The following is a 144,179-nucleotide window of genomic DNA, read 5'->3' as shown; positions in this document are numbered from 1 at the left end:
GGTATCTGATCACAGTCCTTCACACTTTGACTCAGGTGGTCCCAACGGCACACATAAAAGCTTTCAGAATAAAAGATGAAAATATTTTAACAGAGTCATGTTTACAATCTCTGACACTGTTCATGTGGAGCGATTATTAATAATTACTCACACATATTGTCATTCAGCACCATCTCTCTCTCTACACATCCATTTAGTCTGACATTATTATTATTACTGGATCTAAATCATATATAATTGCAACTTGTAACACAAAGCAAACACAACAATGATGAAGTGAAGCAACCTTACAAAGGCGACACTACAGATTACAGTCATTTGGGGTTTTACAATAATCCTCTCTTACTGTACCTGTCCTGCTAACATCTGCTCCTGAACAGGCTCCTTAGGACTTGATTAGAAAAACAGACTCACTCTTGTGAACAGAGAGAGAAGACACTTTGGCAAGCAGTTCCTCTTTATGGACGTAATTGGCAATAAGCCATCAATTAGAGCAAGACATATATCCTGCAGCCTCTGGGCAAGTAGAGGAGGAGCAATGAGGCAGCATTGGAGACAAAGACAGTCTGGTGCAGATGGAAGCCAACAAAACAGTGATGTCTTATTAAACCTGGAAAGAAGATGTCTCCGATTTCTCAGGTTTAGTGGAAATAATAACATATCATGTTTCTTTTATAGGACATGTTTATCTTTTAATTATGAACACTCTACTAACCCAACAAGAACATTTTGCTATAAGAAATGTTTAATGTTCTAACAGAACGTGACGCCACACATTCAAATTTCTAATATCTATCCTGTCACATCTGATATCTGTTTGAGTTGCTGTTAATTTTTTTCTAATATAAAAACTCTTCCTTGGAGCGTAATGTGCTAAACGAATACATTTAAATTTGCTTTGCTTTGCAAATCTAATCTCAACTATATTATTTATTGCCTTCTGTGTGTACTGGATCCCTCCCTGATAAATTCCTCTAAGCAGTATGCACATTCAATGAGAAGTTCATACATCACTGGCTGACCCGGGCCAGCCCACATGTGTGTCAATAAATCTCTCCTTGTGGTCACACACTGCCTGTAGTTGAATTGAGTGGAATAATTTTGCACTTGAGGAAGCAACTGGCTTCTGTTGTCAGGGTTTTCATGGCCCAGCAAGCGTTCATTGCCTTGATTGATATTTTAAAAATATGGGATCAAGCTAACAGGGCAAATCGTGAACCTGTCCCTTGTAGGTTTTACTCACATGGCAGAAAAATAATCCTGCCCTCAAGGTGTTTGTATGTTTAATATCCTCCTATTCTACTATTCTAGTATTGGGATTCTTCAGTAGCAGTGTTGGTTATAAGGACATCTGCTACTGAAGGTTTCTAATGTAAGCTACAGTAGTTTTCTTTTTCCTATAGTGTGTGGATATTTAATTAATATTAGTGAAGAGCCCTCAGTACTACATTTCTTGTAGTATAGTAGTAGAATATAGCAGAGTGTCAAAACCAGGATTACTCTGAAGGATGCACACTTTTCTTTCTGTGCAAATATTCTGGCTCTGCTTGAATCATCAGTGTATTGAGCTGTTAGGGAAGCCCTGTTTTTTATTTTCTGTTGTTCTCCTATTGATGCTCAGTGTTCGTACCTGATCACCACCAAGTTCTCATCAGTTTCTGTGACACAGCAAATGATCTCACACCTGGTCATATGATATCCTGGGTTCTCATAAGTATTTTAAATAATCCTCCCAAAGCTGCAGTATTTGTTTAGCTGTACCTGGTTCCAAGTGCTTTCCTACTGGTAGAAAGCAAAGTGAGGCAGCAACTGTTGTGCACAGAGTAAATGGAAAGAGATTGTTACACAGTATGAGCAAGCCAATAATGGCATCATTATCCTCCACAAATATAGAAAACATCATTTGAGCTCAGGTTTCTTTGAATTATTTCCAAAGAGCTTTGAGGCCCGAGACGTCACCTCCCCACCACCGTCAGCCCACACCCCGGTACCACCCTGCTATCAAGTTTGCAGAAATGCATGCAGTCACTTTGAAATTCACACAGACTGCACCGTGTGCTGCACAAACAAACACACATTGTTGTTTCACAGGTTCTCGTTTCACAGTAATCTGGTGCTTGAGGTAAAAAAGCTTCACAGGTTGTGTGTGTGTGTGTGTGTGTGTCATGTGTTTGCATGTAAGACTGACTCTCGGGCCAACACGCTTCAAACTAAATCTAATTGCATGTGTTGTCAAAAGTTGCCAAGTGGCTGTGAGCAAATGTCACTGAGGTCACTCAAAATACAAGAATGCCACAGCTTAGAGTCGAGCGAGTGGAAACGTATCTGCCAAAAAGACAATAAACGAAATGAAATACCAAGGCATTCATAAAATATGAGCCATAATCAATTAGCCACTCTTGGGTCTACATCATTTGGAAACACTGTGGATCCCAGTGCAGAAACACTCAGCAGACTGGCTGATCTAATGCACAAACCACCTCCAACAGCTCTTTTCACATGACAATTATTAGCATGAAACCTCTTCCAGCTAAAGGAGCAGAGCTGCTTCCCAGAGTCAGGATAGCTCACCTGGTCCTGGTGACCAGTCCTGTACCCATGGAGCTGAATTGTATTTTGAACACATAAGATTAGTAAGATGGGTTGAGTGGTCAGGGCACAGAGGTCTGTTGAGCTGCCAATCAGCCAAAGACTAGGGCTTTGTAAGGCTGCAAAACCTCCCCTACAGTTGATAGCAGACAGTATTTGCTGGTATAGGTAACGTAAGCTGAGATATGTTTGCATCAGCTGTAATAAATTTTAAGTTAGAACCACAAGCACTCATAATAACATGAGTCTACCATGTAGACACCAATGTTGTTGTTTTATCAGGAGTCGGTGGAGAGTGACAGGATTTACCTGACTCTCTGACAGTCATGTGAATGTGTTGACACTTATGTCACTGTTCTCACAGACAGACTTGCTGCTGAACAAACAGCTCGTGGCAACAGCTGAGTTTCACAGGAATATATGTTTGCTCGTCAAATATACAAAGAACATCTTTAGGTTAGTTTATGTCTTGTGACAGTTGTGATTTACAGCCATTAAAAGCAGAAAGTTATATGTTTAATAGTGTTTTCCAGCATCAAGAGGAAACGAAGACGTGCTGTCTTCGTTTATGAATCATCAACATTATACATAAGAGCTTTAACAGGTTTGTAGCTTTCCTGGGAGTTACACATAAAAGACACATAAAAGTATTTGTGAATATGTTGCAGCTTCGTGATAAGAAAGAAGTCTAATATAACGTCCATAGGAATGATAGCAGGCAGCTGTTCTGTCTGGCCAGATGCCAGAAAGCACAAGGGTTTTACAGAAACTGGATCTGCAGTGAAATGACTAAATAAAGCATTTGTGGAATTAATTGTATCGGCAGAACTTCAGAGGCGAGTTGTGGAGAATTTGTCTTAAATCCATTTTGTGGAGTTTTATCCAGCAGAAACACAGCAACAGAAAGTTAATGAACAAAAGTGATACTTTTGAAAAACAAACTTAAATGTTGTAACTTTTTCCTCATTGTACATTAGTAAAAATCGCTGCTGTTATTAACACATATGTAAAACATTGTACACATAACTAAAATATCAAAATACATCAATTTAGCACCAGTGCCAACCATTGTCTGTGAAGTGCAGCATGAAGTCTGTTGCTGGCCTGTAACTGTATCCACTGGTGTTTGAAGAGTTAGTTTTCTGGCAAAATAAAGTAAATAAAGTATTAAAATTTTGATTAGTGCAGCTTTAAGACTGAGGTGGTCCAACAAGGACCAGAGCACAGCCAAACCCAACCCAAATAGACCAGAATAAAATCAGACCTGATGACAAGTGCACTTGACCTGAGTGGACCCGAACGGAGAGTGACCACAAACACCAGCTGCACTGATACATTATCAATTAATTAACAAGCAGCCAGAATGGAAAAGCGTAATTATAACCTAATAATGGAACCACACCATGTTTAAATCCATTCGGGTGGTGGACAGACTACAGGAACACAGTATCTAGTATCCTAACTCTCTGTGACCTGAGTTATACATGAGTGAATTATTAACAAGAAACAATTAAGAATTAAAAATCTAATGTTTCTGGAAAAGTTGTGATCACTGCTGCTGAAAACACAACATTTTCTAATGTTATTGGTGCAGAAACATGTTACATAAGAGCAAGTCACATAAAGATTTCAGTCCAGCTTTTTCTTTCCTCAGGTATCAGGCAGGCCTGCATACCTCTTGCTTTGTCTTGGTCCCACTCTGTCCACAGCTCCACACCCCTCCGCTAAGCCCTTGCATAAGAACTCTGGCTGCGTTCCAACTCCACTCCCTTACATCTGTGTGATTCATGACTGAGACCTCCTTGATCCCTATCGCAAATGGTCCCTTATCAGTCAAGAACCCCCTCTTGAGAAATCCATCCCTTTTTTTCATACACAGCACACTCATAAAGGAATTCCAATAAGACGGCGTAAATCAACACTAACACGTCCCTGTTCTCAAGGCTCCAACAGAATCAACATGAGCCTGGCAATGGTCCTGAAAGCAGGACCGTGTCGTGAAGCGGCACTTGTAACAGGAGTTATTTGATTTGGCTGGCTGAGCACAACCGGTATGGTTATGTTCAACATTCTTTAGCAAATGGGCCATGTTACAGCTATTCTGCACTCGGGGGGATTAGGAGGGAGCGGATCAAAAAATGGCAACAGCCTTATTCTGCTGCATCAACCTGTGTGTTGACCTGTGCAAAAATATAGTACAGTTCAGAATGAGATGTGTCGCCGGGGGGAGTTTAATATACAAGCACAGTTTTATTTGTTGTACATGGTATATTTTGTTTAGTGAAGTTGGTCCTTAAGCTTTGAGTTTTATACATCAGGAGCAGACGAAGGTGAAAACAGATAAAACACACCAGGTGTGACAGCTGAGTGCTCAGCTAGATCACGTACACCACATTATGTCAAGGCCTATGCACCATGAACTCTGTTGTTTTTGGACCAACTTTACATGCTCCATGTTGGATTGACTTCTTTCCTTATTTTACCCACAGTTTTTTTGTTCTTGCTCTTGAGCGTAGCAACAAATCTCCTGTTGCTCCACCTGTTCCTGAAGAAACATAAGAAAAAAATGAGCTTTGACGGAGATAAAGAGATTTTTTTTTTATGATAATAATGTTTAATACACAACTGCAAGACTTCCATGTCTCAACTTACAATTTAATTTGTCTAATGAACACTGAGTAAAACAAGTAAACTCAAGACTATGTTTGTGAAGCTCCGTTAGTCCATTATATGGACATATTACACTGTACATGCTATGTACACATTTATCCAAATTATAGTCTGGCACATTTTGCATCTTTTAAACTCTGTGATCTTCACTGGACCTTAAAAAGCTATGTGTAGTCAGATAATGTTTGTCTGCCAAGCATGTCATTGTAATGACTCTCCAATAAGTCAGAGAGCTTTAAGAAATGAAGTCATGATGAACAAGTTGCATTAATGAACCAGAAATAGTTTTAAAGAAAGATTTAACTTAGTCTGAATGAAAACCCCCATCAAGGTGTAAGCATCTGCAGTTTTTCATCCAATAAAAGTTTATTGCATCACACATCTCTAATTGGTAAAGCATCACATTGAGAGAACTATCTAACCACTGAAGGCACACATAGTTGGTTCAGTGGAAAACCTGCCGCCTCCAGTACCTTGGTGAGTTTCTGCACAACCATCACTCCAACTTATTTCTTGCTATTGCATGTCTGCCAACAGCAATCTGACTGGTGTCACTTTCAGACATCATCTATTACAGCTGCAGCACTTTGGAAGCATGAGACAGATTCCCTGTATTACGCTCTGACTGCTCAAATGCAAGTGTGGGCGGCTGGCCAGCAATCGCTCAATTGAAAGTAAAGGTTTGTGAAACACACCCGTGATTTTCTCACATGTAGTTTCCCCACAACTACCATTCATCATTTAGACGAATCTTTGGACGCTCGATTGTGCAGCGGTAAAGCAGACAGGAGTCAGAATATGAGGCTGTTACACTACTGACCACCACTCTCAGACACACTTAGTTCACATAATAGCAGTGTTTGAAGAACTCAGTGTGTTGGCAGCGTGGACTGTGCCCAGTAGTGACAGTGGATGACGTTGGATTTAATGGACAAGCGTGCTGATTGAAATGTTTGCACAGTCCTAAATGTTAATTTAAAGAAAAGCTGTTTGTGCTGAAGCAATCAATACATTTTCTTTGGCACAAAAATACTTAATAAAGAGTTTGAAAAACTTGATGCTGACTTGCCTCTCCCCAGAACCCATGACTTTTTTTTTCCCCTCAGCGTTTGTAAGAGCTGCATGAGAATATGATGTAATATCATCCAAATGAAAGGAGTAAAGAGATATAAGAGCACCATGGTGCCAGAAAGGTTTGTAGTCTCATCAATAAAAATCTAAGTTCTACACAGTTGAACCAAACTTAACATTTCTATATACAGTACTCTACATTTCTTTATTGTTTTGCTCCCCTGTGTTTATGTGTCTCCTATAGTTGATGTGATTCCTTCAAACCAGCGCTTATAAAGCAACGCTGACACCGTTTGTCTTGGACTCAGGGAATTGCTCCATAAAACATCAAAATCAAATCTGTTGCATATGAACACAAATTAGCAGCACATGTGAAGACACTAACATGAGATAGAATAAGTAAAGAAATGAATCTCAAAATGCCAACGTCACCTCTTAAACTGAGAAACACCAAAGGCGTGTCGGTCGGGTTTTTACCTTTTGGATTCACATGCATAAAATGCTCCACAGGAAACACCAAAAATAATACAAAATACAGAAGCACATCAATTAAAAGCAACTCAAACAAATCTAGTTTCCTGTATTACTATGCTTATACTCATAGAAACCAGGGTTACCATATATAATTAATGTATTGGAGACTTTTTTAAGACACTTTCACTGTGAGACAGATAAAAACGAAACAATGCATTAACAATATTGTTTTGCTTCACTTCTGACTTTTCATCTCACGCTTCCAATGTGTGAGTAAACATGCACCACGACATACGTGAAGCGCAGACACAAAGGCGCAAGATCCTACATGACACTCGCGCTGCGCTTCGGGTGTAAACACGGCATTAGAGCTCCAGGGTCACATTCCAAAGCACACACATCTTATAAACACACCTCTCTTAACATGCTTGTAAAGAGCTTCGACAGAACTTATAATCAAGTGTTTTATCTATTTGGAAAAACTTTAATAAATCAATGAAAAGATCTCGACCCTTTTTTTGCAGCATTATATTAGATGTCTTCCATTTCATATTACTTTACCTTGTTTTTACCATTTAAATGCACTTTTTATATTGGTTCATTGCTTTATTTCCTTTAAACATCCCAGATGGAGCCTTTAATATCTTCAGTATAAAGTTGCTTGGTTTGCAACTGTACACCGCAACACAAGAGCTTTAAAAGGAAAGTTTGTCATGAGCGGTCAAGGATTAGATATTGCTTTTTTACTGGCCTGTTAATACTTCCAGAGGTTACACTAGTACATAGTCAGCCTTGAAATAAAGACACAGAGAGATTGAGTTTTGTTTCATTGCAGATTAAAAGTCCTTTCATATCACAGCCACCTAGACTCCTAATTTTACCACAAATCTGTAGTATTCAGTGACTGACAGTGAGGAGATGTGGCTCTCAGCTCAATCACTGTATTCAAAAGTCAAAAGTCCTGGAAAACTTTTATCAAGAAGCATTCAAGTATTCACATACTTTAAACAGCACTCATGTATGTTTGAGGTAACACAGGGTTTTAAACTTCTCTCTTAGGATTCAAGGACCATGAAATTCACTTGGCACATTAATCATCACATATCTTTTCATTTAACAGAAGCTTCATTCAGACCTTTATAACAGGGAGCATCTGCCCTGCTCAAGTGTCCTTGAACACAACACCGAAACTTGAACAATTGGAACAAATGCCCCAAATTCTCCCTCAGGTATCAAAGGACCATTACAAAGAAATGAAAAACACTAGAGACTAGAGACGAGATGAGGAACATTTCCAAACCTGTGACAACAAACCGTATGGGGAAGTTTGATGTGACATTTGTTTAACTCATATGTATCATAGATCTGTGACACCTAACAGCGAAGGCTCTTAAATCCTCTGTGGAGTTGATCTTTTGAAAAGTAAAGCAGGGAAACTGTATCATAAAAACTCCCTTTCTTCTTTCCCTGATTACAGAAATACACAGAAAAGCTCTCATTTTGTCAACTTCTGTGAAGAAGCAAGTGATTCAGCTCATTAGTTCCAACACAAGTGCCACTAATTAGAAATATAATTCACACTTTTTGATTACTAGTTTTGTTTTTGTTGGAGAATGTTTCTAAAATAGGAAAATCCTTCTGTATCTTGAAGTTAGTACAAAACTGTTTAGTTTATCATTTTGATAATAAACTAAGACTTTGTAATAATACAGTTTTACACTACTGTGTGTATGCGTTTGAGATAATGAATGGTAAAACTAAGGAGAGTGAAAATGAAGTGTTGTGGAAAACCAAAGATGCAAAGAATTCAAAGAATAATTTAATGACTTTCAGTCAGTCAACTACAGTATATGCACAATAACTACTTTTCTATTAACTGATGAAACCATAAAGTGTTGTTGACCACATCTAGCCGTTCTCTCAGTAACGGTTGTTGTGTCTTTGTAGATGTGAAATAATGACTTGAACATATAGGAAAGATGGCACACTTTCAGAGAGTCCTTGAAGGTATTCACAGTGTTACACTCAGTTGTACACATAAGTGATGAAAGTGGCCGTGTGAAGAACAAAAAAAGATGAGAGAATTTCAAAGGCTGCCTTTCTGTCTCTCCTCCTCACTATTATTTCCCAAAGTGGCCATGATTGTTGGATTGTCTTTCTCCTAAAGTTACAAAAATAGATAGGAACCACCTTGACTGAGACCCACTTTCCATTAGAAGAGGGTTCTCAGACACTGTTAGACAGCCTAACAGGCAATTCTTCTAATCAGACTGAGTTGTTACGTTCTACACGCAGCTATTCAAGCTTTAATACATATATATGTGTGTGTGGCATTATCTTAGTGTTAAAGAAGCTGAACATGACTTACTCTTACATTTGCTGCTCTCTATCAAAGCACTGCTGCTCTCTATCCCCCTTAACCACTGGCGACCAACATCCAAATATTGCACGAAGGCCCTGAGATGGAAAACCTGCCTTTAAGCGACTTGTGAGAGGGGTCGCACTTGGTTCGAGTGAATTTCCTCCTGGGTGCTTTGGATGTTGCAGTTTGATTGATAGCATTTTTCAACTCAGTGAGGACCAGAAAATTGCATCACAAATTGAGCAAATGGAGTTGTCGCAACGACGGGTGTCTTATCTGTGCCTCCAGTGTGTCGTCTTTTGTGTGCGCATGTAGGGGGGGTGGGGATTGCAAGTGCACATTGCCACTTCAATGTACATGCTTGTCAGAGTATGTGCTGGTGTGTGCACGCTTGACTTATGTGCATAGACGTATACATCAGTGTGTGTTTGCATATACATGAGCATGCATGCGCATTTGTGTGAGTGGGCGCAGGACTCGATCTGCCTGATTGTATGTTCTATATAATGTTTGATGTGTGTTGGAAGGGGGGGTTGTGGTGGAAATGGGTCATGCCTAATCAAGGGAGAAGACATCTCTATCAATCTCTGCTCTCGACAGATGATAACCTAAATGATGATTTCGCCTGACGTCTTCTCATTCATTCCTAATGCTGTTTGCTCGCTGACTGAAGTGGGGGAGCGTGGATTTGATCTGGAGATAAATCACACAGCAGATACAGTTGATGTTACTTTGTTTTCTCCTGGGTAAAGATCCCGCGTGCACCATAGACTCAGCTAAAGGCATTTTAAATTTGCATTTCAGGCATTTAGCCAATGGTCTCTTCCAGTGCGCGAATGTTCTGTTCAAATTTCTATAAATTAGCAAAGATTAGAAGGAGCAAACTGTGAGGTGAAAGGGTCAGAGCCACAGCACACAGATAGCAGAGCGAACCGATGATTAGAGAATAATCAGGTGTGATAGAAAGGTTCTAGATAAGGAAATCAGGCACAATAATCATGACCATAATTATACTGAGGTTTTCAACAAGTAAGTAGCAAAATTAGGCAAAAGAGAAGAAGCAGAGAGAAGGTGATGATGAGGAAATCGAGTCTCAGATCTGCTCTCTCTGTTACTGTAGATCGTATCAGTGTAAACAGTGCATTGTGTGGTTTTATTTACCTATTTATTAACTATTTTATTAAAATCAGCTCATGTGGTAGAGTTACTTTAGTCCATAGTGACTTAAAAAGGCTTTGTCCTTTGTTGATAAAGTGAATTGAAATTCTGTGTGGAGCATCAAGTTGTCTGTCTGAACAAGTCTGCGTTTCTATTGGTTGTTTTCCACCTGTTCGTTGTTAAAGGGAGATGCTAACCACGATGCTAAACTTAACTTGGAATGAGCTTGTTAGAACTAAACGAGTAAAATGTTGTGTTCATCACACCAGGACGACCTTTGACTTTTGTGGGAGAGCAAACGTCCTTCTCTAATGGTCCCGTGTGGTTTGTTGCTACATACCTGAGGTTTTCTTCATCACTCATCAGTCATCATCCACTGATTGCTCAAAGAGTGTGTGAGTGTGTGACTACTAAGCACTGACTGTAAAGTCTTTATCTAAAGGACACGTACACAAACCGCCCTGCTCACGAGTTATTACTCAGGTCTGCACCATTTTGCTAAATTTAAAGGACCGTTCTTCATCTTTAATGCCGAGTGTGTGTGTGTGTGTGTGTGTGTCGTTTTTCATTAAACCCTTTTATGTATTTCACTGTATAACACACTGTATTTCCCAGGTGTGTTTCACTGCCGACCTCCAACATAAATCATTTTAATATTTGTCTGTTTCCTCTGTCCCAGTGGTCATCACTGTGAGTTTTCCACTTTAACAACTTTAAAACAAAATCGAACTCCGAGCTCTGAAATATGCATCAGTTTAGTCTGGGTTTCATTACCCAGTGAATACATGAATTTTCTTCTGTGCATTTACTAAGATCAGCTGGTAAAAGGCAGCACCGTAGGCTGCATTTTAAAATCCAGCAGTTTCACTGATTTTCCAAAAGTCAGCAAGATTTTTTTACTTTCCTTGTAGAATCTTATAAATTTATTGTTTAATATCTTTTAAATATTTTGCTTAATGTCACATTGACATGAGAACATACACTTCAAATGTGATTCAGTAATATTGATGCAGTGGACCGGTATAACTTTACATGATGTCATTTGATGTCTGAGTTGTACCAAATTAAGCATCATTGTGTGGCTTTTAAATCAAACCTCCCTTTGTGGGGTCATAATGTTTCGTCTTTTGTCACAGAGACCCAGCTGACTGTGTAAAACAGCACATACAGTACAGTAAGCAGAAAGTGAACATCCTATCAGAATGTCTTTAAACCTAATCTGTCAAGTGGACAGTACACGAGTACAGTACCAGTCCTGAACTGATCAGCATTCTCCTTCCTGTCCTGATTTTCCCGACTGTCTCAGCAAACCACTGCCAACTGTGTCAGAGACAACACACTGTATGTGGCTGCCCTATGCCACAAGTATGTGAGTATGGCATTGCTAGACCACCGTTACATTGGGTCTTGAACCCTCCCACCCCCCATCAACTCCCCAGGCGAGGCAGTGGCACTATTTTTGGCCCCTGGGCCCAATGCTTGACATACTAATTATATAACAGAGATGCAAGCTCGCTTTTTGCTGCTCCATTTCTTTTCTGTGCCATAGTTTAGTGTTACACTCGCTCGTTCTTCATCATGAACAGTCCTGCAGAGCTCCGTGTGGTGCCTAGTGGAGCTCTGCCATTTGCAGATTGGGTGCAGAGGATCGTGAGAGGTGAAGAGGAGAAATGCCTTCTCCACTCACTCTTATGGCCTGTTAGAAACTGGGTGGCACATTTTGCATCAGTACAGTCGCAGTGTGTGTGATACATACAGTATGATACATACTGTGGACACTCTCAAACACTACAGGCCACCAATCCACAAATATGCAAAGCTGGCAATATTATGCATTATCTTAAAAAATGTGTGCCTTTTATTTACCAGACAAACACATGAAATTGATGTATAGTAAAACCAAAGGGCTTTGGATAGTTTTCAGTAACAGCCACAATATGAAAATTACAAAATTGGCCTATTTTACTCTTAGAACACGATGAGAGATCTGGGAGCAAATTGCAGCACTCTTATCACAAGAGGTAAATGTATTTCTTTGGGAAGCAATGGGCTTCTGCATTTGTGCACAGTGTACAGCGTTCTCTGTTTCTACTGCACATGCATGTGCATTAATGTGTTTCACCAGAGTGAATCTACATCAGTGCTTTAATAAAACCAGTCAGATTTTCTCTGAATTATCTTGAAAATATTAATTTATTTATTTTTATTTGAGAGGCACTTTCCACACTACGGATCAGCTTTTGATGAACCTGATGTGCACTTGTTAGCATGAAATATGAAAAGACAATAAAAGAGAGAGTCCATTCAAATGGCAAAGAATGACAGGATGTCGGTGCTGATTCTGTATTTGACCTGACTTGAATCAGAGAACAGTAACTATTCAGCACATTAAGTCCAACCCTGCACTTTCAATTTGTTACAACCAGTGTTCACTTTGTTTTCTTTGTTATCTTGCATTCATAATATTCAGTGGATAGTGTTTCCCCTCACGTTAAAGAAGCAGCCCTTTGTGTCACTTATTGATTTGTGAACTGTTGTAGCTTCACAGATGAGGTTTGAACACAGCAACCACAAATGAGCAATGAAACAACTGCATGGAGACTTTTAACTGATGCAGTTCCAAAGGAAATCTGGAGCAGTTTGTTTGTGACGAGAACCAAAACAGCAGGTTTTTGCTAAATGGAGACTTGACTGCATGGTGATCTATAGTTTTTATTTATTATTTAAAGTGCATTTAGCAGAGTTGTGCTCGTTATATTGTCCAGATAATTACTCCGATTACGGGAAAAAGCCATTTGTGCAGTTGTTCTGTGCAGCAAATGAGCTATAGGTTTGAAAACGTCTTGTTTCAGTCCGTACCTGAGTGTGATTACTGCAAACGATATTTGATTCATTCGGGTTAAACAGGGTAGGTGTTGCAGGATGGGGCTACAGTACATATTTGTACATTTCTGCCTGACGGAGTGTATTTGGATGTTGTTTTGTTTTCCAGTCCGTGTTTACATTCATGCTTGTCAGTGTGCATTTGTGTGCGTGTGCTTGAGCTTTAGTGTGAATACGTGCGGCCAAACAAACGAGGCAACAGCTGACAGACAAAAAATGATCATTCAAACACTGAGTTGCAACATGAGACAATAAAAAGTCCGATTTTTTGTTGTGCTTCCTGTTGAGGAGTGTCCTCTCCGCTTCCTCTGTGTACTTTGTCGTTACCTGTGGGACTGCACTCAAGGATTTTGCAGTGTTTGTTGAGCACCCCCGACCTGTATCCCTCCTGCTTTCACATGGCAGAGCTACAAGGACAATGAATTCTGAACAGAAGCAAATTTGAAGCAGTAGTTCATAATGTATAAGCTCTGTTGGAATTATTCAGTGTGTGTGATTTGCCTGTTTGCTGCTGGGTCACTTGAAACTTTATGAAGTAAACAAATACACCCTCAGCTTTGTCCCACACACAAAATCACAATATTCAAACCTTGGACACCAATTTTACAACTGCATTTTATCAAGTTGGTGATTCAACATGATGCCTGTTTATGTTCCAGGTGAATATTTTGAAATGCTACAACACAACACATCTATCATGTAGTTCCACATCGACGCTGTAGCAGTAATACATGTTTTTAACCAGTGATTAAGTGTTTTACTGTGGGTTTTTATGTTAACGTGTAATAAATGAATGTAGGAGGGATGAAGGATGATGACAGATGATGATAGATGAAGCACAATGGTACCTGGAAACTGCACAGTTAAAGCATTTATCTTCATGTGATTTTTTTTAAGCTGTATTTCCTGTTCATGCTCCGTTTTACTGCTGACCCAGAAATCACGTCTATGACAAGACCACACACGAGCTGCTGATGCTGTTCAATACGCATGAAGAATGGTATCTATTCATAACTGAAAGAAGCAACGCTGAGGTGCACAGTCAAGGCTGAGGGAACCCCCCCCACCTCCCTTCACACACACGTTGGAACAGGCCAAAACAAAAGGTCGTAGTTGTAAACAGGCCGTGTGTGTGTGTGTGTGTGTGTGTGTGTGTGTGTGTGTGTGTGTGTGTGTGTCCTGAAACAAAAGCATGGTGGAACGAGACCACAAATAGTCTTGTCTTCCTGAGTGAACCCACAACAGGAAAAATAATGAATTTATATAACACGTAGACAGCTTGACACAGTTTGTGTGCAAATAGCATCTGCAGGACGTCGACAATAGAGGAAAAGCTGGAAAAACTATTAATAGTCAAAGAAATCTGTTGCTTTAATAACCTGGTACATAACTAGTTTTATGTCTTTAGGTTTTGGTCATGATGTGTGATGCACGTGTCCAGGTCATGTTTGTATGATCAGTGTTGGTTCAACTGGCAAAGACATGATGTATGTGCTACAACAGCCATTCAGTAAGTTACTGTAACCTCTGGGATTCCAGTATCCGCAGGAATCTTCATTTTTATTTTTATATTTACTATTTAACAACATATCCCCTTTCATACGCTGCTGATATGTTGTCCAATAATAATAAAAAAAACTGCAGTGTAAAAATACCAGAAAAATGTCTCCGAGTCAGCGAATGGCTGCTGAGTTTTGCTCCACGTCCTGTAGATACAGTGGAAAGAAAAAGTCATGGGGCTGTTTGCAGTTTTTTTGTGGTTTTCTGTATAAACTGGTCATGAAATGTGATCTGAGCTTCACCAAAGTTAAAAATACCAACAGACACCATACTTGTAACTTAATAAAACACAAACACGCATTACACATACAGAGTGATGGAGGTAAAAATAAGTATAACTGTGTTTTAATAACGGGTTGAACCACGTTTGGCTGCAGTTACTTCAACCAGACTCTTTTTACATCTGTGGACTGAACCTGGACTGATGAGTCCATTTTCCACTTTGTCTCAGTCCATCTTAAACGAGCTCAGGATCTTTTTTAAATGTGTTTAGTTCATTTGAATTTGTGGGTGCAGCAACAAACCATGTTCACTGACACTGTTTTTTTGAGGTGTTGCTGAACCCATGCAGTGATCACCACTACATACAGTGAGACATTAGAGTCGTATCTGTTTGTATGTTGATGATGAAAATCCACACATTTGTTTCCTTTGAGATACAATTGTATGGTTTTACTCTTGATTTTGCCCATGCAGTCTTTTAGAGACTTGAACCTCGCCCCATCCTAACCCCAGCCTCTCTGGGATCCTCTTTTTATACTTGTTTGTCACAGGAAACCTCTGTCTGATCAGTGACGCTCTAAATATATCATCAATCAAACTGCATCATATCCATCACGTCAGGCATGACAACAGAAGCTGAACCCAATGTGATTTATTATTTTAATAACAGGTCAATATTTCTGCAGTGTCCACTCGACCCGTGTCCAGTACTAATTGACTCAAGGGGCCCTTAAATTAAAGGTGCCTTATTCTCCTGGACGCCTAAACAGTCTGGATGAGATAAATCAAGCACCACTCTGTGTTGTAAAGAGCTCCTACCTCCTTCTATTGGACTCTATCTCCCAGTTTGTCCATCCTCATCTTCCTTTGCTGCCTCCACTCTGTCACTGTCTACCTATTCTGTGGATGCCCACTATCGCCGTCTGTATTTCTCTTTCATCCCAGTCCTTTTTTATTTATCTCATCCTCACAGTCGGTGTCCATTCATCCTGATTCACTGCTTCAGTGCAACGTAAAAGAACGACAGCAACATTAAAAAAATAATAATAATAATAAAAAAATATCAAGACAGTGTGAAAACAACTGGCATCAAGCTGCCTCTCCAGATGATATCAGCTTTTATCTGTGAAAGGAAGCATTAAAAATTCACTAACTCCTCTTTCCTTACTCCTCACTCCCTCCTCCCCGAAGCCTTTGAAATTTCTGTTTCTATTATAAGACTTTCATTTTCACAATGAGCAAGAGGTAATCACCTATCATATTTCCTGCTTGCATTCTTCACCCCCTGTGTATTTTAAGCTGCATTGCCTGCTGCTGTCTTCCTTTCTACTTTTCCATTACTTTGTTGACATGGCTGTTAAACTGAAACTGTCAAACCACTCTGGAAGATGTATAATTAAAAAAGAAACAAGCTACAGTATCGGGGAAAATTATTTTTAATAGACAATTAGTTATTTGTTCTAAACTTCAAAAACAAGCATCAACAGAAAAGCTTGTGCTGTCAAATTAGCTGCTGAACGTTCCCTTAAATGTACCTGCTGCTAAAATGCTGGTAAGAAAAATGCACTCGGAGGAACGTGTTGTTTGCATCAGACCTTTAGTTTTATTTAATGATTTTGACAAATGCACTGAAACGACGAGATAGCTGTGCTTCAGAAAACAACTATAAAGTTGTCATCGTTTCAAGGTGGTGCAGTGTTTTGGCAGAAGAAGAATGAAATTAATCCTTGGATTCCTTAAAAATTCCTTCAATGTACATGTAGATTGGCACGTGATGGGTGAATGCATGAACTGAGCTAAATGAAGGAATTAGGAACTTGTGAATTTTAGGAATACAACTACAAACATCACTGTCTCTGTGACGGAACAACTGCTGCTTGTCCTAATGTCCCCTAAGCTTTTGAAGGATGCTTCACGGATGAACTCACTGGCTCTTGGTTTGACAAGGAGCCTCTTTGAGCTGTTGCTGCCTGCCAGAAAAGAATAGCACACCGTGCAGTAGAAGATAAACTGGAGCCAATTATTATCTTTGTTTCTCCACCCCGGGGGAACGGGTGGTCTGGAGCATGAGTTAGATGGGCAAAGGGTGGATGTGGGTGTATGTGTTGGTTAAAGATGGGTGTTGATGGTGCACAGGGGAGCAAATCAGAAGCCCCTGGGAAAAAAAAAGAATCCGCCGTCTGGTTCTCCAGTCGCCATAAAAACATCATGAAATGAGGCCCTGTTTTTTCTATTTCCATGAGAGCTAGCTGACTATTAACCGCTAAGAAGCCAGTCCGCCGAGCGGAGCATTGCCATAGAAACCAGCAATAAAGAAGTCTGGGAGAACGGGTCCTCTGGGGGGTAGTGCAAGTGAGGTTGTGCTGAAGGTCATGTTTGCGCTGACCCCCACGGCCTTGTTACAATATATATGACCCATTTATGTCTCCATCCACTGTCGCCACTGACCTTGGTGTTTACGAGGCCAGTGCGGCAGAAAGGCCCGTCATACAACTCGTCTGATTCATGTGACACGTCGGCTAAACAACGGCTTGTTACCTCCAACACGCCCGGCTCGCTAGTTTGCAGCGGTGGTCATATATCTGCACGCTAAGATGTATTAGGTCTGAGCTCAAGGCATCATTCTGACAGGTAGATTTAGTTAGCCGTTAGGATCGATACAAGCTGCTGTACCGTCACACACAGTGCTTCATATACGTTGGTGACATTTCCGAAAATGACATTATAGATTCTGTTAAGCTCAAGCTCCATTATGTATGTTTCTTCATATTAAAAGGCAATGAAATTAATAGAAAATTCTATAAACCATAACTCACCTTTTATCTGTGACCATTTATTTTGACTCCCGCTGCCTCCTTCACCGGTATCACAAACATTTTGTCAACTGTTTCCTGTGACCTGCAGTGAGCTGGTTGTGCGTCAAGGAAGCAGGAGATGAAAGGCCAAGTGTTCAAAAACAGTAAACATCAGCGTTTGCCTTTTGTGACGGCAGATCGTCTGGGTTCAGCGTCTGCTTCCCCGACGCCTGTGGAGGCTCTACAGATGCCGGTTACCTCGGCCTCGGGCACGATGACAGCTCATCAAGATGACTGACAAGTGTGTAAAAGTGTGGGACTAACGATGGGCTCGTCATCTGAGGCTCAGACGTCGTTTGCGTAGTTTGAAGAGTTTTCATTCTGCTGTGCAAAAGTGACTTTGCTGCTTTTTTTTTTTTTTTGTCTTAATTAAAAGATTCTCAGGTTGTGTTCTGCAGCTACGATGAACCTTTGTACCTTTGAGATGTAGGCGTCAGTAGGCAAATATTCATTATTTCCCTCATTTGAAAATGCATCTCATGAAGCCTTTATTTGTTCTAGAAGACCAGAACGTCTCATGGTTCACAGTGACATGTCTGAAGAGTGGGGAGCAACGTTATCAGTGAAGTTCAAGCCAAAAATACCATCAGCTAATGTTTCTGGATAACTATCAGACATGCCCACAGCAATCGTGAAATGCTTGTTTTGAGATGTTTTGGTCTCATTAAACCTCTTTTTGGACTTGAAGATGCTTTTAGACTTCTTCTTTTGTGTGACTCTATCTTGTAGTTTACTGATGCCCTCGCTCGTGGTCAGACCATTGTTGATAAAGTCACTGTTGATCCAAACGAGACTTTCCTCTGAACATACAGAAGCGAACACAACCTTTTTATTTTTCATTACAGGCTTTGTCCCCATTTTGCTGTGATGCTCCTCCTCAGACAGCACATGTCAATCAAGCAGTGTGGGCGGCACTGTGATGTCAACAGCTTTGTCACATTAGATACAGTATAATTAGCATCAGCATCATCTGAGACAATGGTAGGACTTGTTTTTATTTTTACCTCTAAAGAAAATACGCAGATTTTTCTTAAATTACGAATCTTTCGCATCCAAACAGCGTCTGACGACCGTTCACCAAACAGCCTCTCGAACGCTGGCTGGTTTCTGAAACCCCGCCGCTGACTTTGTGCCACCAACAGCTGGTTTTAGTTGAACAGTCTGTTGCTAATAGCAACTGCTGCTGTCATAGCTTTAAAGCAGCTTCACCAGATCCATGACCAAACAAATATTGACAGTCTTTTATCTAGAGCCCTTCCTCATGTGCTCGTTGAGGATGAGGTTGACTGTTATTAGTTCATTTAGTTTTCCAGACAGATACTCATGATGCTGCTGTTATAACTGTTATATTATAGTATATTATCCTTTAAAGTTTACTCGTGTGGATGTTTGCAAGATAAATTAATGTTGTGTGTGGTGACTTGATGCGTTGTGTATTCCTGGCATGAAGGATAATGTAATGCAGGCAGTCTATACTTTGTGTTGCCATCACTATCATTACATGTGTTGTCTGTTGCTGTCCTGGTTTAGCAATGACAGCTTTACAGCTGCATAATGTGCATGTGTAACGAGGGCACAACAACTATGGTTTAGACCTGCATCAAAACATGGTGGTTAGGGTTCAGGACAGTGTGTGTCATGGTTAAAAGAAACTGGTGCAACACATTTGTGTGGTCTGTTGACATAAGAAGGGCAATTAAAATGAAGTGACCCATACAAAAGGCTTGGTTTTCAATTATCCTCCTGTGCCATCCTGCACAATAGAAAATGAAAGTGAATATATATGATGAGTGAAAAACAAACGCAGCTCACAGAACGTACAGAAGCAGCATTTTCCAGTGCTGCAAGTTCCATTTAGCACTCCTCATTTCTAGATGACAGCAGTTTGTGGATGTGTTTTTAAGTTCATACCAAGTATTTAAAGAACCTCATAAAACTGTTTTTAGGAGCAGAAAGATTCCCTGCAATATGAGTTGCTTGATATTGGAGGAATATTTCTGCCACTGATGTGGAAAGTGCAGTTTACTGTGCTCTGCTGGTGATAAAATTGGAGGGGGGGGCGAATGCAAAACAGTTTCTTGAACATTGCTGGAAACGTTGTCTTAACATTTTCTTGACAGGTTTTAGAAGCTCTCTCCTCAGTCGCCTGGCACTTGAATTCCCTCTCTTTCCATCTTCATGTGTCTCTTTCTTTGAACACACCCTCAGACACACAGATTAGAACTTTTCTCCACTGTTTTTCAATATATTTTTAAAATCATTGTTTGTTTTGTGTTTTATTTTTTGCTTTATATAGACACTGCACATTCTGCATGTTCTTAAAATACCGTTTCATCCTTTCATCCATTTCCACCATTCAACCAAACCCCCTTGAAAACAAACTAATATCAAAGATGCATCCTTGTACGATTGGTGATTGTTGACAAATGATTCAACACAATTAATCCCGTTTGTCCTCCTCCACACTTGACCCTTCAAGCATTTCTCAGCGTTCTCCTTGAGGTGGCAGCACAGCATGGGTCCCAGCTGTGTGGAAGCAAGCCTGAGTGCATCTCGCCGTTGTCATCACAACCTCAAAAGCCACAGGCGTTTCTGGGTGACGAGCATGAAGATATATGTTGCGGTTACAAAGAGAAAGAGCAATGCGGTGATTAAAAAGGAAGAAAAACACACACACACTCACATCCACACAAACAGACGGCACAGAAGATGAAAACGCTTCATTTGGAAATTCAAAAAGCAGCCGGGAGATGTCGGAGCCTGGGTGTCATTTTGTATGAATAATTCCTTTTATTTGATTATGCACTTTCAAAACTTGGCTCTTTTGATCAAAACAGTGGCAGGTCTGTTCACAGGTGCGGCTCCGTCCTTGTAGCACTGCATTTCATGGCATGCAGCATTCGAAGAGCTCCGTTCCAAAATGTTTTAAATTCTCTCTGCAGAAACACACAGAAAAGTTAGCGTTCAGTTTTGGTTTGTAAAAGCGGAAAAGTGCCAGGGTCACGTGCCTTTTATCAACAGTGCTGAGGCTTCAGTCGTAAAGTCTGAAAAGAAAACTTACTAAAAGATTGTTGGTTTAAATTTTGTCATTGCATGTCAGGGGAACAGCCAACGTCCTTGCAAACTGTCAACAACCCTTCTAACCCAAAGAACCATAGAGGTTCAGTGTTCCTAAACTAGATATCAGGATATATGTGAGCTTCTTTATTGTCGTTCTTTAGTTTCTGTGCAAGTGCTTCTCCTTTGAAAATAAAAAAAAACACAAAATGACATAAAATACCTCATTCCCTCATTTTCCTTTCTTACCTTTCAGCTTCTTCTCAGACCCGTCTGTGATTATTCCCTTTGTCTCTCAACTACTTTCTTGCTCAGTTGGTCATTTTTAGCAACGTCACCAATGTTTCTAGACTTGATGATAAAAGAATTCATACTGAATAAAACAGAAGTTGTATGAAAACCAGTTCTCTAATCCAGAGCTCTCAGCCGGTGTAGGTGCAGTATGCTTTATGTGGACTATCAGTGACCTTTCTCATTAATTTACCCAGCGACATCGCAGATCTGTTGCAGACATTGCTGACACCGACTTGACTGAGGTGTCCTTTAATACAGAACCTCGTTATTTCTTCATTTCATTTGTAAACTAAACAGAACTGAGGAGGAAATCTCATCGCTCTCAATAAATTAGTATTAATATCCTGAATCATATTAAAAAATGCACCAAGATCCAGATGCCTCTGTTTTTTATCCTATGATAAAGTAGTTTTTATTAATTAGTGAGCAACAGTTTCTAGTTGAGTGAATTCTGATAAGTTACCATTGTAAATCAATAAGCAGTAAGGCCACCGTGCTGTTCTGAGAGCTGACGGAAATCCCACTGGAGTCAGTGTCCTTCTCAACACAAAGCGAAGAAAGAAGATGAACAAGCTGCAATTATCAGATGATGAGCATGTTGATGATAAGCTACTTAGCAATCAGGGTCTCTTAATATGTATTTATTGGAGGCTAATAGGCTGTGGGCTCATGAATATGCAGCCATTAGTGGATAATTGGTAATTAATTAGCATTGCACGCTCATCCAATTAGAGAAATATGAGGCCATTAAGGAATAACCGATCGGTCGTTAGTGTCAAATATGCAAATAAATGTTTACTCGTTAGGAAGATCTAAATCCAAGGAAGTTTTGGGCTGATGTGGAGGGTTTTTGTTAGCCTTGGTTTGGCAGGCGGAATAAAAGATCGGATTGTTTTGGAGCCAAAACAAAACTGCTCTGATCCATTTTGGAGACATTTTTCTCAGTTAGTGATTCGAAGATCTGTTTTAATTTCATGCTAGTGCTTTTGTTTTGTGTCACAATTTTTAAAGCACAACTCTCTATCTGCTCTCACAGCCGGCTCTGCGGTGGGTTGCCGTGGAACGCGGTGCTGAACATTTAACAAAACCTGAATAGGGACGATTCCTTTATTCAGAGCGAGCTGAGACAAAAATACTACTGAGCGCTGGCTGCTGGAGGAGAGGCAGGAGACGCAGTGGGGGAAGAAAAGCAGAGTTCAGTTCAATGAAAATGTGACAAGAGCCGACAGACAGATACGTTTTTGTTTCAGTGAACTACTTCAATACAGTTTTTAGACTCTGCAGCTGCAAATGTACTGTATGCCGTGCAGTGTGCATTCAGGAAAATGAGAAAAAACCTTCCCCATACTCATAGTTAACGATTGTGATAATAAATACTACACAAAGAAATACAAGATCAGATCAGCACGATATAATAATAACGATATTAAACATTCATAGAAAGATACCAAACTCACACTTTATACTGAACTAGATAATCATTTAAATTTGCTGTAATCGGTGTTTTAATTTTACATCAGAAGAAAAATGACACAAATATATTTTCAAATTCAGACAAATGATTGTACTCAAAATAAATAAATCTTAGTTTCAGGTGATAATTGTAGCTGAGCGTTAAAGAAACTGATGCACATTCTTAATTTGCATGTAATCTTAATCGAACTTGACCAGAACCCACTCATGGTGGAAAATGTGTGTGTTTGTTTTTGCTGCGGTTTAGATTCGTACGTCCAGGCTGCGCTGCACAGACAGTAAAACGATTCAAACCGTGTTTATAGCTCAAGTTGAACCCCAACAAAGTTGCCTCCAGGTGAAGGTCAGTGAAATGATGTGAAATATAACAGCCAGTAAGAGGTTTGGTCTCAAGGTGAAGCTTCTCATACAGACCCTGTTTTATGACGGCAATTCCTGTTTGTAAGTTGAAAGACAAAAGGACAGAGACAGACTCACTTAAAGAAGAGTGTGTTTGTGTGTATGGCTATCACTGTGAGGACCAGTTTGACTTTTTAACCACTGGACTGAGGACATTTTAGCCAATCCTCACAACGTGAAGGCTGTTTAAAGTTTAGGGATAGACTTGGTTTTTGGTTAGGGTGAGGTACTGCATGTGATAAATTAAAAATGGAGTAGATTAGATTAGCGTGGCCTACACCACAGTAGGGGGCTCAATGAGTTTCCTCACACTGATTGTCATAAAGAAATGTGTGTGTTTGTGTGTGCGTGTGTGTAAGAGAGAGACGGGTGAAAGATGTTGACAGATGTTTTATTCACTTCTGAACCCGATTAATTAAAATCATAGTAGCACCAGACTGAGACAGAACATATACATTTTAACAGCTTTTATAACTAATGATGATGATTGGAAGAGAAAATGAGAATTTAATTTAATTTAATGACTTCAACTGTGCAGCTGATTAAAATCTGACTAAAATTAGTCACAAGTGACCCCGTGTGCAAACCACCGCTGCTGTCATTAAACAAATGTATAACGTTTAATGTGACTCAGGTACTGTAGATCTTCTAGTGGCTGTGCTGCTGGTAGGATATAAATACTGTGGTTATTTTATCAGTCTGAATAACACTGGTAGTTTTTTTCTAATTGAACTACACAGATGCTAAGATGGTAAATCCCAGTTAACAAGGTGGAGCTTTGTGCAATGTTCTGACACCCAACAACCCATACAGTCCTAAAGGAGGACAGTGTTGTTTTTTATTGATGTAAAGTTCAAATCTTTTACATTAAAGTATGTGCATAATATTTTCTTTTAATCACACTGAGAAAATGACTCAAACAATGGTGCAGTCTCTTGTATCTACACAGTCTCACATTAGATATTTTAACTAAGCAATCAGTCACTCCAATTAAAATCAAGAAAGGATATAAGACTTGATGTGATTCTTTAACTCGTTCACAAGAATCTATTCATGTAGATCTGCAGTGTGATCACAGGAACGAAGCTCAGGCTGACAGAGAATCAGCTGTGGATGTCTTAAAATCGTCACCGAGCTCTGATTAAAAGAGTCAGACTGATCATAATCATCTGCACTGAGCAAAACACAATCCACCGTCAGCCGCTGCAGCCTGTGCACACCAGCAGAGATTCAAACACTTCTCTAAAATAACCCCGGCGTTCCAATGTGACCTGAAACTAAAACTGATTTTCTTTCTTTTCCCTCTTGTTCTTTCCCACCTCCTCCCTCTTTTCAGTTTTTGGGTGTGGAGCGTAGAAGAATGAGGGGGAGGAATGAAGAGTGTTGTCCCACTGATGCAAATAAAAACTAAATAACTGTATTCTTTCATCAAAGCAATATGTAAATGACAGCACTCTCAGGATAGCGTGGAGTTCCTTGAGGACCTGCTACAGTAACACAGCTGAGTCTCTGAGGGTTTTCTGTTTATTTCTTCCTTTTTTTTCTACATCGAGGTTTGGCTGAGCCAAACAAAATGAACGTCCCATAATTCTGTCGTAGAGGAAAGCAGGAGAAGAAATTTATGCCCTTAATTAAGAAAGTTGCGTGGCCTTGGAGGGATGTTACTTCGCTTGCGCCACCCCAGGAGTTACCAAGTAGCAGGAGCTCTTTGTGTGTGTGTGAACGCATGCTGATGTATGTGCTGGTGTGGTTGAGCATATTCTATGCAATCATGGGTGTTTTTCTATGGAGAGGAAAATGGCAGATGGAGAAAGAAAAGTAAACTGCTTGGAAATGTTGCTTCTCAAGACCAGGTGAAGAGGAGAGAAGTAGAAAACGAGAAGTAGCTGAGAGGAAAAGTCGCACTGAGGATCACAACTTAATATGAAAGAGGCAAAATCAAAGCAGTTCATCGCCTGATTTTTATGGTACAGTCTGTTGTTATGAAGCAGAACAACCACCTTCCGTGTTATTGGCTGTTTGCTCGTTGATTGTGTCTGATTACTGATTACATTGATTGACAGAAGATGCATTATGGGAGATGGATACTGAACTCAAACATGGCGCTCACTCACTTGACTGAAACTTGATTACTTGGAGCAGAAGTTAGAGTTTTCTGGCTGTTGGGTTTGTTTCCACATTGTGCAGCTGACTGCACATGGGCGCTAGTGTTTTGGGCATCGTCTGTGAAAACTGGTTCAAACTCTGCAGAGTTCTTTAACTTCTGTAAAACTGAACTGTGTCACCACTGGAGCTGCAGCAACATTTGCAGACTTTGCCTTTTATCATTGACTCTATGTCATGTTTTTCTGTTTGGTGGTGTTTGTTTATTAATTTTGCTGTGTCTATATATTTGGCATCAGTAAACTGCTCTTGTAAATTTCTACATGTCAATAGAGGTGTTTGAACTGCGGTGACACGGACAGACAGAAACAGGAGGAGGGAAAGAGATCGTGAGGAAATGAATGTTGTAAATGAATTCGCTATTTTAGCTTTGGTGTTTGTTAATAAATTTAATCCTGTATAGTTAGATGTGTGTAACTTTCTTTAATATAAATAAAATTCTATGTTGCAAAGATGTGTTTGTTAATGTGTTTCCTACAGAAGTAAAGAAGAGAGACATGCAAAGAGTGACGCACAAAGTCAGAGACATGATGAGCTCATTCCTGATGAGATCATCGGTGAATATCCGTGGAGACTCCTGAGGGGAGATGGGGAAGGCAGTGACTTTAAGGAGGGGGATGCCCTCGGTTTTCTTTCGCTCTGCAGCTCAGCCCCCTCACAATGAGCTTTTGTGTTTGACTTTGATCTGGCTCTGTTGGCAACATCAGCAAGTCCAATGTCACTGGGAGCAGTGCAGCGTAAAGTAAAGAAGTAAAAGTGGTGCGTGTCTGCGTGTAGCGTAGTAACTGTAGTCCTGAGGGTTATCCATATTAAACAGAGCCAATGTACTAAATCATGAGCTCAACGTGTGGAGATGAAATCACAGGTTTGTGTCTCTGTCCACTCCATGGTTCAGTGTCCATTACAGAACCATGAAAGTTTCACTTTGAAGAAAGGAAAAGAAAACTCTGACCTCTCGAGACGGACAAATGAATCCTTTATTTAATCTTTCATTCCTCTTCTGTTTAACTAACCTTCCTCTGTCTCTACAGACATAAAAAAGCTGATTAAGAACAGATTTGAATTATCACTTGGCAGAAACTGACGACGAAGGGGAAAGGTCAAGTTTAAATGTTCGGCAGTGTCCAACATTTTAAGGTAAGTTTGTCTTGTGTTATTTTTGATAACTTGAGAAGGTCCGGTGCTCGTCCTCCACCTGCTGTCACCCTCACTTTCATTCACCTGTAGCAGCACAATGAATTCTCCCTTAGGTAACGTTAAGTACATTGTGCAGAAAGAATCAGAGACTTTTTGAACTGATATTGACTGAAAGGTGAAGAACATTGATTTCACTGTGTTATTACTTGTGCTTCTGCAGCAAGTAAAACACAACACAACCCTTCAACATGGCAGAATATCAATGGTTTGATGGTGAATTACTGGAGTTTCTATTGGCATGTCTGTCCTAACCCAGTAGTTATCGCGCGAGCACAGAGATTTCACAGGTCCGTGTATCAAATCAGTAAATTGTTTAATGGAGGAACGTGAGGAGAGACTTCAAATGATTGTTTTATCATCATCCCAGAATTGAATTGAATGAATGAAAGTGTGTGTGTGTGTGTGTGTGTGTGTGTGTGTGTGTGTGTGTGTGTGTGTGTGTGTGTGTGTGTGTGTGTGTGTGTGTGTGTGTGTGTGTTCTGTGTTGTTGATGAAGTGGAGGCGGGTGAACCCCTCAGACAGAAGGCTTGTTTCAGTGCAAAAAACCCATAATTGCAGTATTTTATTGATTCTGCACAGCCTAATGAGCTGTGATGAAACTAAGACTCCAAATTTATACAGACACAGCCGCCAAGAAATCCTGCTTCACAGAGATTGCTTGGCTAATGATTTTATTGCCTTTACACAACGCAGAGAGACTAAGACTCTTCACACAGTCGCTCTTGTTATGGAAGCAAAGTCCAGAAATACCCAGGAACAATCTCCTTTCTGTTTCAAGTGGTGGCGTTTAGACGATGAAGACAAGAACTGCAAAAAACAAAACACAGCAAATCTTGTTCTGTGCAGAATGGTGTGGAGGGAAAATCAAGGACGTTTCCAAAAAGTCTCCTTCACTCATTTGTGTGGTTGGATCTAGTTTAAGATGGCTCACACCAACACAAGAGATTCTTCAGAGATTCAGCCCTGAAGAAGAAGAAACTAGTGAAATATGAAAACCACCGTTCTTTCATTGTGTTGGAGTTAGATGTACTCGAATATGTGTGGAACAGTAATACAGTACAGTATTACAGTAAAACACTGAGAGCAGTTCTGATTTTATCTACATGCAATGTAAGTGTAGACTTTTAGTTTTATATAAAAAATATATATATGGTATTAATCATGTAGTAATTACAGCCATTCAGAGTAAAGTCTCTGCATTTACAGTAGTAGTAGTAGTAGTAGTAGTAGTAGTAGTAGTAGTACTTGGATGAAAACCTTTCACAGCCAATGCCTGAAGTCTGCAGTGCATGGTGTTGCAATTCCCCCCTCCGGCCAGCTGAGGCAGTGTCCCCGGAAGTCTCTGTGTTTTTGTTTTCCTGTTTCCTGTTTCCTGTATTTTTCACCCTCACTTCTGGGGGCGTGTCCCGGCTGGTTTGAGTGACATCAGGTGTGTGTTATTAGCAGGTGTTTTGTGTTAAATATTATGTGTCTTGTATTTAAGTCCATGTTTGTGTGTTTGTTGCTAGTGTGTCAACTGTCAACCTCGTTTGTTTCCTGCTTCCTCCATTCACCTTTTCCCCGACCTCTAGCTTTCATCACCACGGTTCGTTAGTCTTGTTAGTGGAGTCAGTCTGTTTGTTAGTAGTTTAGCTTTGTAGTTAGTTCCAGCTTCAGCTGCTGCATGTTTGTGGGTCTTTCCACCTTCAGCAACTGAGAAGCTGATCTACTGGGCTGAGATCAGGTGACTGACTTGGCCTTTGCCTTCAAAAAGTCTCGAGTTGCTTTTGCAGTATGTTTAGGGTCATTATCCACATGCACTGTGAAGTGGTGACCTCTTGAATGAAAATATCATGTCTAAACCAGCCCTTAGGTGTGTGATCGCCTTTGTTTACATGCAAACAAGAAACCAGGTTGCAGGGAGAGTTGGCAGATGTGAGATGATGATAACATGAAGTCTTACATACATTTTTACAGTAGCAGGTTACAAACAGGCACTGGTATGAGTCAATGTTGAATTGTTTTCTTTCTCTTTTAAAAAAACCTATAAAAGAAATCTAGTTACACAAGTGCACGGCCGTGAATTCATGTTTCTGTATCTGTTTCTTTTTTCAGTTATTAAACTTGTGAACCAGGTGACGATTGACTCAACTAATCCACTCTACATTTCACACTGTGAGTGTCTTACGAACGTCTTAAGGCCAAACAATACCAGCACATTAGAAAAGGCTCAAACAGTTGACATTAGCTTGAACAGATTTGACAGACTGTAAAAGAAGGTCGTGGCAAACCTAAACATGTCACCATGTTCACTTCTTGTTATTGAGTTCTGGTAAGAACTCAACAACAAGGAAGAAGAAAAACAGCCAGAAGACAAGGTCAAAGTGGGCCTCGTTTATTTGTACATTTATTTTATAGGCATGAAGACAACATGAAAAAGCATAAAGAAGTAAAATCAACAGTGTTATGTATAATCTATGTAAGTGTGTGTGTGTGTGTGTGTGTGCGTGTGTGTGTGTGTGTGTGTGTGTGTGTGTGTGTTACACCCCTCACAGGTGAGTCATGTCACGGTAACCTGTGCTGTAATGTTAACAGTCTTCGAGGGATGTGAAGCTCTGGTGTTTCTTTGTGGTTTGTGTTTGTTTTTCTGAAGGTCGCAGTGCATATTTTTTCTCCTTGTTGTATTTGAGTTTTGTGCTTTGGGTAATGACTGTGCAGTCGCCAGAAACGAGGCAATTTTATGGAAATGAAAATGTTGAGTTACATAAAACAAAGAATATATGCAGGAAAAAGCAAATACTCAGCAAAAAACATCAAACAGGATGTTTGCAGTGTGAACCAACAGCTATAGATAAATACTGTTTGTAGCTGGCTGGTGTGGCTCCATTGAAATAGCACAATATACTGTATGAAGAACTTCTGCTGAGTCTCCTTCAAAGAATAGTTGGGTTTCATACTTTAGGTCATTATTACTCATAAGACACCTTACTCTAAAAAGTGTGAGAGCTGAGATAGATCCTGAAACACGATGTGGTTAAAAACACGTCTGATGGGCTCAGATGGGTTTTATCGTTCATTCAGATGATCTCAACATATTTTAGATTCAAGTAAGAAGTGTCGTTTATAAACCGTTAATAACTGTGCTCAGTGATCAATGATGTTATTAAAAATGAAGGAGCTTCTTTTTGTTTTCAATATAGTCTGAGATTGTTCAGCTCTAAAAATTTACAAACCAGGCTCGTAAAACTCCCATTTATAAAGTTAAGAGCTCAGCAACCGTCTGCACAGAGGAATCTCTTTAGCAGCTGAGCTGACAGTGGAATTCCATATTCTTCGTCCCCCGTGAGACAGGACACGAAAAGCTACAGATTTGATCGTTCGCATTTAGGATTCCCCGTGCACACATCAGCTTAACGTGTCCCTACAGAACCCCACCGTGAAACATACCATCAACCGTCAGCACAAACAAAACCCTATGCTGTTCCTCTGGTGAACGTTCAGTATAGCAGCTGACTGAAGTGAATTTAAAATGATGACACAAGATCACATTACAGGAGATATCACATCCCCGTCATCCTGAACCCAGCACACAGGTGATTCCCTCCTGTTTCCACCAGTCCAATGTCAAATATTTGGACTAACAAAAAACCCTAATTTGAATCGTGAATTGTAGATGGACTTCAAGGCTGTCTTAGCTTGTTCGTTCACTCCTGCTGGCAGCTAACAGACTGGAGTAATTGGGACGTGGATGCGACAGTGATCAAACGAATCTTTCACACCTCCATCACCCTTAATGAAAGCTCAACAAGGATGCACAACTCCCAAGCCTTTGTAATTCCTTGTCAACATGAGTATATGTGTCTGCATTTGTCTGGATATGTACACGTCTTTGTACAGTATGTGCATCTCTGAGCGCGTGGATGTGTGGCTGCACATATCCGCTGTGGTTGTTTGTGTGTTTTTGAGGCAATTATTTTGGTTTTTGGCGGCGTCAGTCAATCCGGCATTATCCGGACTGACACGGAGCGCATTGAAATAAGTCGTCTAATGGCACAGATATAATAAGTCAACACTGAGACAAATTTTACACTGCCTGTGTGTGTGTGTGTGTGTGTGTGTGTGTGTTTGTTAGTTGGCTTAGTGTTTTTGAGGCAATAAAATACCTCTGGGGTATTGAATTCAATTATCTAAAAAATTATAGAGGAAAACAAAATTCACAATGTGTGGAATTCATGTAAAAGTAATTATTTTTGTCTCTTGAGAGTTCAGACAAAGAACAGATTCCTCTGTATCACATAACACTGTTACTGGTGATGTGAGTGTCAGGAGAGATTCGAAGTAGATGTAGAAAATAAGGTTGAAAACATTGTTGACAGTGGATTATCCCAGCCGCAGTGTATGCCTGTCATGGATTTTTTTTTATTTATTTATTTTTGGTTTGTACATTTGAGTTTATTATTGCATTAGAGTTTCTTACCTGCAGGGGTACAAGGCATAAGACGTCTGTGGTAAGTTACTATTTGAAAAGCATTGCAATAGTGCAGCTTGTTACTAACAATGAAGAATCACATCAGGCTCCACTGAATTGGTTTTAGAAAACATTTCCAGTTTTCTGAGCAGCAACAATGAGCTAAACAAGTAAGTGAAGCATCTAGCCGTGAACGAGCAGTATTACACCAAAGGTAGGCTTCGCCCTACTCAATTAAAAGCTAAGACGATGAAAGATCCAAGCCATCTACGTGTACTGTACGTCGTGTACGTGCTCAGCATCGTCTCGGCCTGTGCAGCTCTTCGTAGCACACTTGAGTGCGACCTAACAATGGATTCTGCTTTAAAAACTGCTTGCTGTTCAGGTTGGAAAGTCAGTGTGTTAAATTAAATAAATATAAAGACCACAGAGATGTGATTTTGTAATTTTATCTCAGGTGGCCTCCTGCCATCACCCTAATTCAACCAAAGCTAATTTTATCATCTTCATCACCACAAAATAGTTCCTTTAAGTGTTTAAGTGTTAAACAACCTGCTGAGTTTGTAGAAGTTTGACTTCGATTTAGTTTTGACTCACCGTAGCTTGTATCGGAGACTTGAGTGCATTCATCACTTCAGTAAGGCACGAAGGGGAAGCAGATTATCTCCTCTTAATGTGTTTTATACATTGTAGTGCTTGATTCATTTTACCTGTGTCTCTCGACAGCACAGCTCCATCAACTCTGCTCCAGAGGGAATAAAGATGGTAATAACCAGTGTGACATCGCAGCTGTTGTGCTTTACTTGTGTGTCTGTAGAAGTGTGTTCCTGCTTGATTGTGTGTTTTCTTTATGTTATAACCTGTTTGTCTCTGCATGCATGTTGTCCACACTTAGTTAACACAAACACACACACACACACACACACACAGTTCAGACATGAACTCTTTCTGATTCACTGCACAACCACCTGTTTTCCACCTTTTTCCCGGTGTCAACAAGTGTCACATACCGTCACTCCTGCAGTGACAATTTCTAGCAGCTCCTCAGTCTGTGGAGGAGGCAGTATGGAATTTAAGATAAGAAGCTCTGTGTGTGAATTGAATGAGACATCTGCAAATATGTGAAACCAGTGCAAATGAGATTCTCTGTGTAGCATTTTAAAACTTTATATCTCTGTCCATTCTTGTATTCAGGAATACTGGTGAGGCTGTAAACGGTTTAAAGATAAGATGAACAGTGATGTTGTGGTTGTAGTTACTCAGTGGTGACATGTTGGAGACATATAGACCAATAGTCTTAATGTTTCTCCACAGAAAGGTTCACATCAAGCTTCTCACTGTCGCCTCGCTCCTCTTGGAAAAGGACAAACTATGTTGGAAGTAACATTCTTATAAACCATTTAGTGGTTTTCCTATTGCGAGAGAAATATGTTTTATCAATATAATTTATACTTTGACAACACTTGAATTAGTTTTCTGAATAATTTAAACCAAAAATGTACACATAACCACACAGACCTCTTCTAATTCATTAGTAATTAATGAATTAGAATCTCTTATTCTAGGAAATCAGTTGTACACTCAGTCGCTAAATACATTGTTCAGTTTCAATTTGAAATGTAAGAGGTGTTGAAATTTATTATAAGGACATTAACAACTGCAACAGAGGCCCTTAGTGAACTCTGGACTAACACACGTGTTGCAGTTGTTTTGTACATGATCTGCACAACGGTCAACTGTTGGAGTCCAAACTGTCTAGAAATTTCTTTGCAACCCTTTCCATCATGGTGAGGATTACTGTTGCAACAACACGTCATCAGTTGGGTAAAACTAACCTGTCTCACGACGGTCTAAACCCAGCTCACGCTCCCTGTTAGTGGGTGAACAATCCAACACTCTGCTTCACAACATTCTTCCTCTAAGGTCTTAAGGAATCTCCTTTGTTCAAACTATGACACACAGATTTCTCATCTCTAAATAAGATGGAGACTTGCAGAACTTGTTAGAAATGTGTTGCAGGCTCTGCTACCTGTATGTTTTATTGGACACTTTAAATACTGTGTTGCATGTAGAGATATGTGCCAACACTTCAATAAAAGTGCAGTCTATATTACATTTATATTATTCATCTCTTTTGCTACACACACTTTTTTGGGGATAAAAAAGTGTATCTACGATGTTGCTGTTTCTCCCCCTGGTGTCCTGGAGCACTTTCAGTGTAGTAATTCTTGTTGTTTTTCCCCATTTGTTAGAGTTTGTATTCATATTTGTTGCATTTGTGGATTCAGAGCATGTTCCCTTTAATGTTTGTGCTGTCACTCTTGTATGTGCTTTGTCCTTAGGGGCTACCGAACATAAACTATTCATAAAGCGAATCAAAACATCACATTGTCACTGTTGTTTTATACTTAAGTACTGAGTGCGCACAGGACTGATGCAGGATAAACACTCGGAGGATACAGGAGTGGAAGCAGCCAGTTGCACTGGCTGACAGGCAGGAGATATCACGATGTAGGTGTGTGTATGTGTGTGTGTGTGTGTGTGTGTGTGTGTGTGTGTGCTGCCTTCTGGGAGTTTCCCTCCACACTCAGCAGTAATGAGCTGTGCAGGCAACATTTTGCTTATAGACCCATAAACAACGCACTTATTAAGATGGAAGTCGCCGCAGGCAGCTAAGGCTAATTCAAATGTGGGTGCTTTTCAGTGAGCATCTGTGTGTGTGTGTGTGTGTGTGTGTGTGTGTGTGTGTGTGTGTGTGTGTGTGTGTGTGTGTGTGTGTGTGTGTGTGTGTGTGTGTGTGTGTGTGTGTGTCGGTGGGGGTGGAGGGGAATCGGTTTGTACACAGAGGGAGAAGGATGATAGACAGTAAAGGCTGGAGAGGATTTGAGCCCATATTTGGCGCAACTACAGAATCCAGAGACAGAGAAAGAGCCAGGCCTATAATGAAAGGAGAAATATTTAGAGAGAGATGTACAGAGTGAGAGAGACAGAAGGAATACAGTGAGGTGGAGAAAGAGGGAGAAAAGTAAAACAGGGAATGAAGGGCTCGGTCTAACAGAAAAAGAAAGTGGGAAATAGGCAGAGATTAAAATAGAAAGTGAGTGAGTCAGGAATGGAAAGAAAGACAGAAGGAAAGACTGAGTCACAAAGATAAAGAGAGAAAGTGAAGCATATGGAGACAGAGAAAAAGGCACCGAGACAAGGACAGTTGGAGAGCAAGGAGAGTCTGAACACAGGAGAAGGAGAAACAAGTAATCAGACTGAAAATGAGAGACATGATATCAGGAGGCGAAGAAGTAAAAGAGGATAACGAGCAGAGAGGAAGGAAAGGAGCAGGTTGTAGAGAGAATGGAAATGACTATCATGGGACAAATGGTGAGAGCATTAAAAAAAAGGAAGACAAGGAGGTGTCACCTCTTTCTCTGTCTTTTCTTTTCTCTCAGTGAGTGCTCCTCAACACTGAATACTCTCAGTATTAAAATGAAAGAGAAGGAATAATAGAAGTGGGGAGGAAGACAAAGTGGAGGCAGGAAAAATAAAAGCAAGAGAGACGACACTAAGAGTTAGTGAATGTTGGAGTAACCCGATAGAAACCATGACACTGTGACGTGTGAACACATCATTCAGCTCTCTGATCACTGTCGGACATGTGTATATGCAACAGTAATGACAAACTGCATGCTGAAAGGAACGAGAGGCAAAAACGACAACATAGAGACAATGGAAATAGATTAAGAATGGGAATGAACTGTTTTATTCACTCAAATTGAATTTATAACACAATAAAGTGTGATATGAGTGAAGAGATGTGGAGACTTTGTGAAGCTTCTGTATGTCGAGTGGATGCTCATGAAAAAACCAGTGAGATCAAAGCTGCCACAAATGGACATGTATGTAAAAATCCTCTGACTCGCCTCCGGCCCCCATTAGCCTCCATATTTAGTTGTTTTTCTCTTTCGCCTCAAGGCAGCACTCGACTGGAGTTAATAGTGTTATTGTGGGTGCGTTTGGATGTGTCGGAGCAGTGTTAGAATGCCTGTCCAGCAGAGTCAAATTGGTCAAATGGAATTTCTCTTTGTAAGCACTGAAATGTCACAGGAGAGTAATTTGCGTCTGGTGGGTGAGATAGTGCAGGATGCTGCCACTGACTGCTGACTAGTGACGGACTCCATGCAACAAAAAAGGACAGGAATGTGGGTGCGTGTGCGTGTGAGGAGGTTGGTGATCACCAGCTTCTCAAAAGAGGTTCAAGGCGATATCTTCAAACTAATTGTTAACTCTTCTTGGCACGTTTACCCATCACTACAGACGTGTGTGAGGCAGGAGCACAAACACACACACACAGAAGTATATACATGCTTGAAAAGATCCACGCTAGCTCTTTGTCTGTGTCAAATGATTAGACACACGTGAAAATACAGCAAACACGCAATCAGTCACTGATAGAACCACATAAACACACACATGGACAAACACACATCAGCACATTTGCATACAGCCACACGTGTGGACAATTCAAGTCAAACACACTCAGGCAGTTCATACATTTGCTTTTGCTTAGTTGCAAAAATATATATTTAATAAGCGAAAAACTTGCATGAATGCAAAGCACAAGAAGTCCCCCCCACACATAACTCGCTCAAAGCTGCATTCAGCACACATGCATGCATGACAGCCTCGCTGTCTGCAGCCATGTACAGAAAGTCAACACACACACACACACACACACACAGATATATTTACTCAGTGACAGACATGCTGCTGCTGCCATATGCTATCTCTCTCTGTCACACTCACACACACTCTCTCACAGAGTAAGGAGACAGGTCTTCCTCTCTCTAACACATTTACATGTGTGGGGTTGCAAAGCTTGTTTCCATGGAAACCTGAGGGGCAAGGTGTTAATGAAAGACTGTGATTGTGTAACCATCAAGAAATGTTCACCTGTACCTGTGAATATGCACTTTTTCCACACTTTTTACTGTCTTGAAGCTGTTGGTGACCATACTCACACCGTCCATAGATAACAATCAGGAAGCCAGTGGTTTAGGAGGAGTTATTTTAAAACTGTCAACATGTAATCCACCATTATCATCACTAGGCAACAATGAAAAGCATGAATGGATGACTTCAGGTAGGTGAGAGCTCAGGCATTCATGAGGAAACATAACTGGAAGGTGAGTATATTCAAATAACTAACACTATGGTGAGTTTCTACGTCTTTCTGCATAATTTTGTGAACCCCTGAGCTAATGCAACACATCTTTTCCAACAGCGACCAGGAAATATGATAATGTCAGCATGCACATAGAGGTTGTGGAGTGTTGCATCAAGTGACAACAATCTCAGTCAATATACACCTGTGTTGTGTATCATCAACAAAGAACAGTAATGTTGGGGAATTCTGCAAAATCCCAGAGACTCAAAGATTTGTCTTTGTTTTTAATGTTTTTGTTTGTTTTAATTTTACATCTAATGCAAATAGTTTTACAATTCTACTTTCTACAATGTCTCCACTGTCACAAATTAAAGCTGGGCTCAGTCAGACACGACAAAGACAGATAGGATCAATAAAACAGTTTACCTTCATATGGCAGCAGTTAAACTAAACAAGAAAGAATTATCAAACTGTCCGTTCAACAAGAGACTTTGCCACAAGAATATGCAACAAACATGATTTGATAATGACGTTTTGGCACCAACTCAGACTCCAGTGATGGTTTGACTGAGGCTGAAGCAGATCCTGGCAGAGAATTCTGCACGAAGGCCTCAAGTGAGGAGTCTTGAGCCCTCTGGTGGTAGGTGGAGTTGGGTTGGCACTGGGTGACAGCAAGATGAGCAGAAAGGACAATGAAGAAATAATAGACGCAATGAAAGGTCTGCAGGTATGCATTGATTGGAAGAACTGGATGAAATGGGTGGAAGAGAATATGAGAGAGGCTGGAACAGAGAGATCAAAACCAAACACCAGCCACAGCGTGGATAAGATAAGGGAGGGCTGGTGGTCAAGATGCTAGATGAGACATGGTTATGGTAGTCCGTGGTACTTACATGGATGGATTTTGAAAAGAGGCAGAGCGTGCACACGCTCAGTGGCCCAATCAGTCGGGGGCCCCCTGGATCCAAGTAAGTCTTAGAGCTACAAATGCAACAGCTAGTGCTGCCATGAGACTCAAAACCTTCACATACTGTAGCACTCTGCTGTTCTACCTATCTTCTAGAGAGCAGAAGACAGACATGTTTTAAGCTACAGTAAAAACATAAAACAGTAGTGACTGAGCTAAACCAAAGTAATTAAAAGCTCCCTGTGAAGAACTGCATCTTATTCTGGTGGAGTTACTTCATATGGAAGCGGTAGGAGTCCCATTTTCCCATTATCTGCTTACTAGTCACCTTGCGACACACATTCTGCTTCTTACACACATTCATTCAGTACGTACAGATGTATCCAACAATTTATTGTTGGTTGAAATTTGTAATATCTGTATTAATCTTTATTAATTTGATGAATCTCTTATCTGCCTTCTCTCTTACTGAACATTGCTTGGTTTGCACACTTAACATGTTTTACAGTGCAGGATTCAGTTCTGCAGGATGGAGCTTGAAGCTGTGAACCCCTTCAGCCCCTCCTGTTTTTTTTTTTTTCCAGGTGAGTGAGCGCCAGGGGAGATAAGCCTGTCACAGTTTCCCTCCAGACAGAAGCTCAGGGAGCACATCTCAAACAGCAGGACGACTGGCCAGCAGCGATAGCCAGCCAACATCTCCATGAGACGGGTGAGACGAGGGAGGTGGGGGGAAGCAGGGAGAGACGCATCAAAAACCTGGCATACTTTCACAGGAACTGAGGCACTCGGCAGACCTATCTGTGACAGAGCCCGAGTAATTGTTTCGCCTCCAAACCAGATTCACTTTGTTGTCAGTGCAGGGAAAGGAATGATGATGGATGGAACTAAGTAGTGAGTGAAGGCGAGTTTGAGTGAGAGGTTTCAGCATAAAGTGAAGAATGGAGCTTAATATTAACGACGTGTAAGTTTGTTGTTTGAGCAAAGCATCATACACATCCTGAACGAACCCTGACTTCATACTGTAACACAACAAAGATGACAGTGAGGATAGTTTGATCTGTTGACAAGAAACCGACAAACTGTACAATGAACATTTATTACTTAAATGGATGCAGTGCATCAATATTTCACCCATATTTAAGTGCATTTTGTGTCACAGAGGCTCCGATCTTATCCAGTCCAAGTCTCTAGCATTCCTATAAAAAAAGGGACGGACGAAAATGTCAAACTAGCCTCAAAAGTGCCCCCCCAAAGATGTTTTGAGCATGTCCTCTTACAAAAGACATCCCACAAATGTCTCCAATTGAAAAATAACTTTTTAACATTTCCCCACTTGGAACGCAAAATGTTCCCCCTCTTTCAAAATGACCCATCATTTAGAAAACGGCCTTTCCCAATCTGATAATGTCGCCTCTTTCCATCTCTCAAATAGCTCCTTACCTAAATAGCAGCACCAGAGCACACACAGACCTCCTCCCCACACATGTATATACTTTAAATTCCTCCCTTCCTACGCATGCACACACATTTCTAGATGTTACACAGACATATATATTTCCCCACGCGCCCCCACACCGTGCATACTGGGCCATCGAGTCTAATAAATGTTCTTCGGGTTAATTATGCGTGCTGCCCGTTACGTGGCCATCCAGGTCAGAGCCGACATGTGTAATTTCCCCGACGATGTGAATGGAGGCCAACAACCCACCAGAGGCTCATAGGAAGCAGGTGGCTGCTGGACACCAGCTCTCCAACGGGTGACAGGGGGCTTGTTCAGACTGCAGCATTTTGACATGGTCAGGTGCCACAACCAGGAATTTCATCTCCACATGACACACCTGAACTCTGAAGAAGGCCCCTTGGGCACTTTCTCAAATTGTCGCTTTTCAGGGGAGGAAAAAAAGTGAGTGTTGAAGTGTTCCAGATTTTTAAGTTTTGTTAACCGTACTCTCTGACTTTAAGAGATGTGTTTCTTTATAATATTACAACCACAGCTGGTACATTCTACCCTCTTACTTCACCCTGACCTGCTGAATCTAAAAAGAAGGAAGCAAAGTTAAACATGTCAGATAAATGTAAATGTTAATTGGACAGGAAAACCTGATTAAACTGGCTGTCTGCATACAGCACTATGCAACCTGATTTTAAGCAGATGCACATGGTCATTTATTAATTGGTGATGAACAAACTCCATCTACATTTTGGTATATTTCATATTATGATTATAAACACATATTAAGAATAGTTATCTGTTTGAAGAACCAATTAGGATTTATACATGCAAAGATATGTGTCCTAAACAAACTGAGTCATCTGCAAAGTTTAACTTACTTACTTTTGTGGCTGTTACATTTTTAAATAGTACAATTACATTTACATTTAGTCATTTAGCAGGTGTTTTTTCCAAACACACTTACAACTGAGGAACAAGGCAACTGGATGACATCTAATGTGGGGATGTAGCTCAGTGGTAGAGCGCATGCTTTGCATGTATGAGTTCCTGGGTTCAATCCCCAGCATCTCCACTCCCAGTGGCACCAGGCTTAAGATGGGCTTTGAGTTATATTGTCTATGTGAAATAGTGAACACTAAATATTGTAGGTAGTTAACACCAGTACAGCTCAGCACACTGTGCTAAGTTTGAATCTTTCGGCTCCATTATTCTGATTATTATTGTTTTTCATACATTTGCATGTGAGAAAAAAGTCTTAGAAATGTTGTCAGGCAGTACATTTTTTAAAGTCCAGAACAAGTCATCCATTTTGGGATCCTACACATATCAAGCTCTGCGTAAACACCCAACCCACTTCGCTCCCAGCAGCTCAAATGAACCTTTTCACTGCATGTTATTGCATGAAGAGATATTATAACATGTATTTATACTTTTTAACTTGAAAATGGTAAAATCCTGTATGAGTGGAAGCCCAGAATAAAATATAAACTCTAAGTTAAGCATAATGTGGCCATATGATAGGATTTAAATTACAGTTATATATTTATCTTGAATAATATTTGCAGCTAAGTATAATTGCAGGAATGTCATCATCAACAACAACAACACAGAGACCCTGTATAATTAAAGTATAGAAAGAATAATTAAAGTCTAATTAAAATCTGTGTCCAGCTCTCTTCTGGTCAGTGTGTCAGATTATATCTGGCATGACTGATCAAGACATTTCTGGTTATTTATTATCGTGTCTAATGAGCTGTTTTCATGTGTTGTTTTGTGCACCTATGTGTAATTATAACATAATTGGACGATTCTCAAGGGGCATGCAGTGCATTTCCAGCGTTCGGTTCAGCAGCCTCTAGCTCATAAGCAGCTCCACAGTGTTTTGTTTTACACAAAATGACAAATTAATTATAAAACATTAACTGTAAGATTAGAGGTAGTGTTATCTTTAAAAGTCTCTCTTCTCATTATTGCATTTATGATGCAGAACTAAAATCGCTGTAATAACAATCGTGATTTGTCAGAAACAGGTAAACTGATCATTCTGAGCACATATTGATTGTTTGATTTGCAAAAGGCATGTGGGTGATTTAATAACGGCAGCTTCAAGGAGCTTCACGTCCTGTTTTATAGTCAGTGTGAGACAGAATGTGACAGCTGAGATGTTCCCAGACAAAAGATGACTAAACTGCTGGTACGGTGGTGGCTCCAAAATAGTCTTAATCAATCAATTAATCAGTTTTATTCTTGCAACCAGAGCCTGGGTTTAGGATGCAGGTCTCACAATGTGACCTCTACCCACTAACTGTCCACTAATTAAATGAAAAACTGCTGTAGCGTAGATAGACCCCACACGATGAAGACGTTTTCTTCCTGTATATTGATGTTTATTGATCGTACCCCACCTTTCACAGAGTGTTATCATCATACAGTCTATGGTCTTGTCTGTGTTTGACCAATGAAACCTCTGCTACCAATCAGTTAGCCTCATTTCAGGCTTGATAAATCACATTGTGTGTTTTCAATGTTTGCATTTACATTTACTCCTCCCTGTATTTTGGGCAAAAACGCCCATGTTTGCATATTGATTAAGGCAAAGATGCAAAATCCACAGGCAGTTTGTTAAAAGGATAAATTTTATACATTATAATTTAGGAAAACACTAATAATAATATAAATAAAATACAGTTATACTGTGTAATTTATAGTAACTTGATGTGAGCCGCAGCTGGATGCCATCACCTCCACACTCATCTTCATGCTTATGTACTTCACCAGCTCTCCTGGCACTTCCTCATTATTGAAGACTTTCTGTGACATATTTTCTGATCACTTCTACAATTTGCAGATGCTCGAGAGCATGCAATTAAAATCTTCCACTACTGGAAAGCTGGAAAAAAAAGATACCGAAGAGTTAGGAAAAAGTAGATCCTCATTTGTGCTTTGTTTGTCACCTCTCTGCGAAGTGCTGGGGTTGTCAAGAGGGTGGAGGGAGGGGTAAAAACACACTCTGCAGTGTATTTAGAGATGCTGCTGGATGGGATGCCTCACCCACGCTCACCCATTTACACCCATCAGAAAGCAGAGATGGCAACAGTGAGCAGTGGAGTGCTGTCGAGTACAAGGTGAGGCTGTAAAGAAATCCGAAATATCTGAGAAGAGGGTGTGTGTTTGGGTGTGTAAGTGGTTGAGAGAAGCTGAGTTTTGACTTTGGAAAACGTTTTTTTTGGTTGTTGAACACCAGCACCACACTGTTTGGTCTTCCAAAGATGTGCACAGCGGCAGAATTACTGCATATTGCCTATGACAGCGATAACGACTTGCCGCATATTGGGATTATACTGCTTTGTGAAGTCTTGGCACCCAGCCTATTAAATATGCATGAATGTTTGAAATGAATTTTGGAGGATTTCCCCCCCTCCTCTGCCCATTCCTCTTCATTGTCAAACTATATAATCATATTCCTGTCTATTAAAATTCGGATGAATAATTTAAATGTATGACAACAGCCAGGCTCAGAAAGAGAAGGTTTCTGTTCAGCAGCTGGTAGACAAGGTTGCTTTTGATGAGCGATGCATGCTAAATTGACATTGTTGTGGTGGGAAAAAAGGCAAAGCAAAAGAATAACAGACGAAACAATCCACCAAAAATTTGACTCCAGTGAAATTTGATGCCACAACTTCAGAAGTATGACACAAAAACATATTGGCAGATATGAAATATTCAGGGAGGTTGGGCGAGGCAGCAGCAGGTAGAAGCACACTGTTGTGTTGGCAAAGACCTCTCAATCTGTGGTTGTTTCACACAGTTTGAGTCGAATGACTTTATCGGCATGACAGTTGTTTAGAAAAAATTCTGCCAAGTGCTGAACGTAGGCAACATTTGAACAAACAGAAACCAAACCAAACATTCCTACTCGGGCTTTGTACGAGCAGAGTTTGACGCTGACGGCATCTTGGATGAAATCATCAAACATGAACTGCGAGTGTCCATGTGTTTATTCTCAGTGACTCACTGCAAATGTGGCTTTATCCCTGCAAATAAGTCGATTTGTCGATTCCAGCATTAGATCTTAAGTATTGATATTTCTGAACTCATTACTCCCAGGTGGTCTGGGAGCGTACAGGCTAAACTTTAGCACGTCAAAGGTTTGCAGAACTGAACAGCTTCAAACCCAGCAGCAAGAGAGACGTGGTCCCACTATTCAAGTGTGTGGGGGTACGTTGCTTTAATTGTTTTAATTTGGTAACTTAAAAGAAATGGGTGAGAGAGGCACAATGCATCCATTGGACAACTCGAGAGTGTGGGCATGTGGAAAAATATAATATATGTCAGAAATATAAAACAGAGAGCTAAAAGAGGCTAAAAAGCTGCACAGAGATGCTGAATGGGGAGAAATTAGCAGCATAAACACCAGTTTCCTCGTTCTGGACGTGAACATTCTTTATTTCTTTGACATATTGACATAAATAAAGTGGAATCTAGCTAAATTAACAAGATACAATAACATACCTGGAAATAAAGCAACATACAGATGGAGAGAGGACAAATATACATATTCCTGTGTGAGGACAGGCTGAATCTTATATACACAGATACTGAGAATGAGGGCGACTGAATGTGCGCATACACAGATGTAGAGATAGATGTGCGTGTGTGAGAGAGAGGTCTGAGGGACTAGGAGAGTGCAAGTTGAAAGCAAATGCAGAAATTGGAGATATAGCTGTGGGTGGAGGGCAAACTAACTTTGAACATTCATCGCAGCAAAGTTATTATCCATTCTCTCTCGAGGTCACAGTCAAGGCTGCTGGGAAGTCTCCTCAAACAGGAAAAAAAACTCCCACATATCGAACTCACAAAGCCCACGATATGAGCCTTTACTTATTCCAAAGCCCTGGAAGATAGATAGATAGATAGATAGATAGATAGATAGATAGATAGATAGATAGATAGATAGATAGATAGACAGATAGATAGATAGATAGATAGACAGATAGATAGATAGATAGATAGATAGATAGATAGATAGATAGATAGATAGATAGATAGATAGATAGATAGATAGATAGATAGACAGATAGATAGATAGATAGATAGATAGATAGATAGATAGATAGATAGATAGATAGACAGATAGACAGATAGATAGATAGATAGATAGATAGATAGATAGATAGATAGATAGACAGACAGACAGACAGACAGACAGACAGATAGATAGATAGATAGATAGATAGATAGATAGATAGACAGACAGACAGACAGACAGACAGACAGATAGATAGATAGATAGATAGATAGATAGATAGACAGACAGACAGACAGACAGACAGACAGACAGATAGATAGATAGATAGATAGATAGATAGATAGATAGATAGATAGAGATAGATAGATAGATAGATAGATAGATAGATAGATAGACAGATAGATAGATAGATAGATAGACAGACAGACAGATAGATAGATAGATAGATAGATAGATAGATAGATAGATAGATAGATAGATAGACAGATAGACAGATAGATAGATAGATAGATAGATAGATAGATAGATAGATAGACACACAACCACCACAAACAGTGGGACTAAGTTGAACCAGCTGCTAAAGCTGAAGTTGCACATTTCCAGATTTCAGTAATATAACTGATTATCACGCTGCCAATGGCCACATCTATCAAATTATCTCAAATTATTCGTTTTACTTTCCTTTAACTTGTCTTTGTTTAGTCAATGCCAACAAGAATGCACATTTCAGAGAGCTGGGAGACAGTTTGGGTTCATGTAACCAAGCAACTAAAGAAGATCACTAGATTTACTCAAACTTAAAATTAAAAAAATACAAAAACAGATGATGAAAGTTGGTCCACAGTCTTTCTGGTGACATGTAAGATGTCAGCTTTGTGCTAATTCATGTTATGCTGTATATTTACTGTATTAAATAAATGTAATTATTATGTATGTACTATTGTAACTGACACTCCTGCACTACATTGTAGACAGAGTGTAGTCTAACGGGATTTAATTGTTGTTTGAATGCAAGAGGATGGGAATCAATCCCGTACAAAACCAGCACAGCGGTGGCACACTCGCACACTGAGGGGCTGTATTAGCAGCCAGCGAGCTGCTCGATAGTGAACCCACAACACCTGAACAAGAGAATCCACAGCCAATAACATTTTGAACCTAGTGGCCTCATGTGTTATTGATTTCCCTTTCCGTGTAGACAAAGTGTGTGTTTCACCAGTGCTCAGGTGGCTGTGTGTGTGTGTGTGTGTGTGTGTGTGTGTATGTGCGTGATGTTTTGCTTTAATTTTACCCCAGTCCAAATAAAAACAAAAGAGCCTGAGGCGGTGCCAGGAGACCATCTGAGTCTGACGTGCGGGACGAGCGTCCGTCCAGACGGTCTGTCCAGATTAGTGTCTGTCTACGCTCGATCAACACTCCAGATTTAACTGGGCAGACACAGGTGGCTGTCTGTCTGTGAAGCGTAGAGTGTGTGTGTGTGTGTGTGTCTAAGGAGTGTGTGCAAACTGATGGGTCGGTGTCCGTCATACTGCAGCTGTTGTGTTTATTTCTTTATTTATGTCTTAGTGAGAAGAACTCTTTTAGAAAGTGTCACCAGCTCTCTTTTCGTTTCAACTTATCATGTTCCAAACATTACACTAAATAGCTGTTTACATTTACATTTTACATTTAGTTATTTGGCAGACGCTTTTATCTGTGTTGCTTAAAGAAATATGTGACTAGTGTGGAGAAGTAGATGTGACTGTTTTACCAGGACACAGTCGAGCATTCAGAGATACAATAGCATCTGTAAATTTAATGATTAGCTTAATCAAACGTTGTATTTTGGTCAGATAAAGCAGCTAATTTAAATAAGTTCAATCAAAAAGAATGAATTGTTAATTGGGGGCAGTATGTAGCTAGAACATGAACCCCAGGGTTAGTGGTTTGACTCCCACTTCACCCTGGCCACATGTCAAGATGTATTTAGGCAATATGTCTAATATTTGAATGTCCACTTTGTGGTCCCGACAGTATTTTAGCATGGCCAAGTTTATTTGCCTTTGTTTTAAGGTAGTTGTGGCAGAACAGAATCCAAGTGAATCTTAACAACAAACATTTAGTCATTTGGCATAAAACAAGAAAGAGCTAAGTCAGGGCAAAGTGCTGTGAGACAAAAGGTTGCAGAGGAGTTCTGCCTTCCACAGTTTTCTGAATATTGGCAATTTTATGACTACTACCGTTGGTTTTTCTCTGTTGCCATGAGGTTTCCCAGCGCACTAAGCTCTGTCTTTGCTCAGCATTTCTGTTTTTTCCTCTGAGTCAGACCACTCCTCTCGGCCAGTTTCAGAAACTCCTTCAAAGCCTTTGCATCCATAGGTTTGGACTTCCTGTATCTCACAGTGTCAGTTCAAACCTCCCTCTGAGTATACTGTAGACCATCCACCTGTGTTGTAAAGTGTTTGGAACATAATATAGATGATGAAGAGAAAACTAAAATATCAAGTGTTTCAGGATTTATGGACATGTTGGCAGGTTCCCAGACATTTATTCGTCATGACTCTGGGTTACCATTGGGTACCAGTGTTACATGACAACCTCTGTCGCCTGCAGAGCTGTGAGTAAATTAGATTTTTGGTTGAGTGGCCCTTTGAAGGATACTTCTGGTTTATTACAACTTTTCTTGTAGCACTTGCTTTAGTGTTTTCTTCTAAATGACTTTGTTTGACCTGAGGCTGTTTAAAACCTGTCTGGTCGTCTGACTGCTGTATTTGTTTGAGCAGTGCCGTCCTAGACGCTTTTATTTAACTCCTATTAAATCTATAATTGTTGAAGTGAAAACAGTGGAGAAGGTAGTGTTTTCTGATTTATACTATGCATGCGTTTTCTTTGTGTATCTGTGTTTTTGTGTGTCATTGTGTGTGTGCTCAGCGCTCAGTGTTCCTCTGGAGACTCCACTCAATAAGTTGGCAACAAATGCAAAACCTACAAGATCAAAGGGAATATCACTCTGCTAATTCAACTCAGATCAGAGAGAGAGATCTTCAAATTAAGCGCAAGGTTTTGAAGTAAACGCTGGTTTGCCACCATGTTTCATTTATTTTCAGCTCCAGCGCCCTAATTGGCCCCAGAGGTGAGGAGGAAAGTGAATGGGATGGGAGCGCAGAACCAGCTTCCAACTATCCATTTAAAATGTGCACTAATGAAAAGGTTTGGGCAGAAATTGACATTTTGGTGCAAAGAGAGCAGAGCCGGGTCAGGTCGGCTAGTGGCTACGCAAAGAACCCAGTGGGAACTAAATATTTCATATCATATAGGTATTAATTAATCTGCACACACACACTTTTATGATACAGAATTTGAACTTTTAAGCTATTAAACACATGAAGCAACAACAAATGAAGTTGAAAATGTGAATTCTTTCTGTTTCCTGCCTCAGTGTTTTGTCTGGCGTCAAATAACTTCATTTTAATACACATTATACTCTCGGAAATGGATTCATTCCAAAATATATTTCAAATTAATCCAATTTCAGGGAAACAAAATGTTGCTGGATATTTTTTAGTATCTTAAAATTACAGCTCATTCCATTCTGTAAATTTCTGGTACTTCACATACAAATATCCCCACGTGTTCACGTCTGTTACATTGCAAAAAGGAAGTTTGGAGTTTATTTGGCTAAACTGAAGGTGGAAACATGGCTTTGTCTTGCCATGTTGTAAACAGCCCGTGATAATTTATTTTATCAAATAACCAACCTTTATTTGCCCTTTGTGAAGGGAGCGATAAAGGCACGGCGAGGGCAATACGTGATAAACCCTACTGCTGATACAGCAGGAGACTGACCAGCGCGAGCCTAAATGCCACCGTGCGTCATGTACATCGAATAGGGTTACTGCAGAACTCATAATGTCAAAGATAAAAACGGAATGACCATCACATTATTTCAATAATAAAACACTGAGATTTTATATATGTCAGTGTTGTTGTGACAGACTTTAGCCCCGGCTGCAGTGCTGCAGTCAGTCAGTTGGTCAATCATCCCGACAGCAATCAAACTTCCAAACTATTTGATAGATGGACAAAAGTGACGTGTAGATATGCGTCATGAGATTCATGTTCCCCTCAAGACTGTAATAACTCTGGTGATCCCGGACTGAAACATTAATTTTAATTTGCCCAAAAGTTTTGTTTTTAAACCTGGAAAATGTGCTGATTAGTAAATGTTAACATGTTAACTCATTAAAATAAGACTTCAGGGTCCTTCTGAAGTCGAGGTAGCTGAGTCGTCCACTGACACACTGGCACACGTAAATGTGTTCTAACTTATTTTTGGGCTAAAGTGTGTTACAGACGTTGTAGTGACAAAGTTTGGCTGCTACACCTGAACACAGGATGAGGCATATAGGATATGTAGGACACCTGAACATTATACCAACATGCAACTGTTAAATATCATATTACACTTAATAATAAATGGTTAGCTTTGTTGTTTCTTAACTAGAAGAATCCAGGTTTGAATCTACACACTGGCTGCCGGTTGCAGGTTTACACGTTGTCCCTGTGCCTGCCTGGGCTTCCGCTGGATAATTGGTGCCTCTAAAATGTCCGGAGGGTTTAAATGTGAGGTTGTCTGTCTCCATACATCAGCCTGGTAACGTGTCCAGGGTGCATCCTGCCTCTCACCCAACGACAACTGGGACTGGCTCCTGTGACCCTTATGAGGAAAAGCAGTTAAAATAGTGAATGGTTTTATTTTGGTGTACGTGATGAACTGAGTGTAACAGTGTGGATATGTAGCAGGTTTTTGCTGGAGGAAGAAATGACCATGCTTACAAAACTGTCACTGCACAACAAAGCTGTGAAAAGCGAGAGAGGATGTCAGAAGCCGGGGTTTTGTTTTCCATCTGACACTGATGGATAGCTTAAGCTTGGATGAACTGACGTGTGGAGAGTCCAGACCTTTATAAAATCTGGTGGATTACCTGGGGGAGTACATCAACACCATCACATCACCAGCCGCTCACAATTCTGACAACTCTTCACGTACTGTTTATGCAGAGAAATTTTCCAATGTCAGAACTGGTGTGGAAACTATTTATGTTCCACATTATCAAATCTAAAAATATCTATTCAAATAAAGCCTTTTAGAGCAGCGACGTTATGAAGTCTGCTCAACCTTATAGAGGCACATGTAATCCTTGACTTGAACTTAAAGTCACCATGAAATGAAAAATGACTTTGTCAACCTGTTTGGTCATTTTAAGCCTATATGAGAACAAAATGCTGAACATGTGCACTCTTCTATCGTCTTGACCGTTTGTGCCACTTCTCTCCAGCCTGGTAAACAGCAGTGGGCTCATCCTGTGACAAATGTGTGGAAATAAAACTCCCAGCAAGTAAAACATATAATTTTATACTTTTGATTGATCATCCCTGCACTGTGCATTGCTTCAACAGGAGCACATCAAATTAACGAGGCAAGATGCGTGCTGCCACAGTGTGTTTTCTACCTCCAAAACATAAAATCACTTTTTGTAGATTGAAGTTATGAGTTTGCACATGAAAACTGCATTATGTGAAATTACTTTCTGTACAAGCACAGTCTTATGAAATCACTGAAACCACCGTTTTATTGTGACTTCAAATCAATGAGAGAAGTTAAATTTCACTCATAATGTCGCGGCCACCGTTTGCTTTTTATGTAACCAAGATTTTAATGAATATTTTCGTAGGCTGTCTGTTTCACCCCGCTTTGTGTGATCAAGGTTACTGCTCATAATCGACATGCAGTAGCAGACTGGATCCAGCTAACATGTTAGAGGATGCTCCTGCTCTGTCAAAAACCCTCCTGCCTCCTCACCAAGGCCTCCTATTCATGCTGCTGGAAAGTCTCCCACATGCTGTCAGTGGAAACACAAGGGATGACCGTGGGTGCCTCAAAAGATATTCAAAAAAGGAGAAGAAGCAATCTACTGTTGCTGTCAGCACTGGCAGAGTGATTTTTGCAAGAAAGAAATAAGTTTCACTTGGTGCTGTAGAGTCCGTGGTATAATGAGGACTGGCTGCACTGTTCTTAGTCTAATCTCATAGGATCTCATTGTGGTTCTGCAGGACTCCCTGAGTTTGGAATGACTTTATCAAACCTTTAACACCTCTCTATAATGTTCTTTTAAGACATCAGAGAAAACTGCATTATGCATCGTAACAAGCATTATGACATATTGTTGTTTTTAAATGCAGACTGCAAAAGAGCAAATGAATAAGAAGCGCGACATGTGCAAAATCTAAATCTAAATCTAAATCTAAATCTAAAATTCTCCATCTAGTCTGGGTTTGAATGCACCGTGCAAAAACCTAAAGCACCGACAGGCCCAGTCTCAGCTCTCCGGGGTGCCCCTAAAAAGTCTGCTGTGTGGTAACAGCGTCTGAAGACGGTCCCAGTGTAAGGTCTCGTTTTAAGACCGACATTATTTCAGGGGGTGATTTGCTTACGTTGTGCATGTTTCCATATTAAAATTGGGTTGAATATAATCACCACACAGCTTTTAATGTGGTAGCCCAGGCCTGCTGTGCATTAAACAGTATTGAATAATATTATTAAATAAGTTTTGCATGGTTAAGAAGAAATACTATTAATTAATGTTAGATAGATAGATAGATATTAGATAGATAGATAGATAGATCTATCTACAAACTGAGATAGAGTTTGTCTGATTATTTTACTGTAACTGTTAAATATCCAAATTAAAATATATTTCTTTTTTAAAACAGACATTATTTATTCATTAATGTTTTTCTTTAACTGGCTGCTTCAACATTGACTCTAGTTTAGAAGCTAACTCTGATTCTTTGACTAGTAAACTTGATCTTAAAGCGACATCTGCTGGAAGAAAAAAATCCTTACGCATAGAAGTAAAACTTCAGGATATTCAGGAGTTTAAAACCCAATAATACTGGATAGAAACGTGTCTTAAAGTTAAAGTCTGGTGTTAGCTGATGCTAACTTAGTGTTCCAGTTTAGCATTAACCCCCTCTGCAGGTCACTGTTTGGTAACCTTAGTGATGGGACGTTTGGCCAATCATATGTGAGCTTATTCTCAGCTCCACCAATCACAACGAAGAATGTTTCAAGGCGGACGGTCGGCTGATAGGTGGCGAAAAATGCGCCGCGCGTGTTCTTTCTGTAGAGTTGTATCGCGTCAGGATGGGTCTAATCAACCGAAACATGATTGTCAGATCTGCGATCTGCGCAGGTGCCACTTTTTTTTAGACGCTCACATTTGATCCAATGGGTCATGTGTAACGTTACTGGAGTAGCAGGCATGAGAGGACAACCGGGAGGCTAAAGTCGATAATAATATGTATTAATTGACCTAATTGTATAGTTTTAGAGCTGAACTTAGAGGAGAAAGGTTTGATTATATAATTTAGTCGCTGAGAAAACCATGTTTCGGCAGACGAAGGCTGTGCTCCACAAACTTCGATACCTCAGGTAAGCTAGCAAACGTTGCTCAGCTGGCACAGAACGAGCTGAATGATGTTAATGTGATTAAAGTTGATGTGACACGAAAACATTCAGTGATTTAATGATACAGAGTGATCAAATGTTGACAAAACGATGTTCTGACTTTATCTAATAGTGATACAAACATAAAGTGGCTGATGCAACCACAATGACAACGCACATCTTTGGAGTTAAAATGTTAATTAAACCTATTTTTACAATTAAAGTTTAATATTAACCATTCTGTTAATGGAATATGACGCTCTGACACTATTTATGACAATAAGTCTACTAAAACAGCTTGTCCAAATAAGTGAAACATATGGTTGTAAATGTCATTAGCAGTCACATGCTAGCCTTCATTAGTGTTGAATCATGTTGTGTGACATGTTTATATCATTTAAAGTTTTAATACTGAGGTCTCCATATATACATGTGACTGCATTATGTTTTGGACTGATATATTTTCAGATGAACCTTCCACTATCTTAACTCTTAATTTGTGTCTGATGAATGCCTCTAACTTTGTTTGTTACAGTTTGAATGGACAGCAGCATGTGTGGAGACAGGAGAGCACTTCAGCTAGAGAGAGGGCTCTTCAGTACCTGCCAGGACAGAGGATCCACGGGTTCACAGTCAAAGAGGTAGGTGTAATGGTACACTTTTCTAAGCTTCCCCATCCTAAAATAAATTACAAAACCTGTATTTAAAACTCTGACAAGGATTGGTAAAGTTTGTTTGGCTCAAAGTAGCAAGTTACAGCCTATAAATCAGCGTTAAATTAGCACTGTGGACGTCCGTCAATCTGACCTCTCATTCTGTTTTGCCCAGGTCGTAGCAGTCCCTGACTTGTTTCTCACAGCAGTGAAGCTGACCCATGATAAAACTGGAGCTAAGTACTTGCATGCAGCCAGAGATGACTCTAACAACCTCTTCAGGTTGGTTCCAGCTGCTCCACTTATTTAAAATCATGTTGTAATACTGATACAAACATAGTAAAATATGGGAATTTCTACACTGTTTGTATGTTTGTCTGTACCATAAACAGTAAAAAGATGTTTAATGGACCTTTGAATGTGTGTTAGTGTCCAGTTCAGGACCACCCCCATGGATAGCACAGGGGTTCCACACATCCTTGAGCACACGGTGCTCTGTGGATCGAAAAAGTATCCGTGCAGAGACCCTTTCTTCAAGATGCTCAACAGGTCTCTGTCCACCTTCATGAACGCCTTCACAGGTACAGTGCACTGTGTTAGTATTCATGGCAGTGTTCAGAAAGGCTTGAAGTTATTTACAGTAGTGTACGTGTACCAACACATACTCTGAATAACTGAAGGTCGAGTCTTAATAGTTAGATTAGAGCAGAAAGAAGCTTCCAAATCATGGTGTGTTGCCTGTTTAGTAGCTGATGTGCTTTTCACATGAGTTTTCTTTTCAATTCAATTTTATTTGTAGAGCGCTTTTTACAATTGTCACAAAGCAGCTTTATACAACCAAAGAACAGTACATGAACAGTGAATGTGTAAGAATCATAATAATCACATTGTCCCTGACACTTCTTTTGTCCGTTTCCTTGTGGACAGCCAGCGACTACACCATGTATCCGTTCTCCACACAAAATAGCAAAGACTTCCAGAATCTTCTGTCCGTCTATCTGGATGCAGTTTTCTTCCCTTGTTTACGAGAGCTGGACTTTTGGTGAGTATTGTTGTTGTTACAACTGTCCAGTTTAAATTTTATTTAAAATGAAGTACTTGATGTACTATTGATGTATTTCCTCTTAAACAGTGGCCAAACTAACAGTGAGTCTGTATTTTTTGCTCACTCTGTTTTCCTACATTAACCTAACACAGATCATGAAAAGTATCTGTAGAGAGACACGTGTCAGTTCTGTTGCAGTCGAACAGGTCGACATCATAAATGCTTGATTAGTTTCCATGTGTTGTAATTTTCCAGGCAGGAGGGCTGGAGGCTGGAGAATGAAAAGCCCACAGATCCCAACTCTCCTTTGGTGTTTAAAGGAGTGGTGTTCAATGAAATGAAGGGAGCTTTTGTAAGTTAACACTTTCCCAGTCGCCGCACATTAACGTTTGGTCATTCAGGTTTTTAAAACAAGACAAATGCTGAAACAACATATGACATTTACATGATACATAATTAAATTAGAAATCTTTTTACCATGTGTTTGTGTGTTTCAGTCGGATAACGAGCGCTTATACGCCCAGCACCTTCAGAACAAGCTGTATCCAGACCACACATACTCTGTGGTGTCAGGAGGAGAACCTCTGGTCATCCCCGACCTGACCTGGGAGCAGCTCAAACAGTTCCACGCTACACACTACCACCCCAGCAACGCTAGGTAGAAGATCTCATGCACACACAGGCTAGAAAAGTAAAACACTTCCCATAAAAGGAACAAGACAACAAATTAATGTGAAAATCAAAATGTTTTTATTTTTAAATAACATTCAGGTTCTTCACTTATGGAGATTTACCTTTGGAGCAGCATCTGAAGCAGATTGAAGAGGAAGCACTGTCCAAGTTTGAATGTATTGACCCTAACACAGAGGTCCCCTCCCAGCCGCACTGGACCAGCCCTGTAAGTTCATAATTCTGAAATGTATTTTATTTTGAAAATCCTTCAACTAAGAAGTTCTGACCTTTTTAAATATCAAAATAAAATTCCAACTATAATGTTTAAAATATTTAAGCCCTTTATTTTTCACTCTGATCTCACTGTGGCTGTTCTTGTTTTCCTCAGCGTGAAGATCATGTGACCTGCAGCCCTGATGCTCTAGCTCCAGATCCAACCAGGCAGAACACACTGTGTGTGAGCTACCTGCTGGGAGAGTAAGATCACCTCATCTCCTTCCTGCGGTGTCTTTACAGAGCCTCATTTTGAGATGCAGTGACATTAGGATGACTCTGCTACCACCTCTGTTTCTGTGGAGCTTGTATTTTATATTCATGTTGACACGTTAGTCGATGGGTGTCATACTCAATATAGTAAGACATCATACAACAGGTGTCTTTTGAATCACTACCCAGCTTCTTCAGTAACATCTGGTCTTGTTTTTTTCCGTGCAGCATCACAGACACGTTTGAAGGATTCACTCTCAGCCTGCTGTCCTCTCTGATGATCTCTGGACCAAACTCTCCTTTCTACAAAGCTCTCATTGAACCCAAAATAGGAACAGACTTCTCCTCTGTCGTAGGGTGTGTGAAATTCACCTTACATTAAAGAAAGCACTGTTTTGTAAGGTCTTAAAACTTAAACCCTGTAAAGTGCCTTGACATGACTCAGTTGATGCAGCCTAAGACTTATGTTCAGCTTGAATTAACTGACCAGATTACTGCTCCTATATATGTATGGATTCATATTAAATGTCCTCCTCTGCAGATACGATGGCAGCACCAAAGAAGCATCGTTCAGCATCGGCCTGCAGGGAATGGCTGAGGAGGACACAGAGCGGGTCAAACAAATCATAAGCCAAACCATTGATGACATTATAAAGTAAGTGCTGTGACTCAGTATTAAATATTAGTGTGATTTAAAGTTAAGTGTTATAATCTGACAAATCTGCTCCTACAGCTTTAACTGATTAAAAACACACGGTTCTCGGTCTAAACCATTAACAGTTAATGAACATTTGATGTAAAAACTTTATTTAAGTTAAATTATTTGAACTTATCGACCCCTCTGTGGTTCACACAACGTAACAACACCTTTACATACATAGAACATAAGGAAGCAGGAAACAATTTCCACAGTAGGAAAGAGTCATTTGTACTTGTCGTCGTCTGACACAGCAACGGCTTCGAGGAGGAAAGGATCGAGGCTCTCCTACACAAGATTGAGATCCAGATGAAACACCAGTCCACTAACTTCGGCCTGTCTCTGGCCTCGGTGAGTTCGCTGTGGTTTATCTCTAACCTTCATTCTGTTTGCAAAAGCACAAGGACGCTAAACAGAAATATATAAAGCTGCATGTGGTAGCCTTAAACTTACTATTAGTTTGGATTCTGTGTGTGTGTGTGTGTGTGTGTGTGTGTGTGTGTGCGCGCAGCATGTCCACAGGAACAGTGTTAATATTTAGAAGTATTATTAATAAAAAAAGGGACTGAAGACGTGTGTTTTGTCCGAGCTTTGGTTTTAATCCGATGGTTTCCTCGTTCTTTACATTGTATTTTTATCATGTTTTGTGTTTCTATCTTTTTTTCTAGTACATAGCATCATCGTGGAACCATGACGGTGACCCCGTGGAGCTGCTGCAGATCAGCGACAGCGTTGCCAAGTTCAGACAGACCCTGAAAGAAAACCCTCACTTCCTCCAGGAGAAAGTGAAGCATTACTTTAAGGTGAGAAACAATAATGTTCATTTAAACATGTTTGTGTTAGGCCACGTTATTTTTATTGTTAGTTTTACCTGGGAGTGTAATAATGATGGATAATGAATTGTAATAAGAAATAGTAACGCTGGTGTGTTGTACTTCATCACAACTCTACTCTCTACCCCATTCACCCTCACTCACTGTAAACCTGCCCTGTAGGAGAACACACACAGACTGACCCTGTCCATGAGCCCAGACGAGGCCTATCTGGAGAAACAGGCCAATGCTGAGGAGGAGAAGCTGCAGAAAAAGATCCAGGCTCTGTCTGATAGAGACAGAGAGGAGATCTACAAGAAAGGTGACATTAATTTGACGAACGTGTGAGTTTTAGTAGAAACACATAGAGAATATGTAAAATACTGTGTGAACATTAAGAGGACTGATAAACTCTAAACACCCGTTTTTTATTTGTATGTTCAAGACTTTAAGAGCATTTGTAGTCTGTAAAAGGTAGATCATCAGTCAAATGTTGAACTACAAACGTGCAAGTGTAAGACTGGAGCTGGATGTAATGTAAAGTATCAAGTATTCAAGTACCACAGTGTAACATCTCTTCTTTCTGGGAAAGGTCTGGAGCTGCTAGCTGCTCAAAGTAAAACCCAGGATGCCTCCTGCCTGCCTGCACTCAAGGTGTCCGACATTGAGCCCACAATTCCCATCACCCCTGTTCAAATCAGCACTGCAGGTACAGCACAGTGTCCACAACACTACAGGTCATATCACATGTGAGACTGCAGCAGATATCTTTGTGGATGTAAGTCAAACTCTTCAGTTTCTCATCTGTTGATCTCCACAGGAGGCGTGCCGGTTCAGTACTGTGAGCAGCCCACCAACGGGATGGTTTACTTCAGAGCCATGTGTAGTCTCAACAGCCTGCCAGAGGACCTCCGGCTTTATGTCCCACTCTTCTGCAGTGTTATTACCAAGTGAGTGAACTACGTACGGTTATGATGCATTAAATATTAAAACTGAACACTAAATATTCAGGTTCTCCAAAGTTCTTTAAATGTATTCATACAGATAAGTGTGTATCTGTTTGGTTAGGATGGGCTGTGGAGCTCTGGACTACAGGCAGCAGGCCCAGCAGATGGAGCTGAGGACAGGGGGCATGTCTGTTTCCACCCAGGTCATCCCCGACTCCACCGAGCTGGATGTGTATGAGCAGGTCAGCAGGAAACCCTCTCTGTGTGACAGAGGCTAATTTAAACCAGCGACTGATAATGAAGTCATGTGGTGAAGAACGTCTCTTTGGTTCTGCGTTACAGGGCGTCCTCCTGTTCTCCTTGTGTCTGGACAGGAACCTTCCTCATATGTTCAAGCTGTGGAGCGACATATTCAACAGGTACATCCTCAAACAATTTGCACCTCCTGATGGGAGCTACTCGTGTGTTAATAATTAAAACCCCTGATTGTCGAGGGTAAACGCTGCAAAGAGTAAAGTGGTAGAATATTAACGGAGCTTTAATGCTCTTCTTCTTCAGCCCCCACTTTGATGATGAAGAGCGACTTAGGGTGCTGGTGATGATGTCAGCACAGGAGCTGGCCAATGGGATCTCATACTCTGGTCACACATACGCCATGACCCGGGCAGGACGTCACCTGACCCCAGCAGGAGACCTCCAGGAGACTTTTGGTGGAATGGAGCAGGTACCGACGTTACAGTGTGAATTAAACTTCACACTCATATGTTTAGATCTTTCTTTATGACATCTAGTGTCAAACTTAGTTTGATGACAGTGTTTTAATTATCTGAACATCAGGTCAAGTTCATGAAGAGGGTAGCTGAGATGTCGGACTTCAGCCAAGTCATCAGAGCGTTACCCAGGATCAAAAAGCACATCCTCAATCCGGAAAACATGAGGTGGGTTTGTCGTCTACCTTTATCATCTGAGCTGTACACTTTTCTTTCAGATAAATGTCTGTTGCAATAATTTCATGTTTTGTCACTCTTTCCTGGTTCTTTCGCACTTCACATTAAACTGTTCATGCAGGTTTGCGATCAACGCCACTCCACAGAAAATGTCTGACACAGCAGCACAGCTGGAGAGTTTTATGAAGGACGTTGCTGAAAACAGGAAGGAACGCAAACCTGTCAGACCAAATATCACTGAGGTGAGCTGACAAGAGGCATTTACCAGCCTGTCAAGTAAAAGACATCTGTTTACTTATATTAATATCATGTTATTACAGAGACGTCTTGACCCTCTGGCTGAGTCTGGACCAACCAGGAAACTCGTGTCTGTAAGTATAGTCTCTTATGTATAGTCGCTTTTAAAAGAGTCACAAAAACAGGTTTGTTTGGTAACTGGACGTGATGAGACAAAAGCCACCAATCATCCAAATCACAGTTCCATTTCAGTATTAAAACCAACGCACAGTTCATTCTAAGAAGCCGCCCCTCCCTGTATATCTTAACTGGTTCACGTTTTTTGTGCAGGAGCTGAATTTCCAGCCGTGTCAGATGAAAACCTTCTTCCAGATGCCGTTTCCTGTCAATTTTGTCAGCAAGAGTATACGTACGGTGCCCTTTACGCACGAGGACTACGCCAGGTGACTACACGCTGTTATACTGACTATTACTAGATTACACTTGTTAAAACGTGTTTGGAAACATCATCTGATTTTATTCTACTTTGAATTACAAATGTTTAGCATGTACAACTTTCGATCACTTTCTCTCTCTCGTCAGTTTGTGCATCTTGGCGAGGATGATGACGGCTAAATTCCTCCATGGAGAGATCCGCGAGAAAGGTGGAGCATATGGGGGCGGGGCCCGGATGGGAGCAGGTGGCCTGTTCTCCTTCTACTCCTACAGGTGGGCTGACGTTCACCACAGTGGTTCCATGTTTATACAGTATTAGCAAATAGCTTTTGCTGTAAACTTTTTAATATTAGATTAGATAACATTATACATTTTGTACAAGCAAAGAGGTCAGAGCCTCCCACTGGATAATGATGTTTCAGCAAGTTATTGAACTGTAACAACCATGTCTGAAGACACAACCTGTGGAGAAGATGTTAATCTGTCACAATCAAATCTAAAGGGAATATTAGTGTGTGTAGAGATTATTACTGGACAGAGCGAAACAGCATTTTAAACTTCTAACTTTCATCCATTTTATAGATCAAACTCTCAGTTGAGGATAATGATTGTTGCTAGTTCCAGCTCTGTATAAAAAAAACTCTGTTTCTCTTCTGTGTCTAAGGGACCCAAACTCGGTGCAGACGTTGTCTGCGTTCTTTAGAGGCATTGACTGGGCAAAGTCAGGACAGTTCACCCAGCAAGACATCGACGAGGCCAAACTGTCAGTCTTCTCAGCTGTCGACTCCCCCGTGGCCCCCGCTGACAAAGGTCAGACTGAAACTAACTAATGCATCCTGACATCAGCTGGTTCATTCACCTTGATTGACACTAAATCAGATTGAATGTTTGGTTTTTGCTTCCTGTGATGAAGTTTCTGCAGAGCACTTGTTTCATTTCATAAGGAAACTCCATGAAAACACCTCATGACAGTTTTCTTATGGCTGCTTAAGTAAAGAAGAAGAACTGCCCGTTACTTTTATTTATATCGCTGTGTTTTGGTCTCTGTGCTGCAGGAATGGGCCGTTTCCTCAGCGGAGTCACAGATGAGATGAAGCAGAGTTACAGACAAAGACTGTTCACAGTCAGTCATAAAAACCTGGTGGACGTTGCAGAAAGGTAAAGAATCTACTTTTAGTTCAATTAAATGTAGAATAAAGTGCAGTAACTGTGGAAAATGTTATTGTACTACTAACTGTCTATCTGAACTGTAAAACAGAAGTTGTGAAAAATGCTAAAGATCTTTTTTCCTTTGGTTGTTTACCTGCAGATACTTTAATGTGGGTCAGCTGACGTATGGTGTTGCCATCCTCGGCCCAGAGAACGACACGATAAAGAAAGATCCATCGTGGATTGTAAAATGAGTCCGTAGGTATATTCTAATTGAAAAGTTGTGCTAAGAAACTCCAAAGGACATTAGGATTTTTAAAAGTAGAAACACATTAGGTACACGTAAGGCGCTGTGTGGCCTTCTAAACTAAAGTATTTCCTTCTTTGGTTATGTTCTGTACATATTTTTGAAAATGTGACAATTATATCATATTGGAATACAAAACCTGACTCAGCTCCTGATTTAGTTGTGATTTTAATCTCTTTTGCTCCAATAGAAATAGATTAACCCAAAGTTAACTGGCCAGTTTAACAGTTCACCTCAATGATATGAAGGAAAACCAGAAAGTATTCAGAACTGTACCTAAAATCACAAGAAGCTGTAGATCAGTCTCTTTCCACACAATAAACTGTTTAATTACCGTGACAGGACACGCACATCACACTGCCAGCACATAAAGTTAATGTTTCAGACACTTCACAGCCGAACTACAGTAACATAAGGACCATATATAGACCATCTCACAGAAAGACGCCACATAAAAAGCCGGTGGTGGACACAACACGACAAATACGCTCATACACACGACAAGCAGGTGGCAGGACACGTGGGCAGCTCATCACATAGATCCCATTTACCTTCAAGTTCTGAATAGTTTTAGCATTTTACAATCAAGAGGGCGTGACCAGGCGTTAGACCGATCCCAAGGAATTTTCCTAATATATTCTTTAAAAACAGGTTTAGTGGATTCTGTAAAAGTGCAGAAAATAAAAATGACTAACAGACTTTAAATGTGTCCTAACTCAGCTTCACTCTGTTTACACAACATAGTTCAGCCAGGTATCCAAAAAAAAAAGAAAATACATTATAGAATAAATTAAAAGGTTCATATATATCTGGGGATCTAGAAAATAAAATGCTCGTACTGCTAGCTTGAAATTTAAAGACTTTAAATACCTACTCTGTAATTTCATGTTATTTCCTATTTAAAATATACAAGATCCCTTCTGAATAGTTATGATTTCACAATATAACTCTTCTAACATTACAATCTTTTGAACTGTACCTTCAAACGCTACCTTAACTTATCTGCAGTCAGTGCGTAGCTGTCACTGATTTGTGAAGCTGGTGTCCTGTTGGAGTGAAGCTCGCTGCTTGCAGCCGGTGCTGCAGCTCAGATGGCTGAGGAGGTGTTGCTCTCTTTGGGTCGGACCCGGGTCACGTGTTCCAGCTGGCCGGAGTCCGACACGTCGTAGCTCGTCTTGTACTTGGCCAGGATTTTCATCAGCGGGCGGAGTTTCAGCCACCACTGCTCCTTAGGGATCCTGTGACTGAAAGGACAGAACGAGGACGAGAGTTTTATACAAAACTGTAGAATCACATTCAGTGAAGGATAAAAGTGGAAATAGTTTCTCTTTACATTTACCGTCAGGGGTGAGATAACGTATTGATACTGTACTGATTCTGAAAAACAGTGTCTAATTTTAATTATCAACAAGTTTACAGTTAGGAACCTAATGAAGAATTAGCCACTAGCATCTCCTATATCCTGCAGGATGTACTGATAACTGTCACAGAATCACTGTGATACTGAAGAAATCTTTCATCTTAATGATCAGATCTGCTGGCAGCAGATACACTGTACAGTGTACAGTAAGTCCTTCTAATTACTGGAGATCAGTTACATGTAAAACATGTTTTACCCCAGTTATGGAAAAAACTTCTGTTACAGAGATCAAACTTACACAAAGTCGGTCTCGTCTCGGAGCTGTGACACAGGCTGAAAGACCAGAGCTCTGCGACGCATCCCCAACAGGCAGGCGGTGTCCTCGGAGTTAGCAAACACTCTCCCTGCGTTTAAGACGAGCGTCAACCTTAGTGACCTAAACATACAACGGATTCATCTAGGAAACAATGAACCAAGAAGACTTTTACCTCCTTTGAAAGAGTCCTTGAGCGTCCTTGTGATCCACTGTATGGCCTTCGCAGAGATTTTGGTTCCAAAGTTTCTATCAAATGGAGATGGAGCCCCTCCCTTCGACACCAGAAAAACATTTTTCAGTTTACAATAATGAAAATATTAATATTAAATAAAGTGTTTCTTAAAGGACGTGTTTCAGAGTGTGTTAAATGGTTCAAATTCTGTTAAACATCTTGTCTATCAGTACGTGTTGGACATGGATATTTAATGAAGTGTGTATTTGTATGTGTTACCTGCTGCATGTGACCCAGGATGTTCTTCCTACAGTCGAACACTCCTCGACCCTCCTCAGTGTACAGCTGGTAGATGAAATCTGTGGTGAAGTTCTCATTGCTGTTCTCATTCCTAAAACACACGTTACCATTGAAGCCGCTCAGTTTTTTTAGCTTCTGTTCACTGACATAACAAAAAGTTTCTGACAGAACCTGCTGTAAATTCATTTCTATGGATTATCTGTTGTAATATAGCTCAATCTGCTGAAACAAACAGACATGGCACAGATACCTAAAACCAAAACTATCTGTGGCTACAAACAGGGAGGTGAGATGTCTTGTACTGAACCAGCCCCTTTAAGATGTTCAGTCTCTGTACTCCCTGTGCTGCATCACTGTGTACTGTGAGCGTGCCGTGTAATAATGAAATCATGCAGCTGCACAGATGCACAATGTCATCTACACAGTGTCCAAAATACTACAGTTGTCCCATTTCCACAGACCTTCGTCCTGCTGGGAGCAATTTAACAGTGTGATGTGCACTAGACTAAAATAGCCATAAGAGATGATGTGAAGTAGCATCTAAAAGGTTGATCTGGTGATAAAGCATCACATACACACATTTACAATTAACAAATACCTATGTACTGCACATATTTTACCCCTTAGTCCTACTACACAGGTTTACAGTGTGTGCAAGGTAAAGCCAAGGAAACAGCAGCAACTGAGAAACATTAACATTTAAAACATGAGAAACAAAGAGTCTCACCTGAGCACTAAGCCTCTCTGGATGGTCGTCTTCATCTTCTCCGTCAGATGCTGCACGTTGGCCTGAAAACACAGTGAAGATCAGAAATCAAAAGCAGAGCGACGGTGTCGGCCTGCAACCTGCAACAGCAGCTGATCGAGCCACGAATCAAGCAGCTCAGTCTCATCACTCCCCAGAAAGAATAAAGGTGCAGGATGATACTTGCACCACCAGGGGGAAGCATTCCTGCTTTACTTTTTCAAAAATGTCATTTGAAGATGGTTTTATTTTTACTGAGTACAGCATCTGTTACAGAACTGCTGTAAACGTTAAGTTAATATTAATCTATTAATTTCCACCATGTTATTATAGTAAGTTAACGAAAATAATGAGTAAAGTTAAGGTTTCATAAAGAGAGAATGACAAACTCCACCTAACTCCACCACAGTCAACATAACCTAAAACTGATGGCTGCTCCACAGACAGATCATCAGTGTGCAGGGACTGGATCCGCTCATCATGGAAGAAGTGAATCAGCTCAGAGGTTATTAATAGGATGCTTCACGTGCACTGTTATAATCTGGGACACATGCACACTGCTGGAACATCCAGGCAGAAGCCGTGATGAAAGTCTGATGTGTGCTGCTTCATTTGAGTCACGACTAAACACTTGACAGCTATAGATGGACATTTATCTCACCTGCAGGTCCCGGATGTCAAATGGCTCCTCGTAGATGTAGACGGTGTCAGCACCTGCAGCCAGGCCGCCCACAGTGGCCAGGTAACCACAGTAGCCCCCCATGGTCTCGATGATGAAGACACGCCGCTTGGTGCCGCTGGCTGACTGCTTGATGCGGTCACACGTCTGATTCACGCACAGAGCATAGTATTATTTAACCAGCAAATCATTTAGTTCACTATAAAAAACATGCAGCTGTAAAATACTTAAAGTAGAGCTGAGATGATCGATTAATGAATCAAATAGAATGAAGTTTAGAATTAGCTGCTTTCATCTATTTCACAGCATAAACCTGAGTTTGATTCTTTAGTTTACAAAGAAATACAAGAATTATAACGACGATCAGCTGCAGCTCTACCTTAATACGATTAGGTCAACGTGCAGCTATGGTTACTTTTAATGTCTGTGCTAATGTACAAAAAGAGTTTCAGTGATGCACAGGTCGACTTTATTAAATATAAAACTGCCACACTAGTGAATTAAGTTGTCTTTAAATTTAAATAACACAATGCAAATTAAGCTACATTAAATGTTATTACTCTTGAAAAGTTATAAATATGCAACCTTCAGCTTAAAGCCTTTCTTCCTGCAAGACTGAACGTGTAGTTCACACAACTAGATTGGCGGGACAGAAAAGTAAAAAAAAAATCACTGACTAACATGTTTAGTGATTCGTCTGCCCAGACAGAGCTGACCTGTGCATCTCTACTGAGCCTCTGTTCCGACCAGATGAGCGCCGTCTGCCGGAGCAGCACAGTGAACTGTCTCCTTTGACTTACTGGAGAACCTCTGTTCTTTTGTTTGGTTGGAAAAACGTTTGCCACTTAGGTTTCAGGTTCTTAATAGAAGACTTCACCCATCTGGTATCAACATACAATTAAAGCAAAAGCACTGATGCAGTTGCTAATCGAAACCTGACAACACGTGACAGTGATGCACACTTCAGACACAATCACACAGTTTACCAGCAGGACGCCAGAGGACGACTCGTCGGTAAAACTGCAGCAGTCACTGACATGCAAGTGCAATATGGTCCTCTCTCAGAACATGGTGTGTACTCACTCCCAGACTGATATCTTACTTCTTTCTTATTCATTTCTGTAGAGTAACTTACATCACAGTCAGCATTTTAAACTGTGAGCAGACCTGAACGACTGTAGGTTCATCTGTCTTTCTCTGTTTAGTGATTTGTGTTTAGATTCAAGGATCGTTTTAATAAACCTGCAGCTGTTGATATGTTCCTGACAGTGTTTTCTCTGTGTTAGTGGCCTTACCTCCACGATGGCGTTGAGGGACGTGTCAGCTCCGATACTGAGGTCGGTGCCAGGCACATTGTTACTAATGGTGGCAGGTAGCATGCACATCGGGATGCAAAACTCCTCGTAGTCTGCACGGGCCTCGTACAGCTGCAGCAAGGACTCAAAGGCCTGATGGTGACGGTGGTGATTGGGTTAGACCACATGTCAGTCTGCTCATGTGTGGGAGACTACAGAGTTTTTCCTATCTCTTCATGGTACATAGTGACTCCCTTGGCTTGTAGCCTTCCTTACTTTGGTAACTGAAGCAATGTTTTAATTCACTTTTCAACTTTTTTTAATCAAGATGCAGCCTTATATTCTGCACATATGACCTGTAATGTATGTGTAGGTTGGTGGGTGTGCACACGCCCTGAAGGCCGGCTCTCTCCAGGTGACAGAGACTTTGGCTTCCCATTGGCTGGAAGGAGATGGATGGAAAGGAGTGTGGGGGTATGTGTGGGGGTTGTTCTTCCTAGCTGACATGTGAAGGTGTTGACGTGACAAGATAAAGACTGAGGCGCGACTCCAGAGTCTCTGAGCGATGTTTCCTTTTAAGTCCAACTAGCAAGGCCTGGTCCAAAACAATAACAGGACTAACGTGTACACTGCATTCAGTGATGCTGGACTTGTACGTGCCTACACAGCAAAACACGCTCCAAAATGCCACACACTGACATTTGGAGGAGCCTGTTGAGGTGGACCAGATGGCTGTCCACTCATCGCTTCACCATACAAACACAGAAAAGGCCACATGGCAAATACATGCAACAACATATCACTACATGCCCCAACACTTACCTGGGACCTCCGCTGACCAGCTCGCCTCCAACAACAGTTTTCTACTCGGATTCACTAAGTGTGTGTTTGATTGTGCAGAATTGTTTTTCATGAATTTCATTTCATGCTAAATATAAATTACTGTATAACCATAACAATATGCAGAAGGTCTGTCCATTCAATTTAGCATCGTGAAAATCCTACTTGTTTCCAAAGTGTAGACACAAGCTGTTCCTAGTTGCGTATATCACGTTTGGCAGCATCACAGCTCCACTGTGGACTGTCTTAGCGAATGAAGCACCACCTGACTCTTAATGCTAGGATGCGAGCTGTTGGTCAGCGAAGCCCCAATCTCTGACAGTCCGGTGTTGTGTGTCTGATGACAAAAACACACACACACACGTACATACACACTGTCTCCCAGCCACACTTACATCAGTAATGGCATTCAGAGCCGTGTCTGAGCCAATGCTGAGGTCTGAACCTGGTATATTGTTGGAAACTGTGGCGGGGACCATAACCATGGGCACACAGAATTCGTGATATTTTTCCCGAGAAGCTGAGAGTTCCAGTAATCCCACGTAGGCCTACAGCAGTGAGAGCCAGCATCATAATGGTTGTTATTAAGGATGCAGAGACAAAGGAGGATGGGGTATACGAGATGCACGTGGGAAAGGCTGTGAAAAAACTGGTAGGGGCGGCTGAGGCAGTGTGAGGTGGGGCAGAACTTTTAATATTAAAAAGAAAATGGATCAGCTGTGTAGAAATTCCATACTACATTTTAACAGTGTAAAGCTTGTACTACAGTTATTATATAGAAATTAATGTACATTAAAACCCATAATGCAGCAGTAGTACTATTTCTGGTAACTTGGGGGCAGAACAATCAAACAAAAAACAAAAACTTTTTAAAAAGTTTTTGAAAATTGATTGATAATTTTGATTTGTCCCCATGATTTTGGACCAACATAAATACTGATAAAAAGAGCATATGCTGAAATATTTATCTCTTATTTGGTCTCTACCAGCTAGTGAAACATGTTTAGACAGTGATTCCAAATATACAGCAATATAATTCAATCAGAAAATACAAATTAGTGAAGCTTTAAGTGTATATATTTACTTTTGTGGAACAATACAGTCCATCCACATTAGGATTGTATATTCAGGTAATGAAGTTGTCATATTGACTCACTCAGCTGTATCTAACATCTATAGTATGAAGGTGGACACAGCCACAAAGACAATAACTGGCTGTAGTGAAAAGAGTGGGGTCTAGTGGTGATGAGATCCAGAGCATTCATTAAATAAATGAATAACAACAGTGATGGCGAGTGGGACAAACAAATGCCTTGGAGGAGCAAACTGGTGGGAGAAGCCAAGGGAGAGAGCCAGGCCAATCACGACGGACAGTGAGACACACACAGGAAGTAAAGGTTGTAGCTGATGGCTAAGATGAAAACTGTAATATTTATACTTTGGTCAAGCTGCAAAAATAAATACATTTCCTATTTAACTGTTCCACTTTAGATTTTTTATTTGATATGTCTTTGTTGATGTGTTGAAAAAGTAATTTTTACAATTCCAATCACTTTTCTATAAACAAATCATCACGTCAAAGGTTTTCTGTGCAGCTTGACCCTGAAGTAACATCCATACAGTGTTTAGACAGACAAGAAGAAGAGTGTGTAACATTTAAATGTGTCTTAAAAATAAATTGCAAATATGTTTAAAATGTTTGGCATGTTGAATCAGAAATGGACTCGGTAATGTTAAACAGACTGTGAACGTAAAATACTGGAAAGAAAGATAATACAGGTACAAAAAGACAGATCTGTAAAAAAATGTTTTAATCTATCTTAAATCTGCTTTTATACTATTATCAGTAGCTTCTAACTAATAAATACATTAATAAAGATCAGTCATTATGCTCAAAAACTATATCAAGTCACATACCTCAAATCCTCCGATGACGAGCAGAGCGTTGATGTTATGGACCCTCATCTGTTCAGCAATCTTATCCAGATGTTTGCCCGGAAGAGTTCTAACAAAAAAAAGGAAGTAAAAGGTTGTGAAATGTTCCACTTATGTCAGTGTTTTCATTTTCCTATGAGCAGAGATAGAAATGAAGTGGAGCAAAAAAAATATCTGCCTTCTTCAAGTTCTGCTTTTTCTAATTCTTCACTCCTTCAAATCGCTGCATTACTAATTTTCATCTGTCTAAAGCAACAAAGACAAGATTTATAAAGACAGGAAAGCCCTTAAGAATCTACAGTATGGTCATTATGATTATAAGATTACATGTGTGCAGTTCAGTGACTTCAGGAACATACCTCTTGGTCCCCAGCAGCGACCCCCCCTGACCAGTCCAGCCACCAACATCTCCCCATTTGATCTCCCTGATCTGGCACAAGAAAGAAACAGAAAACATGATTTTTAGGAGCTTTTTTGTTTATGCTTTATATTTTGGGAAATTTAAATTAAATTGCAACCACCTAATGCAAAATTAGTTTTTATTTGGTGTAATTCTAATTTGTAATGAAATTTCACTTTCAGAAGGAGAGGAGACTTTTACACTCTCACATCATCAGTACAAGATCTTAGAGACAAAATTATGCAACTTTGGACGGAAACAAATGTTTCAGAAGCTTATCGAAACAATGGCACGGCGAATGCGTGTAGTCATCAAAGCTAAAGGCATCGAAATATAGAGTGTGTGACTTATTTTGGACGGTGCAGTGTAAATTGTTGTGTCTGTTTCACCCTCACCTGTCCTTTGTAGAATCCCTCAAAACCATCACTGACGGCAAACATTTTGTGGCCTTCTGTGATTCCCACTCTGACAGCAGAACGCACAGCAGCATTCATACCTGCTGCAGGAGCGCCGACATTCATCACGGCCACGTTAAAGGAGCTCTGTGGGTGACGGAGAAAGGAAAACACACAGAACTCAGAATCAGCATGGTGGAGAAAACAAAGCTGGAAGCAGATACAACCATATGTTACAACGCCCCCAAGCTTTGTCGCACTTTGCAGCATCTTCGCGCTTTAGGCAGCACGTGTGATGCTTGGTTTGGAGAAGATGGTATAGGAGAAACCTTTAAATACAGTGAAGACAAGCAGTTGTACTCAAAATCTGAATAATTATTCTCCATGCAGGACAGTTGTCTGTCTTCACTGCCTCATGATACCATCTACAGTATATGTCCAAGGAGCCAGGCCTCAGTCGACTGCAGCAGGCAAAGATCTCGCATGCAAGAAGCCACATGCTGCTAATAGATGTAGTCACAGCAGCTGCTGTCAGATGTCAAACATCTACTTGCTCTCCAAAGTTTTCCTGCTATTCAAACTGGAATCATCCTGATTCATGATATGATCTCAAACTGCACAAACCAGCGGACACGCCCTAAAATCAAAGTGCATATGTTCCAGCCTGCCCGCACTGGGGTATGAATAAGCAGAAACACAGCCATAATCTCCCCCAACTGGACTCTGCAGTGTGAGGAGGCTACTTCAGTTTGATGCTAAGCAGATCACAGCCGGTGCTACGATTCTCCCTGACAGCGAGGCTGGTAGGAGGCCTGAGCTGCAGCATCTCACAGCAAGTCTACTCTTCTACTAATAAGCAGAGCCATGAACAAATAAGCAATGACACAGAATCTAACATGTCATTTGCCTATCTCCTCCTCATTATAAGGACAGAGACAGTCACAGAGAAACTGTTTTTTTAGTGTCACAATAAGACGGCATCACCCACAATGCACCTGACCAGGAAGTACCTTAGATGCTAATGTAAAAATCTCAGAGCTGCTTGTGGAAAAACACATTCGAAGATTAAATTAGTAAAAAGCTTCAGATTTAATAGAAGCACAGTGTTTTGTGTTACATGGTGGTGATGACACTTACATTTGGAAGTTCGGAGTCGGCTTTTCGGTTGGAGAGGAGTCTGTAAGTGGTCAGATTGTTTTCAAAGCTCCTGCAAAAGACAGGAGAAAAATGGTCAGCTGTGTGACTGATGTACAGAAAGCACTTAAAGTAAAGGCCAGAAGTCACTGAAAACATAGCTAATAAAAGGGCTATCTGGAGTTTGATAAACAGAGGATATGTAGGCATTTTACGTGATGCAGAGAGAATCCATCTAACAGGTATCCAACAATTTCACGAAAGCAACCTACCTCCCTCGCAGTCTGACGGCCTCATCAAATTTCTTCTCATCCATGGCCTTCTGCACTTCTTGAGTCTGATGTAATACATGGAAAAAATTCATATCAGCCATGTATTCATTTGTTCTGTTGCTGACAAGCCCACAAGAGTCTTTCAGCTAAATGGTGTGTGGGGTTATTCTGAACTAGATGCACCTGGGCCCAATGATCCCAGGAACTACTGGAACTTTCACCTTAGTTCCCTCAGAAGGACACTATCCTTGTGTCTTTGTACTTCATCTCTTACATTGTTCTCCACACACTGATTACCACATCTAGACTAGGCTCTGTATTAAATGTCCTAAAAATTGTTCTAAAAGGGTTTTGTGATAAGTGTTCAGTCCCTGAAATGGAGATTACATTAACGCTGCCAGTTTCTCCAACACCAAGCCCCCGACTGTCTCTCTGGTTCTTCTCTTCCTCCTGAGTCTGAAAGAGTCGTCTGGCACCGAGTTTAATTTTCTCATTCATACAGTTCATATCAAGTCTGTTTGCGTCGGGGGAACACAATCAAACTCAGTTATACTGTATGTCCAGGATTCATTCTTAGATCACTGCTATGACACTGTGGACATTAAGAAACTTTAGTAAGTAATAAATGTGGCTATTTTTTTTATTTGAGTGAAGCTTTAGTTATGTAAGGCACTGCTCTATGAATAATCACTTCACTATGTAAGCGGTTGTCTTAAATGTGAGCTGTTTGTGAACAATCACGATTTGTGACAGTCAGGTTACACAAGCTATCCATAGAACACAGCACCTTCTCCCTAAATGTCCAACAGCTCTCCAGCTCTCTCTATTCATGTTGTTTCAAGTTTATTTTTACCGGACTGTCAGGTGCAGACACAGATGACAACAGACAATGCACTGTACTGTTCACAGACGCAAGACACTAAAAAAGAACAGAGGAATTCCAACCTGACCATTCCAACTATGGTTGCAACACAGGACAGTATACAGTGACATGAAAAAGTAAGTGAACAGTTTGTAAGAGAGTTCACACTAGTTCTAAATATCTGTGAGCTGAAACAGTTCTGTGAGGAAGAAACTCCAAAGTTCCTCCTGCATGTTGAGCTGCATGATGAACAGCTACAGGAAGAGACTGTTTCTTGGAATGATTTTAAACTAGGCTGAATAAAATGTTACTGTTACAGCAAAACATTAAGGCTAATGTGTCGTGGAGCAGTTTCACTGTATTCAACACTCGGTCAGAGTGCTGAGTCTGTATGCAGCAAAATCAGAGGCTCTGTGGCGCAATGGATAGCGCGTTGGACTTCTAGTCAAACAGTTGAGCTGTTATTCAAAGGTTGTGGGTTCGAGTCCCACCAGAGTCGCTGTTTTCTAATCTGCTGATCAGCTTCATCACTGCAAACTAGCTGCTCCCTCAGTGACCTGTTATCTACTGGGTTGATGTTGATGGGAACCCACTGATGTTCACACTAGATGTTCTAAAAATGTGTGAGCTGAAGCAGTTCTGTGAGAAAGAAAAGTCCAAAGTTCCTCCTGAATGTTGAGCTGGTCTAAACCACAGCTACAGGAAGAGACTGTTTCTTGGAATGATTTTAAACTACGCTAAATAAAATTTAACTGTTACAGCAAAACATTAAGGCTAATGTGTCGTGGAGCAGTTTCAACAGTGTATTTAACAATCGGTCACTGTGTGACTCTTACCATCTGAACACACTCCATTAGTGGCAGTCGAACAGCCTGGTTTCCAACCAGGGACACCACACAGGCCGGGGTGTTGGCAGAGGCCTCCAATAACGCCAGCACTGCTTCCACACCCATACGGCTGGCCTGCAGGAGTCAAAGGTCATGGACAAGTCAAACTAAAAACAAGTGATAGGTCACAAAAAAGGTAAAGGGCAAACGTTGAGAAGCAGTACATTTTTAAGAAGCCATGTGACCTGATGTGACTCACCAGGATCCTGTCAAAGGCGGACGGGGTTCCACCTCTCTGCACATGGCCTAAGATGGTGACCCTGGTGTCAAAACCCAAGTTGCGGACTACCAGCTGGTCATGGAAACAGAGCATTGGATAGAACAAGGACTTACTATAGGAAATAGCTACAATAATGTCAACAACAGTCGTCCTGTACAGACCACTGGTAAGATTTCATAACCTATTTAAATGAAACAACACAAAATAGAATGAAAAGTATTAAAAAAAATAAATAACACAGAAGGAGAAATCATGCAAAACATCCCCCGTCATGTTAGTTAGTGCTATACAGCATGCAAAAGTGAGCTGGCAGTAAAAATAGGGGCGCAGTGGGATGGGAACGGGATCAAACATTTAAAGGCTTTAAGTTTATGGAAAGAGAGTGGGTATTTAGGAAAGAGCTAAAAAATGCTATTAAACATAGGACATAAAACCTTGTGGTGCGAGATCCCATGCTGAAGGAAACCAACATCAAACCACGAAAACTGGAATGGAAGGAAGGAGGGGAACGAAAAATCCAAGCTTGTGTGGGTCCATGACTTAACCTGGGTTTCCCACCATACTTACGTCCTTGATATAATCAGGAGTTATGGCCTTGTTGTGGCAATCTATGGCCCCCTCGGCTACAATAATAATGTTCAGCCTTTTCTTATCGGCACGGTTCTGGAGGGGATGTAAAGAAGCAAAGAAGCAAAAGCATTTCAATTAAACATGACAGAAAATCTTTCACATTCCCAAAAGCTGGATCCAGTGATGGAGGATAATCCCAGTGCTTCAGTTTTTGGACTTTTTTAGAAGATACTTGTCATATTGTGGGAGAAGATTCATATTTACAGCCAATGAGTCCTGCAAACCAACTCACAATGAGGTAAAAACTAATCCTGGCTCCAGCTGCACTTCTGACAGGATGTAATTCAGAACAGTGACCTTGAACAGAACCTGTGCAGGTTCATGTAAAACAAACTGCTAAGTTAACACTAGCTGTGTTTTAGCTTCAGGTCCAGCTCTGGTGCATGAATGTCCATCCACACAACACATTTAGAAAACATATTATAAAACCTCCAACGTCAAATAAAGTCACATTACAGAGCTTCACCAGTGTTTGTGGTAAATGTCACGTTTATCTAATAAAGCATGCTAACGCTAATTAGCCCGAGAGAAGCTAACCATGCTAGCCACGTTAGCCGTGTAGCATTAGTGTGCAGCTAATGTGGCTACATCCAACAAGATAACCGAGTAATCCACAAAATGGACACGCACATACACCAGTTTAACCGTTTAAGTAAAAAAATGCGCCGTGAAAAACAAATAAATCCAGTTTCAGACCCTGAAGAGTGACTTCTGTGTTCGTTCACATGTGCTACAAGTGGGCTGTGTCTGCAGCTTCCGGTCCGCAGGTTCCAGAGAGTGGGAGTCTGATGTGCAGCACGATATTCAAATAAACTACTCAAGAAAAGAGTAAAAACAATAAAATTAAAAATTAAAGTATAGTGGTGTTTGTCTAAACGCATCAGAGAGTCTAGATGTACAAATTCAGGTGTCAAATACTACTGTCCTAGTATATTATTCTACATATGGACACAAATCTTCTTCCAACATTATTTTAGGAGTGAATTATGTTTTTTAAGGTTAATTCACAGTTTGAGGACACATTTACAAACTGGATTCTGTGTATTGTTGTGACACAGAACAACAAACTTCAGTAAAATGTATTTTTGTTAAATTATTAGACAGAAATCTTCTCTCACAATGTTTCCAGACAAGAATTAAATAAAACTAACTAACTTTGCTAACTTTAGAATCCGTCAGACACACTGATATATCCCCGGCCGGTCCAGCTTCTGGTTCCCCCTCTGCATCAGTCTGAGACTGAGCTCTACTCACATCCTTCACACACTCAGAGGTTATCGGTTCTCCTTCTCTGTCGATGGCTCCTTCAGCAACTATGATAATATTCAACCTGACACCTCGAGATCGGGTCTGGACGACGACAAACACACTTACCACATGGAAATGACTGGAAATGAATCAGATCATGTAAAATCCACGTTGTTCATAGTTGATCATGTTGTGTTGACTACTGGCCTAATACCTCATTTCCACGTGACAGTTGATGTTAATTAGAGATGTGTTTACAATGTTTTACATTAAACGTTAAGTGGAAAAAACTATTTTAATGTCAACAGGAGAGTTTGTGAAGAAGATGTGTCTGTTTACTACAAAATCAGAGGCTCTGTGGCGCAATGGACAGCGCGTTGGACTTCTAGTCAAACAGTTGAGCTGTTATTCAAAGGTTGTGGGTTCGAGTCCCACCAGAGTCGCTGTTTTCTGATCAGCTTCATCACTGCAAACTAGCTGCTCCCTCAGTGACGTGTTATCTACTGGGTTGATGTTGATGGGAACCCACTGAGGTGAGAGGTGCTGAGTTCAGTTTGTGTTTTGAAACATTAGTAAAGCAATGGAAAGTTCACTGGACCTGAGATGTACTGAGGGCCATAAATAAAATCACTTAATTCAAATGTATAAATAAAGAAAAGTAGAAACATCATATTATTTACAAGTAAAGTTGTTAAACTGATGTAATTGTGTGACCATGTAAATGCTGAGTAGGTAGGAAATGAAAGTGTGAGTGTGCCCACTGAAAGAACAGGTTCTGTGGAGCTGAGGATAGTGTGTTGGACTTCTAGTCAAACAGTAAAGCTGATGTCCAACAGCGGGTTCAATTCCTACCAGAGTTGGTGTTTTCCAAAAGAAAGTGTGATAAAATCTTCACCATTCCTGCTGTAATCCTTACTCCTTACTCCTAATTACAAACTAGCTGCTACCACGAACATCAACATCTTCTTTTAAATGTGATTTCTGTCTAAGTGGAACGGTTTTATGGTGTCTTGTGCTGCACAAGCTACAGATTCATTCATAATTTTTTAATTAACACATTTTCTAAAAGCCAACAGTTCTTTAAGAACAGATTCACTCATTTTCAAGTGTGTCTTAAAATGTGCTCCTACAAACATTGGAGCAGTTTTACTAGCTGTGATCATTCGTCTTGTTCATACGGGGCTTGAAAAGGTCACTTGTTAATGCACTTTAACGGACATGATGGGAAGATGATGAACATTTTGAAATAGAAACAGCTAAAATGGCAGCTGTGTGTGAACAAGTGGGTGTGTGTGTGTGTGTGTGTGTGTGTGTGTTACCTCAGACAGTTTCTGACACATGTTGTCTTCCCAGCCGTCTTCAGGAGGCATTTCTGGGATGAAAACCCAGTCTGCTCCACAGGCCAGGGCACTGACCAGGGCCAGGTATCTGGACACGCACAGAAATACATATTAGACTAAATGTATGAATCTCCTGCACATAACATCGACACACCGTTGCCTAACAGACACAGACATAGACCATGCTTAGTATTATTATGAATATTTACACATAGATAAGAGAGAATCAGGATTAAGCACTTTAACATACCCGCAGTGTCTGCCCATCACCTCCAACACAAACGTCCTCTGGTGGCTGGGAAAACAAAAAAATAAAGGAAATGTCAGAAACAAGAGGTCGGTGCAGGTAAATAGACATTTATTTGCAGGAGCTGTAAAACCTGTGATAGCTGCAGCATTTTGTTTGATCGCCTCATACACTTTGTCCTGCTGCAGCTTCTGCATTATATCCTGTATTATCTAGTATTTTTCAGCATTTTGTCAAATCGCTTCACCTCTGAGCAGTGGTCATGATGGCGTCCACCACCTCAATGATCCGGTGCAGCGCTGAGTCAGTTCCAATGGTCATGTCAGTGCCACAGAAGTCGTTGTCGATGGAGCCGACCATGCCGACAATGTGGAGCTCCGAGTTACTCCGGGCTGCCTCCTCGTTGATTAGACCTGAAAACCAAGAGGTAGAGGGACAGAGAAGAATGAATTCAAACTTAACTCAGACGGCTACAGATCGTGAACTGAACTCAAGGGTTGAGTTTCCCGTATGTTAAAGATGGAATCACCTTGCTGGAGGAGCTCATCCAACAGGCCGCTCCACTCCTCTCTGAACAGGTTGGCTCCGGTCAAGCTGCCGTCGCCACCAATCACACACAGGTTGGTGATGCCGTGCTGCACCAGGTTGTGTGCTGCCTTCAGGCGACCCTCGTGGGTACGAAACTCTTTACAGCGAGCGCTGCCAATGACTGTGCCACCCTGAGAGAAACACAGGTTGCAGCCTGGAATCACACCTGAAACTCTTCTCCTGGCTCTTTTCTGCTGTTGCATTAAACACTTTTCTACTGGGCGATGAGGCTTTTAATGCTTCTGGCTGTTTATAGTGTTTCAGTGAAAAGATTCGATCACAAACCCATTTAGCTTTGTTGCTGAGTCACTTACAGTGATATCAAATACGTGATATGCAACTGACTCTGCTGCTCCTCTGTCACAAAGCATTTACAAATAGCACAGGTCGGCTGTGCAGCAATGAGCCCTGGAACATCAACTTAAAGCTCTGCTCACCACTTGCAGCATGCTGGAGACACTTTCCCATGTCGCCTCTTTGATGTTGTCTCCACCGTCCACCATCCCCTGGTAACCCTGAGAGGAGAGAAATACTGTGTGTTTAATCTGTGCAGGACACAGTGAAATCAGAATATCAAGGTATTCATGAGAGAAACATCTTAAACCAACTGAACATCTGCAGAAAGAGTTAAAACTCTCATTTGAGAGAAGGCGTCCATCAACCCTGACAGAACCGGAGCAGTCTGCTCTTTTAAAGATTCAGTAGTGAAGACAACAACAATTTTAACCACCTAATATTCCTAAAATGGCAAAACTCAAATTAAATTTAGAATTATACAATTTAAGAAGCTGGAACCAAAACATTGCTGGCAATTCACAACAGAATAAGAAATGAAATACTAATAATTCATTTGTTTTCTGACCATGATAATCATGCTGTTTATACAGTCATTAAATGAGTGAAACTACCAGAGAGATTATTGAAGGTTGATGATGAAGACAGAGCAGCCAGTGGAGGATGAAGTCTGCTCCTACTAATCCAATTATCTCCACCTCTACCCCCACAGTGACATCATCCCCATTCAAACTGCGCATACATTACCAGTTAATCGATACTGAACAGCTGAGCAGGGATTTGTTGTTCCTTTTATTTACGGTCGTATGTTACAGGTTTCATCTAAAGTGGGTTCTCTCACCACGTGCACTGTGTTAATCGTGTATATAATCAGTATAGGACACCGGCTATTTTTAAAAACACAGGTTTATGCAGCGTTGACCATCTGACTACCTATTGTTCACTTGCTTCTGTCCCAGCTGGTTAAAAATAGTCAACAGTTTCTGGAATGTGATAATTGAAGACTGAGCCGTGCACAGTCCCCAAGGTGAAAACAAGTGCCCCTCTGGAGGCAGAGGAATAATAAGATGTCAACATGAGATGGATACGGGGTCAGAGGTCAATATTTACAGTCACCGAGGGAAGAACAAAATGTAGCCTGGAATTAACACTTCAATAACTTCTCATGTGCTAATTAAATGAAAATGATTATTTCAGGACTGTGTCTCTGTCTAAAATATATCTGGAGCTGCTGAGTCGTTCTCACACAGACTTTATGTTAAAAGAATCATCCTGGTAAAAACAGCGTGAATGAGAAAAATCACACATTTAATAACACAGAGATTCAAAAATCCGGATTTAGAGTCAATTATCTGGAATTGAGAAGATGTTAATTCACTTATTGAGGTGAGGTTTGTGATTTTTTCATTAACATCACTTGTCTTTATTTGCAGTGTAACATCAGGTCCTTGTGTCCTGCTGCTCGCTCAGAGACAATCACAGCCCTATAAGGAAGACTTGTCAGGACTATTTTAGTTCAGGGTTGACGCAAGGTGACAGACTCCCCCCCGTGGCCGGGGTCTGGAGCCTTCTTCACAAATCACATCTCACCTCATGAATGAAGTAGACCTTGGCTCCCACGTAGATGCCCATTCGGACGACGGCCCGGACAGCAGCATTCATTCCTGGGAAACGGAGAAATGGAGGAGAGTTAGTGGGACTCTCTTTGGCAATAGGTGCTGTTGTGTTTAACAAGATATGCAGAGAGGATTTTAGTTGTGTTACTATTTAATGAACAACTAATGTATAAAAGAGAGAGAATAGGAAACATAAACAGACAGTGGAGCAGGTTTTAGGGGAGGAGACGAGGCCGAGCAGAGAGAGAGAGTGACCCTGAAGAGTCGGTCGGAGCACTTAGTGAAATTAGAAACACAACACTGTACCGATCTCCTGTGTGCTTCAAACTAATACTGGATGCACAAAATGTTGGGAAGGGAAATGTCTAGACTGAGAGCGGTGATAAAACTTTAATGAGTCTAATGGAGATACTGGGAACAGATGTCAATACTACGGGTTCTTAAAGCTCAACGTGATGTGATCGAAAAGCTTGTTTTACATTGAAAATTACATTCTGAGAGTTAAATAAATAACTACTGCTCCTCTTGAGTCACTAATTATAACATTACAATGCAGACTGCATGTACGGAGCTGGGTGCCCTTCACAGGAGAAACACGTCCCGACGTGGCTGAAGGCAGTGTTGTACACTAACAAGTGCTGATGGGATGAGTGGAGCTCAGCAGGACAAAGACCAGGACAGCGACGACCGGCTGCAGTGAGACGAGCGTGAAGTGAAAGAACGAGTCTGATGAGGTGCTGGATAATTGCTGAGGAGCTGAATTCAAGGAAGTGACGACACATTTCTCCTGTCTCAGCGTGACCATGTGCTCAGTTCCTGGAATAATTCACCACAGATCATGAACCTCTGTGAGTGTTTCCGTGTGCTGTGCTGCAGCCGAACATTTCCAGTGGTGTTTATGTAATAGTTGACGTCACAGCAGATTCAACTATAGACACAATAAACAAAGCCACTGAAAACCCGACTGCACAGATTTGACTTCTTTTAGCAGTTATGACTCTGATTCCTACATATGTTTATATTTGTATAGTTCTAAATGTTCTAATTATGAATTTGTGTCTGAATAAAACATATTTATTTAAACTTACACTGAGAGCTGAGGTATGGTGACATGACACGGACACATACTGTAGTGTTATGTAACAGCGTGTAAACCTGCTTCACTGTATGTGCAGATGGAAGAGAGCATTGATGGTGGATGTAGTGGATTGTCCTGTGACGTAACGTATGTGTCACAGTAAAAATACTTTAGGAAGATGCATTAATGACTGGGAGGTTTTGGGTGGCACAAACAATTCTATATGATCTGAGAGGATCAGTCAATTAGTACCAGAAATATCGAATATATGAATATAACACATAATGAGAACCTCATTTCTTCTGTTTGACATTTGAATTTGTGGACTTTCATTTATTTTCCCTTTAATTCGCATCACTGCGCACTCGCCGTTCGTCACGTAGGCGACGCGTCTGTGCGTCACCAGGATGCGTGAAGGACAGAGGAAATCAAGAGGCCGCCTTCAAAATTAAAGCTCCTCAACGTACACATCCCCCTGTAAGACATTTATTGTGAAGGAGTTTGGTGTGATTCACCTAATACATGCACGGTTTTACTCTGCGTAACTTGGCACAGCTCCACTCACGACTCATGCTCCGCTTGCCAGGACACGCGGGTCTACGTGGTGTGTGAAGTCTGAGATTTCTGTTTTAAAAACGGGAAGTTGGTTTGATGAGCTGGTGACTTTTTCCAACTGTTACTGCTCATCAGAGTGAAATCTTTTAAAAACGACATCGAAACAGGCTTTTGGAGCAGAATCCGTCTAGTAGCGTTAAACTCAGCCGCCTCGGTGGGTGATGATGGAAAGAAATGCTCCTTATTAAACGTGGATGCGCGCAAACACGCACAGATCTGCGTTATGGCTTCTAAACTGTTGAAGGATCTGATCACTTGTTGATGTTAAAGTTGCTTTAACACTGATTCCAGCGCGTGTAGCAGGATCATCAGTCAATCAATAATCACAACATCTCCACTGCAGCATCCAGCCTCAGCTGGTCCATGACCGCGGTTCACAGCCAATTAACAACCTGGGAATTAGAAGTCACAGGTGGGAAACTGGTCACACTGGAATAAAGTCCCCGTTTTTTCTCTATCATGCGGTTTTTACCCGCATCTGAATCGATTTACTCCTCAGGCGAGTGTAACTGTAACGTAACGAGTCCTTTATTGGACTAAACTGGTCGTATGCATCCATTATCGGACAGGTTTATATAGATTTGAATGACTATAATAAGAAAACATCGAACAAAAAGATAATTGAAGTGCAGGAAATGCCACACACACACACACACACACACACACACACACACACACACACACACACATCAGTGCGTAAAATGGTCAAAGTATCTGAACCTGAACCAGCGTCTCCAATCAATTAGACCCATTTAAGGTGGTTTACTGGTAAAAACCTCTGGAGACAACGTGGTTGAAGAGCTGAGTTGGTGTTTTAGTTTTATCTTTGCATCACTTCACAGTCACAGTCTTCAAATGGGAAGAACCGGCAGCGCTGGAAGCCCTGTCCGATAATGGAACTCGCTCTACATTACCTTGGGCATCCCCTCCGCTGGTCAGAACCGCGATGGATTTACCAGCACCGGACAGATTCTCAAAGAATTTCCGGGTGTCCTGTCGCTTCGGTGCCGCCATCTCGGTCCCTGGGTCGCTGTCACCTGCCAGAAAATATGAAAAGTACTATTGAGCAAGCAGCGATGAGTAAGAGTGTGAGCGGCGCTGTGGTGAGACTGCAGTGGTTACCGCCCTCCTCCCATCATAAACACCCCCCATCGAAGACCGAACCACCGACAGATGGCTCACTCCAGGCTTCACTTCCAAGCCCAAACACAGCCTCCAGAGTGGAGGATCCAGCAGGAGAGGAGCCAGAGGGGCCCAGGGGGGGGGGCACCGTTTGGTTTGGGATTAGAATCGATTGTAAAACCTGCAGGAAACGAAGAACTGGCCAAATTATAGACTAAAATAAATCCTAATCCTTCTATAATATAATAATATGATGAGCACTGTACCACTCAGGTTCCCCCGGACCACATGTTGAACCAACCTGCTCATTGGGTATTTCAGTGTAATTTAAAAGTCTTACAAATGACTGTGAATGAGTGTTAATAAACTGTCACTAATATACTTCCTACAGCAGTTGCATTACTTATCTTATAAAATACTGAAGTTTAGTTAAAGCTGTAACCAACTTCTTTACCTGTGATGCAGTTCATCAGATTCTGTTTTCTTAATCCAGCTCCGTCTGAAAATAAAATCAGAGTGAGATGTCTTCACATTTTACGCACCTCTTTGGCTCCAGGGAGGCGGGAATGGAAACAGATTTCAGAGGCAGACAGCCAATGATGCGTGTGCATTTCCTTTGCTTGACAGCTACATCCACCAATAGGCGTCCAGATCCTGTACTGCGGAACCACATCCCGTCCAACTGCAGCCTGAGGTCAGTGATGTCAGGGAAACATGAACTCATCAATTCATACATTTCAATAAAGCAAACAGCAAAACGTGAGTGGCAGCAATTTAACAAGTGACATGATGCAACAAAAAGAGATTAGATAAAATAAAATGATGTAACTGCAGCAGCAATAACGAGTCTGCACGTACAAATATTCTGAACTTATTTCTAAGGGTATTTACACTTTAAAATCTGTGTCCCCAGAAAATGTCAAATGTGTATTTGCTCCATTATTCTTTGTTTATCTAACCCAACATATTACAGTTTTATTTTATCCCTTTAAGACATGAACGACCTTTCATGGAGTTCATGACCTTGAGCGATTGTTCCCATGCTGCCAGCTTTATCTCCTTGAATATATCTCTTCAAGCACTTTCACACTGGTTGTATTTCATAACGCTGCATTTATGACAAAAAGCTTTATTTGAGAGTAAGTTGCAGTGTTTCTGTATCTTTGCTGACGTCGCTGTGTGATTAGATTTGAGAGGCCATGCAGAGGACATCAGCTGCTGGACTGGTTCTCAAGCATCTGTGTGAATCCAGAAGAGTCTTAGCAGAGTCCTGCAGGATAAATCCTGACTGAAGACACGTTTGCTCTTCTTCACCTCGTCAAACCAGAGCTTGAGATTTAAAATCAGGAACTGTTTCAACGCCTTATGAATTATGTCATATGATGTGTCACATGGTCGTTTAGTTTCTCCTTTTATAACAGAGAATCATATTGTATTTAATATTGTCGTCTTGTGTTTCTGCTATTTTATACACATTCACCCAAAATCCGGCTCGACATGTTTGGTGTCTTTGCAAAATCTGCGTGAATTGGACACTGACTTTAATCAGTGAAGGGACATTTAGACGTTATTCATTAATGAACTAACTAAATGTTCAGGGTTATAGGACTGTTACTAAAAACCTGTAAAATACTGTGTATGTTCATTTATGCCTGTTATGAAGTGAACTGTAAGCAGGTAAAATAAAACAGGACCCAAACACTAGGTGCAATAGAAACAGACATTGATAGTTAAATATTAAAGTTTCCACATTTACTTATTCCACTTTACGCATTAAGAGACTTGGGGTTTGGTATCATGCTCAATGAGACTTTAACAAACTGTAGTTTATAATTCAGACTTTTTAGTTGAGGCACATTCATTAAAGTCAGGTCATTCGCTGTGAGCAGGATTTGAACCTGCGCGGGGAGTCCCCATTGGATTTCGAGTCCAACGCCTTAACCACTCGGCCATCACAGCTTCACAGGAGCACATAGAGGTCAATCAGAACACCGGGCAGTTTAGTTTTTAATTTATGACACAAGAATAAAAGTATCGAGAGAGGAATCGTGTCACGACATGAAACAAAAGCTGCACCACAACAACAGGACATTCACCTTCACAGTGATGCAATAAAAAGGCAGAGGCTCAATAAAAATAATTTATTTACAGTGGCATGAATCATAAATTAACGAGCAGCATTGGCAAAAGCGACATTAGAGTTGACAGCTTGCATAAAGTGGTGTGAACGTCTGGACTTTTGCATAATAAAACACTCTCACTCTGAATAAACTGTGTGTGGGACTTTACAGGTCAGAGCTGACATACTTAATATGAACATCAGCAGCAGAGAGCATCATTAAAAACAAACAAACAAAAACATCTTCAACTGCAAACAGAGAGTTTTCATCACCCATCCTCTCCCTCTGCTTTGACGTATTGCTCTTATTTACCACTGTACTATTAAACACTTCAAGGATACTGAACCTAACACTTTCACAGATAGTTTTTAAAATATTCTTTTTAAAAAAGAGAGATTGGGGGTGATCAGAAAATTAAAATCACAATAAGTTTCTGTTAAAGTATGACTTACAAACTAATGCTGAACCTCCAGTTGGTGAGAAGAGAGGAGATTACTGCATATTTCATGTTAGATTTTACTCTCACTCCTCAGACTGATCACTCTCTGTGTTTATTAGATCCCATAAACCTGTGAAGCTGCCAGTTTTAGCCTAATTCATTTCTGCTAAGTTCTTTTACAGACACAACATTCAACTTAATTTATTTAGTTCTCTGAAGTTTCACTTGCCCCCCAGTGGTTTTACTTTTACTAAATGGAAATGAATTTAGTTTAATGTCCGACAGGGATGCTCAGTTTTAGAAGTAGTCGTCATTTACAGTCTACAAGTGTTGAGATGCCAGCGAAAGACGCACTGCATGTTTGGAAAGGTCAAAAAGTAACGTAATGCCCCTTTTAAAACCTTTAGCACTGTTGTAGTGAGGGAGACGCTGCGTGTTGCAACGTGCAACAACACAACTGAAGTACCAACAAAATAATTTGCAGTTTTTGCACTTTGTACTACCAAACGCAGTATTACTGTAAATACCATGAGCTGATCCACAGGTTACAAGTTGAACTGCGTCACTTTGTGGAAGAAAATACAAAATGCCTGGTCGTTTATTATTACACCTACATAAAGTAGTAAAACACTCACTCAGCAGTATGTGACACATATAATACACTTGTAAACCTTACAATTATACACTAGACAAAAAACCACAGATCTAAGGCATTGTGCTATGTCTTCAGCATTTTAAGGTACTTTCTTAATGAATTACAGTATTTTGCAATTGATAAAATATTTATCTATGAATCAAGAAACAATCTCTCTCTCTCTCTTGTTATATATATATATATATTTATATTTAAATTCTGTATCAGTCAAAATCAACAGAAAATAATTCACCCTCATCTTAAATATTAGTTACTGTATATGAACGTGTCCATCCGCTCTTGATTGCCTTAAACTTTTGCATTTCCATGGCTTACATTGTGTCTCAAGAGGTTTTAGTGTAAAACCTTTGGGATTTTACAACACGCTAACAAACAGGAGAATAATTTGAAATGAAAGCTGAAGGGATGTGAAAAGAAAAATGGGATCCAACAAAGAAAGAAAGAAATATTTTCAGTGTTTCATTTTGCAGTCAGTTTGCATTTCACATTCATCTTCCCACATCTGGAGCTTAATCTGAAGTAGAGACAGAGGAGGTCAACAAATCCACAAAATCAGTTCTGTTCAGCACCTCATGACAAACAAACACGTGTGATGAAGCCGGATCCAGAACGTCCAGTCTGGAAAAGTTCTCGTGACTTCGGACTCCGGCTCTTCTTTGTTAAACAGAAAGGTTTCATTCAGCACAATTTTAGCTTGGATGCACTTTATCCCTGATGCAAAACCTCCGATCTCTCCGAGTCTTCATCATTCAGAGGTTCCAGCTTCATCCACAGAAACACAAACACAACAAACTGTCCTTCAACCTTTAAACAATAAATGATCTGCAGTAGCACGGAGTTTCATTACTTATACACATATTTTATGGGCAAAGCTGCTGTAGAGACAGAAATAATCTCACTGTTCAAATCTCGGTGGGCAGAGCAGACAAGTCCTGCTAAGAAAAGGTTAAATGTTGAATTAAAATCACTTTACTATGTTAATTTAAGGTGTTAGCATGCTAACACCTGCTAATGAGTGACATAAGAGGAGTCTGCAGCCATGCTATCAACTGTTAGTAGCATTAGCATAGCATTAGTAGTGGTGGTTTATCAAAATGCTAAGACTAGCAGGCTAACATGCTAATGATAATTTAATATAGTTAGAAAAATGAAATGTGATTAATATAGCCAGAGAAGAAGCTACAGTGTTCAGCTCATCAGCAATTGCTAGCATGCTAACACGCTACACTGAATAGAAAGTTTGGTCAATTTCAACCTTAGCTTTGCATGTTAGCATGCTAACACTTACTCATGAGGTAGAATAACAAGCGTCTGCAGACACTCTGAGCTAGATGCTAACACTAGCATGCTAATGCTAATGGAAAACAGTTTGGAAAGTATAATGTGAACAATTTGGACAAAGACGCTACAAGTTGTTGAATAAGGAAGAAATTAGAAATTAGATCGCACGTTAGCCGTGGTGTTTTGTGTTTTATCAAATGTTAGCATGCTAATACACTGAACCAGAAGGTCAATTGTAAAGTCTTGTTGTCTTGTTTAGCTTCATCCACTGAGGTTTAATTCAGTCAAAATATTTCATATCTCTGAGAAATGTTCGCTGGACTAAAACCAAAACTGCTGCTTTGCAATACCACTTAGGGATAAAAGGCTCTAATAAATCTAAGTATGTACACCATCTATACACGTTCACCTTCATTGAAAAAGTCATTAAATAAGCAGTTTCCCTGTAACTACAGCAGTTGGAATATATTAATTTTAAAATCCACATCAAAATGTACCATTCTGAGAGATTTTCATAAACAAAGATTTCCTCCATTAGTTTGGGGTCACGAACACAAACTCTAAAACTTCTTCAAAGTATAAATACCTGTTTTCAGTCAGACTCTAAAACAGAACCAGGAAAGTCCAAATCCAGAGGTCTCACTTATCAACGTCTTCATTTGTTTCACTTTCTCACACACAAACACAAATTTAGTCTTTTACAAATACGCTGCTTCAGAGACCATCAGAGATGAAAACCTCAGGAATACATCGATCTGACGAGAGCACATACCAACAGCAAACACGGCGTGTGGAGACGACACGGGACTAAGAACAGGTTTAACTAGTTTAAAGGTTTAACTAAGTCACACTAGTTTAGTCTTTCAGCTGTTTTCAACTCCAGTGTTTGGTACTAGTTTCTTTTGATTTTGAGGAACAGAGTTCTTGATAAAATCCAGTGTTCAGTGTGACAATGAAACTAATAAAAATAGAAATTTGTGTTGTTCTTTTTGTCCAATCCAACTTTTCTCCATCTGCTGATGGTACAGTAATAAATTAACCTGCTGGAAACACTTGCATGTCCATGATTACAATCAAATCTTGGAAGGGCAATCACCGTTCAAATGCAACAAACCAGATACATGAAGCTGAATATCTTTTTTCAATATATTAATGTAGTAATAAATTATTAATAAATAACCATACATTCATTACACTATAATACGTTTAAAGACGTTAATGTGATTCTTATTTTGTTATGTTAAAATGCTACCCCAACACCTCTTTGATTCACTGTATTTTATAGTGTAAATTCTCAAATAAGGGACATGACTTTTATTTAACAAAGATTGTCTCCTCTATTTGTTTGCTACTGCTATTTGTTTGATTTTAATGGGACCTCTCACACACTACCTCCATCTGTTTCATATTAAATGCAAAAGGGGCACAATCATGCATCAGTGAGTCTGTGGTGCCCGTGACGGTGTCGTCGGGTCACTAGTTGTCCTTCCTTGGACATTGTTGATAGGCACTGACCATTGTGTACCAAACACACCCCACAATACCTAGATGCTCTGACCCAGTGGTCTGGTGATCATGATTTGGCTTTTTTCAAAGTACAGATCCTTAATCCTGCCTCCAACACATCACCCTTTAGAACTGACTGGTTCTGTTTTGCATCAGTGTTATTTCAGCTGTCATTGGTTTTAATTTTGTGACTTTGAAATGTTGAAATATCAGGGGTGTAGTAATGATACTCATTGACACTACACATTTACTACTAATGACGAAAGCATAACCTACAATACATAAGTTTAAAAAACAAAAACCCTGACATAGGAAGTGGTGACAATATTTCCTTTTGTGATTCTTGTATCTTCCTGTCGTGTGTTTGCTGTCAGGATGGTTCAGATGATAGTTTCCCTGTGAATCCTGACTGTTTGCATAAAATAGTAAATCAGTGTGAACGGCGCCACACTGAAGAGAATACAGTTCAGAAGGTGAGGGAAGTTTTCGTCTCTCTGACTGGTGCATCTGAGTTGATTGGTGTGAAAGTTGGTGCAGTGTTTCCATCACGGATCATCGGCTTCTTCACGCGTCTCAGTGAGCTGAGCTGAGCTGAGTAGGTGCCAGTGTTTTTGCACAGGTTCCCGTGTTACCTTGTCTCAACAACAGAAGGGGTCATCAGAAGTTCTGTAAAAGGCGTACAACAAGAATAGTGTTAATCATCAAAGCAAAGCTTTTACTAACAGAAGGAACATACCAGGGCATGTAGTGCCAGGCTTATTAAACATCGCTGTATAGAGTGTGTATTTAGACTAATGATAACAATATCACATACTGTAAAAGGTTATGTGTGCAAAGAAAACAATCCTTTACTTACAGCATTGGCATCACCATCTTGTGTCAGCATGTCAATTCCCGCCAGCTGCTCCAGGATCAGGCTACTGTCATGTACCTGTATAAAAATAACAATAACAAGAAATAACAAGACGATTAAACACGATTAAACCTGGATACTAAAAGGAAAATTCTTCACATAGTTAAGAATATACTGTCAGACCTACTAACATGAAACATAAGAAAGAAATCACATTTGTTGAAAATAGAACAGTACAATAATCAATTAATTAATTAATTAATTGATTAAGGTGTTTTTGCTGTTTATTATGTTTACATTTACATTTTACATTTAGCTATTTGGCAGAGGCTTTTATACAAAGCGACTTACAAGTGAGGTACTCTAGAATGAGATGTTTGAGTTTCATGAGGTATAAGTGCAATATTTTAGTTATTTATTTATTATAAAGTGCAGAGAAGAATTGCATTTCCTACCTGCTCTGCATTCATGGCTGTCATGGAGTTCATTTGTCCCGAGAGCTGGTTCATATTGGTGCCACTGCTGGTCATGACTCCCAGGTTCATGTTGCTGTTGCCAGAGAACATTCCTCCATTTGGCTGTGTGGAGTACTGGGACTGGGACTGCTGGGGGTACACACTGAAAGAAGACGAGTCGGACATTTTAAAGAACATGTATGAAATCAAGACTCGTTGTTGAAAGAACTTGGTGAAGTGTTTCTGTTTTACCTGTTGCTGGTGGAGACGTTGGCAGGATGATGCCATCCATTGAGGTCCGTGTTGGGCTGGTAGCTGGGGGGTCCTCCGTGGTTTAAACCCTGGGGTTGGGTTTGTGGTTGGCCCTGACTCTGTTGCAGCATGGGACTCTGCCCCATCCTGGGGGACAACAGAGGGCTCTGTGGGGTCGTAGCCCCACAGGAGAAGCCTGGATCCTGCTGCTGCTGGCTCATTCCTGCAGGTTGAAGTGGATAAAAAGGTCACGATGCAGAGGGACGGATATGTGAGGCTAACATACACTAACATCTAAAAACTAAAGAGTAGATTTACACAGAACATCAGTTGGTAAATTATACTACTTCCACTAAGTCTACTACTTCTACTTTATTCTCAGCTCCCTAAAAAGCAGTCAGACATTTGGAGACACAAATAGCAATAAGCTTGTCTCTAAGCAAGAAGACACAAGTAAGTCAATGGCGATCCTTCGTTTTAACAAGGGCATCATCAAGGGCCAACAAGATAACAATTACAATGTCCAAAACAACCAACAAGTCCAACTGTCAAAATAACTTTGGACCACATTTTAGGAACATATAATGTGATCATGAGATAAAGATGAATTTACTGACAGAAGCCACATGAAGTCAACAAACAGTGTTAATGTCAGTGTAGAAAAAAGAGAAAATAAAAAAAAGTAAAGAACAAAGATGATTATATTTCATCAAGAGCACGTCTTCCACACAGACAACTGAGACAACGCTGTTGTGGTTTATTATATACCTGAACTGCCAAACTGGAAGGCACTGTGCTGTGAAGGCGGACTCATTACTCCGCTGTACTGCCCGCTTACATTACCCATCATGCCCTGGTTAGCCAGATGATGGCTGGGGGAGAGAGGGGAGGAGAAGGGGCTGGAGGAGCCGGGATGAGGAGGTGGAGGAGGAGAGGGCAGACCGGTACCGTAGCTGGAAGCTGGATAGGGAAACTGCTGCGGGTTGCCCTGTGGGAGACGCAGGTTGGTGCCACCCATGGGCATCGGCGTCGGAGCGCTGCCCCCGCTGGGCATGTTCGGTGGCATGTTGATGCCCTGCGTTCGCATCATCATGGCACGCTGCTGGTGCACGTGTTGTTGGTGCTGCTGTTGCCGTTGGCGTAGGTGGTTGCTGAGGTACTCGCGCTGGCGCTGGGCTAGCATCTGGGCGTTGAGGGTTCCCTGCAAGAGGAAACACAGAAAGGCGACTCACTTAAAAAGAAACGAGTTTGATATGAATAACAGGGGGCTGGGAGGTGGGGGTCACATTACTTCAGTTTAATTTACAACAATTTAAAGAGATTGAAAAGCTACATTTCCTGTGTGAATGGTTTCAACAAAAAACAACCAAAATACAGCTTTAGAAAACTGTGGTAGAGGCAGATAAGACAGAGGGAGAGATCCATATTCTGTATCTACTGACCTGGTTTGGTACATTAGACCTTAGAGGTAGATTCATATTGGACACTCCACTCATCTGGTTCACCATTGGCTGGCGGTTCTGCACACAGAATAGAAAGAGTATTGAAATGGAAAATTATGATCTAGAAATCTGCTGTGTGATTCCCGCTGCTGAAGCACCAACACTGCTATGATTCACACTACAGCTGCCACATGATGAAATTTGCCAGTGATTACTTTACATTTGTAAAATTGTATTCTTCCATAAAATAGTCAAGTCAAACTCTGTGCCAGCGGCTAAAATCTAACCGCTACATAATGCATTTATTTTCACGCATCTTATGCTAAAATATTCTCAGTTGATAGGCAACACCTTTTTACGTGCTGAGATGACACTTAGCACCAACAACCTATAATGGACAGAAGAAGGTGGTTCGTGCAAACAGCCAGAGGCACTGAAAGCAGCAAGGAGGTGCGCATTGAATAAAAGAGGCACTGTGCATGGACGAGTCTGAGTTGAATTACTTACATGATGAACATATCAAGCAAATAAAATAATACAGTTGCAAAGTGTCTGTGCAGGAAAGTTGTCAGTGGGAGTTGCACAGATGCTGTTTTCAGACTGATGCATTTCCACAACAGCTCAAATGTTAGCATTTATGTAGAATCCAACCATTAAACTAGTAAATACTCTTCTATCTTTAACTGTGACACACAGTATATTCTATCTAATATCATTAACTTTATTCCTAAATGTTTAAAATAAAATCCTGCATCCTACTTAAATCTAAACACCTTCTGAATAATTTAGTGCACGTGTTGATTTGATTTTTTTGTGCTTCACTGTTTTCCCTCTGGCACAGAAATGTAAAAATGGAATTGTAAAAGTCACACACACTAACACACACATCTGAATATGTTGCTAAATATGTCTGTTTTACCTCACCTCTCCACCAGGTGGCAGACTAACACCAATAATAATTTAGACATGGAGTGATTGTATTTAAGTTTCTTATATATATTAAAATTTCAATATAAGTTGAACATCTAGTGTTTGTATAGGTCCAGATGCCCCAATGTAAAAGCAAAAGTCAGAATTAACACATTGAAACAAACAGTGACAGAATCTAAAGGTTAAAAATACACTATAATATATCAAGAATGGGAAGATGTTGGGAAATGGGCAAACTTGTTTACAGCCAGTCTCACAAGCTAGAGTCTGTGTATGCAATCATCTTTATAAGTGGGTGTATGATTTGGTGAGTTTATGTAGATGTCATGTGTGTTCACTGTGTTCTAGCGTCTCAGGAGCAGAGAATTGCTGATGACGGCAGAAAGCTCAAACACGTTTGTCCCTTTGTGGTTGTTGCTGTTTAGTTTAAACTCACTGAACCCTGTTAGCGTCACTCTTTGCTCTGTTGCATCACTTGCTGAAAAATAAAAGAAAGCTCTTTTTTAAGTGTAGGCTGGTCCTCTAGAAACTACTACAGTCTGTTTTGAACATAGTGAATGAGTCTTTTTCATGGTAATGAGAGTTGGCACTTAAAAAAGGATGAAACAGTGTAAAGTGCCAGGATCGATTATTCAGTTTTCTAAAACTAAATATTCAACCTTGTTCTTCTTTGCATTGAAACTCTGAAAGTTTGATCAGTCAAATTATGGACCAAGGTCAGTTCATTATAAGGAAATCATCCCAGTCGCCTGAATTCAGCACCCAGCTAATGGAAATGAATCTTGCTCTGCAGTCGTCACCTGGTTGTGATTGTCAGACTATAAAAGAGCGTGTAGAAAATATTTGGTGCTACCCACCAGCTGGGCCTGGAGTCTGTGCTGCAGTTGGATTCTTAGGTTGTTGGGCTGAGGGGGCACTATTGGATTTGCCCCCCCAGGTCTCATCCCGGTGGCTCTGGGTCCTGAGCTAACAGGCATTCGCATCATTGGGGGGTAACCAGCAGGCGGCAACCTTTGTGGCCCCATGTGGCTACTGACTGGGGGGCCATGGAACCCTCCATCAGGAGGCATGCCGCCATACCCAGGCTGACCACCGTAGTGTTGGCTGTAGAGGGGAGGTTTAATTCCAGCTGCTGGGTCCGGGGAGCCAAGGTACTGGTCCTGGTCTGAGGGTGGACCCTGCATGGTGGGAAGACAGAATATAGGTGAGACAAATAATTTAAAGTCAGTGTCATTACTCTGCATAGGAAGTGTTTCCTCTGTGATGCAACGTGTGAACTCTCAATAACAGGAGAAGTGCAGCCTACATCTCATTAAATTGTATTTATCAAGTCAGCCGGAGGCAGAGTGGACTGTGACTGAATGTTAATGAAGAACAATAACACCACTGCCACTAATGCAACAGTGATGGTATTATCTCAATAACGTGTTGATTGGATATGTATATTTAATAGGGAGGCATCAGATCCAGCAAAAGTTGTCCAATCATTTATAAAATACAACAATTACAGAACAATCATTAGTGAAGATGGACTCAGATGAAGTCTTTATAAAACACTTCATAGTTCTACTTCATACTGTCAGGTCGTTTTTAACCTCACCTGTCCAGCCAGTGTGGGGATTCCCAGCATCTTGTCAATCTCCTCCAGACCTTCATAGTCCTTCAGCACCGAGCACAGCTGGTTCAGCAGGGCTCCTTCGTCTGCCTGGCTCTCGGACCCTGGGCCACAACACCCCATACCGTCCTCCTGTTGGATGCTGTACGGTGGCCTGGAAGGAAACTTAGTGTTACTGCCACACTAGACTCAGAAGTCTAGACAAACCCAACTCTGAGCCCTTCATTAATAGTTCATGCCTAAATTTCATTGGGGGATTCTTTTATGCTTTAGGATGAAATTAATGTCGTACCTATGGTTACCATAGTGATCCATCATCATTCGGTCTGGCCACGGTGCAGTCTGGTTGGGTGGAACTTGTTGAGGGTAAGCGGGATTTGCCATCTCCATCTCTGAAGGCATATAAAACAGGAACATAATACGAATCAGTTCAGGATTCTGTGACGCCGATGTCAGTTCGTGAGTTACTTTCTATCAGCTTCTATTTTTCTTCTCACCATTGCCCATCATCTGCATGTTGACCATAGCTCTGGATGCAGGTGGGCCTCTCGTGTGCTGCACAGTGTTGGGGACCATGCGACCAGGTGCAACCCCCTGACCCATCATTGGCCCAGCACTGCCCCCTAGGGGCCCCTGGGGACCCCAGCCCTGCTGCACAGAGCCCCGCATCGACCCGTTACTCAGCATGCCTGGTTGAGGGGGCACAGAAACAGAAAGATTAGATCCTTAATTAAAATATATAGGAACAAAAACAAATAAACCTCAAAGTGCTCTGTTACTAGGTCTGTAGCAATTCTCCAAATTAGTCTCCTGCCTCACCTGGATTGGCCATTGCAGTAGGGTTGGTCATGCCTGCATGGGTTCCCATCATGCCTTGCTGCTGCTGTTGCTGCTGCAGTAAAGAGTAGGGGCTGTTGTTCCTGTGCTGAGAAGGGAAAGGTCTGGTGGGGCTGGGGACCATGCTGCTGTCCAGAGACATGCTCCTGACTGGAGGAGCACCTCGACCAGGCTGTCCCGGCCTAACACCATTAAAGCCTGCTGGAAACACATGGTTTTATTTATTACTTGTTTTATACAGTGCAGAGAAGGAATAATAACGATAGTACCTTTAATGATTCTTCAGACCAGAGTATATTCACTCACCAGCAGGAGGGAAGGGTCTGTGCCGGTTGTGGGGGCTGGTGCTGCTGCTGTCGGTCATCTGCAGGATATCGCTGATGATGCTCTGTTTGTCCACAGAAGAACCTGGTGGCATGGAGGAGGAAGAGGACGAAGAGATTGCTGGTCCTCTGGCCGGTGGTTGGCCCCCACACAGCTGCTGCTGGGTACCGTTCTGCAGGTCCTCCAGCAGGTCTTCTAGCTCACTTGTCTGAAATCAACAGGAAAGAAACTAAATTCAAAGACAGACAGATAGAGTCAAATGAAAAGCTAAGATTTGGACTGAACAACAACAGTATGTCACACTTACATTTTAAAAGACATGATCCTGGGACAGTATTTTGTTTGGTCTAGGTTCCCACATACACTTTAATATAAATTCAGAGAATGTCTCAAGGACATTCAAATTTAAGGACTAAAAATTGACATGATTCATATTCTACATGCAAGTTTCAACTTACATATGGCCTATGATTTAAAGCTGAGAAAAAGTATTTTACTGCGAAGGACAACCTTTATCTTTAAAACACATTCTTGCTTTTGAAAACGTTTTTGAAGTACATCGCTGGTTCTGACATGACGAAATCGTTTGTGCCAACAAAGAATGTAGAAAGCTTTCAGCTAGGTACAAACGTCAAAAATATCTCAAGAACGTTTGGAGGGTTTCAGGTGCTTCAAACAGATTTTCAACAAAGAAATGTTTTCATCCAGGCTAATGTTTATATTATATAAATTATGCATTAAAAGCACAATAAAGCCTTCGTGCATAAAATAGAAAATATGTCAGTAGCAAAAAGGTACAGTACTATGGCTAAACACAGACACCAAATATGTGGAAAGAAACTTTCACAAAATGAAAACGTGAAAGCTGATATTCACTTTAGGTGACAACCGTGAAAGAAACTTATTGTTGCAGTGTAATTCAACCCACACACACTCACAACTGACACGAATGAATCCTCCAGCTGTATGGTTGATAAATAGAGGAGGAGCTAAAAATAAACTGCCAGCACTAATGAGGTCATGTGTGATGTACAGTAAGACACGGTCACAGATCTGTATAGGCGCAGACACACAAACACAGTGAGGAGAGCAGACCACACAGCAAGGGCATCATTTCAATGAAGATTAGAGTGTGAGGATGTGAGGTGGCAGAAGTAGACAAACTCTTTACTCACAAAACAAATACTCCATCACTTCACAGTCCTTACTCTTTCAAGGTAAAAGTATCACTCTAGTTCAGATTAGTTGTGCCTCATAAATAAGGTTTCTGCAGAAATCCATTTGTCTGATTCAGAAATTAACACCTTAGTACCTGAAAAAGCATTTGAGCTATACTTAAGCTACTGTGATGTGGTTTAATTCATATTAATAATTCAAATTTGTAAGCTGATTAATTTTTTATATTGAACATCTAGTAACCAAAAATATCCAATGTACTCTGACAGTAGAATCAGCTATACACTTTTATAAATGCCCAGATATACAAAAGAAAATACTGTGATATTAATCCTACAGTCTCAAACTACACACAGACGGTAACATGCTGAAACCTGCACTACTATAGACAGACTGTAAAAAAATGTAAACACTGAAATATATGTACACAGCCTTACACAAACACACACTCTGTAACCCGGATACACAACAACCACTGTCATCACCACTTCTACACACAACACAGCAGAACACACACAATATGTCACCTCCTGTACTTTTATCTTCTTCTATTTTATTTCTAATTTCCAACGTTGAGCTTTTTGTTTCGTAGTTCTTCAAAAGCTGCTGCACGGTGTTTGACTCTGCGTGTACATGGGAACACCAACACATGCTAGAGACTTGTTGACTCTACTTCTCAGCTAGGTGGTATAATGGTTTTGTCTTGTTCTGGTGAGCTGGAAGAGCATCAGAACAGTCCTAACCTCCACCAGAGCTCCTTCCTGGCATCATCCCCATCTTACTCCACAAACTACAAACCAGGACCGTCCTAGCCTCTGAATGGTTCTCCTCCCCTTTGGCAGCAGGCTCCACTCCCCCAGAGGCACAACTGTTGGTAGGAGGGTTGCCTTTTGTGTCTGAGGACGTTGGACCTCTGAACCCAAGCCATTCCTGTTCTGCCTCTTCCTGGAACTAACTAACTTCAGTCATGTCAATGCACCTGCACTTTCAATAGGCACAATACTACTTTCAGGTGGCTTTACTTCACAGAGACATCTGTAAGACTGAAATATACACTACTAAGTCATGAGTTTTTCTAGACCCCAGTCTGCAGAGTAGTGGCTTCTCATGTACAGCAGATGTACAGTGTGTTGACCAGAACTTTGCACTGCATTTACTGCTTCATAGCATTTTTTTTTGCACTGTTTACTCTGTCCAATTAGGACTAGGAGCTACATATAATCAAACACTTTCAATTTCACACATATGCTTAAGCCTTTAAACAGCTCTGCTGTGCATCCTTTGCCAGAGCATCTTGTGTTTCAGGGAGGAACTCAACACACATCTGACAGAACCAAAACCCAAGTGTCAGCTCAGCAGCTAGTGTGCTTCTCACTTCAAGGTGTTTATATGAGCTGTTAAATACATACATATGTATATTTGGTAAGCTGACAGATTTCCTAATTATTTTTATTTACTCAGAAGAAGACAGAGTTACCGTCACGTGTTGCTTAGTCAGCCTGCTCCTCAGGCAAGACATCTCAGATACAGGAACACATTTTATGCAAACTAGATCCTCCGGCCATGTTAGTGCACTGGACTGCTATTAAGCTTGGTAGAGATAAAGATGCCTCCCAGAGGATGAAGGTACAGTACAGCTCCTAGGCTGTAATATTTATTCATTCACAATGTTTCATTCTCTTCGACCTTCTTCGGGTATTTCAGGAGGTGACAAAACTAATGTTGTGACTATTACTCCAAATAGTACTGACCTGATCTGACATGTTGAAGCCCACTTCCTGTTTCTCTGTCTTAACATTGGACAGTTTCGGACCATCACCAGGTTCCATCTTGATGGCTTTATCCAGAATGCCGTTATCATCCCTATCCAACAGATAGCGGAGCAATGCATTGTCCTTCTTTTTGGGGCTCCCTGGCTCCTGTTTTGTGCAGAGTTCACCCAGGGTGGCGATGCTGTCCCCTGTGGCTGGTTCAGGACCAATGGAGTCTTTCCCTGTAGCTTCAGCAGTTAGCTTAGCCAACTCCACAGGTGAGGTGCTGTTCTGCAGCAAGCGGTGCAGAATTTTGTGTTTCTCCTTTAACGAGGAGGAGTGGTTGTTGTGTCCAGCTCCACCCACACCCCCTGTCCCACTCAGCTGGTCTTTACAGCTTTGGTCCCCCAGGGGCCCTGGTGGTGAGCATGGATCAGAGGGTTCTAGCTTGGTGGTGAGGAGCTGGAGCAGCTTGGTGTGCCCTTTGGTATTAAGAAGGTGGTTTGAGCCTTCGCCAAACTCACCTAGGCCTCCATTACCTCCAAAGCTGTCAGGGTCACCGCCTTTCCCTTCCCCTGGGTCACCTTCTTGGTTTTGGGATGACAACAAGTCTTCCCCAAACGTTCCAAATAAGTCGGCCTCTAAGCTGGAACTGTTCTTGGCTAGTTGGCTACCAGTGCTGCTACTGTGAAGAGGACTCTTAAGACCAACAGGCTTTCTATCAGGGGACTCTGGATTTTGCCCCTCCATGAGTGCCTGGGAAACCCTGTGGCCCTGGCTGAGCGCCTGCAGTGCACTAAGGGAGTTGAACCCATGGCTGTTTCCTGTGCTGCTGCATACAGAGCCCGGTGAGTTGAGTCCGGCTGCAGGAGAGAAAGAACCAGTTGGATGATGAGGGAGGTGAGGGCTTCCAATGTTAGCCACCATGCTGGGGCTCTGACGATGACGAGGAGATAACATGACACCCTGGGCCCCGGAGGTGACACTAGGGCTTCCTTGGGCTGAAGGGCTGCCCAGCTTGTGCGCATGGTTATTTCCCTGAGGCGTGGGTGCTCGACCCGACACAGACCCCAAACTACGTCCAGGGGTGCTGCTGGCCATTGTGGAGTGGTGGGTGTTACTGCTGACACTGGCATCAGGGGAAGGGGAGGGACCACTCACACTGGTCGGGGTCATGGGTTTAGCCATAGCTTGGCCACCAGGTATGTCTGCGGTGACGCCACCAATGTTCTCCCTGGAAACAAGAAGGGGGGAAAAAAAAGACAAGCATCAGACCTGTCCCACAGGAATAAATGTTGGAACTACAAAACAGTGCGATTGCCAATGTTCCCTGAGTAAATTTAGGTCTGACAGACTATAGATAAAACCAGCAAGCTGCACCAGAATGATGAGAGTTGACAAATTGTGTACAGTGACTGTACTATAGTGTAGCCCCAGTTATTTTTTAGATATGCATTTCTATGTTCAGTGTTGTTCTAAAACAATAATATAAATTATAATATACATTAAAATTAACAAATTCAGTTAAATGTATACAACAGCAATTTGAATTCCCCTTCAGTGCAGTCACAAAGCATCAATAGTGAAACAAAAAACAATGTACACAACCGACAAAACAAAGTTGTATTGAGGCCAAGAGCTGTAACAGAGAGAGAGCTTTAAACGTGGATCAGCTTCAGCCATACACCAAACAACAAAGCTCTCATTGTGCTCAATACTAGAGCGACACATTTTTAATGTGAAACATGTGGAAGTAAAAAGGCCAAGTTCTCGCCATAGATCCCTGAATGCTCCGGGTAACAGTCCTGTTATTGTTTTGTGACCACTGTCCAATTCCTGATTCTGAATGGTCATACCAATGGCTGGATGCTGCCCGAGTCACAGTCGCTCCCTGTTGTGGGAGTAAAGGATGGTGGTGCTGTAGACTCAACTGGCTGGTAGTGCTCTCATGAACTTTGGTCTACACATATAGCAGTGGTTTTAAATAACAGGCTCTGTCTTTAGAATCCACACTGCACTGTTCCCCCCCCTTGGTTCACAAACCACAAACACAGAAAAAGAACTTGTGATAGACACACAGACCACAGTGACAACAACATTATGTATTTAACATCATTATGTCATAAAATTATAGTTTTCTCAAAACCAGAGAACAGTCAGTTTTAAGAAAAGTTATAGTTTAGAAAAGAAAGTGATTTGGATGGGGTAGTGAGGAACTTTACACTTGGGTGGCCAAAAGTAACAGCTACAGAACCAAACTGGTGATTTATTATCAAGACAATATACAGTGTAACTTGACCCCTTACACGTACAGGTCTTCAGTGATTACTGATTGGTGGAGAGGAATGAAGTTTAGTCTGAATGAATTCAAAACAAGTTTAGGAGATGATGCTCTATTGTTGCTTTACAGTTGAGTTATAGTTTTAGTCTTACACTGAACAAATCCATCCCTTGCAAATGTTTTTCGGATTTATGGTTCAATTCAATGTTTTCATTAAGATGCATTATCATCCCTTCATTTTATTGTATGTATATGTACAAATGTAGAGAATTATTATACAGTAGCTTTAGCTTAAGAGGACACACAGTAAAGACAGACTGGCTGCTACCTCTGCAGGATGTGCAGGGACATGTAGAGCTGTGGTTCGTTGGTCACTGAAGACCGGACCAGTTTGCTCTTGGTGTGAGCTGAGACGATGGTGCCATCTGCCAGGGAAAATCGGTACATTGGACTGAGTGCATTGCCACTCCTCAACACTGGAAAGACAGAAATAGACACAAATGTCACCATCTCTACATAAGTAAACATTAAAAGGCTGGTTGTATGTTAAAATGTAGATGGGTAGATTATTCCCTAAACACTAAATCACATTCTTAGGAACTGAATACTCAACCTGCTTAGCACACAGCATACATCTACTGGTTAACTTGGTAAAACATACAAACCCAACCATGCATTTCAGAAAACATGACAAAGTTGCAATAGACATGTTTTAGCTGCAAAGGCCTGAATTTAGTCACTGACCGTCTTGCTGGTGTTTTTTGGCGAAGGACATCTCCCCATCATTCTGCAGGTGGAATCTCTGGATGCATCGCCGAACCAAGTCCTCCCAGCCTGGCCTCATGGATGCACGCAGTAGACTGGTGTCCAGGGATGTGATCTTACCTGGACAGGTAGATTGGTCAGCGATAACGAAATTGTGTATTTGAGTCTCAATCAAGTGTGTAACTAATAAAATTGTAGCACAACTTCCACATCTAGCTCTACCTTGAAGGTCCTGACGCGTGGTGAAGCTCTCATACGCGGGCATCACAGGTCTTTCTTTGACGGGGACTCTTCTTGCCACACAGATGAGACAAGACTGGAAATCTGCATGTGTAAAAAAACGTGTTAACCCTTCATTGACACACCATGTGACTATATGCAATGTATTCTTACATATATATATTATGTATATGAGGGAATTTCAGATCTGTGTTTGTCCTACAGTTTAGTGTGCAGTTGTAGGTGAATTTATGCTCATTCTCCTCCTCTTGGGTTTTCCCTGTTTGTTCACTGCTAGATGAAATGCGTTCTTCATTAAAGACAAAGGGCAACAATCTTATTTCCCTGTACATGTCTCAAAAAGGAACCACACTGAATGTGAAGTTGTAAGTCGTGCAAGCCCACTGGAAAATATATTAAATATTGTTATTCAAATTTAGATTATAAAAATATACCTTAGGCTCTGGCAGGAAAAATTGTGCTGGATTGCAGTCTATTGTGCAACTGCACCTAATGAAACGGCCACTCCACTGGAGCCTCACGCCTCCTATTCACCATTATTTTTACCATCCAGCCCCAACACCACAGCAACGTCAAACAGCACAACACCAACACTGACATCAGCCTCAACACTGATGTCAAGGCAGAGAGTCTGAGTCAAAGCCTCAATCTAAACATCAGTCTCAGCCTGCAGCCCCCGTCTGTCCAGCAGACAGCCTGCTCCTGGATGGGAGGACAGATTGGCACAATATCTGGTTGTCAGACATCTAAAATTAGAGCGCCAGACATATTCTTTCCCTAGTGTGTGTGTGTGTGTGTGTGTGTGTGTGTGTGTGTGTGTGTGTGTGTGTGTGTGTGTGATAAGATAAGATGGGAAGATGACAAAGTGCCACAAGCTAATTAGTCTCTCCCGGTGGATGGGAGGGAAATTCGAGAGAGGCAGTGATGAAAGGAGGACAGGTCACAAGAGACTGGGAGACATGACATGGAAAGAGAAAGTTAAGAAAGACTTGGAAACATGGAGCAAAAAAAATTATAAAAAAAAAAATATATATGTAAAGAATATAGGAGTGGAAGGGTAAACGTAGATAGAGATGAAGCGGCAGAGAAACAAAGAGAAACAAATCAAAGATGACTTACAAACAACAAAGATGGAGTAAAACAGTAAAAGCAAGAGACAAACTGAAAATCAAGAATGAAGGTGTAATTCAGAGATAATACTGTACCTTCTCCCTCTTCTTTGATAGACTTGGGTTCAGAGACAGCAAAACACTGCATGGTCTCATACTTCTGCTGCGGCGTTTCCTGCTGGTCAGAGGTCGGCCGGGCTTCACCATCGGCATGAGGGTTGACCAACATACGACAGTTGAAGGTGTGACTGTTCCTGTTGGATGAATCGCCGCTCTGGTGATTGACTGGAAGTCAAAGAGAGACATGAAACCAGAAATGCAAGAAGTAAGAACTCAAAAAGATAATGTTTGGCATCCTGGAGGATACACACTGCATAATAAACAAGATATAGTTTTTAAAGCTAAATATTTATTTGCTATAAAAAAAAAGTCAAGATCACTTCAGTCTGAGTATTCTGTAGCTTAATATTAGAAGTATCACATAATATATCTGCACCCACTTGTGTTCTTTCAAATTTAACTTGTTCTCCAGGCCAGTGTCTCTGTAGTTCCAACAACTCCCAAAACAAAGCTTGTTTCAGAATCTATAAGATTAGGTTAACTTTCTCTTACCCAGACTCTTTGGAAGAAGGTTTTTGATGAACTCGGCGTGGTCTCCAACGTGCAACACACTGTAGACGCTGGTGCTCATCAGCTCTTCCTGCTGGTAGCGCAAATACTGGCTGACGTTCTCTGAGACAAAAACTATGTTACCCTCCAGGTTGACCACAAAGAAGAAGCCATCCAGAGCCTGATGGTTAAGCACAGAGAGAAGAAGAGAGAAGATGAATAAAAAGGACAGGTAGACGAATGCAGAGATCGATGGAGGACAGAGAGGTGGAAATATCAAAATAAAAAGATATTCAGCGAGTGCAACAAGTGCAAAGGAGATAAGTGGAACAAGGGAATGTATAAAACCATAAGGAGGAATGAAAGATGAAAGAGACAAAGCAAAAAAGAAGGTGAAGAGAAGACATTTATTAAAATTATCTGAACTTTCCAGTCAACACTGACTAGCCTCAGCAGAAAGTGAATTTTGAGGTTAGAGATCAAAACGTGAGCTCTAACCGCTAAAAATAAAGTTTAACCATTTATTTCATTTTATGTAACCTTATTTTATCCTTGAGCAGCAAGATCTTTTTATTGTACTGTAAACAGTGTGGACAACAAGCGTGATGTTAAACGTGGAATACACAGGTGATGTACATGTTAGTTTAATTCCTCAGTTTACCTCTTCTTGTGCGGTATAGTATAATGTATATTACAAATACAATTGCATAAAAGCACTTAACACCTGTATTTAAAGGTACAAATTTGCATATTTAAGAATGTTATAAACAATATGCACTTGAAATGAGCTTCCGTACTCAAAGGCTCATGTTCATTTAACGTGTGCATTGTGTTCTACATATTTTAGTTGTTCCATACCTGTCAACTCAGCATTTTCCAACCCGAGTATATGTACCAACTGTGATTTGTCCCTTGGCCTGACACATGTCTACACAAGCCTCCTGTTCACCTGCCTGCAAATCATCCCAACACTGGTGTAGAATAGAAATTGTTTTGGCTAAAACTATGTCAATGTTGCGGCTGATGAAGGCTTTATATTTATATGTATATATTTATATATATATTTATATATATCCAGTGTGTTTGTGTGTGGCCACACTCCTCCTCTTCTTTTCTAATATGGCTTTTCAGTAAGATATTTATACCTCATTAGGTTCCATGCTATACGTCACCACCCACTCACGGACACACATGCACTCCACTAAGCACTGCTGCTTGCCACAGGAACCCTTATCTGTCTGCGTCACTGTGTAGTGCCACTCCATTTAAAGGCAGAAAGACTCTAAATGTGTTTAAGACAATAACATGTACAGGTATGAAACTCTGGCAGCCTGACAGATCCAAGCGAAGAACCCCTACAGAAACATACAACTATTTTCATTAAAACTCTTCACTTCACAGATTTGACCCCTTCATTTACAGGTCACTGGTGTCAATAGAAAAATATGGTTTGAATTACTATTCTTGTTTTCTTTTTTTTCCTCCCAGCATGAAACAGGAGCTCACTTAAGTTTGGGTGAACCTACCTCTAGCATCATGGGTCCAAGAGTGTCTTTGTCGATGACACCCTGTCCCGTGGAGGAGACGTCAGCTTTCTGCACCTCCTCAGCATCAGCCACTGGAGCCTTTTCTAAGTAAGACAAAAAGAAACGTGATAAAAGGAGATTAAAACGCTTGTCAAGTTGATCTCTCAAGTTTTACATTTCACAGCTGTTCAGTGGCCTTCACTTCAACCATAATACATGACACAAACAGGGAAACAGAAATCTTGGTACAGAACAGAGAACAGAAATGTAGTCGATGTGTGACTCATTGGTTATGTGGTAAAAGGGCATATCAGAAGTTCAGCCTGAACATCAAAAGAGATTGATTTGGGTATAGCATGGACTAAATCACACAAAATATGTTTGTTTTCTTGGAAAATGAAACTCTGGCTGCTGCTCTGCCTCTTAGCCTGTATTCTCTTTTCTCAGAAAACACAGACAGTGTTGTCTTTGTGATGACGCTGCTTCAGGCAAACACACACCCACTCACTCACTCATTTTGTGATTCCATGTACATTAGGACCTTTCACTGACGACACTTATTGGTTGTCTGATTCTTCACATATCCTTATTCAAATGTAAACTATGAATTAGGATGGTGATGCACTGTTAACCCCACTTGTTTGACTGTCTGGATTGTCACAGAAAGCAGGTATCACCGAGGTAAATACTGGTACAATACAAACATTTATAGTCATAGAGGCCAGTGTTCCCTCTCCTCCGTGCCTGTACCACTGTCCTGTTAAGCCTCCCATGGCCCCATTAGGCCACATAGCTGACATTCCTGTTGTGGGACCAGAGCTGTACAGAGTCATCAGCCATTAAACCCTGTCACTGTAGAGCCTGGAGTGGCTGTCATGTAGGTTGGAGGGTATTAAAGTAGCAGTACACATTTTTTCAAATCAATAAAATGATGTACACTGTACAATGACACTGTTGTTTTCACATGACCCTTCTGTGTGTTGATGTTTCGTGCCTAAAACAGGCGTCTGAGTGACTTTGTGTACATCTGACATGGATGCTTGCCATTAATGTGACGAGCAGTCTGTGAAGGTGAAGACAGCTGACAGAGGTGAAAGTCACAGCCTCAGAGCAGAAACACGTTGAAGACAGAATCTGAGCTAAAATGTGGTTCTATCTTTGGCACTGTAAGTCGCATAGAAACGGTTAATTAATGAGTTAGTATGTCCTCGAGTCTGCATTATTCACAAATTCACAGCTCATCAGCTCTCAAATATTTAGCAAGTGCTTCCATCTAATAAAAGAAAGCAAAAACCTCGACTAGCAGATACAAAAGATGAGAAAAGTTCAACCTTAACAAATCAGGGAAAAGAAAAAATCTGTTACCAAATGGGCCCAGTAGGCACTGGCACAAGTCCCTGAGCAAGAGCTGCGTATGAAGTGTCAACAGTTCATGACTAAAATATACAGAGCTCAGTTAAAAAGACACAAGATGACAACCAATACACTAAAAAGACACGATAATGAAAAATATATTCAAAATGGCCACAAAGAGATGAGTAATGACACAGTCTGACTAGGAATGACATGACAGCCCTATATGTGTCTCATTATCTGCCCATGAGTGAATGGCATCTCTTTTCTAAATATCCTTAATTAAGGTATAAGCACAGGAGATCACACATTTACACCTGTACTGTTCTCCACCTACATCTGCAATGTCTGATGTCACCTGTGGTTAAAGGTACAATTATAGATCTGTGACCTAGTCATTGGTTTGTGTTGTGTTTTTGTGAGTTGGTACTCTGCTCGGTCATTTTTCCATTTTTAACTTTCAGACCAAGCACAGTCACACCACTATTACAGGATCGACTCTGTCCGACAAACTGATGAGTTGACAGAAATGGAACAGTAAACACATACACAAACACGCTAATTTGCTGTCCTATAATCGGAACCTGGAATTACTGTAAAAGAAACATGAGGCCAAACACAGAAGAAAACACCTGCCACCCAAAGGTGTAACCACACCGCTCGTATACACTCAGCACCCCTAGCTAAAGCTAACACACCGTAGTACAACAAATCCTCCATCCATGGAGGTGATAATGTTCAGTTTTTGTTCAAAGTGTCTTTAGAGACAGCTGTTCAGCTCTATAGAAGATGTCGTTTGTGGTGCTGGCGACCTGCACCTCTCCATAACTGTGTCGTTTCTCAGGTTGCGACTGTGAGAAACGCAAAGGTCGATGACGTGATATTGATTCATAGCTTTGTAACAAGAAGATTGGTTAATTGTAATGATTTTTGTCAGGCTTGACTAAAACTAGGTCTGACTTTTTTTTTATGACCTACAAAATCTTAAATGGATTACCATCACTCTCAGTCGACTGGGTTGTTGTCTGTTAAACAAAAGAATCAGCCGGTGGCTTTATTCTCTTTAACCCCTGATTCATTTCTTGTATTGTAATGCATTATTCATTACATTGTCCTGGTTTGCATGTGTCTGCTGGTTTGATTTTATGGACTTATTGTTAATATTATAGTTAATTTTGTGTAAGTTTATGACATGAACTGTGTCTCATCAGTTAAATACTGTACTGTGACAGCTGGACCACAGGGTGATCTGGCAAACTGTGTGACTTTATTATCTGTGTGAGTGTGTGTGCTTATTCAGCTGTTGTTTTCAGACACAAACAGTGCAACAGCACGTGGACACCAACTGGTGGACCGTAGGAAGAAAACAAAAAAGGAAAAAATGAATGAGGGGGAAAGAAAAGGAAGAGAAAAGGGAAGAGGAAGGATGGAAGGAGAGGTGATGAGACAGAAAGAGAGGAAAGCAAAGTATAGGAAACTAAGGTTGTTGAGGAGGGATGAAAGATGAAACAAGGTAAAGACATAAAAAAGAGAGAGAGAGAGAGTGGAGACAGCGAGGGGAGGAAACGAACAGGAAGATAAAACTGAAGAAAGGAAAAAGGAAGGAGAATTAAACAAAGATGGACAGAAAAAGTGCAGATTTCCATCACGTTGGTCAGTGACAGCTCTATTAGTCTTAATCTTTACCATCAACACACAGTCATTCCAGAGTCTGGGCTGACACTCACATACGTACACATTTCCTGTTTATGTTTCAGTTTTTGGATTCCGCTTTAGGTCCCACATGAGGGCTGATAAACAGGACAGAGCAAGAGTTTGGAGAGGATTCAGCCTTGGATAGTTTCTACTTTTGTGTGATCACCATCCATTAGGTGTTGAATGCATGTTAAAAGAGACTCCAAAGGTGTAATCACAGTCGTGTGGTGTCTGAGGAAATTTGAAGGTTTTTTGATTTTAGTCACTTTTTTCTCTTTCTTCATATCGTGAAAATGTGGTAAAACGTTTAAAGAACACGCTCAACATTGGTTACATATCGTAACCCCAGCTTCTATGAGCATAGTCATATTAGAAGTATTTGAAGCAAGAGAGTGTGAGTTGTTTTCACTTTATGTATTTCTTTATTTTCTGTAAAAATACTTCAGTCCAGTCTTGGATGAATATTCCAAGTATGGCAACAGTACGGCAGTTTCTAGTTTATGTGTAATACTTACACATAGGGCACCACAAACTGTGAGTAACAGTACAAAAAACATGAAGAAGATGTACAGGATGCACAATAAGTGTGACTCTAGCAGGCAAATCTGGATTGAGTGGATCCTCACCTTGCTCTTTGATTTGTCTGATCTGCTTCACTGTTTCTTTGAGGATGGCACATTTATCCGGCTTGACGTTGAGATCATCCATGTCATTGATGTTGGCGAAGATCAGTTCTGCCAGCTCCTCAATGTACTTGTTCTCCTGCTCCCGATTCCTCCTCTCAGTGCTCCTCTTAGGGCTGGACGACAGGTTGGAAACAAAGACAATGTAAAAATCTACACCAAAAATCTATTTCTCAAATGTAATGGTTAAAATACTGTATTGATTGAAGCTGAATATTTGCATGTTTCCAGTTGGGTGTGCTAGCATCAGCTGATTGTGTCACAAGCGCTGTGCTCTTATACCAAGTTGCTGAGAATGCTGCAGACTTCCTTCCTTGCATGAATTTGTGGATTGTTTTATATTTTGTGAAACATTGAGACAACCACACTACAGTACAGCAGGAGCTACAACGTCAATGTGTCCTCATTATGACCTCAGCTCATGCACCTCAGTACATTGTCAACCTTCATACATCCTCCCCGACAATGAAAACACAACGTTTGTTAGCCCTTATATAAACTGGCGCCGGTAAAAATGCTGCCGCAGCATTTTTCTCCATCGACCTGCGAGAGCCTTGACTCATTTCACCAAGCTCTCTCCCTCTCCTTTCTCTGTCTCTTACTGCCACAACACTTTACTCTTTTTATTAATCATTTGTGGCAAGGTTTGAATAAGCTGCTGAAAATAAAAGCAACTTTTGTCTTTGAAGATATTTTTCACACTAACAGTGGAAAAATAAACAGATGCAGGAATCCAAAAGATCTGGAATCCTAAAATATACTAAATGCCACACAACACCATGAGGCAGATGAGGATAATTAATAATTTACTAAATTCTACACTGTTCCTGTTCCTTCTAAACAAGTTTTGTAGAAAATGTAATCAGTGGGTGGACTATGTTCCAATGCAGCACGTCTTTTGAATAAAGAAGGCACTGCACTTATTAATGAAAGCAAAGTTAGAAGAAAGTAGTTGGGGGTGTATAGTGGGCAAACAAAGTGCACGACTGTCACAACTGTCACACACACAGCCACCAAGTGTATGTGTGTGTGCCCCGTCTGTGGTTAACTTTAGGTAAGAAAAGCACTTTGGTTAAAGTGAGGAAAAGTCCCATTGCTGTTTCGAGGTACAGTATATAAACTCACTGTGACACTATGAGGTTTTTCTCTATTAAGACAGACCACAATCTTTCTCTGACTATAACCAAGTGCTACAGTCACTGTGTCTACAGTCAGAGTGCATGATCAGAAATTTTAGCAGAAAAATAAAACATGTCTAGTAACGTTTTACTGATATATTCATGATGTGTGACGTATGTAAAACATCATGTAATACACCAAGATAAACTCTTTATGTCTGGTTGCAATTGAATTCCCACGTGTCGAGTTTTCTGGAGACAGGGTTGCTGTGTGGGTAATATAGCAGGTCATTATAAAGTACACAGATTATTGTTATTATGATGAAGTATTGTGGTAACTGTGGGGAGGAATGTGTTGATATTGCAGTGAGCTTTTGTTAGTTTTTCAGTAATAATGTACTGAGACTGTGGATTGCATATGAAGGTCTTCACCTGGGCCCCAGCAGGTCTGACTGACAGTCCTTCCTCTTCAGAGACTCTCCCCCTCTGGGGGGCTCCGGCGTGTTCCCCCCTCCACTACTCATCTTCAGTAAATATCAGCACCTAGAGTCAGACAGACAGTGAGAGAGCATTTTAGTCATAACTACTATTTAAAACATATTTTAGCGATTCTTATAAACCCTCACCTTCTATATACAAACAAGCACTAATGTGCTGAAGATGTACAGTACACAACCTGTTTGAATGGTGCATAATCAAACAGGGAGTGTGCTCGTGACTCATGAACACAATGCACCATTGTAATGTGGCTGCAGGCAATATGTAGGAGGCCCAGTGAGAATTACAGTAGGTGTCAATAATTACTTCAGTTAGAAATAGCTAATTCATGTAGGCATTCACGCTGCGCTTATGTGAAGTTTCTGGCATTAAAGTTGAAATCTTCAACGCGAGTCATAATGTTCAAGGCCAAATTGTCTGCACAATATTTTTATAATCCAGTTGTATAATACAGTTTTGTGTAAGAATGAAAAGAAAGAAAATATAGGTAGGTGGGGTGAGATTAAAATTAAACATCCATTGGAATGGAGAGGGCCACCATATGGTCTTCTCCTGCTGCTAGACCTTCTACCAAACACTTGTAACTATATTTTATTTCACAGTTCTACATATTTATAAGTTATTTGGGCCATCTGGTCAAAAGATCCTATCACAACCTTTTAAATCTGAAGCGTGATGTCGACTGCAATCTTTCTTCACAATGTTGTAACTGTAACATAAACTGTAACATAAAGCCAACCAAGAAATAACCAATGTAATTTGTTAAATCAGCACAGCTGTATATAAGTTATTGTGGAGCCAAGTAGAGGCCACTGAAGAAATTCAGTTATCCAAATTCTTTTATTGATAAATAAAAACACATTAACTGCCTAGTGACTTCACTTTATTTCACAGTAATCGTTTGTTTCAGGTCCTGATTAAGAATTAGATTAGATTAGATTAGATTAGATTGTTTTTATCTCAGAATTCAACTTAGTGACATCTTGTTTAACAACTCTTCAGGATCATTCACAATCTATTAATGTTGTACATCCCTATTTCAGATACTCGACATGGCATCTCCCACTGTGGCAGAGATGCAAACATGTGACATATGACATGTATGTATTAAATGCTCGAACAGAGGCACAGCAAACTCAAACTCACCTGCCAGTTCTTTACACTAGTTTGGGTTCAAGTCCTCCAAAACACTTCATTTTATGAAATAATCTTGTTCTATCACCATGATATAATTTACCATTCTGATGTATTCAGCTAAGCTTGTTGCTAAGTAGTTTTTTTTTTTTATTAAATTAAAAGGAGTAGACTCACAGATTATCCTTTAACACGATTACAAATTGAAGAACACTTTGCTTTTTAATGTGGCAAATCTTTGCTTATGTACACAATCAGACACTGATGGAGCAGAGTGTAGCAGAGAGAAGCAGTATGTGTCAGAGCGGTAGGCCTTCAGTGGGCCAACACATCACCTGACTGTTACATAACAGCCAGTCTGTGGGGCTGATACTGAGCAGATGAAGGCAGGAAAGAGGAATAAGGGAGTGTGAGAACACAGAGGGAGCAGAAATGAAAGGAGAGGAGAGAAAGCGAGAAGGACAAAAGGAAAATAAAGGATGGACAGAAGTGGAAGGAAAATAATAATACAACAAGCATTAAGGGAAAGAACAACGGAACAGGAGCCCGAAAAGAGATCAAACGGATGAACAGTGGCTTTATTGGTGCTTACAGGAAACATTTCCTCACACAGACAAGTGCAAATGTTGTGAAATAAGGCAATTTGTGTGGATTGGGGCTGACAGGAGGAATAAAATGGGAGGAGGGGCATCTGTTGCTCTGAATAACCAGGCCTCAGGAAGAGGAGAATATGGCCTAATTACACCACGGGAGGAGAGGAGAGATGGAGGAGGGGAGAAATGGCCAATAAAAATCTGTTTCTGCCAAGTGGTGTATTTGGCTCTGCTTGTGCCGATAGTTCCCATAATGCTTGGAGTGCCCTTGTTAATCTGCTGTTATCGCCAGTCAGCTAGTTAGCAACAGCTCTTGCTGTTGCCAAATTTTTAGCCATGTTAGCAAAATGGCTGTAGGCATAGTAATATCTGTTGCTGAGGTAAGTGAATTTACTCATGTACAATAATGAAAGGAAAATACAGCACATTTTCCTCCATTATTATAATTTGACAGTTTGAATTACTTTGTAGATGTACATACTTTACCATGAACCATAATGAACAACAAATGATGATGTATAATAACTGATTAGCCATCTGTCAGTTCATAAAGTGGCTAAACTCAGCTTCACCTTTGCAACCCAGTGTTGTTTACACATAAGTACACGTAATTATAATTAAATAATCTATCAGTTTCTCTTCCTGTTACTTAATAGCTGCCGTTCTCGTTCTGCACCAAGGTTCCACAGTAACAGATCTTTTTTCCTAGAATTTTGTCTTCAGTATATTTTTGCACCTTTTAGAGTTTGTTTGCATTTTACAGCACAAATGTGAAATAGGTCACAGTAAAAACGTTCTCCTTTTAAAAGGTTTAGCTTCACTGGCACATAGCCACTAACATTAGCTTATTTGCTGCCACTAGATGAAGGTTAAATTATTATATAAAGAATAGTTAATATGAAACTAACAGACATATGCTCACAGAAGTCTAAACATAAATACATCTTAAAAACCACAGAACATTTAAAAAAAAATCATTTATGAGGCACATGTGCAACAAATCTGGACTACAGTAAATTTTAAACACTGTATTTACTACTTCAACTGAAATAAAGTATTTGATGTTGTATTTCTACTTGTAGCAAAGTACATATTGAGGCACATTAGGCCTCAGATTGTATGTGTTTAGTAAAACATCAGATATTTGAAAGGTTCTCATTCCTTTTGGTGAAAAGCAGATTATTAGTAATCATCTGGACCACAAGTCAATGTCTGAAGTAAATACACATAACACACATATACGAGAGACGCACATGGCCTTGTTTTAACACAGACACACACACACACACACACACACAATGAATTAACACTAATGCAGCCTGCGACAAAAAGCCTTTGCCCCATTCAGACCAATACTAATGCAATCAGAGGAGCCAAGAGGTTCACAAAGTGAGGCCATGTAAAAACAATTTGAACTGGACAGAAAAGACGAGGCCAGAGGGTCAAACCATCCATTAAGGAATTAAAGCTGAGGATTGATCACGGTCTGCCTGAGTGGACCCTGTCTCCAATGGAAACCCTGCTCAGTTCCTTTTGTTTGGGCTTTGTGAAGAAGCAGTGGTGACTGGGTGAGCCGGTCACAGGTGTGTTTTTGTTTACTTTCTTTACTAGTTTAACATGTTAATGTACGTGCAGCATTTTCATGGTAATGATGTCCTAGTGTTCCTTTTGAGAAAACACTGCCACCAATGATCTCGAGAATGTACAGTTTGATCTAGGCCATTGTTTACAGTAAACATATTAATGTGTCACAGGTAACTCGGGAACTGTGAAGTGACAATAAAAATACTGAGGTGAGATATTGTTACCTGAACTTCTGTCAGCGATGCTTTAAGAACATTAATGAAGATTTCCTTAAAAATAAACCATTCCCTTAACATCTTAGATTTAAAAGACCACATTCAATACAAACCTAATGTGTTTAACCCTCATGCCTGCATTTACTATACCGGACAGTGGCTTCCATATGGGTTTAGGTGTGTTATCATTTATTTAACTACAAACTGTCATTCTGGTCTGTTCAGCTTTCAAGGAATATCCCTGTGGTTTTACTTCCTGGTATATTACAGGCGACAGGGAGCAGGTAGGTGTCACATTACAGGCAGATGGAGGTCAGGTGGAGAGAGAGCTAATTACAATATGCAGCAGCGTATATAGCAGTAATTATGATTGGCTGTTTAAATAATAAACCATAACAATTTAAATGTACCTGTTACTGTGTGTATTCAGGGTAAGCAGCTCTAGCACATGATGACTAATCTGAATGTAGAGTGATTCCCCTATGGGTACTTTCAAAGGTGCAAGACCAGTTATGCTAAATTCCTGATACACAAAAAGAAGAATGTGTCTTCTGTGCATCACACAGGAGGCGCACAAAGTGCAGGACAGTGTGTTAATAGAGTCCAGACATAACAAGAAATACTGTACAAAGGGGGATGGATTAAAAACTGATTAAATGGTTGGGAAGATGTGAAAATCAGCATTTGCATGAGAGCCTTACCCTGACCAAATGATAGTTGTCATGGAAGTAAAACACACTACGGGTGGTTATTAAGTAATGAGTCATCCTCGGGCCTTTTGAGCATGTAACAAAAAATTTGACACTGTTCACGAAGTCTTATGTAATGATTGACAGCACAAAAAGCTAACATGTATTTGATGTAATGAAACCTTTACAGTGTGGCTCCTATTTACAAAAAGGGACATTACACAGAGATGGGACCTCTGGAATAAACTGAATAACTTCATTATTCACTCACAGTTTTCACTCCAAGCTATTGTCAACCCAAGAAGACTTATCTATTGAAAGTAGTCCTTCATCCACTGAGGTCTATACATTTTTGAGTTGACACTTTAAAAACTTTTACATATACTAACTAAATAAAAAAAATCAACACTTGACTGATGTTTACATCACAATACCGTTTTTAATAGTATTTAAAAAAAGAAAGAGCACCAATATTAATATTACTCTCTCTTTATTCTCAGTTTTCCATGCACTCACGCTATCTGGCTTTAATGGAGAACACTAGACCAAAATGGGGATCAGCCTGATCTCTGGGAGGATGTAAACATGGCAGGGACAGCGATAATCAAGAGGTGGGACCCTCCTCCCTTTGGTGTCTAAGCTTCTGTCAAGGCTGTAGTCTAAGCCTGCGAACCCTGCCGTCCACCACAAACATCAAGTAGATTTAATACCCTGCTGTAGCTGGATTAAGAACACCGGCTTCTCTAACACTGAGGGGTCAACAACATATGCACAGTGGGTGTGTTTGTGCATCTCTGTGTATCATCAATAAGTCCAATCTCTTTATGTACATCTCCGCTGTTTGCTGCCACGGTGATGCTGCTCTGAGCCAGTGGCTTTATGGTGGGTGGTTTACTGCCTGTTGACAACCAGCATTTAGTTGATCTAGCCAGCTTTGGACTAACTCTGAGATGTCAGACAACATCTATTCACATACGATTTGCTCATACAAGGAATCTGACTTTAGTTTCTCTTGGCTCTTCGTACCTGAGCACAGTGAGAATTAAAGTGATAAGAAAGATGAACAGTGACGCACAAGCATGTGCAAGACTGGACAAACATCATTCAATGTATGGCACAAGCAGCTAGGTGAAAATGATGGGTAGCTCAAAAAGCCATCATTTTGTTTAATCAATGCTAATCTTTTCTTATTTTAAAGTAATTCATTTACTATCCTGATAGACCCTTTTACACTGCCCATTGAAGGAAAGATTAGCGCATCAATACACCACCATACTGACGTGGGGGTGATTGTTGACCCTCCTTAAAGCCGCCTTGAGCTGCAGTGACACAGGCAGGATAATTTCACTCCAGTGCCTGTGTAAAAGATCTGAGGCTTCATCGAGCACTGACAAGTATTGTGAGGCCCTTGGGTTGATTTTTCTGGGAGACTTTCCCATATATACTGGATGAAAAACAGCATTTGCAACATGATTTAGACTCAAGTACAGGTGTCATGGGTTGTGTACAATGTTAAATTGTACAAATACAGTTACATTCTGCTTTGTTTCAATATATTTGAGGGACCAGACATAATGTTTTACTGGAGGAGAACCGTGCAGAAAACGTGCATGGGGTTAAATGAAGGCAGTCAAACAATGTCAGGTAGTTTTTCTGTGACGTACCCCAACCAGTCGTGTGTTATTATGCTTAAGCTAACCTCTGTTTTATGACGTAGTATTATCCAGTTACCTCTGAATCTGGGCCCGTAATCATATATGTTACTCATTCTGCACTCAACTGAATGAATTAATTCAGTAGATCCAAAGATGAGTGTATGTTGGGACTTCTTCATCCCAATCTAATCTTTCATCTGAAAGTGAGAAAGCTTCTCTAAACAGTTGATCCTGGATGTATTCGAGTGTTTCCCCTAGTCCTATAAAAGGCAACATTAGGCACTATATTATCTTCAGATTAGTTATTTCATTGCCTGCTTATATCAAGCCCTTATTTAGAGCTTAATTGGAAATCTGCCTTAATATGGTATTAAAACACTGGATTTAGCAAAAGACAGAGGATATAACAATGTATGTCTCTGTTAATATTCTACAGATGTCACAACACCAACTCACCCACTGAATGTCCAGTTTGAGGACCAAATTACCTCATTTGAGATCAGACACTATCAGCAAGGTCCATTCATTTATACATATAAAGTATATGATCAGGTCATGTCCAAACAGCTGACCAGTCTTGCCACCTGGTGGCCCAGTTTTATTGAATAGTTGTCAAAGGCTCTTGACACTGGTGTGCTGAAATGGAAAACAAACACCTTTCTGTGTGCTGAGAAGTGAGTCCCCATAAAATTCAAGATGTGCACATTGACCAGCTTCACCCAATGCAGTGTACTGGCTAACCAACCACCCCACATAACACTTTGTCTCAACAAATACATGACCAGCTGTTTGAGAGCTGATCATAGGCCTGTAACAGTGCAGAAATGCAGCAGAGCAGTGATCATGAGATCAAACATTGATACTAAACCGAGAGACAGATTTTAACATTTTATGACTTTATAGTGGTGGCTGCTGGTTTTCAGGCCACTCAGCCAGCAGCTGCACGTGTAGCTTCATGTAATGCGAGAGCGTGACTGATTATAAACCTGGATCAATAACATTGAACATGGCTGCCCGGATGCTATCTCACACAAAGACACACACACACACAACAAAAAACACAATGTTCAAACCATGCACTAGTTACTAGTTATACTTTTAGGACTAGCAATCATTGTCACTCCAACACATAAAATCTGGTGGCTTCAATCGCTATTGTAAACACTGGTGATAAGTGAAATTAACACAATGACACATTAATTATATTCTGATACAGCATAGTACATAAACCCTAGAGTTAAGAAGAGATCATTTGGGTCCCAAATCCATCCAATGGCCACTAAAACATCTGGACCCTTGAATTTGCCAAAGACACACATGCATGGAAAAGGACAGACCAGGATGTAAAGTTAGTACAGACAGAGTGAGGGAGAGAGGAGTGGGGGTGGGTGGAGGTCAGGGGGTGTTTTGTTTATTGTCAGTAACACTTGGGGCTCTATTTTCCTGCAGGCACATTTCCATTGCTAAGGCAAACACACTTTTTATGCAATTTTTGCATCTGTGCCTGTTTGGTAATTCCCTGGCACCAAGCTAACATGTTTGCACCTATGGGGGAGGAGAGTCATGGATTAGGCTGTGCTCAGACTACCTCGTAACCCAGACACCAGGCAATTTCTGTGGACAACTTGGCAGAGATGGGTACATACTGTAGTATTTTCCAAAATCAAAAACACCATTCTATTAGGTTCATTTTTTTATACATGTACCACAGAAAATGATCTTTAAATGAGACTGAGAAAGATTACCCCTGTAACAACTGTATCTGCAGAAACTTCAATACAGCTATTTTATGTCTTAGTGAGCTGCCTACAACAGGATAGTTCAGCAACTAACTTTAAATAATGTCCACTCCAGACGTAGACAAAAGTCAGCATGAACCCACCTATTATTATACCTATTACAATTACATAGGCGCACACTCACATCTCTCAAAAGTCCTGTACACCTCATGCAGCCCCGACATAGCTGAAAGTTGAGGGTACACTAGATTGAGACATATCTTTAATAATAGCAGGACAGAGAGGAAGAGGACTGTAGAAGTTCTACACAGCAGAGATTAGAGCTTGAAAGAATGACTTCAGAAGGAAGTGTTAGTGAGATTTAGGGATATGAACCAAGCTTTATTGCTTGTATCCACTCTGCCGGGCTTGAAGCTGTTGTTCTTCTAATGCGTTTGTTAAAATCAAGACGTTTTTCACCAGAAATTCTGAGGAATGTGCTAATGCAAGGAAAAAAGGCTAAATGCACCAAGGCTAACTGAGGCTAGCCTGGACAAGACCTCATGACTTCAGCTCCACTGGTGGTGCCTTGTTTTTCCTCCTTTTTTGAAGCTTTGACTTGTTTATGGAGATTACCCTTTTCTCTCTCAGACCTCACGCTCTCGTTTTCCATCTCCCTCCATTGCTGTTTTTAAAAGGGAAAGAGAGGAGCTCATGTATTCGGTCACTACTAAGTCTCCATGCCCTTTGTAATGGCTAAAGTGTTGTGCTACATACAACTCTCAGTGAAATGCTGACTCAACTGATGACAGATAAATTAACTGATGGGATGAATCACACAAGTTAAAAAAGAAGAAGAACACAAAATGAAAGCAAAAACACTTGAGAGATACTGCAGGAGCTTCACATTGTTCTGCTGGCCTGGAGGTCAAACTCCACCTTCAACTCCCTGATTGACTTATCTGCTAGTGGTGGCTAGTGTCAGTGTGAAACAACATTCAGATACAGCTGAAGTGCCTCTGTAGTCTGCATATCAAAGATTTCCTTCCAGTAATTTCTGGGTAAAATACATAAGAGCGCTGCTCAGTATGTAGTCGGTAAATAACTTATCAAATATAGGGGCTCAATGTACAGTAACACAGCATTAGAAGGCACCAAAACGTGGTTTGTTTTTGCCTTCTTTGTGGGAATATCATGTTTTTAACATGTTGGATATGAAATAAAATGTTAATTTAACCTTTTCCTTTGACAAAAACATAATACACTATGTAGACAAACAGTCATTATTGACACAGCACGCTAACACCTAACTGGCTAGACACAGTGAAAACATTTCTTTGTTTTTCATATTTGTCATTGTGAAAACTCTGAATTCGCCAACTTTATTAAACTTTAAACCTAATGTTCAGATTATTGTTGTTATTATTATTATTATTATTATTATTATCATTATTATCTTTATTCCTCGTACACAAAGTGAACAAGCTGCTTTCTCAATGAGTGTTAACAACTGTTGTTAGTGAGGCTGAGCAAACTGAGTAAACAGTTGGTTAGACCTCAGGTGACAGAGCAGCTACTGGCCTGCTGACTGGGCACTCTTTGCGTGTGTCCGTGTATGTGTGTGATCGGTTAGTCAAAACCACTCCCCTACAACACACACACACACACACACACACACACACACACACACAGTGTCACAACCACAATAATACATGACAGCTCAAAGTTCAAGTTTGACTAAGACAGTCATGCATAATGCCAGAATGAAACTAACATTGTTTGGTATAAATAAATGTAATGGTGTTATTACTACTACACATTTAGCTATTGTTCTACAGTTATAGTAACCTGTTTGTCCTACAGTACAGAGTCCAAACGTGAAGAAAGAGTAGCTCATCTATCCTGGATACTTGCAGTTGAAATCTGTCTCTCTCTCTCATGGACTGACAGGTGCTCAAACACTGGAACTAATGTCCAGAAATGCAGTTTAAGGTTTGTTTACATTAGTAATATTTGTAAAAAGAGTAAAAAAGCCTCTGTTTTAAACTATCATCAGCTGAGAAAGTCAATCTCACTTAAAGTAAATGCATTATGGATGTAAATACAGCTTTAACTCGCACTGTGCAAATGCCACACATGTTTAAATGTGTTACTCAGAGCAGACTCTGATAGTCACTTACCTCTGCTTTGCTTGAACCAGTCCATAACCAGTCCAGAGCCAAACAACCATCCCATGCCGGCCGGGCAGAAACACAGGTTTTCACACCACACACACAGTCACACGGCAATTCATAACGCATGCACACACAGATACACACCCCACACAAACACGTCTGCTTTGTATATTTCTCTTCTTTTCTCTGCGAGATTACCTCCGTCACTCTGTGTGTGTGTCATCTGTACCTAATGACAGCTGACAAACTACGTGCTACAAATCCCCCTCTCTCTCTCTCTCTCGTTTGCTCTCTCTCTCTGTCCCCTCCCCCCTTCATCTAGACTCACACACTCCTCCCTGTCTCCTCCCACAACACACACACACACACACACACTCACTCCTCCCTCCTGTTCAACTGATGAGCAGAAAAAAAAACTCTCACAGCCCTTCTAGAAGCTGGATGATTTAGATGGTCTGTTATTCTTAAATTCTGACTTACATAACATATTGTGCCAGTGCCAAGTATTATTTCAAGTTATTTTAACACAGCCATTGGTCATTAGATTCCAAAATTTGTTGCATGTATACAAAAATATTGATGGTATATAAGCAAATGGTATATTATTTGAGTTATAGTATTTTCTAAGCACTTAAATGGTAAAACCCCAGTTTAAGTCCAGTTGAAGAAACAGGTTCATGTGCTTCAATCTTATTAGAGGCCAAAATACTGCACAATGGGTTATTACTACTAAAAATATTCACACAATAATACTCACACACAACTGTGGAAAGTCGCAGTTGCCACTGTTTTGCCTTTGGTCACAATGATCTCAAGGTAAACATCAGAAATAATGAGGTAGTTCACACTTGTGTCTACGTGTTTGGCCACGATGCTGTGTCGTTTTGACAAAACCCCCTGTGGTGCAGGACCCCAATGCCTAACGCACTCCCCCATTCAAAAGAGTGAGAATGGCTACATGTTTTCACGTAGTCTTCCCGAACGTGGCATTAAGATACTTTGAGACACAAATCGGTGAAAAAAAAAAAAGTTTGACAAATTTTAGTAACACACTTAACATTCCTACTTGAATAAAAACCGGTTTCCATAATACAGCTTTCCTGCCAAGTCTCTAAAGTTGTGTCATTTTACTGAGGGAATTCAGACAAACAATATTAGGTATTCATCCATTTTGCCATATGGCTATTCATCACTGTATGTAGATGTCAAAGTTCAGCTAGGGTGAACGTTGAACTCTTTGTGCCCACAAGGTCAGCACGTGTGCTTTGTTCAGCAAGCCATTGGAAATAATGGGTTTCAGAGTGAACTGGTTGTGAACTGGTTGTGCCTGGAAACCCCTTAAGACATTAAAGTGGTTAAATACTGTGCATAGTGGTGGAATTATGAATGAAATACCTTAACAAAAAGAGAGTCTTTGATACTGATAATGGCATTTTGTGTTCGTTTTTATTGTACGATCATAATAAAACAACTAATATTCAACACAAGTTGCTCCAAAAGCTTGAAACTAAACTAATAGTTTTCTCTCATATGTTGGTAACAGGTGCTTCGTTTTTCACTGCACTTTCCCCCCTTAGTCCAGCTGGTCATCATAACTGTATGAAACTGCTGTGAACTGCCGTGAAACTGCTGAAACACAGATTCAATGGAGGATATCAAGGGAACGCTGCTTTTGTTTCTCGGTATGTGACCGTTTGTCTCAGCAAGAAGACAATTTGTTTCAGAAGAGACTGAAAGAAAAAATAGAATCAGGGAGAGTTTGGGAACTACAATGAGACGAGACGAGACGCTTCAGTCTGTCAATGAGCAGTCTACAGTGTTTTCACTTTTTGGTATCACTTCAGATCACTGAGAACCTCAACAAAAGTGAGACCAGAAGAAAAGTACTTTCCACAATTTCTGCCCAAAACAAAAAAAAAAGGCAGGAAGAGTTGTTTCTGTGGTAGAAAAAAAAGCTATAAATCTACAACAGTCCAGCAATAAAACACCCTGAACTGTTCAGTTGTTACTGAAACTATTTTACAGGTGTTAGAAAAAGGGTCTTCCCCAAACTCTTGCCACAAAGTTGGAAATACAGAACAGCCTCAGACCAAAGACGTACGTTGAAGGTCATGTTGGGTATTTGAACCAACACTGAGGTGACAAATGGGCAGAAACAGTTTGAGTCCTTATTATTCATGTCTCATTTTAAATACATTTCTCTATAATTTAACATTTAACAAGTCCATCAAATGTCGGCCATAACAACAACAACAACAACAATCCAAGACAAGCTACAAATCCACCACACAGAAACGAGTTTCTGTAAGCGTCACTCTTACAAATAAGAAGACACACAAAACCTTTTCTATGTCCTTAGTTCTGTGTTATGAATTATTAAGTTAATTACAAACTACTGTAACTCTGAACCAATCTGCTGCCTTAACACATCCGTGCACCTCATTTTGACTTTCTACAAATTGACTTTGATTTTTTTATTAATTTAATTCTTTCTAAAGTTTATTTCAAATTTTAAATTAGGCTACAAACAGCAAAGAAGGTCAGGCAGACTGTGAGAGTAAATTATAAGCAGAGCACAGTAGTGAAAAAAAAAATCAAAAACAAAAAAAGAAATCTAAGCAGGGCATGAACTTTTGGCTGCCTCTACACCCTAGCATTCTCTCCCCCGTCACTCGGTCAAACTGCTGTTGTTAAAGCCAAAGAGTGACACAGAAAGAGAGAGAATGACAAAAAATGAAACTGTACATGTACATTCACTCGCTCGCTCAATAAATCTTGTCCATCTTGTTTTGATAATAAGCCTCACACTAATTGAGGTGTCAGAAAACACAAGTGAAAGTGAGAGAGGGAAAAAGACACACGCACGGCACATACAGTATATTTGCACAAACACCTCTCAGCAGAACGTACAAAATTTCAGGCGTGCCATCTCTCTCACTTCAACACAGACGGCTCTCTTTCCCACACACACACACACACACCTCTGCTTTCGCTTTCCAAGTTGTTGTCGGTGTCAGGAAGGCCTTGTTTGCTTTTTATGCCTGCTGTAGTTATATGGAAGCAGTTTAATGCTCCGTTGTATAAACTCGAACAGGTTTTCTCAACCTTTGAACTGACCTACTTTGGTTCTGAGGTTCTCCCAACCTCCCTGCTTTTCCACCTGATTAGTGGTTTCTTTTAAAGCAGTCACTCCAAGTTGAAGCACTCGTACATGAGTAGGTTGGTAGCTGTGCTTTTTGTATGTGCTATCATATAACTTACCATGTGATTATGATTATGACATTTTATATTTAAAAGGAGAGGCCTCTTAAAAGATTCTGTACAAATAGAATAGTATAGTCAAACGCATTTATGTCCTCATCACATGACTTAGAAATGACTGGTGAACTTTTCTGCATCAACTTTAACTTTTCTTCGTTCACTCAATAAAACGGCAAATGAAGACTGGAGCGTCAACAGATGTTTGTGATTGCACAACCTGTGTTTCATATTTCATATGCATCTGATAATGACATTACAGAGACTATTTCAAATTAGCTGTACTCACCTCATATGCACAGCCTTCTGGATAAACATCCACAAAGTGTTATCCTGTAGCATCATTGAGTTCTGCCAAGACAAGACAAGAAAAAGATGTTAAAAGAGTGAAGAAGTTGTCATTTTGTCGTTGTACCTCATAAGTTCCACAAACTTATAATCACCTCTAGGCATCAAGCTCCATGTGAACTTGTCTTTCAAATGTTAAAACCCCAGTTTACGACACAGGTTTTCTGTTAAAAATGTTTACTCTGCAGATTAATTCTGAGATAACTCTGGTGACATGACATCGCCTCGGTTATTTTCTCAGAAACATTTTCACAGGCTGAGTAGCGCTCAGCGTGGATGAATAATGTTCCGTTTCCAGGGATGAGGCCCGTTTGAGTGAGACGTAACACCTCGCTGCACCGCAGGAGTGGATCTGTCATCAAGTACAAGTAAGGGTCACACCCTGGATCAAATGCATGAACGTGTGTGTTTCAAAAACACGCTGTTCAGTTTTACACCATAAAGCAATTTAGCAGACTTTTTTCACCTTAAATGTAAATCACCGGTTGAGCTGCAAGTCTCACTCTCACTGCCCACAATAACAAGAAAACCTGCTGCGTTTCCCAGACACTGACCCTGCCTGGGAGGACGATTTAGAGAGTACTGAGGCCTGGTTCACACTATGAGGATGACCTGGACCAGTATGGTGCTGGTCCATGTTCACAGAGTTCCCACTGGCTTTGGTTCACGTTCACAAACATCCTATTTTACGAAACATTTAGACTCTCTTTTATTTGAACAGCTGAGCTCATGTGGAAACCTACTTGGATCCCTCTCACAATCTGGCTTTTTTTTTTTATTTAATCTTTATTAGTCCCACTGTGGGAACCTGCACTTTTTATATGGTTCGCTGTATGATATATTCATACTAAAGACAATCCGTCTCCAGTGAAAGTTCAGATCACCAGATCCTAAGTCCTGCCATTGGGCCTTACAGCACCTGCTCAGTGTATGCCACTCCGTGTCATCCCACCTCATCTTATGCAAGTAGGTAAAAACTCATCTTTTCAGGAAATCTCATACGTCACGTCCCCCCTTCAGTGAATCACATCCTCTCTCACCTCCTCTGGACTAAAAATGTTTAGTCAGAAAGGTTACAATGACTTTGACCCTGCTTAAATTGGAGCTTGTTGCATTTGTTGTCAATTATTCTGACTTAGATTCTCAACCACATGCCTTAAACATAAAAAAAGAAAAAAGTCAAAAGGAGCACATGTTAAATAGGTGAAACGGAAGTCTGTTGCATCTAAATGACATTTTAAATGTGAAGGACAATCCTTCCCACGCAGGAAATGTTCTTATTGAGTAACATGGAGCTTTAAAACGGATTCAGATCCACATAAAGATCTTCTTCATTCATCCAGTCTGTAGGTTACAAATCACATAAGGAAAAACTCATCCACTCCATTACTTTGGTCACTGTCTTGCTTGGGATCTAATATCTATTAACTAACAAAGGCTGCTGCATTTTTTGACGGTTGGCTCTTTTTATATCTTTATATTCAACTGCTGCTGTGTGACTGTGTGACAGGCTGCTAATTTGCTAGCAAGTGAACATCTTGCAGTGTATAATGTTCAGCCTGACTAAGAGTGAGTATGGTTTTTTTTTTTTTTTTTTGCACTGCTGTAAAGAAAAGAGGTGGGCTGGATTTCCAACAAAACAAAACTGCAGCATTGCTAAATGGAATGTGGCACAATAATGGTTTTATCTTTTATTATTTACTGTACTGCAAGATTGGATATTGTGGTGGAAAACAAACACAAGATTTCTAGGAGACATGGTTGCCAGAGCAAACACACACACATAATGTGGTAAAAAAAAAAAAAAAAAAACAGGAAGAGAATGCTCTTATGTGAAAAAAGGCAAAAAAATTACAGCAACAAAAAGAAATTTTTGTTCATGTGTTTCCCCTTTACACATAGAGCTTATGGGAAATGTGGTCTGGTAGAACCAAGGCAACCAAAAGTGTGAAGCATGGGTTTAACGTCACAGTTAGTTTAAAACTACCTGTGGATCTAGTGAATCTTTACATCTCTGTCATTACAGTACAGTTAAAAGGCTGGAATCTTTAATGTAACATCCAGGACGTGTGTGTGTCTGATTGGGTGAGAAGCATTACTGCAATCGAGAACACCAAAATAAAAGTAGTAAAAAGAAGAAGTGAGTTTTTTGGTCAGCAGCCAAAGTCAAAACATCTGTTGGCTCTTCCCCCTGCTGTGAGAGAGTAAGAGAGAGAGCGTCCCTCTTAGTCAGTTGGACACAGCCGACTTAAACCACACAAGACTTCAACATGCACCTGCCACCGCTGAGAGATAGCTGCATATGTGTGGATGTGTCAGTGTGTGTGTGCGTCTGTATACGTCAGTCAGTGTGTGTGTGTAGGAGGGATGGACAGCTGATCTGCACCAAACAGCAGTGTGGTCTGCATGTTGTTCCTGCACACACAATGACAGAAAGACAGTGTCAGTGATTCAACTCACTTTGTGCACTTGTTAGTTTCATTAATAACACTGGGAAAGAGAGGTTCGTTGCAGGGACATCAACGTTGAGTGTGCTAGGGCCGTCACAGGAACTGACATGTGGTTAAAGCTAAAAGCTAGTTAGTGGATCTTGAGTTAAGATTATTTTATCAGAAAGGCTGCTGTTTCCTGCTGCAAAGGGGCAGTTCCGAATATCCTTCGGCAGCTTCCTGTAGTACAAACAATGCCTAATTAATTTTTCAATTCATGTAGTTAATGTTTTTTCAGATTTTTATATACATTTATGATCCTGTGGGGAAACAGCTGCTATACTCAGGGCACTGCTACTTGGTGGTTTATTCAGTGTCTTACCCAAGGACACTTGACATAGAGCAGTGATTAATAGCCTGTAGTTCATGGACAACAGCTCTCCTGACTGACCCACAGCCACAGTTGTTGGGCCTTTGTGCATGTCTAAGAAATCCTCATTTTCTTTCCAAACCTTCGACTGGAAAGGGATGAAGGGCAAAACAAGAAAAAGTCAATCATCCTTCACTGTGTAGGATCATATCAGCATCTAAACTAATGAAACTTGATATCTGCAGTATGTTTTAATGCTGCTCAATGAGCTACAGTGGACTGGCTAATTAGCCATCTAATCAGCAAAATTACATTAGCAGCACATTTTTCCCAGTGGTATATCTGTGTGTGTAAGTTGTTGTCCAAAGAAAGTGGATCTTGGTGAGCAGGCCTGGTGTGTGTGAACACGGAACAAAACACGTGCCCTCAGCCTTCAGCTACCTAACTAGCATCAACTCTGCTGGTATCGATCACTTCTAAATCTAATAAACGATACGCTGCTTTTTATCAAACAAAGTTTGAGTTGGTCATGATGATGCGCTTATGGCCCGTGATGTAAGTGGTTCTAGACCAGTGAAGTGACCAAGAGCCATTTGTTTGGCCGTCAAAATGTAAAGAACTTGCTTGATCTAAAAGGAATGGATGAATAGATGGCACAGAGCTCTCACACACAAGTTCATTTTCTAACTATATAAAAAATCTTTTTCCTGAACCTAACCTAAGCAAGTTGTTTTTGGTGCTTGAGCCTAACCCTAACCTAACCATGGCAAAGGTCCAGTGCTCCTACTCACACAGGGCAAACAACCTGGAGAGTTGAAAGACAATTCTCACCTTAACCATCCCAAATAAATGTTTAACCCTAACAAAGAAGCACGTCTTAAAGCTCAAACTGCTCTCTGAAGTTGCCATTAGCAGCTAAATGCCCTAAAAATGATGGTACGAATAAAATCTGTCCACACAACCATAGAAACACATGTACACACATACAGTCTGTAACACAGAGTGAGAGAGGGAAGAGTGAGAGAGCCACAGAAAGTCAATGAGAGACACACAGTGAGATGGCCTACTTCCCGAATGTGATTAATTTGTGTTACTAAGCAGCTCTATGGTAACACAGTGATGCACAGCTACACTGAGCCGAGAGCTGGTTTACAGTACAACCACATAACAGAAGTTGTCCGTATCACTGTTACTTCAGACGCAGCATGTTTATTTACATATTTTACCATAAACCACAATCTTTCTCTAATAAGGTTGCATTCTGAGCTGTATTTATGTCAAACATTTTTTTAAATTTTTTGGTACAACCACCAGGTAAATAACAGTGTTCTGCAAATAGAAACACAACTCCCATTAGACTTGACTTACAATATGTTCATGTTTAAACTCCAACTCTTAATAAAGACAATAAGAGCCAATGAAAGTTTGCCTGGAAATGCAAAGCTTTTATTTTTACAACTGTCCTTTATCAGCAGGACGTGCCTTCAGGCAACAGATGTGTGATGCTGAATCAAAATACAACAAACCGAGCTGTGATTGCCTCAGTTTTGTCTGCATCTGTAAAAAGAGAAGTTGCCAGATTGAGGCTGGCAAGGTTCAAAATATTTCACAACTGGTGAAATTACTATAATTTGCTTGGAGGGTTTCAGGTGATTCTACCATCAGTGTGAAAATGGGATCATACAAAGTGTTAAACATGCACTTCAGCTAATAGTGAGTATCACAATTGGACCATTACATTTAAGTGTAACTATGAATTTTCACTGCAATAACCATGACAAAACTTTTGAACTGCTTAACCTCTTCACTGTCATCTTAGCAACAATGTTCCACTGCCAAAAAGCGGTGATGAATGCCACAATTAGCTCTGGCCACGGCCCACGTTTGTTCTGCAAAAGCTTGTTATGCTATTAGCTCGTATTATCAGGCTGGAGGCCTGTGGACTCTCACTCTCTGTAACTCAGCTCTCAGCTGCCACAGTCCTGGAGAATTAAATCCACAGTCAGCTCCAGCTAACCAACTTAGCACTCGTTATGCAACCTGCTAGACTTGGCTCCCAGGTCTGGTGCTTCAACCTTGCACAGTTTTCATTACGGTGTGCACATAGGAAAGTCTATTCTCTATATCTATTAGCAGCTACCTCGGATCATGTCAGTTTCATTGCTGGTGCTCTCTATTCATGTTGTGTGTAGTTGATTTGTGTTGTGCGTTTTTGTGCTCCTCTTCCTGTTGGTTGAGTTTCTGAATAGAAGAGGGTGGCTTGAGAATCATGTTGCAGTCTTTCAGGCAGTTTCATTCACAGAAATTAACCAGACAGACTGGACTTCACAAGTATAATCCCACTAACACTAGTGCCTGAAGAAAACACTGAGATTACATCATAAAAAGTTAATTGTAGTAAAATGCATTCCTAGAAGACGTGACTGTATGGTCCTTTTGACACATCAGACACTAAAAAATATCTGTTATTCAATCACAAACCCTTGGAGACGGATGAGAGGTTGTTTACAATAGCTGATAAAATGCAAATTTAAAATAACCCTAACACTGGCTATCTTTTTAACTGTAACTCAGAGAAATGCAAATTTTAAATTAAAATAGGTTTTACCTACTGGCAAGGCTTATGGTATGTTCACTGCAAAATCAGAGTAAGTAAACACTACTTGATTCATTAACTACAGTATATTGTACATTACAATTTAAATTTAAATTCTCCAAATCCACACTTCAGCTGGAATTTGAGCAGCGTTTTGGTTCTAACTCTAAATACTATTAGGCTCTGATTGCTTTAATAACGATGACCTACACTCTGTACTGTCCCTGAATGCCTCAAAACAACTCTCTACCTTCCCAGAATAAAAGAAACCCATCAGCTCCATCTTATTAGAGCTGAAGCTGACAGCTCACGCGACACCTTCTAGTGCTACACAAGTCATAGAATCTCTCATGACAAAAAAAGTGAGATTCATGAGATTTTATATAGAATTTGTGTGACAGGGAGCTACTATGAGCTATGAGCTACCTCAGTTTCAGAACCATTACTGATAATCATGGGGCTTCCAGTGTCAAAAATCAGCTACTTAACAGAGAAAATCCAAACACAGCAAATAGTATTGCACAACTTTGAGACATAAAGGAGACCAGACTAAAAAGATTGGAGATATCTAACAACAACACCTTTCCTTTATCAAAATAACTGTAGCCTTTAACAGCAAGTAACCTTTAAGGTTAACGAATAAATATGAAACAGGTTACCCCAGTTTCTCCACAGCAGACACTGGTTTTACTGGTTTCACATTAGGTATAGATAGGCCTAGCTTATCTGCATGATGGGAGTGACTCGTGTTGTTCATTGTAACATTACTACAGTTTACAAAAACACCCACTCACATGGGATAAATGTTCCAGGGATGCTTTTGGCTGTAGTCACGCGTGGAAAGCGTGAATGAAATGCAGACCGTTACACGTTGTGTCACACACTCGACATGAATGACTATATCTGACGTTTGCTGCAATTCTTGTTACTTTTACATCCAAACTTTTTAAAAATAAAAACTGAAAGTAAAAACTGACTTTCAGTCAAAATATGGTCATGCTTATGATATCTGTTGCACTCTACTGTAAATTTCCTCCTGTAACGACTCTCTGCCTAGGTTCATGAGAAACTCCTTGCATATCTGATCAGTGTTTCTCATATATATAAACAGATTTCAAAGTGTAGCTAGATCCCAGCTGCATCACCACATCTAGTGTTGGAGCCGTTTTAACAGTGCTGCTGCTGTTTTTGAAGTGTGAGAGCTCTCCTCCTGCTCAGACTGGCTTTGAAGAACCCAAAGATACTGGTAATAAGAAATACAACCTCTGCGCTTTGTTTGGCTCCACCTTGACTGGACTAGATTAAAGATCAACAAATAGCTTTGTCTTGGAGTCACAGAAGTCTCAAAAGAAACCACTGAGAAATGCATATATGTAGCTCATTGTACACAATTCGTGTTAATGAGTCAATACGTTTGCATTGGTTTTAGGTTTTAATGTAATCAAGACCAAGTCACAAACAGTGGAAAATCCTAACCAGTGAAATGACTTGCTGGAATGTCTTAAACTAACACTGATAACATGCTCTAGTCTTCAAAGAGTCAATTACCTTCAACAAAAACTGAAAAGGTGACTCATAAATCACATAAAATTGAACTGTTTACCGAATAAAGTCTGTGAACTTCATTGAGACTTAAATATAAAAGTTTTTATTATAATGTACACACAAACTAAGATAAATTTGCTGAGGGAATATTACAGTAATTATGGTGTTGAGGCACTACAGGAGGCTTAGAGAGGAGTGATAACATGGCTGCGCATGGGTGTGTGTAGTGCTGGTTAATTAGAGCACTTGGTCTCAGGAGGATCAAACCTGGAAGACGACTGTCTCTGCTACGTGACAGAAAGCCAGGTGGCAGTTTGCAAGTGTGTGTTTTATGTCTGATATGTTGGTGGCAATGAGTATACGAGCTTTTGTAAAAATGGGTGAATGTACAGATGAACCAGCAGAGTGGATTTAATGAATATAGTCCATCAAAACAATGGCAAAATGAAAAAGTAGTTGAATTTTCACTTTTGAAGAACTGCACAGTGAAGCCTTTGCCCTTCCTCCTCCTGCTGCGGCTGCTGTTGCTGTGATTGGTTGGGGCCTTATGTGAGCTCTCACGTGGTTTAGTAAATTCAAGTCACTGAGGATCCCTCAAAGGGCAAGCTGCCAATCTCATGTTAAGAATAATGATCTTAATTACAGTACATTCCTGCACTCTTGCTGCAGTAATATAAGGCAGTTTTGGCATTGAAATCACGTTGAAGAGTAAGTGTTAACAAAATTATGATAAAGCAGGTCACACAAAAGCAGGTAAACACATACAGGTCTAGGTTCACCACTGCACACACAAAAACAAATGTGCAAAACTTTTTTTGTCAAGTTAGTGAGGTCAAGTTAACAAAAACCTAAAAAGACCACAGAAATTAGCTTTAGAAGAAGTCTGTGAGACACAGCGTCTGGCAACCTGGTGTACATGTTGCAATCCTTTTCAAAGTTCACTTTTGGGTGCAGGGAAGTACAAATAAGCTTTAAAGAGACAAAAAAAAAAATCATGAGTCCAGCCCTCAAAGATAACATATCCAGAGGAGTCAGATGGCACCTGTCACGTAGGCAAACTTACAGGGTTCCCAGTAGTAACATACCAGCACAACAGCAAATACAGCCTAATTCTTATACCTGCACTGAGAAATGCCTCCCTGTTTGACAATGACGTTTAAGCTGAACAGTATTTCTGTCAAGTATAAAGTGGTACAAATGGTAAGTTTTTATTTGTACATTTGCTGTAAAAACATGTCGTCGAGCTTTTAGCACGTCACAACACAGAATGCACAACAGTCATCGTAGACATTAAGGGAAAAATATATATTTATTACTTTCAGCTTTCTTACGATATGCACCACATTTGTTCTATTCCTGTCACATGGTGTTTGACTTGCTTTTATTCCCACTGGGGTTGCAATGAGCATGATATGAATGAGAATAATACATTATTTACAGTTTTTCCCTAAGTTTTATTTTATTGCTGTGCTTCATTCCTTCATGTTTACAACTATTTACATAAATAAATGACTACAAAAATCAAAACGAGACACCCTGTTGTTTAATAAGGTATTAGCTCCAATTTATCTGGCTATGACCTTGCAGCTGCAGTTACTTCAGTATACTACACTTAATTTGAATATCTACTATGTGACACCTACAACACATAAATTAATGTCACGATAGTTCACTGGAAACAGTAATAATAATAAAATAATAACTAAAGTAAAGTTAACTCGAACTTATGGATCATTTTAATCTTTTTTTTTTTTTTGTTATGTTTTATTTTGAAAAGCAAACCGGAACTATGTAGCTTTAGCTGCTTCACTTGATGCTTAAATTAGTCAAATCCGAGTAATATCAACCAGGAATAACTGCAGTTTTCTAAGTAAAACTCCTGTATGTTTACATTAGTTGTATAAATGCTGCTCATGGTTAATGTCAGAGTGTTTAAACCCAACTCTTACAACAGAAAAACACACACACAGACCACTTTAGCTAACGTTAAGGTTCCCATAAGCTGCTGTTGATCATCAGACAGGAAGGACTGTTCACAGTCAACAGCTGAAGTTGGACAGAAAGTTCAAGAAAATCTGAGAAATGATCGTGTTTCAACTCGTTAAACTAACTCGACTGTGGGTCCTCTTAGTCTCATTTCTCCCCTCTGAGGACGGATCCAGTTCACCGGCGGAAAGTAGCATTAGTGTCCGTTTAGCTAACGTTAGCGAACATTTGGCTTAGATTCTCCCAGCTGTCACTAAATAAAGTCAAATGAGCCCAAATAAAATCAAGTGTCCGGAGGAAAACGGTCCATAAAAGAACAGAAACACTAAATAAACACTAATAATAGGCTGCACGGTGAGAACCGACCCACACCGACCGGTACTAATGTGGTAACGGGAACGCGGAGCCGCCATGAACGAGAAAAATGCAGCAGAAAGTGCGAAAAGCTCGAAATCAAGTGACTCACACGGACTCTGGACGGACCGAGAGCCGAGCGACACGCTCCGGGGTCGGGGGAGGGATTGAAGGAGCAGCAGGGTGGAACAGGGAGGGAGGGGGGTCCGGAGAATGACAGGAAACTTACCTGAGAGTTGAGGATCCGGGGGGGCGCGCCGTGTGCGCCGAGACCGGCGGCGGCGTCGGGGGAGCGTCGGTCAGCGGGACGGAGAGGCGGCGGTGTCCAGGAGCGGAGCCGCCATGTTTCTGCGGCTCGGAGGCTCCTCGGCTGTTTATCTCCTCCAGGAGACCCCCCCTGCTCCACCTCTCCTCCACCTCCAGCAGGACCACCTCCTGTCAGCTCATTAGCAGGCTGCAGAGAGGGGCTGCACGGAGGACTGGTTGAAAGACTGTTAAATACATGTGGGTACTAATTCTCTGTACTGTTATACTACTATTAATGTACTAATATATTAAATACATGTGGCTACTAATTCTCTGTACTGTTATACTACTATTAATGTACTAATATATTAAATACATGTGGGTACTAATTCTCTGTACTGTTATACTACTATTAATGTACTAATATATTAAATACATGTGGTACTACTGGTCCGTACTGTTATACTACTATTAATTTACTAATATATTAAATACATGTGGGTACTACTGGTCTGTACTGTTATACTACTATTATGTACTATATATTAAAATACATGTGGGTACTACTGGTCTGTACTGTTATACTACTATTAATGTACTAATATATTAAAATACATGTGGGTACTACTGGTCTGTACTGTTATACTACTATTAATGTACTAATATATTAAAATACATGTGGGTACTACTGGTCTGTACTGTTATACTACTATTAATGTACTAATATATTAAAATACATGTGGGTACTACTGGTCTGTACTGTTATACTACTATTAATGTACTAATATATTAAATACATGTGGGTACTACTGGTCTGTACTGTTATACTACTATTAATGTACTAATATGTTAAAATACATGTGGCTACTACTGGTCTGTACTGTTATACTACTATTAATGTACTAATATATTAAAATACATGTGGCTACTACTGGTCTGTACTGTTATACTACTATTAATGTACTAATATATTAAAATACTGTTAAATACATGTGGCTACTACTGGTCTGTACTGTTATACTACTATTATTGTACTAATATATTAAAATACTGTTAAATACATGTGGCTACTACTGGTCTGTACTGTTATACTACTATTAATGTACTAATATATTAAAATACATGTGGGTACTACTGGTCTGTACTGTTATACTACTATTAATGTACTAATATATTAAAATACATGTGGGTACTACTGGTCTGTACTGTTATACTACTATTAATGTACTAATATATTAAAATACATGTGGGTACTACTGGTCTGTACTGTTATACTACTATTAATGTACTAATATATTAAAATACATGTGGGTACTACTGGTCTGTACTGTTATACTACTATTAATGTACTAATATATTAAAATACATGTGGGTACTACTGGTCTGTACTGTTATACTACTATTAATGTACTAATATATTAAAATACATGTGGGTACTACTGGTCTGTACTGTTATACTACTATTAATGTACTATTATAGTTAAATACAGTTGTGGAACAAGTCATCTAATCAATTAGCTAAGTAAAAGACAAGAAAAGCTAAGTAAAAGTAGCAACAGCTCAGTTTTACTTCAGTAAAAGTACTAAAGTATTATGTTAGAGTAGTGTACATGAGTAAATATGATATAAATGATTTATAATTATTGATGCACTGATGTGGAGATCACTTCATTTGATCCTGTACATATACACTGTTTAATTAGGTTTAAATCATTATGAAAATCATTATATAAATTATGATATCAGCAGCTTCACATACTAGGGGAGAGTTTAACATTTTACATCAATAAAGTCTTAAGATTGTAGTTTGTATTAATAATCTGAATCTGAAAAGCAGTTAGTCACTAAAGTTATCAATATATATAGTGGAGTAAAAGTACAAGAAAATATTTTTCTCTGAAATGGAGTGAAATCAAAGTATGAAGAGTCAGTAAAAATGTTCATGTGAGAAGTGGCAGAAGAAGCACACAAACTCAATACTGAAGTAAAGGTACAAATACTCTATTGAAGTGCAGTACAAGCACTTCAATAACTCTTCGCCGGGCCTCGATCAGGCTGAATTAGTGGTGTGACTTATGCAGAATGATATATATTACATTATTGGGTTCTAAGTATTGATGCCTGATGCATAATTGGTCATAATGTATTTGCTGATTACATTTTTGCACTAAAATGCATTTTTGCATTGTCGATGGGATGTAGTGAAGTAAAAAGTTAAATATTTCCCTCTAAACTACAGATGGTAAAAGTATCATAAAACTGGAATACTTAAGTAAAGTGTACTTAAGTGTTATACTTGAGCAATTTTCCTTGTAAAGACTGCTGTGTCATGTTCTATGACTACATTACATACATAACTATAACATTTGGAATTATTAGATCTTCATATATACATACTCATAGTAATGGAAATGATATCTGTGAGCAGTTTACAGTATTACTGCAGTACGTACTGTGTGTAGGTTCAGTTGAGTAATGTAAACTAAACTTATAGGCCTGTAGTGTTGTTCTGTGCCGCATGACTCATATCCTGTAGTCTTTTTAAACATATAGTTGTTTTATTATAAGAGAGCAAGTCAACACAGCACCTTCAAAAACAGAGAAAATTTCACGTTAACTCTTAGAAAAGTCCCCAAACCGATTACATCTTTTGTTATTAGTCAGTGTGAAGACGGATCAGATTCACTGAAAGGTCGGCCAGAGGTCAAAGGTCCATCCATAAGATCCGATCTTCAGAATACTGAATCACCGTGATGATTGAGTTGAGATTCCATTCAGATGTTTAAAGCTGTTTAAATAGCAAACATCAATATCCATGTGTTTTAGTAGTTGAAGCATTAATATGAGGTTCAACTAGTCCCCCAGTATTCCCATTTACTTACAGAAAAACACTCTTGATCATTTAATGTTGGTTTTTCAAAATCTCACATTCACATCCTTAATGCTGCAATGGTACAAGTGCAAAGGATTGTAATTGACTTTTCATGTAACTGCACAATAAAATTAGTTAGTGCACACTGCCACCTACTGACTAACTGTGTAGTTTTTCTAGTGCAAAGGCCACAGAGCTTAATCACATGAGAGATCAAATCAGTGTGTGAAAGAGCTAAGAAAACTCTGTTATTTAACATAAACAAATTTAATTGCTGTGCAGTAAGCATGTACTGTGATAAAGTGAACAACTACAGAAACAAAAAAACTATTTGACAGAATAAATGTGTTGAGAGCCGTCACTCTCTGGGTGCACAGTGTTGTGCACATACACATATAACCGAAGAAGCCGGTTTTTGACAAAACATTCGGTCTAAGATTTAAGACTGGCATACGACATGTGAGCGAGGACCATCTCTTAACTCTTAACGGTTTTTCTTGAGTTAAAGTCCTTCAACTCCATCGATTGATAACGTTTTTCCTTCCTTTCAGCTCCAGATGACCTTTAGACAAACTTTAATCTTGTTAAACTTTAACACAGACTCAGTCCCAGTGAGTCAAGTTGTTGGTCTTGTTGTGTGAGGGTGAGTCTACAAGGCAACAAGTCTGTCCACCACTCCTGCTTGTCTCTGAAGACTTTTGTCAATCAGCAGATTTAAGGCATCAAGCACAAACATTATATTCAAAGATAATGTTTTTAGATTATTATTATTATGAACGGTCTGTTTCGATCCATTTCATCGTTGTCTTGCTGGATGTTACATGTTACTCTTCCATTTCATCATTTGTGAGGAGTCAACTGCAGAAAAACAAAGGTAAAGTTTGTAATTTAGGAATCAAGCTGACAGTGAATGAGAATAATCACAGCAAACTCAATCACTTAGCGAATGAATCATTGACCCTTAACTTAGTGTCATAGTGTCAAAACTATAAATATCGTATGTGGTTTAATTCATAATAAAATAAATTCTGCAGCGTTCACAGTAGTGATAAGAAGTTTCATACCCAGGCTAATCTTGCCTTCCTTCTCCAGTTTCTTTAAGTGATGGGCTAAGTTCACATTAGCTGCTTGGTGCAGGTGTTCAGGGGTCTCCTGGAAGACAAGCAGCGGAAAGCATTGTCAGGAAAATAAAATTCACAAGAAAGTGTGTATTTTTAAGTCACTCCCTTGGAGACAATTTGATATGTTTACTACGTATGGACAATTCTATATAATATAAATAATACAAATGTAGATAATCTGGAGCTGCAGACTCGTTACAAGCTGTACTATATTGATACTATTCACTAGACATAACCAGTAAATCCATGACTAAAGGCTCAAAGTGGCACCAAAGCCACCTTGTTCTGACCTTATAAACAGTCTTGACGAGCTCCATGGAGGAGAAAGGCTTTCCTGCTCCATCCTGAATGGCTGCCAGGATCTGCTGCTCTCTCTGGTCCCGGTGGCTGATATAGTATCTGATCTTAGAGCCAGCATCCTGAACCACAGGGCCGTGACCTGCACAGAGAACAACAACAGCAATCAGTTGGAATACTTTCTGGCAAATTAGGTGCAAATGATGTATGATCTTTTCATTTTTCAGATTGTTGACAGGTGGTGGGATAATGTCATCCGGGGAAGTTTAGTAAAGACAGTTTAATGTAGACAAATCAAAGGGAAGTTTAGTGGGATTCATATGTAACCGCCCTTTAGTTTGCTCAAATGGGATTGTTGGGTTTTCTCTATAATTTTTTGTATAAATATTTTCTGTAAGGTCTTAAACCTTACACTGTAAAGTGCCTTGAGATAACTTCTGTTGTAAATTGGCGCTATACAAATAAAATTGAATTGAATTGAATAGTTAGGGCGCATATCAGCGTTTACTCACTCACCAGGGTAGATGAGGTCGGCCTGAGAATCCAGGAGGGTCTGCAGAGATTTCATGTAGTCATATAGATCCTCAAACACGGCCGTGCCCTCACCCAGGATACAGTCGCCAGAGAAGAACGCTTGCTCCTCCTCCAGCAGTAAGGCCATGTGGTCGTCAGTGTGGCCTGGGGTGAACACCACTCTGAGAAAAAGAAATAGAAATCATGACTCTCTGTTCAAATAACTGTCGCAAGATTCAGACATTAATACTTATAGTATTAATATAGTACTCATAATAAAATAGAATTTCTCCTTTAACGTATTTATCTTCGGACTTTTGTAAAATAAATGTGTATAATTAATATCTATTATATGGAGTCTTAGTTTTTTTTTTCAATCCCTGTAAATCTTGCGACAGCTCTGCCAGTCTAAAATGCTCCCTCTATATGTTCAGCTATAATATAAACTCAACTAACTTTAGCGTGGCCCCCTCTGTGTGCACAACATCTCCATCTTTTAGATAAGTATAGCTTTTGTTTCCAGCTGACTCTCTGATTTGGCTGGAGCGAGGCAGTTTGCTGACCCTGACATCGAAACCTGCATGAAAGATAACACAGAAGTATTGAACAATGTAGACATGAACAGTGATAAGGAGGCTTAAAAGATGCAGGACTAGTACCAGTACTAGTGTTGACCTCACCAGTGATGTCTCTGCAGATGTCTTCCACTCCTCCTGTGTGGTCATGATGCCAGTGGGTGACGATGATCTCCTGGATGCTGGTGCTGAACTGTGTCAGTGTCTGTTTCAGGTTGTTGATGTATTCAGGTACAGCTGGTTCTCCTGTGTCTATCAGCACCCGCCTGGAATAAAAGTCATACACATATAATAGTACATCAGAATACTTTGCCGTAAGTAAAAGTACTACTTTAAAAGTAGCCGTTCTTATCCAATGATATACAGTTGCTATTTATTAGCTGTTTTACTGTAAAGACAGTTGTGTGTTAGTTTCGTATAACACAATAAAACGAAACCCTCACTCGTGTATATCCTCCAAACTGGTATGATTAGGCAAACAATTTTGAGAAATATGTATTTAAGAACGTTAGATATATGCCGTAATACTAAGGCAATCATGTTTATTCGATGTACATTTTCAATCTTGGTCTATACATAATATTTTTTTTTTCTACAAACAAGTGAAAACTGAATTTGCTAAATTCTGAAGGGAACCTGGCGTGACGTCTTTTCCCTAGTGTGAACAGGAAAAGTTACGACACACTGAGAACTACTAGGATATAAACACAACGTTATTATCACACTTCTAAAACAGAAAACACATTAAAGGAGATTTAATTTAGCGAACACGATAAAGCTAATGTTAGCTTGACTAGCCTGACCTTTCCCCTGTGCCGACCAGGTAAGTGTTGGTTCCCTGCAGAGTCATCGGTCCCGGGTTACAGCCCAAAACCCGAATAACTCGGGTCGACAGCTGCTCTATCCGGGGAATAATTGCACTCATAGCTAAAGCAGATATCTACAGATTAAAACAACAAAACCTGCGGAATTATGAGTCGAAACAAACCCCGTCAAACAGGATCTGAAACAAAATCGACATGTGTGCAATGTTTACTTCCTGTGTGTCCCAAAGCACCCTTCAAAATAAAAGTCCAGTCCTAACTGTTTGTAGGAGTGTTTTCATACTCATGTCTCAATCTGATGCTTTCTACACACATCGACAGGGTATGTTTAACTATTAAATTAATTTTCATTACACATTGCACACGACTGAGGGACTCACATCCAGCTTTACTTTATTGTTTATCTATTGTTTGATGCATCTTTGGATTACTTGAATTTTAAATGTGCTGTGGTAGTGTTTCATTTTCACTGTGTTAAATTACTTTGCTTTTACTCCATCCATAATTAATAACATCTTTTTTTTTAAATCAAGTTGTCAGTTATTTTAATTAGTTTTCTCTTTTTCACATTATTATTGTGTATGGTAGATGTGTATTGCTTTGGTTATGTCCCTTTGTCTTCACTTATATGGATTTTTACAGAGATGTATTTTATTAATTCAACTGATTGTAAACGTCACCTAACCACGGAAGCATGCCAGTAAGACAAACCAAACACTGGGTGGAGCAATTGCCTAGTCTGATAATAGCCAAGTCAACTCTCACCTCACCGGTGACACTGTGGCCCTTGAGTATTTAAAGGTTCTGGATTATCAGTGTTTCCCAGAATGGGAATTTTATTACTTGGTAATGATAATGAAGCGTGCACACTCAAAGCTTCCTGACTGTTGTTATTGCCCTTCCTTATTCCAGAAATCCTTATTACTTCTCAAAAAGCAGAAGCCTTAAAGTATCTGAAGGTGTTATATAGGCTAAGTGTTATAAAGTATAGTATCATAAAGTAAATATACTGAAGTAGCCTGAAGCTCTTCGAACTTTCACAAAATTAAATACAATTTCTCCACCACTGTATAAATATTCTAAGAAAATATTTGAAATAAATGAATTACTGGAGATTTTGTGCTATTTTTCGTACCCTTTCTTCATTAACTGTCCTACTATCAGATGTATCAACATTGACAGTCAATCAAGTTACACTTCCAGGAAACTGGATTAACTGGTCAGTGCTGCCATCCTGTGGGCAGACATGAGATGATCTGTGGTGTCTAAGTTTTTCTGTTCAACAGAGCACAGCAGATGGTTTCACAATTGTTTTGTGCAAAGTCTGTTTGAGATGTCTGAGAAATTATTCTAATAATATAATGATCAAACTTCTGGAAAAAAACCTTCCAAGATGAGTTTGAAGGACAAAGAGCTGTGATGATGTGCGACTTTTGCAACCAGGCTAATTTGTTTCAATGTAATTTATAATTTATCTACAATATAGTTGAGCAGACAACAAAGCAATAACTGCATAGTCCCTGGAGTGATGCTATAATCAAAGTAAAAAAAAAAGAAAGATGCAGACACGAGCTGCAGTTTAGCACTTGAAGTTCTCAATTAAAACAGATTTCTGCTTTCTGCCTCCACACAGTCATACCAGTTATTTTCTATCTACGCAGTGGCGAAGATGAAATCACAAGTTGTGAAAAAAAATGTGGGTGGTGTGACGGGCGAAGTTCCAAACACCCATCTGGGACTTGTAAGGTATAGAAAGAGAAAAAAAAACACCATAGCAGCCAATAATGCAATAGACTTGTTTTGCTCTTAGGTTAAATGAATGTAAATTGCAACTCATGGCTGCAACGAGACTTAATGATGAGGAGCACTAGCTGTCAAGACAAAAATCACCAGTGAATTCAGCCACAGTCGTCCTCTAACGTCCCCTAAAGTAGAGCTGGAGGGATCATTCAGAAGTTTAAACCACAGGGATGTCAGCTATAAATCAGCTCAAGTTTACAATGTGTGCATCATGAAATATTTATCATGTGAATGTGACCTAAATGTCTGGATATCTGTAATGTATTTTTAATTTACCAACACAGCTCTGGTCAGCAGATGTACCTGTAATAACACTTTATTAGCAGAAACACTGCACATGCTTCTTTCCAGCAGGTTGTACCCATTAGTCCTCTTCTTGGGTGCAGTCCTACATTCATTACATTGCAGTAAGTGAAGTCACAAAGTGGATCGAGAAGCAGGGGACAACCGCCTGACGAGGACCCACGCGTCCTCTCATTTCTGCCTTGATATTTACCCCCAATAAATGGTAACCCATAAAAGCAGGTGTAAAAGAGGGGAGAATCCAGCTCTCTATAATGTTTTACAGGTACAGTAGGTGGAGGGGAAAGCAGGGAGACATTATTCCCCTAAATGAAATAGATCCTGACATCTGGGCATCCAAGGGCCCCATCCTCTTCTCTCTCTCTTTTTGTAATTACACTACATAATGGCGGTGCAGTCGGCCCGTAATCTCCCATTATAATCAGTCTCGGCTGCCTCCACTCGCTCTCCACCACAGCTTCTAATTCAATATAAATGTAAATGACTGGGAGGGGGGGCAGAGTGAGCGGGAACGGAGAAGGGGGCCTGAATAGAGTGTAAACGTGGCAGTCTGATCACGCCACAAATCCGAACCGATATTTAAGAGATGTTGTCTGTGTACAAATTGCATGCTGACTATATGTCCTGTAAAGGCTAACGGACGAGTTCTTAGCAGAAAAAGAGTTTCCAGACTAGTGACCTCTTGTGGTCGTACAAACAATGATTCGTTTAACACCAACTGAATTTGTTTTCAGTATTATTGTGTTAAAGAACAATTATAAAGGCTGCATCCATTTATTAGCTCAGAATCAGATATTAAATAATCAGCTTTACATTAAATAAATGACTGCTGAAAACTGTAATCTGTAAGAGAAGTAAGGAAGTTTTCCTTTAATTTTTGAAATGTAGTTTTGTAATATTTTTATGTGAGGAACTTCAGATAGCAGTTTAATTAAGTAATAATAATAATATTATTGCGTTTTAAGAATAGATGATAAAGTAAAACTGTGAAAAATCTCACTGCAGGTTCAGTCAGAGAGATCAGGCTCTATGTTACTAAACTGTATCTCAATTCATAATTCAAAATGCTGTGTAATTAACTTTTTCCTCCAGAGTCTTAACAGGAAACCAAATTAGAGAGAAAGAGATAGAGGGAGAAATATCAATTTAGAGGAAGAGAGAGTAGACGTCAGTGGAGAACTGGTTATGAAAACTGTTCCATTTAATTCTGTAAGAAACTAGACTCATTTGAGGACTGTGTACGAGGCTGATAACTCATCAGCCACCCAAGTAAAAAGGTTATTAACGAAACTCACCTGCCAGCACTTATTAAGCTCACAAATGAACATTTTATCTTCTCTGTCTAATTTGTCCAAAAACTGAAGTGTGAACATGACGTTTGGTTTTATGGCTGCTGAAATGCAGAATATTGATCATGGGACCTTTAGCTGCATTGACGCTCTACTGGTTGTCTGGAAATGGCTGTAGATAGATCAGGATATGACACATTACACATTAAGAGTTGGAGCTGCTGGGTGGTGGATGTGGATAGAGCCAAGCTATCTGTAATGCTAAGCTAACTGGCTATTTCATTACAGTCTAACTCTTGAATAGAAAGTATATTTGCTAAAGTTACATGCTAAACACTGCGTGTGTGAACATATTAGAGGAAAGTGTTGATTATTCATTTGCACCTCTAAATATGTGTGTGGTACCTAAATGTGTGTTTGTGTATATAAAGAGTGTGTTTGTGTATAGAAAGTGTGTGTGTGTGTGTGTGTGTGTGCAGGGCTGGAGGTGGTGCACAGTTTTTCAGCAGCAGACTCGGGCTCCCTCTGGACTAATTAAAGTGACCCTCAGCAGATATGCTGAATCACTGCAAACAGACAGGAAGGTAGACAGAGCGTAACTCTGGCTGAACATGGTTAAACAAATGCAGGCAAGGTTTAGGATATAAATACATATATGTATGTACATCTATACATATGTATAGCGTATGAATCTATTGCCTTTTAAATCCTACAAAATAGCTCCATCTTTGTCCAAATACTATTAAATACAGCAGCGAGCGAAGCTGTTGCACTGGGTGACAGGTTCCTTCATCAGCATGAACAAACACAACAACACAGTCTGTACACCTTCATTCACCATCCTGCTGCCAGCAGTGCTCAGTGGAGCAACAAATGTGGATTAATCCAACCAACGCATTGTTGGTTTTCATGTTTTCATGGGATTTGTTGACATTAAAATAAAGTATAATATCTGCAGTCTTATCTTTTAAGGATTTGTAAAAACACAAAAAGATGCTGCTGTGCGCTGTTTCATAATGAAGCCAAGTCTAAAATTATTTACAAAGGTAGAAAATGAGATGAAAAAATACAAAATCCAAACCCACTTTTCCAGAAAGATATGTGCATATATATTGAGAGTCAGACAGGCAGACAGAGAGGACAGTGAGCTGGTGTCTAACATGGTCTGATTTGGAGGCCGGCCAACTAGGGGAAAACTGTCAGACACTGGCAGGAAGCTGCTGATTAATGTGAGCAGTGATGGAGAAAAAAATTCGGAGAGAGCTTGGAGGCAGTGTGTGTGTGTTTGTGTGAGAAAGAGAGGAAGGACGAGAGAGCGAGAGAGGAAGCCAGCAGAAATATGACAAGGTGTGACAAAAGGGAGAAATACAGTTGGAGAGACATTTATTGCATTGTAGATATTCTTTATTATTTTTATCCTTGATTCTGCAGAGCTGCTCGTCTAAAATTCATGCCAATAAAACAAATTGAATTGAAATTGAACTGAATAGAGAGCGTGGAGAGAACAGGAGCGAAAGAGAAAATTAAGGACAGAGCACATGGGAGAAAAAGAGAGAGAGACTGTTCAGGAAACAGGGAAGAGGAAAATCAATAGAGAGGAAGTGGAAGATGCATACAGTGAAAGATGAACATGCAGGAAACTGAATGAGCGAGAGAGACAGGAAGTTTGGTGTTTACTTGCTAACAGGTCTCCTCTTCATTTTGGCATATTTCCAACCACCAAGCAACATTCATTCTGACAAAATGTCAACTTAAAAAAAAGAAAAAGAAAGAAAAACTTGATTTGCACTCCTCGCTCCTGCTGCCCACGCTGGGTTTGGGTGAAAAACAGGAGGAGTGACAGGCAAACCTGTTGCAGAAAATTAAATTATGTGGACTCTGTGGCTGTTTAGGAAATGGACACCCAACATTTTCAACATATCTGGTGGTAAATTGAGTATCATGCCTCTCTTCAATTTCCACTCATTATTCAGGTCCAAGTGAAAGTGGCAGGTCGTCCAGACCAGACATCCTGTCTTCATGTCCACCGGCTCCTTCAGGGTGATTCTGTTGAACTCTGAGGCCAGACGGGACATGTGTAGACAGACAGATAGATAGATAGATAGATAGATAGATAGATAGATAGATAGATAGATAGATAGATAGATAGATAGATAGATAGATTCCAAAAGGGAAGTTCTGGTGTTGCAGAAGCCATTACATAGACAAACATACAAAACAGGCAACTATTAAGCATCATGTGCAGTTGTATGTTAAGATAATTGTGCAATACCAAGAAGAAATGCATATAATACAGTATAATGAATGAATGAATGTGTATCACTAGCTGGTTTGGGGAGGTTTTATTCCACTGTCTCAATATAGTTGTTGTACAGGGTGGTGGCTGTTGGCAGGAATGACTTCCTGTAGCTTTCCTTATCACAGCAGAGCTGGAGAGGAAAGGTGACAGGACAGTCCCCCGTGGTGCTCCTGTGCTGCTGATCACCTGCTCAGACTCACAACCCTGCAGCCGTGCACACTGTGGTTGGTCTGTCAGGTAGTCAGTGATCCAGGAAGCTGTGGAGGAGTCAACCTGCGTCTTCAGGAGCGTCTCTCTCCACAGGACAGGCCGGATTGTATTAAAAGAGAAGTCAACAAGCGTGATCCTCACAGTGCTGCCTGCTCTGTCCAGGTGTGAGAGAGCTCTCTGGAGCAGGTATATGATGGCATCATCTACTCCAACCTGGGGGCGATAGGCGAACTGTTCATGACGTGCGAGGTGAGGACGACTGGTCTGTAATCATTCAGAGCACGAGACATGATGTACTCCACGCTCCTGTCTCAGGTTCCTCTCAAAGATGGACATGCTTACAACATGTCAGGGCAGCCATATGAAAAACCTCAGCTTGTGAAAACATAAAGGTGCAGCAGTTTTATTCCACCTCCCTCTGGAACCCGCAGACACAGCCGTCAGTGCCAATGCACCATCTGAGCTCATGGTGTCAACATGCACCTTAAACTACCCTCAGCTCTTCAGTCTGCTGAACTCTGTCCATCCCTCCATGCTTCCATACAGCTCTGCTTCACTTGTTACACTCCACCTCAGCCCCTCAGGGAGTGGCTGTTATGAATTCTCCACCAATGTTTGCTGTGTGACAATGTCAGTATTTGTGGAAAAGCTCACTTAATTAAGACAAGCGGATACTCCGAGGATTTGCCCTGGTTTTAGCCCCAGTTGGTTGCCTCTGGTGCCGAGTTTGCAGGCTCTTTCCGTGCCTGCGTGGGTTTTCTCAAGGTACTCTGTGTCTGGCTTCCTCCCACAGTCCAAAGACGTGCATGTGTTAGGTTATTTGGTAACTCTAAATTATATTGTAACCTATCTTTCACTCAATGACAGCTGGGACTGGCTCCAGCACGCCTACGACCATTAACAGGAAAAAGCAGTTAAGGTAATGGATGGATAGATGGATGGAGAACAAAGCTGTGTCAGATTGGTTGTTTGGTTTGCAGGTTGAGGTCTCAGTGCTGGAGGCTGAAGTATCAGTGAGCAGGCACTTGTACAATCAGATGGATTCCTGACAGCTTGCAGTTGGACTGATTTCCCACATTGATAACAAAAGATCTGTTATAAACCATCAGTATGATCCGACTACTGTGTCTGTACTTTCCCACTATTTGTGGCTCAGTACTATTGTTTTTGAAGGCAGATTAAAATATTCAGCGTGAGTTATCTGAATGTGCAACATCAGATGAAAACTCACTCATGCTGTCTGTCCAGCTTTACAAAACTCGAAAATCGAAAACCTGAAGCCAACTGGAGTTACTGGAGTTACTAGTCGATCCTTCATGATCTTGCTTCCATCAGTTATCCAGTATAAGCTTTTGTCTCAAACATGTCCAGAAACAAGACAAAATAATTCTTATTTCCTTTGACATTTCGTTTTTTATTTTAAAGTTCAGGTCGTCTTAAAGGATCATTTTTATCAATTCATGCCGGTGCATTTCCAGCACCGGCTAACGTCTGAAGACCAATGCAAACCACTTGATTTAAATGCTTTTTGTCATATGCTTTTTGAGATTCCTCCATGTCAGATACATTTTCATTGCTGTTCTCCAATGTGACTGCACTTAGATTTCGCCAACGCAGAGACAAATAGAAGCTATTCTATATATAAAACGTGGAGAGGAATTCACTGCCTGTTCTCTCACAGGAATGAGACAGGCTTTCATTACACTGTCATTTGTTTCACCTCTCTCCCTCCAAAAATCACATCTACACAACACAGAGTCTCTTTGAAATAGCACGACACTC

At 40.4% G+C, this 144,179-nt stretch overlaps 4 protein-coding genes and 4 non-coding genes across 15 annotated transcripts; 4 read left to right on the top strand and 4 right to left on the bottom strand.

The window, feature by feature from the left end:
• The first annotated feature begins 39,392 nt into the window (after positions 1-39,392).
• trnaa-ugc lies at positions 39,393-39,464 on the top strand. Its single transcript has one exon. It is a non-coding gene; the product is annotated as a tRNA-Ala (tRNA).
• Positions 39,465-50,687: 11,223 nt separating this feature from the next.
• pitrm1 (pitrilysin metallopeptidase 1) lies at positions 50,688-60,066 on the top strand. Its single transcript, XM_026374787.1, has 27 exons — positions 50,688-50,895; positions 51,446-51,551; positions 51,739-51,845; positions 51,993-52,144; positions 52,491-52,605; positions 52,864-52,960; positions 53,106-53,266; positions 53,380-53,506; positions 53,669-53,757; positions 53,995-54,123; positions 54,308-54,421; positions 54,718-54,814; positions 55,132-55,266; positions 55,459-55,597; positions 55,868-55,984; positions 56,096-56,225; positions 56,344-56,464; positions 56,565-56,641; positions 56,781-56,946; positions 57,060-57,160; positions 57,291-57,411; positions 57,490-57,540; positions 57,737-57,849; positions 57,989-58,114; positions 58,506-58,651; positions 58,897-58,999; positions 59,151-60,066. The coding sequence occupies exons 1-27, from the start codon at positions 50,849-50,851 to the stop codon at positions 59,242-59,244; spliced, it is 3,081 nt and encodes a 1,026-aa protein (XP_026230572.1). The 5' UTR covers positions 50,688-50,848; the 3' UTR covers positions 59,245-60,066.
• LOC113172021 (ATP-dependent 6-phosphofructokinase, platelet type-like) lies at positions 59,603-79,884 on the bottom strand. 5 transcript variants are annotated; one of them, XM_026374818.1, is made up of 23 exons: positions 79,680-79,884; positions 77,047-77,120; positions 75,600-75,677; positions 75,104-75,293; positions 74,822-74,987; positions 74,578-74,622; positions 74,307-74,415; positions 71,677-71,772; positions 71,089-71,181; positions 70,839-70,964; positions 69,141-69,205; positions 68,872-68,941; positions 67,735-67,881; positions 67,299-67,369; positions 66,922-67,009; positions 65,400-65,552; positions 64,165-64,317; positions 62,852-63,016; positions 62,173-62,234; positions 61,425-61,536; positions 61,146-61,245; positions 60,956-61,061; positions 59,603-60,541 (listed from the first exon to the last, which is right to left on the bottom strand). In XM_026374818.1, exons 1-23 carry the CDS (start codon positions 79,777-79,779, stop codon positions 60,385-60,387), a joined length of 2,526 nt encoding a protein of 841 aa, XP_026230603.1. In that variant the 5' UTR covers positions 79,780-79,884; the 3' UTR covers positions 59,603-60,384. The 5 variants fall into 5 exon arrangements, with proteins under 5 accessions (XP_026230603.1, XP_026230602.1, XP_026230600.1 ...); XM_026374817.1 differs by lacking the exons at positions 64,165-64,317; positions 71,677-71,772 and adding an exon at positions 72,994-73,089; XM_026374815.1 differs by lacking the exons at positions 65,400-65,552; positions 71,677-71,772 and adding an exon at positions 72,994-73,089.
• On the top strand, positions 70,410-70,501 carry trnar-ucu. The gene is given in 2 exon segments: positions 70,410-70,446; positions 70,466-70,501. It is a non-coding gene; the product is annotated as a tRNA-Arg (tRNA).
• Positions 73,339-73,430, top strand: trnar-ucu. Its single transcript is given in 2 exon segments — positions 73,339-73,375; positions 73,395-73,430. It is a non-coding gene; the product is annotated as a tRNA-Arg (tRNA).
• Positions 79,885-81,764: 1,880 nt separating the features above from the next.
• Positions 81,765-81,846, bottom strand: trnas-cga. The gene has a single exon. It is a non-coding gene; the product is annotated as a tRNA-Ser (tRNA).
• Positions 81,847-85,385: 3,539 nt separating this feature from the next.
• LOC113172000 (nuclear receptor coactivator 2-like) lies at positions 85,386-130,417 on the bottom strand. Of its 4 annotated transcripts, none has more exons than XM_026374763.1 (23): positions 130,278-130,417; positions 120,710-120,771; positions 107,335-107,445; positions 105,728-105,900; positions 102,054-102,157; positions 100,531-100,708; positions 100,015-100,203; positions 98,792-98,893; positions 98,549-98,689; positions 98,133-98,280; positions 95,524-96,757; positions 92,579-92,804; positions 92,255-92,473; positions 91,933-92,124; positions 91,728-91,827; positions 91,421-91,589; positions 90,678-90,998; positions 88,891-88,968; positions 88,217-88,649; positions 87,449-87,671; positions 87,197-87,359; positions 86,745-86,819; positions 85,386-86,554 (listed from the first exon to the last, which is right to left on the bottom strand). In XM_026374763.1, exons 3-23 carry the CDS (start codon positions 107,424-107,426, stop codon positions 86,546-86,548), a joined length of 4,569 nt encoding a protein of 1,522 aa, XP_026230548.1. In that variant the 5' UTR covers positions 107,427-107,445; positions 120,710-120,771; positions 130,278-130,417; the 3' UTR covers positions 85,386-86,545. The 4 variants fall into 4 exon arrangements, with proteins under 4 accessions (XP_026230548.1, XP_026230549.1, XP_026230547.1 ...); XM_026374764.2 differs by lacking the exon at positions 130,278-130,417 and adding an exon at positions 130,161-130,184; XM_026374762.1 differs by lacking the exons at positions 120,710-120,771; positions 130,278-130,417 and adding an exon at positions 117,169-117,421.
• A 2,804-nt stretch (positions 130,418-133,221) lies between these two features.
• Positions 133,222-136,699, bottom strand: lactb2 (lactamase, beta 2). Its single transcript, XM_026374899.2, has 7 exons — positions 136,476-136,699; positions 135,778-135,938; positions 135,554-135,674; positions 135,101-135,279; positions 134,578-134,726; positions 134,231-134,318; positions 133,222-134,024 (listed from the first exon to the last, which is right to left on the bottom strand). Exons 1-7 carry the CDS (start codon positions 136,595-136,597, stop codon positions 133,984-133,986), a joined length of 861 nt encoding a protein of 286 aa, XP_026230684.1. The 5' UTR covers positions 136,598-136,699; the 3' UTR covers positions 133,222-133,983.
• Between the last annotated feature and the right edge of the window lie 7,480 nt (positions 136,700-144,179).

The sequence above is a fragment of the Anabas testudineus genome, chromosome 17, assembly GCF_900324465.2.
Source record: "Anabas testudineus chromosome 17, fAnaTes1.2, whole genome shotgun sequence".
NCBI lineage: Eukaryota > Metazoa > Chordata > Actinopteri > Anabantiformes > Anabantidae > Anabas > Anabas testudineus.
This window is presented reverse-complemented; position numbering and strand designations above follow the sequence as displayed.

Coding starts and splice junctions, on each gene's coding strand:
- pitrm1 (XM_026374787.1), top strand. CDS start 50,849: ATGTTTCGGCAGACGAAGGCTGTGCTCCACAAACTTCGATACCTCAG. Junction 53,507..53,668: donor AGCCGCACTGGACCAGCCCT/GTAAGTTCATAA, acceptor TGTTTTCCTCAG/CGTGAAGATCATGTGACCTG. Junction 54,815..55,131: donor TCGGCCTGTCTCTGGCCTCG/GTGAGTTCGCTG, acceptor CTTTTTTTCTAG/TACATAGCATCATCGTGGAA.
- LOC113172000 (XM_026374763.1), bottom strand. CDS start 107,426: ATGAGTAGTGGAGGGGGGAACACGCCGGAGCCCCCCAGAGGGGGAGAG. Junction 92,125..92,254: donor TACTGCAATGGCCAATCCAG/GTGAGGCAGGAG, acceptor CCCCTCAACCAG/GCATGCTGAGTAACGGGTCG. Junction 87,672..88,216: donor CTTCCAGTTTGGCAGTTCAG/GTATATAATAAA, acceptor TTCAACCTGCAG/GAATGAGCCAGCAGCAGCAG.
- lactb2 (XM_026374899.2), bottom strand. CDS start 136,597: ATGAGTGCAATTATTCCCCGGATAGAGCAGCTGTCGACCCGAGTTATT. Junction 135,675..135,777: donor CATCTGCAGAGACATCACTG/GTGAGGTCAACA, acceptor TCTTTCATGCAG/GTTTCGATGTCAGGGTCAGC. Junction 134,025..134,230: donor GGAAGGCAAGATTAGCCTGG/GTATGAAACTTC, acceptor GTTTTTCTGCAG/TTGACTCCTCACAAATGATG.
- LOC113172021 (XM_026374818.1), bottom strand. CDS start 79,779: ATGGCGGCACCGAAGCGACAGGACACCCGGAAATTCTTTGAGAATCTG. Junction 75,294..75,599: donor TCTCCAGCATGCTGCAAGTG/GTGAGCAGAGCT, acceptor TGTTTCTCTCAG/GGTGGCACAGTCATTGGCAG. Junction 67,370..67,734: donor AGGGATTCTACAAAGGACAG/GTGAGGGTGAAA, acceptor TTCTTGTGCCAG/ATCAGGGAGATCAAATGGGG.